The following is a 144179-nucleotide window of genomic DNA, read 5'->3' as shown; positions in this document are numbered from 1 at the left end:
AAACTTTGTTCCCTAGCCACCAACTCCATCCTTCTCTCTGGCTATAGTCTGAAATTAAGCCAGTCTGTCTGCAATGTTGGTGTCATGTTTTTCCTGAGATGAGCTCTTGACCTCATACTCGTGCTACCTATTTCCACCTCCATAACTTCGCCCCTCTGCCTCAGCTGATCTGCTGCTGAAACCCTCTTACATGCTTTTGTTACCTCTAGATATGACTATTCTAACACAGTCCTGGCTGGCCTTTCACATTCTACCCTTTGAGGTCATCCAAAATTCTGCTGTCCATGTTTTATCACATAGCAAGTCTTGTGTGCCTGGTGAATTATGTTGATTCCTGGTCAAGCAACGTCTGGCTTGAAAATTCTTATCTTTTGTTTCAAATCCCTCCATGACCTTGCCCCTCCCTATCTCTGGAATCACCTCCAGCCGCACAACTCTCCTAGATCTCAGTACTCCTCTAATTGTGGCCTCTTGTGGGTTCCCAATTATAATTGCACCGCCATTGGTGGCCGTGCCTTCATTAGCCTCTGGAATTCCCTCCCTACACCTCTCCAACTCTTTGCCTCTCTACCTTGCTTTCCTCGTTTTAAGACCCTCCTTAAAACCTTCCTCTGACCAAGCTTTTGGTCGTCTAACCTAATATTTCCTAAGATAAAAGCAAAATACTGTAGCATGCTGGAAATCTGAAACAAAAATAAAAATTGCTGGAAAAACTCAGCAGGTCTGACAGCATCTGTAGAGAGGAAGATGGAGTTAAAGTTTCAAGTCCGTATGACTCTTCATCAGAACTGTTACAGACCTACTATTTCCTTGTGTGGCTCGGTGTCATACTTTCTTTTATCATGTTCCTGTGAAGCAATTGGGAAGTTTAATTACATTAAAGGCGCTATATAAATATAAATCGTTGTTGCTTTTTACATTAGATGGGCATGATTGTGTCAATGTTATGATTGACCAGTTGTGAGGAAGGTTTGTGTTTTCAGTTCCAGGGTGGAGTCTGGACCCTCGGCCCAGGTCTCTGTGATTATCTCATGACTATGGATGTGATGCTGTGCACGGCGTCGATTTTCAATCTGTGTTCCATCAGTGTGGATAGGTGAGTAATTCCCAAATTTTAAATAATTGTATTCCAACTTGAGCTTTCAGTTGTAAAACGTTTAGAACTTACCTAGCAAACCAACATTGGGACCTGATGAAATATTGACAGAAGGGCCACACAGAAAATTAAATAATCTCTTGGAGGTTCCAAAGTTGCAACCTAAAGTCTCCAGGAATTAAAGATTCACCTTTAGGACAATGCTATGGTCAAAACTCTGGAGAAAAGTCATTGGCTTGTAAAATAATGGTGTTTCTTTTCATGTTCTCTGAAACTTATATTTAATAATTATAAAAATATTGGAGATGGGACAAAAAGCTGTTTGACCAGGTTGGACTGTTAGAAATGGGAAGCTAAGTGATACATCCAACCAGAGTTGGCAATTAACCTGCTGAATTCAGCAATTTGGTCAAGGATGAATTCCCACCCCTCCCTCCCATGAGGCTATCAGCACTGAAATGCAGAATGTTCCAAGTTTGACAGCATTGGAATAAAAATGTTCATAAGTATTGGTAACTCCTCAGACACTGAAGCAGTCCATGACTGCATACAGCAAGATTTGGACAACATTCAGGCTCGGGCTGATAAGTGACATTCATGCCACATAATTGCCAGGCAATGACCATCTCCAACAAGAGAGAATCTAACCCTCTCCTTTTGGCATTTAATGCCATTAGCATTGCTGAATCCTCCACCATCGTAGGGGGTAACTTTGACCAGAGGCTGAACTGGACCAGCCATATAAATAATCTTGCTACAAGGACAAGTCAGAGGCTGGAAATTTCATGTTGAGTAACTCACCTCATGACCACCACCACATTACCCCAACCCCCCACACCTCCCCACCACTCCCCCCCACGCCTCCCCGCCGCTCCCCCCCATGCCTCCCCGCCGCTCCCCCCCACGCCTCCCCGCCGCTCCCCCCACGCCTCCTCGCCGCTCCCCCCCACACCTCCCCACTTCCCCCCCACAACCTCCCCACTCCCCCCCCAACCTCCCCACTCCCCCCCCCAACCTCCCCACTCCCCCCCCCAACCTCCCCACTCCCCCCAACCTCCCCACTCCCCCCCCCAACCTCCCCACTCCCCCCCAACCTCCCCACTCCCCCCCCAACCTCCCCACTCCCCCCTCAACCTCCCCACTCCACCCCCCCAACCTCCCCGCTTCCCCCGCAACACACCTCCCCGCTTCCCCCCGCAACACACCTCCCCGCTTCCCCCCGCAACACACCTCCCCGCTTCCCCCCAACACACCTCCCCGCTTCCCCTCAACACACCTCCCCGCTTCCCCCCAACACACCTCCCCACTTGCCCCCCCAACACACCTCCCCACTTGCCCCCCCAACACACCTCCCCACTTGCCCCCCAACACACCTCCCCACTCCCCACCCCCCCAACACACCCCACTTCCCGCCCCCCCCAACACACCTCCCCACTTCACCCCCCGCAACACACCACCCCCCCCACAACACACCTCCCCCCCCCAACACACCTCCCCCCCCCCGCAACACACCTCCCCACTTCCCTCCCCCCCCCACCACACACACACCTCCCCACTTCCCCCCCCCTCCAACACACCTCCCCACTGCCCCCCCCCAACACACCTCCCCACTTCCCCCCCCCCCAACACACCTCCCCACTTCCCCACCCCCCCCAACACACCTCCCCACCCCCCCAACACACCTCCACACTTCCCTCCACCCCCCCCAACACACCTCCACACTTCTCCCCCCGCCTCCCCCCAACACACCTCCCCACCCCCACAAAGCCTGTCCACCATCTCCAAGGCACAAATCAGGGGTGTGATGAAATACTCTTCATTTGCCTGGATGAATGCAGCTCCAAAAGTACTCAAGAACTCAACACCATCCAGACCAAAGCAGTCCACTTGATCAGCACCTCATCCACCACTTTAAACATTCAATCCCTCCACCACTGGCGTAAAGTGGCAGCATGCATACCATCTATAAGCTGCACTGCAGCAACTCACCAAGCCTTCTTTGATGGCACCTTCCTAACCTATGACCTCTACTACCTAGAAAGGCAAGTTACAGCAAACACAAGGGAATACCATAACTTGCAAATTCCCCTCCAAGTCACACACCATCCTGAATTAGAACTATATCGCCATTTCTTCACTGTTGCTGGGTCAAAATCCTGGAACTCCTTCCCAATAGCACTGCGGGTGTACAAGTTCAAGAAGATGGCTGACCCCCACCTTCTCAAGGGTAATAAATGCTGGCCTTGTCAAAATAAAATAAAACTTCTGGGTCTGTCAGATCTAGAACGGAGAATATTCAGATTTGTGATGTGTGGCCTCCATGAGCATGAATTCAAATGGCATTTGCAATGCCTGTCAGTGAGAGAAAATCATTAAGGTTTCTCTCCAAGCGCTTTTGGAAGTCTCTGTAAATCTAGCAGGAAGCTTTATGTTTATTAAGGACTGTTGTTTTGTGTCTTATTATTGTTAAGTTGCAGGCAGTGATTATTCTGTAACTTCACACCCTGAGGTTTCAGGTAGAATCTGTGCTCTGCTGCACTGGAATTTATATTCTGAATATCACATTAGCACAGTTAATGATGATGTTCAGTTCTTTTATGTTTTAAAAGCAATCAGGTATAGCCTGAGAGCATTTTATTATTTTAGTTATGTTGCTAACCAATACCGCCAAACCAGTTCAAATGGTCATTATCATATTGATGTTTGTGGGAGCTTTCTGTGCACAAATTGGTTGTTGTAACTCTTTTCAAGTCAAAACAATTAACTAAATTAACAATAACAAGGGATAAATCAAGCACAGCCCCTAATTCAGGTCAGCTGTAAAACCAAGGACAAAGTTTAAAGGAAACTTACAAACATTAAATCAAAATGTGATTAAAGGGGTCAACAAAACAATCAGTCCCCGTGGTGCCCACCGGGCATGGAAGGCCTCGATGGTGCCGGCAAACACCGCGTGCTCCCTCTCCAGGGACACCCGGCCGCGAACGTAGCCGCGGAAGAGGGACAAACAATCGGGCGGGGCTCCCCCGTCGATCGCCCGCTGCCTGGACCTGTTAATGGCCAACCTGGCCAGGCCCAGGAGCAGGTTCACGAGGAGGTCCTCCTCCTTCCCGACCCCCTTCCGCACCGGGTACAACAGTGATTGTACTTGAAATGTTCTTCATTGGCTGTGAAGCTGTTTGGGATGTCCTGAGTGTTAATGGTTGGTTGATTATGTTGTTAAAGGTACACAGGTGATGGGTATTGTTTGATTAAGGACTGAGAGCACATATAAAAAGAATCAGCTGGGATACTGAATTGGTAGTTAGGAGGCAAGAACTTGTAATGCTGAATTCTGTGAATAAACCTACTAACAAAGAAAAGATGTGTGTCTTGTTTCATACTTCACCATATGGTTTGGATCCTTCCATGATAGCAGAGGTTTGTTGCCTAAATATGAAGATTGGAAACTAAGAAGAATTTCTTTTCAGACAGAAGATTATAATCAGATTAGAAGAATGGCTGAAACCAATTGAGAAGTGTCAGGTACAATTTCCTATCAATGTTCTCTGAATCTGAACCTTATGAACAATAATCATTTGGTAGTACAGAACTTGACTATTGCTGAAAAAAGGGACATTTTTGTTGAAGCTTTTCCTTTTGCACTCAACAGAACAATTTGCAAGAAAATACCAATGACAGGGGAAACAACAATTTATACTGTGTGAGAAGAGAATGCTGATTGGTTGACAAGTGGACTCTGGTAGGAGTTTTACCATGGAGTATGCAATAGTCCACTTGCCAACCAATCAGCATTCTCTTCTCACACAGTATAAATTGTTGTTTCCCCTGACATTGGCATTTTCTTGTGAATTGTCCTGATGAGTGCAAGATGAAGCTTCGACAAAGAATGTTTCTTCAGCAATACTTATGAACAATGGGAAAATGAAGTAAATATGTGGACACAAATTATGTCCTTACCAAACAAAAAGCAAGATATGCCTTGGCACTGTTGCTTCCTAACAAAAGCAGGATCAGATGCAAAGTTTTTTTGGAGCTAAAGGCTTATCAGTTGGACACAGGAAGCTTTGGATAGTCTCTTAAAACTTATGGTGAAAACTTATAAGAAAGATGATCTATTAAATGCATATGAGGCATGGTCAGACTTTAATAAATTGAGAAAGACGGGTGATTATTCCATGGAGGGATATATCATGGAATTTAATATACAAGATTGCAGAAATTCTATTTATAAATTCCTGGTTCAGTGCTTGCTTTCAAATTGGTGGATTGTGCTGAATTGTTGTATGTGGATAGGCCCCTGGTCTTAACTGGGGTTATATTCTCAGAAAGTGACATGCTTTGGAGTCAGATGCCTGAGGCTTCAAAAAGATTCCTGAGAAAGCAATCATTTCCAGCTGCTTTCATGGCACAAACAGGATGTTTGATGCTGGCACAAAAGATGGAGGATTCAAAGCCCATGGCATTTGGAGACCATTGAGATATGGGGCGCAGGCATCAATACAACAAGAATCACAGAAAAAGAAATGAGGATGGAGACCTTTTTGGCAGATCTGGCAGAGAGCAGGATTGGAGTAATAATAACTGAAGAATGAACCCCAGGAATAGAAAGGGAATTATTAACTGGTGTTTCAGATGTGATTCAAGATATCATTTTGCGGTAAATTGTCCAAAATGGAACAACAGGATTTTCAAGGTGTTGCACGACACAAGGTTTGGAAGGGGAAATGATGATATTATCTGTCTGAGGGATTTGTAATGGCAATAATCTTCAGTCCAGCAATGAGTGTACTAGTCATGGATTCATTTAATTGCACTGTGTTAGACAGTGGTTGCACACCCACAGTGTGTGGAATGGATCGGTTGAAATTTCGTTTAGGTTCACTCAGCTGTAAGGACTGAAATAGATTAAGGAGCATAAAAGCTCTACTTCCTTCAGGTTTGTGTTGACAACACTTTAAGGTCACTGAAAAGTGGCAATTCCATGCGGAATTGTTGGAGTAAGCCACTTTTTAGTACAGATGTAGTATCTAGTGAGATACTCTTGCTGCTTAGCAAGCCATCTGTGAAAAAGGTACAAATGAAATTGGACATGGAACATGATAAGCAATTGTCTTTGGAAAGTCAGTAGATTTGCCATTTACCCAATCAGGACATTATTGCATTCCTTTAATAAAACCCAGCATCTCTAATCAGAATGTTAAAGAAGCATTATTGACATCCTATGTGATAAGGCTGTCTTGGACGTCAGTAATGGACGTTTGAGAGGAAAAAAAGTAAAATGTCTTAAGGCTGCGTTTGCTGCCAAAGCTGTGCATGCAGTTGTACCATTTTACTGAGTAACGTCATTGCAATGTCACAATGAACTTAATCACAATTGTCAGATTAACTCAATACAGTTAACTGAGTGCTTTGTCAAATAATCAGTTGAAAATGAGAGTTATGTTGACTGTTTATTGCTCCATTTTACATTTTAAAATGGAAACAGACATTTAAGCAACAAAAGACGATAGCGTATTTAAAGTTTACTTACGTTGGCCGAGATCTTAATTTGATCTTCAGTGATTTTTCTTCAGATTTGACCGCAGACTGAGCTTTTTTTTAAAAAAAAAATCGGTATAAGACTTTAATGAAGTAGGATCTATGGATTTAAAGGTGTGGCACAAGGACAGAAGCATTTTCATTTTACATTTCATAGACATGGCAACAAGATTCAGTCTTTCTGCAGTAATATATGGTAAAGTCAAAAGAGTGATTGTGGATAAAATCAGGGAAAAATGGATGGGGACAGGTCTGGGGCACTAGCTAAATTCCTAACTGACAATGGTGGGGGCAGGGGGTGGAATTTGCCAATGATGAATTTGAAGATATGTGTGAAAATATGAACATTGTTGTGATGAACATGGCAGCTGAAAGTCCTTCAGTAATGGGCTTTGTGAAAGAAATCACATGGTGATTGATGAGATGTTTCATAAGATCTTAGCTGACAAATCAAATTGTAAGCTAACATCTGCCCTGGTATGAGCAGTCCATGTAAAGAATCCACTTCAAATGGTTCAGGACTATAGTCAGTATCAGTTGATCTACGGGAGAAATCCAAAAATACCCTCTGATCATTCCCTGGCTTTGGAAGGGACTACAATTAATTCCACCTTTTCTGAACACTTGAATGTTCTATGTACAAGAAGAAGGACATTCATTAAGGCAGGAGTCTGAGAAAATTTGGCAAGCCTTACGGCATCACATAAGACCGTCGGAGATAAACTTTAATTCTGGGGATTTAGTATACTATAACAGGGTCAGAAAGAATGGAAAGCTTCAAGTAAAGTGATAGGAAGACAGTAATTATCCAACATGAATGTACCTTTAATAGTTTGACTAATATTTAGGTTAATTAGGATTAATTATAAACTTGCAGAATTTGAGCAATTAATAGAAGGTGATGAGGTACCTTGCATCTCACATACTCATATATGTTTGAGAGTTATGATGAGCAGAATATGGTAGGTAAGGGGCTGGATGATGATAGACAAAGTGATAACAATGCACAGGATAGAGCTATTTTACCCAAAGGACAATCACCGAAAGTTGGTACTAGGGTAACATACATACCAAAAGGATCCAGTGAATGGAGGAAAATGACCATTGTAGGAATAGCAGGGAAAGCCACTGGCAAATTCAAAAATTGGCTTAATATTCAAGATGATGGACAAGAGATAAGGTCTATGGATTGGCAAAATGAAGTGAAACTATAGAAAGCTAAAAACCCAAGTGCAAATTCCCATAATGGATTGGGAAGTGACTCTGGCCCTAGGGAATGATTACATACTGGCAACAGAACTCCTGATTGTGGGAGGCAGAGATCCTGTAGCAGTCGTCCAGAGAGAGAGAGTGGAAGGCAGTTAGAGGCCCTGGTTTGACGATAACAAGGACTGTAGAACAATCTAGGAATGCCACTAGAAGTAGAAGCCCTTATGATCGAGACGTTTTGTGGCTACAAACAAATTAGAAGAAAAATTGATAAGAGATGTGAAACAAAAGGAATTAGATAGTTGGAAAGAGTTTGGTGTCTACTCTGAAGTGCCAGATAGGATACAGACAGCCTTATCACATAGGTGGACATTTTATGGAAAAAGTACTTCCTGATGAGGGGCATAAAGTTAAATGGGACTAGTGGCTCAGGTTTCGAAGAAAGACTTGGAGATCACGATGTTAGAGTGGACTCCCCCACAGCAGGAAAAGTGATCTTGAAGAATTTCTTAGTTCTCTTAGCCACATATTCATGGGAATGTAGGTTGATCGATATGAGCAGCATTGTTGCAGGGTGAAAATCTTAATTGTCTTTGAAACCATCTAAAGAAACGAGTGAGTGATATAGAAGGGAAGCTGTGGTAATTAAACAAATGTGTTTATGGATTAAATGATGCGTCAAGGGTATGGTATTTCTTGGTTATATCTGTCTCCCTAGAAGTAGGTTGCATTCAGCTGAAAGCAAGCCCAGCAACATTTTTATAAGTATCACAAAGAGAAATTCTCAGGCATTTTAATGATGCACATCAATGATTCTCTAAGGGAGGTTCTGCAGAATGTGAGCAATTTGTTACAGAAAAAAATAAGAGGAATTTAAGATTTGAAGTCGGGCTTTGGGGACCTTTTTAAATATATAGGGTTAGACATTAAACAGAATAGGTTAGGAGTAATGTTGAATCAACAATCATATATAGAAAGTATTTATTGTATCCCAATGAATCAGGCCAGGTCCTCACAAATATGGTCTTGCATCCAAAGAAGAAACAGAGCAGTTAAGAAGCTTGATGGACAGTTAAACTGGCTATGCACTCAGACAAGACCCAATGCCAGTTATGATGTATTGGAACTTAGTACTATGACAAAACACCAAAGCTGAGGAGCTTTTGAGCGCAAATAAAATATTAAAGAAATTAAATTTGGAGAAATGCAGAATCAAGTTTCCAGCCTTGGATAACCCAAAAGATATGAAGTTAGTCCTTTTTGCAATGTTTTCCATGCCACTCTTAGGGGTATTAGAGTACAAATGGGTTTATCATATTCTTGGTGGTTGAAAATAGAAAATGTTGTCCCATGGCTTGGGAAACTAAGCAAATAAAAAGGATATTTAAAAGTACCCTAGCTACAGAAACACTTGCACTGTTAGATGCAATAGATATGGGATTGTACTTATCTAACATTCTGAACTAGAATTCTAGACTCTAGAATTAGGGATCACTTTAAAAATAAGGGGTTACCCATTTAAGACAGATGAGAATTTTTTTTCTCTCAGAAGATAGTGAGTCTTTGGAACTCTTCCTCATAAAGCAGTAGAAGCAGAGTCTTTGAATATTTTTAAGACAGAAGTAGATAGATTCTCGATAAACAAGGGGGTGAAAGGTCATGGGGGTAGGCAGGAATGTGGAGTTGAGGTTACAATCAGATCAGCCATGATCTTACAGGCTTGAGGAGCCATGTGGCCTACTCCTCCTAATTAGTATGTTTGTTTGAAAGAAATTCTGTACAAGGGACATTCTGAGAAAAGATTGCCCATAAAATACTATGTGGGTAAATGTTCTCTTTGGGATGAGGTTCATACAACAAAGATTGTCACATTGAGGTTGGACCTTGCTGGTACAAAGGAAATATTGGAAAGAAAAGAGATCTCTAAATTAAAATGGGTCAACGCAAGTCATCAATTATTAGGCTGTTTTACAAAGAGGAACGCTTGCTCCAATAAATTATTGGAGGTCCTAGAAGAGGGACGTCTAGTGTTATGATAAGTTGCTTGGAGTCATACCTAGCACAAAGGAAGATGGTTGTGGCTGTTGGAGGTCAGTCATCTCAGCTCCAGGACATCACTGCAGGAGTTCCTCAGGGTAGTGGGGTAGTGTCCTGGGCCCAACCATCTTCAGCTGCTTCATCAATGACCTTCCTTCTACCATAAGACCAGAAGTGGGGATGTTCGCTAATGATTCTCAGTATTCAGCACCATTCGCGACTCCTCAGATACTGAAGCAGTCCATGTCCAAATGCAGCAAGACCTGGACAATATCCAGGCTTGGGCTGACAAGTGGCAAGTAAAATTCATGTCACACAAGGGTCAGGTAATGACCACCTCCAACAATAGAGAATCCAACCATCACCCCCTGATGTTCAATGGCATTATCATCACTGGATCCCCCACTATCAACATCCTGGGGGTTACCATTGACCAGAAAGTGAACTGGGCTAGCTATATAAATACTGTGGCTACAAGAGCAGGTCAGAGGCTAGGAATCGTGCGACGAGTAACTCACCAACTCACTCCCCAAAGCCTGTCCACCATCTACAAGGCACAAGTCAGGAGTGTGATGGAATACTCCCCACTTGCCTGGATGAGTGCAGCTCCCACAACACTCGAAGCTAGACACCACCCAGGACAAAACAGTCAGCTTGATTGGCACCACATCCACAAACATTCACTCTCTCCATCGCTGCACACTGGCAGCAGTGTGTACCATCTACAAGATGTACTGCAAGAAGATCCTTAGACAGCACCTTCCAAAACCATGACCACTTCCACCTAGAAGGACAAGGACAGCAGATAGATGGGAACACCAACACCTGCAAGTTCCCCTCCAAGTCACTCATCATCCTGACTTGGAAATATATCACCGTTCCTTCACTGTTGCTGGGTCAAAATCCTGGAACTCCCTTCCTTACAGCACTGGGTGTACCTACATCACATGGACTGCAGCAGTTTAAGAAGGCAGCTCACCACCACCTTCTCAAGGGCAACTAGGGATGGGCAATAAAAATGCTGGCCCAGCCAGCGAAGCCCACATCCCTTGAATGATTTTTTTTTAAATTGTAAGGAATATAGAAAACAATTTTTTTTGTTGCTTTGTAATTAAGTATGTTATAAATTTTTTGTTTAAAGAAAGGGAAATCTGTTAATGATTGGTTGATCATGTTGTAAGATTGAGAGCACATATAAAGAGAGTCAGCTGGGATACTGAGTTTGTAGTTGGGAGGCCAAGAGCTGTAATGCTGCATCCTGTGAATAAATCCACTAACAAGGATATGATCTGTATCTTGTTTTGTACTTCACCATCTGGCTTGGAACCATTTAACAGTGAGGGTGCAATGACACATTATAGAAACACCAAGTTTCTGATGTTCTGATTGAGTAGCAAAGAAGAATTCTGGACAGAATCCAGACTGACCAGGTTTCCAGCTGTTCAAAGTGAAATGTAGTTGTGCCATTCACCTCAAATACACCCTGTGATAGTGAGGTGCACAATGTTACCACTCTCTAGGTAAAGAATTTTCTCCTATTTGTATGTATTAGTGACTATTTCATGTTTCAGCCATGAGTTCTGGTCTCCACCCACAAATGGAAATATCTGCTCTACATCTACCTTATCAAACCTTTTCATAATTTTAAAGACCTCTATCAGGTCACTCCTCAATCTATTCTTTTCTATAGAAAAGAACCCAGCCTGTTTACTCTAGATGTAAAACGTCAATGCACAAATTAATCCAGGAGTTTCACAGCGGCCTCAGTGACAGCAGAATATAAAATGAAGAGAAATAAATATAGCAATACAACCATTTCCAGTGTATTCAATATGAGCACATAGGGCACATAATGTAAAGAGTTTTAAAAAATTTTTGTGATGCAGTGTCGCTGGCAAGGCCAGCATTTATTGCCCATCCCTAATTACCCTAGAACTGAGTGGCTTGCTAGGCCATTTCAGAGATCAGTTAAGAGTCAAAGGTCTGGGAGTCACATAGAACCATAGAAAAGTTACAGCACAGAAGGAGGCCATTCAGCCCATCTTGTCCATGCCAGCCCGAGGACACCCAGGTGCCCTTTCTAATCCCACCTTCCTGCACCCAGCCCATAGCCCTGCAGTTTACAGCACTTTAGGTGCAGATCCAGGTACTTTTTAAGTAATGTAGGCCAGACCAGGTAAGGTTGGCAGATTTCCTTCCTGAAAAGGCATTAGTGAACCAGATTAGTGAACCAAAATTGCAACATTAATTTGCATGAAAACATGGTTATCATTCCTGGGCCTACCTTTCAATTCCAGATTTTAATTAAATTAAAACTTCACCACCTGCCATGGCAGGATTTGAACCCATATCCCCTGGTGTCCAAGTCTAGTAACATTACCACTATGCAATCATCTCTACTCGAAGTACAGTTATAAGCCAGGAAACAGACTCCAAAGACAGGAAAGAAAGAGTTTGCACATCTAAATAATACCTTAACATGTTCCCTGTACACCCCAATATGATTTATAACAAGTGTAATAACATTCCAATTTAGTTTGCCCACAGTCATTGAATGAATGACCCATTAATCTATTGGTGGTGGCGTTAACTGAGAGAGAATGTTGATGGAGCACAGGTTGATGACCTGGTCTTTCAATAGAGTGATTGGAACTATAGGAGTGAGTGGGCATCCCTCTATACTGTGGGTGTCTTTTTGTTTGGGTGGGTCTCTCTACTGTGAGTGTACAAGTGTGGGGCGGGGGGGAATGGCATGGGGGCCTTAACCTGTCCCAGGATCCAGTTTGTCAACTGGTGGTATAGCCCTGTCCTAGTGTAGATTAAAACCATGGCTGTTTGAAGTGAGGACTCAGTACAAGAGCTCAGGGTTGAACTTGCGCTAATGGAACTTGTCCAACTACCTCCGACCAACAGGAGTATGAAACGAGGGCTCAGAGGATGTAATACTCTAACTATCATTCTGAAAAATCAAATCATTCCACTTCCCTTTGAAAAGAAAATCAGGAACAAACGTTTACTGAGGTCTATCAGCTTGTTAACTGCAATAACTGTACCAAAAAATATTTCATCACTGGCCACAACAGCAGGTCAGAGGCTAGGAATCCTGTGGCGAGTAACTTGCCTCCTGACTCCCCAAAGCCTGTCCACCATCTACAAGGCAAAAGTCAGGAGTGTGATGGAATACTTTCCACTTGCCTGGATGAGTGCAGTTCCAACAACACTCAAGAAGCTTGACACCATCCAGGACAAAGTAGCCTGCTTGATTGGCACCCCATCCACAAACATTTTTATTCCCTTCACCACCGACGAACAGTGGCAGAGTGTGCACTATCTACAAAATGCACTGCAGAAACTCATCAAGGCTCCTTAGACAGCATTAAGATAAAAGCAAAATACTGCAGACACTGGAACTCTGAAACAAAAATTGCTGGAAAAACTCAGCAGGTCTGACAGCATCTGTGGGTGCAGATGTAAAGGGGCAGGTGTTACAGCTTCTGCAGTTGAGTGGGAAGGTGCCATGGGAGGGTGTTGAGGTGCCTCCTTAGGCAGCACCTTCTTAAACCCACGACCACTACCATCTAGAAAGACGAGGGCAGCAGATACATGGGAACACCACCACTTAAAAGTTCCCCTCCAAGCCACTCATCATCCTGACTTGGAGATAGGTCACTGTTTCTTCACTGTCGCTGGGTCAAAATCCTAGAATTCCCTCCCTAACAGCACTGTGGATGTACCTACACCACAGGGACTGCAGCAGTTCAAGAAGGCAGCTCACCACCAACTTCTCAAGGGCAATTAGGGATGGGCAACAAATGCTGGCCTAGCTAGTGATGCCCACATCCCATAAGTGAAGTAAAAAAAAATTATCCTAAATCCAATGTGGCTTATTTGAAAAGCCAGAACGCTTAAGCAGCTTTATAAGGGGCTGTTATTGTTATCCACTCAAATCATTTTCCAAGCACCATCTTACACAGAGCAGTGAGGCCAGTGGATACACAGCCTGTCTATTCTTACATGTCCACATCAGAATCACAGTGCAGAAGAGGCCCTTCGGCCCATTGAGTCTGCACCGACACGTGAGAAACATCTGACCTACCTACCTAACCCCATTTAGCAGCACTTGGCCCATAGCCTTGAATGTTATGACGTGCCAAGTGCTCATCCAGGTACTTTTTAAAGGATGTGAGGCAACCCGCCTCCACGACCCTCTCAGGCAGTGCATTCCAGACTGTCACCACCCTCTGGGTAAAAAAAGTTTTTCCTCACATCCCCCCTCAACCTCCTGCCCCTCACCTTGAACTTATGCCCCCTTGTGAATGACCCTTCAACTAAGGAGAACAGCTGCTCCCTATCCACCCTGTCCATGCCCCTCATAATCTTGTACACCTCGATCAGGTCGCCCCTCAGTCTTCTCTGCTCCAATGAAAACAATCCAAGTCTATCCAACCTCTCTTCATAACTTAAATGTTTCATCCCAGGCAACATCCAGGTGAATCTCCTCTGCGCCCCCTCCAGTGCAATCACATCCTTCCTATAATGTGGCAACCAGAACTGCACACAGTACTCCAGCTGTGGCCTCACCAAGGTTCTATACAACTCCAACATGACCTCTCTACTTTTGTAATCTATGCCTCAATTGATAAAAGCAAGTGTCCCATATGCCTTTTTTACCGCCCCACTAACATGCCCCTCTGACTTCAGAGATCTATGTGATTTATTACCTTTGGAGTCTAATCCAACAGTTAAACCAACATGCATAGTAAATCTAAAACACCTGCTTAGAATTTGCATTTCTATAGTGCCTTTCATGACCTCAGGAATTCCCAAAGTTATTTACAGCCAATTAAGTACTTTTGAAGTGTAGTCGCTGTGGTCATGTAGGAAATGCAGCAGCCGATTTGTGCACATAAGCTCCCACAAACAGCTATGTGATAATGATCAGATGCTTTAGTGATTTAAGAGACAAATATTAACCAGAATACCAGGGATAACTCCCTGTTCTTGTTTGAATAGTGGCTGAGAGATTTTTTTTATTGACCTCAGAAAGCAGATGAGGCCTCAGTTTAACATCTCATCTGAAAGGTGGCACCTCCAACAGTGCAGCATTCCCTTATTACCCACCCTCTGAGAGTCCAGTGCTCCCTCAGTACTGCCCCTCTGATAGTGCAGCGTACACTTAATACTGACCCTTAGACAATGCAGTGCTCCCTCAGTACCAACCCTCCTAACAGTGTAGAGCTCCTTTAGTACTGACCCTCAATCAGTGCAGTGGTCCCTCAGTACAGCCCCCCTGACAGTTTAGGGATTCCTCAGTACTGCCCTTCTGACAATGAAGCACTCCCTCAAACCTGACCCTCATTCAGTGCAGCGCTCACTCAATATCAAACATCTGACAGTGCCGTGCTCCCTTTGTAGAGACCCGCTGACAGTTCAGCAACCCCCAGTACTACCCCTCCAACAGTACAACACACCCTCAGTACTGCCCCTCCAACAACACAGCACCGCCTCAGTACTAGCCTTCCGACTCTACAGCGCTCGCTCAGTACTGCTCTTCCAACAATACAGCATGCCCTCGCTGGGTCAAAATCCTGGAACTCCCTCCCTAACAGCACTGTGGGTGTACCTATATCCCATGGACTGCAGCAGATTAAGAAGGCAGCTCATCACCTTCTCAAGGGCAATTAGGGATGGGCAATAAATGTTGGCCTAGCCAGTGATGCTCACATCCTATGAATGAATAAAAAAAAGTCATTCCCACTGGCTCCTGAATGGGAAATGGGTTCTGAGCCATAAATGTTTTACAACTCCCTTTACTTGAGGGCTGGTGAAAAGCCAGGAAACTGACAACAGAAGTCAAAATGCTACAAACTGTTGGGTCTATTTGCCTGTCTGATTATTTGCTTGTCTCCACCACACAGAGTTCTGTTTTGACAAAAGTTCTACGCCAGAAATGTTCACTCTCTCTAAAGTTACTGACTGTTCAACTCTTATCTTCATAAAGGGCAAAGGCTCAATTGGAGCTTCCAATACTGAGATTGATAGTTCATTGTCGGGCAAGGGTGTTGAGGGATATGGAGAAAAGGTGGGTAAATGGAGTTAAGATATAAATTGGCCATGATCCAGTTGAACAGCAGAGCAGACTTGAGGGATTTCCATTGGAACAGGAGAAGGCCATTCGGCCCATCGAATCTGCTCCTTCATTCAAGTAGATCATGGGTGATCATCTCCCTCAATGCCACTTTCCCACACTATCTCCATATCCCTTTGTCATTGGTCTCCAGAAATCTATCAATTTCTGTTTTGAACATGCTCAATGATTGAGCTTCCACAGCCCTCTGGGGTTGAGAATTCCAAAGATTCACCACCCTCTGAATGGAGAAATTCCTCCTCATCTCAGTCTTAAATGGCCTATCCTTTATCCTGAGATTGTGTCCCCTGGTTTTAGGCTCACCAGCCAGGGGAAACATCTTATCTACATCCATCCAATCACACCATGTAAGAATTTTGTAAATTTCAAGATTTCTTTGAAACTGTGGGGAATACAGACCTAGTCTCCTCAATCTCTCCTCATAAGACAATCTCACCATCCCAGGGCCCTTTCAATGTGATGTCACTCAAAGTCTGATCAAAGGGATGAGTTTTAAGGAGCGTTTTATTGAAAGAGATGGAGACAGAGGAATAGGTTGTGAATTCCAGATTGTGGAGATCAGGAACAAATGATGGGTTGAAAGGTGAGTGCAAATATACAAGAGAATAGATTGTTTAGGGGAGGTTTGTAGGGGTGCAGGAGATTAGAGATATGGAGGGGTAAGACCATGGAGCAATTTGAAAATCAGGATGAGAATTTTAAACTCAAGATGTTGCTTGACCAGGAGCTAATGTAGGTCAGCGAGCGCAGGGTAGTGATAGGTGAAAGGGACTTTGTAGGAGTTAGGATATGGGCAGCAAAGTTTGGGTGCGATGACGTTTACGGTGGGTAGAATGTCGGAGACCATCCGGGAGAGTGTTGGAATAGTCGAATCTAGAAGTAACAAAGGCATAAACGAGGGCCTCAGGAGCAGATGTGTGCAGTATTGTGCCCATTCACTTCCAATACTCCAATATCCCAATGTGTCTGTAGCTAGATTGACACTTGGGGTAAAGATTCACCTTGGGAAATCAGATTGCCATCATAGACACTGCCCCATATTCACCAGTGATGCTACCAGTCATATAGCACAGCATTATTTTAATGAATCTGTTTTAATAAATAATAACGTGGAGAGAATTTCAGTCTGTTAATATTAGCACCAGAATTCCTGCTAGTTTCATACCTACTGAATATTATTGAGGACCCTGTGTGTTGCCAGCTTCACTCAACAGGACTGTTTCTCTCTCTCTCTTTAGGTTTATCGCTGTATTGATCCCGTTGAATTACAACAGGAAACACGTTGATCTCCGACAGATAGTCCTGATCTCCATGACCTGGATCTTGGCGTTTGCTGTTGCCTCACCAATTGTCTTTGGCCTGAACAATGTTCCTGGCAGAGATCAGACTGTGTGTCAATTAGAGGATGACAATTATATAGTTTATTCTTCTGTCTGCTCCTTCTTCCTCCCCTGCCCAATAATGCTCCTCTTATATTGTGGAATGTTCCGGGGCCTCAGACGATGGGAGGAAGCACGGAAACGCAAGCTAAAACATAACTTGCATGGGTTCAGGAAGATTAACGGGGACCCCTCAGAGCCGCAAAGTCCTCCTCCATTAATAGAACGAAATCCGCCACACATCAAACGTGAAGAACTGCATCTCTTTCCAAAGTCAGACTGTGATTTATCGAGACAGTTCGTGGACCGGTCCATACAAACCATAACTTTTTCAGAAGTCAAGTACGTTCAGTCGCACCCAGCGAACAGGAGGAAACGTGCAAAGATTAATGGAAGAGAACGCAAAGCAATGAAAGTGTTGCCCATTATTGTAGGTGAGTTGCTGTCCTGTCTGACTCTGCATCTGTCACCAATTCATTTTCATTCCATTGCTACTGTTTAAATTCTTTTCTTTAGCCCTGCTTGACACCAACAGGAAATTTCAGTTGGTTCCAGTGATGCATTAAAATTGGAATCTTACAGCACAGAAGGAGGTCATTCAGCAGATCATGCTTATACTGAATCTTTGGTAGAGCTATGTAATTGGTCGCTCTCCCCCCTGCTCTATTTGCATAGCCCTGTAAAATTTTCCCCTTTGATTATTTACCGCAAGTTCCTTTTGGAAGTTACTACTCAATCAGCTTCCACCATCCTTTCCAGGTCACAACAACTCACTGTTTAAAAAACATTCTCTTCATCTCCTCTCAGGTTCTTTTGCCAATTGCCTTAAATCTGTATCTTCTAGTTACTGATTCTCCTGCCAATGGAAACAGTTTCTCTTTATCTATGCTTTCCAGACCCTTCATTATTTGGAACACCTCCATTAACTCTCCCTTTAGCTTTCTCTGCTGTACAGAGAATAAGCCCAGCTTTTCCTGTCTGTCCATATAACTGTTGTCGTTCATCCCTGACAACATTCTGGTAAATCTACTCTGCACCCTCTCCAAGGCCTTGACATCGTTCCTAAAGTGTGGTGCCCAAAATTAGACACAATAGTCCAGCTGAGGTTCAGCCAGTAATTTATCAAATATTTCTTTAATACATTTACTCTGTCAACATTTGTAACATTGATTTTAATATTCTCACCAGATTTCTCTCAATTATCAAGCTGCTAGAAGTTAGTAGAGTCTCAGTGACAGGTTTTTCATATACATTAACGTACCTGTTTGAATGAACATAGGGTGATAACTTGGTGACCAGTTCCTGGATGAAATGTACCTATAAACTTCCAGAAAGTAGGTGCTAAAGATCAGCTCCTGTTCACATTTTTGTCAATATTTTACCAATAAAACAACCTAGTGTAGACAAACTCTTTCAACTACAGTGCTTTCAGACTCATAGCGAGGAGTTTGTTCAATATTTTATTTCTGTTACTGAATAACTTAAGGTGATGAGGTGACAGGTCAGGTTTAATCTCTAGTGAACAGAGTCCATACATTGTATGCAGGGAGCCAGTGACACGAGTGCTCAAGAGTTCAGACTAATCTTGTATCTGATCCATTAATCCCAGCAGATAGAATGTGTGCTGTACTCAGCAGCAGCAGCAGGTTGAGGGCCTTTAACAGTTTGGGATATTAAGCCAAAAAAAGGCCAGTCTCTGTATTGAGTGCTGATTACTGAGAGATGTATTTGCTCGCAGCGATCAATTCAAACCCTACGAGTTCATTTATGATAGATTTCCCTCCCACCTCTCCCCACATTCACCATTTCATTTTTAGTGTTCACAGTTGATTTTGATCCGTCAGGCTGGCTACAAGACTTCAAATCAGCAGGTGGCAGGTTCAAGTCTTATCCAGAGACTTGAGGCTGAATTTCATGAGGTACCATGGTCCCCGCAACCTCCCCTCCCCCGTCCCTAGCTAAAAAGACAGGGTGGAGCCTGCCCACGATCCCCAGGCCTTGTCTGACATCAGCCTGTGCAGCTAAAGTTGCTGGGCTTCTGACATGGCCTGGCCCCCGCTACAGATAAAATACTGGCAGGGCAGGATGAAGCCCTATTAAGTGGCCATCAATTGGGCTGTTTAAAGGCCTCAATAAGCCCAAGGGTGGGCAGTCTGCCCGATGCCTTCCTTGTCCCTCCCCATAAATTTTCAGGCAGGTTGGAGATGGGCAGATAAACGACAGGAGGGCCACCGGCTGGATTTCACATGCACCCTACATTCAAACCCTCCAGCAGGGGAGGGTTTTTGTTTTGCTGGACCTCAGTCTTCAGCTGTCAGTAGAGCTGCTTACTTGCTCTCGAGTTGGGTTGCTGTTTCAGGTTCAGAAATGCCTTGTGCTTGTGGCTTATCAGCTCCTGGATCTCCTGGTCGTTCTCATCAAACCAGTCTTGGTATTTCCTGGTCAAGTGACCAAGCATCTCTTCGCAGGTGCTGGTGATGGAGGCCTTGAAGGCAGACCAGGCGCTGCGGACACTCTAAACAGAAAAACAGATGATGGGTGGAGAAAGCGCAGAAGATCCAACAGTTAGCTGACAACTATAACGTGCGAGGTTTCTTTAGCACAGTCAAGACCACCTACAGCCCAAGCACCCAAGGCCCCACTCCACTGCTGACCAAGAATGGAGAGGCACTCATCAAAGACAGAAAGGCAGTCAGCATCCAATGGAAGGGGCACTTCGAAGATCTTCTTAACAGAGACTCTGGCCTTGGTGGACGCATGCGTTCGGCGTGCCTGGGAGCGTCTGGGAAATGGCACCCCCAACCGCGATTGGCCCCCGACCGCAATTTCATTCGCCAGCCAGCATGAAACGCACGCTGTAAAGCTCAGCGCTGCTGGAGTGGGGGCGGGAAGAGGGTAGGCAATGATGTCACTGCAGGCGTGGGTGAGCACTTTGACAGGGCTCCCTGAAGGCAGACAGATGCCTCAGTGAGCTGCGACCTTCAAATAATTAAACAAAGGTTTAAAAATCTGTAAATGTCCATGCATCACAATCAAGCACCTGAAAGTATACCTCATAAAATTGCTGTCCACAGATATTTATGTTTTATTTTATTTCATAAGAGATTTCATCCCGCCATTGGATGAGGTTTGATGAAAAATGTAAAGGCCGCCTGGCCGATTCGCCTGCCTGCCAACAGTAAGGTTGTATGGACCACAAAGAATCGGAGACAATTGCCCCATTAATGGGCTTAATTGCCCTCTTAATTGTCAGTGGGCACATTTCCAACTTCTGCTCGCAGCCTCCGAGCGAAATATCGTGCGATTTTATGCCCGATTGGGTTGGGCGTGCGGCCACCCGCAGGACATAAAACTCTGCCCTCTGTCTTCAAGGAAGTGTCCTCGACTCCATCCCGCAGCATGCCACCCACCACCATCTCAGCACAACCCCAGCCCAGCATCAGGTAGAAAAGGCCATTCGACAGTGAAAACATGGCCCCATCTCCCTTAACTGGAAGGAGAAGAGCATGCCAGGAGATCTCAGACACCATTATCATGACCATCTTCAAGAAAGGTGACAAATCAAACCGCGATAACTATAGAGGAATCTCCCTGCTGTCAGCACAGGGAAGCTCATCACAAGAATCCTCCTCAATCACCTTCTCCCTGTGGCTTAAAAACTCTTCCAGAGTCATAATGCGTATTCCACCCACTAAGGGGCACAATGGACATGATCTTCACCATGTGGCAACTGCAAGAGAAATGCAGGGAACAGCACCAACCCTTGTACATCTTTGACCTCACAAAAGCCTTTGACACTGTCAACCGCAAAGGATTATGGAGCATCCTTCTCCATTTTGACTTCCCCCAAAAGTTTGTCACCATTCTCCCACCTACTTCATGATGACATGCAAGCTGTGATCCTGGCCAACGGATCCACCACAGACCCAATCCACGTTCGGACCGGGGTCAAGTAAGGTGCTCTCAGTGCACTGACGCTCTTCTCAATTTCCCTTGCTTCAATGCTGCATCTCGCCTTCAGCAAGCCCCCCGCTGGAGTGGAGCTAAACTACAGAACAAATGGGAACCTGTTCAACCTCCGCCACCTATAGGCGAGGTCCAAGGTCGTCCCATCCTCTGTCATTGAACTACAAGATGCAGACGATGCTTGTATCTGCACACACTCGGAGACTGAGATCCAAGCCGTCGTCAACACCTTCACCGAGGCTTACAAGAGCATAGGCCTTACACTAAACATCCCTAAGACAAAGGTCCTCTACCAACCTGCCCCTTCCATACCACACTGCACTCCCGGTTATCAAAATCCACGATGAGGACTTGGACAACCTGGACCACTTTCCATACCTTGGAAGTCTAGTGCCAACAGGGCAGACATCGATGATGAGGTTCAACACCGCCTTCATTGTGCCAGTGCAGCTTTCGACCACCTGAGGAAGAGTGTTTGAAGACCAGGACCTCAGACCCGGCACCAAACTCATGACCTACATGATCTACCCGCCCTCCTATATGGCTCAGACGTGGACTATATACAGCAGGCACCTCAAAACTCTAGAGAAGTACCATCAGTACTGCCTCTGCAAGATCCTACAAATCCATTGGCAGGATAGGCGTACCAACGTCAGTGTTCCCACTCAGGCCAACATCCCCAGCATCGAAGCATTGACCATGCTCGATCAGCTCCGCTGGGCGGGCCACATCGTCTGCATGCCTGACACGAGACTTTCAAAACAAGCGGTCTACCCGGAGCTTCGACACGGCAAGCGAGGGAGGGCAGAGGAAATGCTTCTAGGGCATCCTCAAAGCCTCCTTGAAAAAGTGCAACGTCCCCACCAACATCTAGGAATCCCTGGCCCAAGACTGCCCTATGTGGAGGGAAATCATCCAGGAAGGAGTTGGACAGCTTGAGCCTCATCGCCAAGGGCTAGTCAAAGCCAAGCGTTGACAGCAAAAGGAGTGCATGGCAACCTGGGCACCCCACCCACCCGTTCCCCCTATCACCATTGGTCCCACCTGTGACAGAGACTGTAGGTCACGCATTGGACTCTTCAGGCACCTGAGAACTCATTCTTAGTGTGGAAGCAAGTCATCCTCGACCCCGAAGGACAGCCTAAAAAGAAGCGAGGGAATGTGAAAACCAGCTCTCGAGTCCATAATATACGAAAACACTGCAGTACAAAAGAGTGTTGTACTGTCAGAAGGGTAGCATTGAGCGCTGTACCGTTGAAAAATCAGTATTGAGGGAGTGCTGCACTGTTGGAGGGGCAGTACTGAGGGACTGTGCAATTTTCTGGGGCCATACTGAGGAAGCGCTGCATGGTCGAATGGACAATACTGAGGTGGAGCTGCAGTGTCAAGGAACAGTACTGAGGGAGTGCTGCACTCTTGCAGAGTCAGTACAAGGGAGCACTGCACTCAGTGGAGCAGTATGTGGGAGGGCTGCATTGTCAGAGGATCGGTACTGAAGGAACACTGCACTGCCGGAGGGAAAGTATTGCAGGAGTGCTGCACTGTCAAAGGGGCAGTATTGATAGTGCAGTGCTCCATCAGATCAGTACTGATGAAGCATTGCGCACTCAGCACAGTGCTGAGAGACCACTGCACCATCAGGGACAATACTGAGGGAGCGCTGCACTGTCAAAGGGGAAGTATTGTGAGACCATTGCAATGTTGGAAGTGTCATCTTTTGCATGAAATGTTAAAATGAAGCTCCATCTGCCCTTTTAGGTGGATGTAAAAGATTCCACAGCTAGTATTTGAAAAGGAGCAGGAATATTCTTCCCAAGATCCTGGGGCCAATATTTATCCATCAACCAACATCACTAAAGCAGATTATCTGGTCATTGCTGTTTGTACAACCTTGCAGTGTGGAAATTGGCTGTCTCATTTTTAATGCTTATTGCATGGGGCAGGATTTTCCACTCATCGGGCAGGCGCGCGCCTGACCCGAACGAGCATAAAATGACACGCGATGATGTTAGGCGAGTGTCCCAACGTCATCGTGCACTCATGCGATATTTCGATCGGCAAGTGCGCACGGGAGTCAGAGCCGCGCCTGCCATTAATTAAGAGGCCAATTAAGCCTCTTAACAAACCAGTTGACGACGATTTAACGTTGCCAGTGTGATTTTTCGCTCGTCACACAGGCAAAACAGACAGGCGGGCAGCCCACAATTTGCAAAACCTCATCCACAGGCAGGATAAAAAGAGTCAGCAGCAATGCCAGTGTGAGTAGTGAGGAGTTTTGGAGATAGTTTGCTGGTGGCTTCTCAGTACTTGACAGCTTCATCTCTGTTCAGGGCTTCATTTGTAGCATTTCCACGCTTCATTTCAGGATTCATTGGTGTCTCCAAGGCCCCCTGAGGATTCAGACTGTATGGACCCTTTCAGGTATCAGACAGCCTTCCCTTATCCTGGTAATGGGGATTGTGGTCTCTGCTGGAGGCAATTCCTCTGAGGAGAAAGAGAGGGGCAGAAGGGAGACGAGTCCATGTGTCCCAAAGCAGCTTCCAGTGGAGGTACGGGAGCGGGGGGAGAGAGGCACGGGCACAAGGGGGCAGGGCCAGGAGGTAGTCCAAGGCAGAAGGGGCTGTAGAAGACACCAATATCCTGCTGTCAGGGTTTACAGGCAGCAATGCAGCTATCTCAATATGTCCAAGGTGCAATGCCGAAGGAGGCTCCACCTCTCAAGGGAGACACTGACCTCCATTTGTCAGATGATTGGGCCTGAGATCAGCTCCGACTGTAGACACCCATGCCAGTGGCTCTGAAGGTCACAGTGGCCCTTAACATCTTTGCCAGCGGCTCGTTCCAGGGCTCAGTGGGGGATCTGTGTGGAGTCTCCCTATCAGCTGTCCACAGTGCGTCAAGCTGTTCAAGCTCTGTTCAGGAGGGTATTGACTTTCCTTCATTTCCGTATGGATGAGGCCAGCCAGGCTGAGTGAGCCAGAGGCTTTGCAGCAATTGCTGGGTTCCCTGCGTCCAGGATACCATTGACTGCACTCATGTGGCCATCAAGGTGCCAGCGGGTCAACCAGGTGTCTTTGTTAACAGGAAGGGATTCCGCTCCATGTACGTGCAGATAGTGTGTGACTACAAGATGCAGATTGTGCAAGGTACCCTGGCAGCTCCCAGGACGCATTCATCTCAAGATGCGCTTCCGATACCTGGACCGTTCAGGGGGAGCACTGCAATACCCCCCAGAGCGGGTGTCACTGATTGTGGAGAGCACAACATGCAACCACTCTGGCACTGGCAAGGAGGGTACCCACTGGAGGAAGAGGATCTTGAGGCAGCTGCAAAGGCCACAGATGATGAATCCAGTGGTGAGTCAGAAGAGAAGCATGATGAGGAGAATGCTGAGGGGGTGGAGCCAGACCTTGGTAGCCTCCAGGGAGGCAGGGATACCAAGGACACCTTGATCCAATGGTCCTTCAGCTAGGCTGCCAAATAAGCGCTACCACCTCATGCCAGGGCTGCCGCCACCATTCTGGATCTCAGAAATGATCCTTTCCTTTTCCCACAAGATACACTCAGTGCCTGTGCAATAAAGTTTTGAGCCACTTAGGTCCAGCATTACATATTGGCGTACCCTGCACCTACAAAACAACTGAAACATACTCAGGCCAATAACACAAAAGCAAATGTAATATAATGTTGGCACTCTCAGATTATGAACATAACAATAACAGGTGTTGATGGTCACACCATTAAAAAAAGGAAAAAAAATGGGAGAACAAAAGATCACCCATGACCATTCCCTCTTGTGCTTAAGGTGTTTTAAGCTTATGTTTGCGGGTGCTACATCTAGATCCTTCCCGCTCGCTGGCACCAGCTTTGGAGACAGTCTGCTGACTCTGGTGTCCTGTTGGTTTTGATGACCTTGGCGGTCATCCTCTGGCCAGTAGAGCCTGTGCTTGCCCTGCCTGGGAGGGAGCAGCCAGTGCCATGGCTGGCATCTCCCCAGTCGCCAAAGCCTCATCGGATGCCACAGTCACTGGCAGAGGGGCGGAGGAGCTGCTGCCATCATGTGGAGTGCTCTGAGAGGAGCCCAGAGAGAAGCAGGCACCTCATGCGCCAATATGAGATTGCTGTGGACCTCCCTGCTCACCATTGATGGATGGGCACCTAACTGGGATACTGGCTGCCTCGTCCATCTCCCACACTGACACTGACCACCTGAGGTCAGTGCCTGTGTGAGGGCTTGCAGGTCATAGCACAACCTCAGGAACGCCTGATTCTGTTCCTGAAGCAGCCTCTCCATGAGAGTCACCACTCTCTCAATAAGGAGGCATTGCGCTCGGCTGTGAGGGTCAACACAGTGCTCATGCTCCGCAGGGACTCCTCTACAACAGACCATGGCACACATACCCTCTTGGGTTTCTGCCAGATCCTCCCTCATATCCTGCTGGACATCCAGTATCTGCTGCCTAATGAATGACTCCAGAGGCTCATAATCATCCTTTGACTGAACATCGTCCTGGTCTCCAGCAGTCTGCCGACTGCCAGTGCCCTGGGCACTATCTGCCTCCGCTGCACCTCAAGTGAGCGTGAAGTGCCCTCACCAATGTGCACCGAGATACTAGCCACCGATCTAATGCCCACTGAAGTATCTGTGCTGGTGCCTGGTTCAGAGAGTGAGTGTGACGCAGGTGCTTCTGGAGCCTGGTGATCCTCCGGTGTCAGGGGTAGCTCCTGGGGGTCCTGAGATCAGCTGCTTGGTGGCAGATCTAAGGGAGAACAAGGACACGCCATTAGTTAAAGTCATCACATTGTCACTGTGCATGCCAGGCACCCTGATGAGACAAGGAGATCTGCATCATGGTGCCATTGTCTTTCAATGGTCAATCAGGAATCCAGTCTGGAGGCTCCCATCAATGGTGAGACAACACAAGAATGTTTGCACCATCCGAAACTGTCAACTTAGTGCACTGCACTCTTATCTTCGTCTGACACCCCAGCCTCTCCGCGGCCGGTTGACTGAGGTGCATGGCTCCTCTCGAGCTGCAAGGTGTCCTGCTCATATCTAGAGAGGATGCGGTGCTGTGGGGGTCCTCTGCCAGGCACGACTTCTCAATATTGTTATGGGATGTCTGAAAGAACAAAGGAGCATTGATTAGTCCACTCTGTACCTGCAGCGCCATTGCAGCCTGGCCAACCCCACCTGAGGAGCACCTTGCAGGGCACACCTGTGTCATGGCCCTCGAGCCGCAAGGCAAAGCAGCCAGGGCTTTGGCCAGCTCCGGCGTCATCAACAGTTGGCACTCAGACACTAACACCCCTGAGCTCCACGAGGGGACGGCCAGCCCAAAACACAGACCCATGCCAGCATGGTGCTCACCCTTCCTGAGCGCAGCAGGTCAGTAAACCTCTTCCGGCACTGCACCCAGGTGCACCACTTCACATCATGGCTGCTCACCCGAGATGCCACCTCCTCCCATGCCCTCTTTGTGAGGTGCAGTGGCCTCCTCCTCCTCCCATCTCTGCGGACAAGGGTGTCCCTCCAGGAGGGTGGTGAGACACTCATCCAAAAAACGGGGGGGGCCAAGTGCCCAGCCGACCTCACCTCCCACCTGGCGTCTACATCTTCATTTGCAGCCATGTCGTTGCAGCAATGCCATCGCGGGCAGCCTCCCTGGAGCTGCCTGCACAGTTTTTGAACCAGCTGTCGGGTCGCCATTGGACTTGGCAGCCAACAGGCCCCTGCCCACACTCGCCCATTCTTGGACATTCTGCAGCTGGCGTTCAGGCTGGGCAGGCCTGGCATGCAGTCTGTTTCGTGGCCACTCTCGTTTGCCCCCGCTGAGCCCACCCGACGAGGGCAAAATTCTGCCCATGATGTCTGCCACCACCAAATGCCCCCAAATTGACCTGTTACCTCCATGGCCTGCACTTGCTGCCTCCTTGATTCACACTCTCTCTCAATCCTGTCAACACTCACATCTCATGAACAAAAAAAACAAACCCTGAGTTGCGCTCAATGACAAACATAACCCCCACCGTCACTTGTGGTGGAATTTCCCAATTGTGAAACTGTTAGGAGAGGGATCCCAGGAATCTGACAGCTAGTGCCAGATTCACCAGCTTGTGGAAAAACCCCCAAAACAGATCAGAAAAATATAGATCACAACAACAACTTGCGTTTTTGTGGTGTTTTTAATGCAATAAGCTGTCCCTCAGAGTTTCAGGAGCATTATCAAAACAGAAATTGCTACTGAGCCAAGGAAGGACATATTACATTCGCAACAATCTTCAGCCAGAAGTGACAAGTGGATGATCCATCTCAGCCTCCTCCGGAGGTCCCCAGCATCACAGATGCCAGTTTTCAGCCAATTCGATTCACTCCACATGATATCAAGAAACAGCTGAAGGCACTGGGTGCTGCAAAGGCTATGGGCCCTGACAATATTCTGGCAATAGTACTGAAGACTTGTGCTCCAGAACTTGCCTCGCCCCTAGCCAAGCTGTTCCAGTACAACTGCAACACTGGCATCTACCCGGCTATGTGGAAAATTGCCCAAGTATGTCCTGTACACAAAAAGCAGGACAAATCCGACTCGGCCAATTACTGCCCCAACAGTCTACTCTCCATCATCAGTAAAGTAATGGAAGGGGTCACCAACAGTGCTATCAAGCGACACTTCCTTAGCAATAACCTGCTCACTGATGCCCATATTGGGTTCCGCCAGGCCCACTCAGCTCCTGACCTCATTACCTTGATTCAAACATGGACAAAAGAGCTGAACTCCCGAGGTGAGGTGAGAGTGACTGCCCTTGACATCAAGGCAGCATTTGACCGAGTGTGGCATCAAGGAGCCCTAGCAAAACTGAAGTCAATGGGAATCAGGAGGAAAACTCTCCGCTGCTTGGAGTCATACCCAGCACAAAGGAAGCTGGTTGTGGTTGTTGGAGGTCAGTCATCTCAGCTCCAGGACATCACTGCATGAGTTCCTCAGGGTAGTGTCCTGGGCCCAACCATCTTCAGCTGCTTCATCAATGACCTTCCTTCCATCAAAAGGTCAAAAGTGGGGATGTTCGCTGATTGCACAATGTTCAGCACCATTTGCGACGACTCAGATACTGAAGCAGTCCATGTCCAAATGCAACAAGACCTGGACAATATCCAGGCTTGGGCTGACAACTAGACAGTAACAAGTGTCAGGCAATGAGCACCTCCAACAAGAGGGAATCCAACCATCGCCCCTTGATGTTCAATGGCATTACCATCACTGAATCCCCCACTATCAACATCCTGGAGGTTACCGTTGACCAGAAACTGAACTGGACTAGCCATATAAATACTGTGGCTACAAGAGCAGGTCAGAGGCTGGGAATTGTGCGACGAGTAACTCACCTCCTGACTCCCAAAAGCCTGTCCACCATCTACAGGGCACAAGTCAGCAGTGTGATGGAATACTCCCCACTTGCCTGGATGAGTGCAGCTCCCACAATGCTCAAGTAGCTTGACACCACCCAGGACAAAGCAGCCTGCTTGTTTGGCACCACATCCATAAACATTCAGTCACCAACGACGCACAGTAACAGCAGTGTGTACCATCTACAACATGCACTGCAGGAATTCACCAAGGCTCCTTAAACAGCACCTTCCAAACCCATGACCACTTCCACCTAGAAGGACAAGGGCAGCAGAGAGATGGGAACACCACCTGGAGGTTCCCCTCCAAGTAGCTCACCATCCTGACATGGAAATATGTTGCCGTTCCTTCACTGTCGTTGGGTCAAAATCCTGGAACTCTCTCCCTGACAACACTACATCACATGGACTGCAGCAGTTCAAGAAGGCAGCTCATCACCACCTTCTTAAGGGCAACTCGGGATGGGCAATAAATGCTGGCCCAGCCAGTGAAGCCCACATCCCGTGAATGAATTTTTAAAAAGTTATTAGGTCAATCAAGTTAAATCTGTGTACTTTGATTATCCACCATCCTGACACTGGGAACATTTTGTCCTTGTTTACTCTATCAAAATACCTCTATTTTGAAATGATAAATGAAAATGCTGGGAAAACTCATAAGGTCTAGCAACAGCTGTGAAGAGAGAAAGAGAGCTGTGAATTTTCATCAGAACTGAGGAAAGTTAATTTTTGAGGAAGGTGGGGAGGTGATGGTGTAGTGGTAACGTCACTGGACTAGCAATCCAGAGGCCCAGGCTTATGCTCTGGGGACACAAATCCACAGCAGCTGGTGGAATTTAAATTCAATAAATAAATTTGTAAATAAAAGCTAGTCTCAATAATTATGAATTGTCGATTGTCATTAAAACCTATCTGGTTCACTAATGCCCTTCAGGGAAGGAAATCTGCTATCTTTACCTGGTCTGGTGACTCCAGACCCACAGTAATGTGGTCAACTCTGAAATGGCATGGCAAGCCACTCAGTTGTATCCAACTGCTACAGAAAAGTCGATAAGGAATGAAACCAGACAGACCACCTGGCATTGACCTCGCCATCGGAAACAGCAATGGCTCACCCAAGCTGTTGGCCCTGCAAAGTCTTCCTACTAACAAATTTTTTATGTTTCTGTCTGGGGGTTTGTGCCAAAATTTGGAGAGCTGTCCCACAGACTAGTCAAGCAACAGCCTGACACAGTCATATTCACAGCATCCTACCTTACAGGCAATGTCCCAGACACCACCAACACTATCCCTGGGTATGTCCTGTCCCACCACCAGGAGAGACCCAGCAGAGACTGTGGCACAGTGGTATACAGTTGGGAAGGAGTTGCCCTGGAGTCCTCAACATCGACTCTGGACCCCATGAAGTCTCATGGCATTAGGTCAATCAAGGACAAGGAAACTTTTGCTGATAACCACCTACCACACTCCGTTCAGAAGTACTGAAGAATCAGTACTTCTCCATGCTTAGCACCACTTGAAGTAGGCGCTGAGAGTGGCAAGGGCACAGAATGTACTTTGGGTGGGGTCTTCAATGTTCACCACCAAGACTGGTTTGATAGCACCACTACTGACCGAGTTGGCCAAATCCTAAAGGACATAGCTGCTAGACTGGGTCTGCGGCAGGTTGTGAGAGAACCAACAAGAGGGAAAAATCTACTTGACCTCATCCTCACCAATCTACCTGTCGCAGACACAAGTGTCCATGACAGCATTGGTAGGAATGACCACTGCACAGTCCTGTTGGAGACAAAATCCTGTCTTCACATCGAGGGTACCCTCCATCATATGTTGCACTACCACCATACTAAATTTCAAACCGATCCAGCAACTCAAAACTGCACATCTATGAGGCACTATGGGCCATCAGCAGCATCCAAATTATATTCAACCACAATCAGTAACCTCCTGGCCAGCCATACCCCCAACTCTACCATTACCATCAAGCTGGAGGATCAACCCTCGTTCAATGAAGAGTGCAGGAGGGCATGCAGCACCAGGCATACCTGGAAATGAGGTATCAACCTGGTGAAGCTACAGCACAGGACTACTTGCATGACAAACACTGGAAGCAACATGTGATGGACAGAGCTAAGCAATCCCACAAACAATGGATCAGGTCCAGACTCTGCTGTTCTGCCACATCCAGTCATGAATGGTGGCGGTCAATTAAAAAACTAACTGGAGGAGGAGGCTTCACAAAAATCCACGCTGGGGAGCCCAGAACATCAGTGTAAAAGACAAGGTTGAATTGGATGATCCAGCTCAGCCTCCTCCATAGATCCCAGCATCACAAATCGATTCACTCCACATTATATCAAGAAATGGCTCAAGGCACTGGATACTGCAAAGGCTATAAACCCTGACAATATTCCAGCAAAAGTGCTGACAACTTGTGCTCGAGAACTAGCTGCACCTCTAGCCAAGCTGTTTCAGTACAGCTATAACACTGGCACCTACCCGAAAATGTTGAAAATTGCCCAGGCATGTACTGTCCACAAAAAGCAGGACAAATCCAACCTAGCCAATTAACGCCCCATCAGTCTACTGTTGATCATCAGCAAAATGATAGAAGGTGTCATCGACTGTGTTACGAAGCTGTACTTACTCAGTTTGTGTTTCACCAGGGCCATTCAGCTCCTGCTCTCATTATAGCCTTGGCCCAAACATGGACAAAGGAGTTGAACTCCAGAGGTGAGGTGAGTGTGACATCAAGGCAGGAATTGGCTGAGTGTGGCACCAAGGTGCCCTAGCAAAACTGGTGTCAATGGGAATCGGGGGGAGACTCTCCACTGGTTGGAGTCATACCTAGCACAAAAGAAGATGACTGTGGTTGTTGGAGGCCAATCATCTCAGTCCCGGGACATTGCTGCATGAGTTCCTCAGGGTAGTGACCTTGCCCCAACCATCTTCAGCTGCTTCATCAATGACCTCCTCTCCATCATAACGTCTGAAGTGGGAATGTTTGCTGAAGATTGCACGATGTTCAGCAGCATTCGCGACTCCTCAGATATTGAAGCAGTCCATGTCTATTTGCAGGACGTCCTGAATAACATTCAAACTTGGGCTGATAAGTGGCAAGTAACATTCTTGCCACACAAATGCCAGGCAATAACCCTCTTCAATAAGAGAGAATATAACCATCTACCCTTGATGTTCAGTGGCATTACCAACACGGAATTCCCTACTGTCAACATCCTGGCATTACTATTGACCAGGAACTGAACTGCACCAGCCATACAAATAATGTGACCAGAAGAACAGGTCAAAGGCTGAGAATTCTATGGTAAGTAATTCAGCTCCTGACTCCCCAAAGCCTGTCCACCATCTACAAGGCACAAGTCAGGAGTGTAATGCAATGCGCTTCACTTGCCTGGATAAGTGCAGCTTCAATAACACTTAAGAACTTCAATACCATCCAGGACAAAGCAGCCCGCTTGATTGGCACCCCTTCCACCACCCTAAATATTCACTCCCCCAACCACTGACTCACAGTGGCAGCAGTATGTACCAGCTACAAGATGCAGTGCAGCAACTCACCAAGGCTCTTTTGATAGCGCCTTCCAAACCCATAACCTCTACCGTCTAGAAGGACAAGGGCAGCAGACACATGGGAACACCACCACACCAAACCACACACCATCCTGACTTGGAACTATATTGCTATTCCTACTGTTGTTGAGCCAAAATCCTGGTACTCCCTTCCTAACAACATTGTGGGTATACTAACATCACATGGACTGCAGTGGTTCAAGAAGGCGGCTCACCTCCACCTTCTCAAGGACAATTAGGGATGGGTTATAAATGCTGGCCCTGCCAGCGACAGCCACATCCCATGAAGCAATAATTTTTTTAAAAGTGAAAGGGGGAGGGGTAGAAGAAGAACAAAAGGAAAAAGTGAAGGGCAGGGGCGATTAAATGACAAAAAGTTTCATGGTACAAGGCCAAATTTGAATGGCAATTATCAAGTAAAGGAACAAAAGATGTCTAGAGGTGGTGTGAATGGTGGAATAGCAGCCATCTGAATGCAAAGTTAAAAGATTAAGAGAAAAACGAGAAACAAACTGAACCAGCAAAAGATCACAAAACTAAATGGGGGCAGAGGTTACGATCTAAAACTGCTAAACTCACTATCGAGTCCAGAAGGCTGTAAAGTGCCCAGTCGAAAGACAAGGTGCTGTTTCTCAACTTCTATTTCGAACACCCCAATTAAATCTCCTCTTAACCTTCTTTGCTCTAATTGGTGTTAGACTTAGTGGGCGATATTTTCCGAGCCCGCTGGCGGAGGGCGTGATAGGTGGCATGAGCAGAAAATATGGCGGGACCCACTTCACGACAGCGTGAAGGCAGGTCGCGATCTTCCGCTCAGCCTGCTGACTGCAGGTCGTATTTCCCGCCGTCGGTCGGCGGGGAGCTAATTGTAATACATTAGCATATAATTAAAAGGCCATCCCACCAGGGTCTTGGAACCCCGCCTTATTGTCCGTCCACGTCAGCGGGAAAGCACGTCGACGTGTTTCACAACAGCACGCAGGCGACGTACACTTTGTGGCCTTCACTTTGGGGGAACTGAGATGGGTGAGCAGCAGCGTTCTCCACAGCTCGCCCTGTATACAATGGCTCGCCATTGTATACAGGCCTTAGGGGCGCCAAAGGGGGGAGGAAACTGATGCCTGACCCCACAGGCAACTGCTGAGGAGTGGGGGGGTGTCTGAGGGCAAGTTCTGGCCAGCCTCGGAGGCGACTGCTGAGGGGTGGGGGGTGTATGGGGGCAAGTGCTGGCCAGCCTCGGAGGAGACTACTGAGGGGGGTGCAGGGGTCAAATGCTGCCCTGGCGCTGCATCCCGGGCAGAGATGGGGGGGCAGGGTAAGCAAAGGAAGTGGCCACGCATTAGGGACACGTGTATAAACTGACCATGCCTCTGCAACTGGGACAGATCAGGTGCAGACACAGTGACACGATTGGGGTCAGGCTCCTAGCCTGCCCGCCCTTGCAAGCAACACGGAGGCACCAAAGGGCCACCAAGCGCTCTATACCTTACCCACTCCACTGCCTCCCACACTCCCAGCACAGACTTTGAGACTGCCACCACTTTATTGGACCGCAGAGCAATTGGACTGCACACGTTGTACAATCTCCTCACCAACGCTGGCCATGTGGCAGTCACTGCTGGAGTTGCTCACAGACCCTTGCAATCTCAGCATCCTGGATTGGACCACCCCCATGTCGCAGGTTGACAGGGCAGCCATCTGGCGCACTCATCTCTGGCCATCCGAGTGGTGACCAGCACTCTCCAGGAAGCATTAGGCAGTCACACAGGGCCAGGAAATGTTCTAAGTACAGCCATGATAACCACGTGTCTCTCTCTCTCTTTCATGCTGCAGGAGGACCACATCAGGATCATGGATCCTGGTGACCTGCCCGTATGCCTGATGGTCTACAGAGACCGTAGAGGACGGAGGAGAGAGTGACTGAGGCACCTGGCCGCGCAAGGGTAGGAGCAGCAACCTCATGAAGAAGGGGCAGCAGGGGCTCCCGCACACACAGCCCAGGAGCGAGAGCGAGCCGTGGCTGGTCAGTGTCTAGCGACATCCATAGGCCATAGACGCCGCCTGCCATTCCTGCAGATGACTGAGAACCAGTGTCGCCGATGACTGCGCATGTCTAGGGACCTGGTGGCTCACATTTGCCACTTACTGCAGGACTTGGCACCAAGGGGACATGGAGGGCATCCACTACCAGCTGTGAAAGTGACCGCAGAGCTCAATTGTATGCCAGTGGCTCCTTTCAGGGCTCCACAGGTGACCTCTGTGGGATTTCACAATCCGCCACCCACAAATGCATCCATGAGGTCACGGATGCCATCTTCTCCATGGCACACAACTTTCTGCATTTCACCCGGGACTAGGACAACCAGGATGCAAGGGCCATTGGATTCACCCTGATCTTGGGATTCCCACAGCTGCAGGGTGCGATTGACTGCACTCATGTGGTGCTCAGGTCTCCATCGCTACACTCAGTGGACTTCATCAACCACAAGGGCTTCCACTCACTGAATGTGCAGCTGGTGTGCGACCACCAGGAACGCATCCTGCAGGTATGTGCACGGTTTCCAGGAAGTGTGCACGACGCCTACATCCTGAGTCACTTGCAGATCCCTGCAGTCTTCCAGGGTCCACAGTGGCTGCAGGGTTGGCTCCTTGGGGACAAGGGCTACCTGCAGAGGCCGTGACTGATGACACCCGTGCGGCGGCCTCAGACTGCAGCAGAGTGACGCTATAATGAGACTTATGCTGCAACTCGCACCTTGGTGGAGCAGACCATCGGGATGCTGAAGATGGAGCCCTGCAATACAGTCCGCAGAGGGTATCATGCAACGTCATCACCTGCTGCGCCCGTTACAGCCTAGCACTGCAACGGGATGAGGAGATGGAGGAGCTACATGTCTCCTCCGATGGGGAGGACACTGATGGGGTGAGGGTGAGGGGGGTCCTCAGTGGTGACGATGACGGGGATGAGGCTCTCACTCTGGCTAGATGAGGCAGGCGCACTCAGGAGGCATCATAGCTGCCAGATTTGTGGAGGATGATGACGACATGCAGTGAGGTGTTGCCGTAAATTCTCACATTGCAGTTGTGAACGTTTGACTCCATTCTGGCATATCGCAGCGCCAATACCCTCTGTGAGAATGCTCTTGTTATGGAGATGCAGTGGAGGCCCTAATAGTTGCTAGATTGTAGGAGGATGATGACAACATGCAGTGAGGACACTCCATGGATCTTCACATAGCCTCTGAGAATGTCTGACTCCTGCCTGGCCGAGGGCAGCTCTGTGATCAGGGCCATCTCAAAGATGCAGCCATGAAAGTTTAGACGCATCTAATGCTGTGTCCACCTCAGCCCTTCAGGAGCTGGTGCACAGCATCACTGGTTGCAGATGCTGGTGTAGTGGGAGCCAGCCCCACCTTAAAAGGTGCTGAGAGCACACAGAGAGTATGAGGGAACTCTGTGGCACCTGCCCACTACATTCTGGCAGCAATGAGCAGCACTGCCGAGGTGCAGGCATCAGTAACGTTTCCAGGAAGTGTGAGTCTGCACCATTACTGTGGTCTGAAGGCCGCACAGAGCACAGGGAAGAGGCCCTGGGCTGAGACACCTGCCTTTTATCTTGTGCAGAAAGGTTTCACATCTGAGTGACAAGAACACTACTCATCAGAACAAGGAGCCATAGGCAGGGAGACATTCTTGGGAGTTTATTGACAATACTGAACATTATATACAAGTGATTAACACCCATGACCAGGCTGTGCAATTAACTCTCCTTAACTTTCCCAACCCTACCACACATCTTGTTGCCCCCCAGACATCCACAGCAGAGGTGGAGGCAGCCTGCTGACTGTGACGCCCTGTCTGTGTTGACTTTGGCGGGCGCCGTCTGGAGCGCGAGACTTGGGAGGACCCCAGCGTGCTTTTGGGGTCCTACTGTGTAGCAGTGGCACCCTCCTCAGCCTGTGAAGCTGGATCTACAGAGGTCACAGGAAGAGGGAAGTCAGATGGGCCAGTCACTCCCAGAGTCACCCGGGTGGATGGCCCTGGAGCGTGCACCTGTTGATCCTCCTCCCTATGGGTGCCTGAGGGTCCCTGGCTGATTCCATGAGCGGGAGTGAGATCGAGCTGCCTAGCACCCCTCTGGCATACACACTGTTGGAGGCCAACTATGGCATCAGCGATGGAGTTAAGCCTGCGCAGCAGTGCAGGATTGACATCCTGCACCAAGGTCTCCATGGCGGCTGCCATCCTGCCAGTGTTGACCTCGGTGCGTTGCAATGGCGGCCCTATCACCTCAGCCTGAAGATGGACGGACTCCTCCATCATGCCTTGCAATCTGAGAAGTGCAGCGGACATCCCTTCCTGTTGTTCCCTATCTTGCCTTTGCAGCTCCAGCAACTGTGACATGACCAAGTCCAGAGGTTCGTCATTTGACACGGACTCAGCAATGTTCTGGCCTCCAGCAATGCCGGGGACCGGGGAAGTCCCTGCCTCCACCTGCTGTGGATCAGAATGTGCAACCTGCTCATCAGATTGTGATCCCGAGGCTACTCTAAAGCTAGGTCCCACCGAGGTGTGTGTCTCTGCACTGGTGGAGGGTGTGGGTGAGCGCTGTGACGGGACTTCAGGGAGAGTGCCTTCAGATTCCTCTTCAGAGGTTTCTTCGGGGCTCGATTGGAGGCTCTGGGTCATGGACTCCGTCTGCTGCTTCCCAGATGTGCCTGCGAAAGCTCAGGGAGATAATTAGTGCATAGCAGTGGCCTGTGAAAGAGGACACATCACTCACAGCATGGTTGTCTGATGGATATTGCACTGCTGGATCCTCACTTGGTAGAGCAGTGCCGACCTCACCGTCAGCACGGGACCAGTCCCAGTTATCACTGGCCAGCTGGATGGCTCTGTTTTCTGTCAGAACTTTGATTTCCGGCATCCCTTCACCTGTCTGTGACCTTTCCTTTCTGTTGTGAGCTAGTTTGTCCTTCATGGATAGAGATGGGGAGAGTTTATCAGGACGCCTGCTGGGCCAGATGATAAGTATGCTGGCCTGTGTGGGTGGTGAGTGGTCCCATGGACGGGATGAGGACAATGATGGCGTGTGTGAAAGATTGAATGGTGGTGTCCCTTGCACTGGCAGTGAGTGAGGGCCCTGTGGATGTGTGATGGGTTTGTGAGCGTGTGAATTGGGAGTGATGGCGGAACAGAGGAGATCATTCATCCTTTTGCGGCACTGGGTGGCTGTCCTCCTCTCAAGGGCGTTCATGCTGACCACCGCCTCCCAAACCGGGTTGGTGACATTGCTACCCATCCTGCGGCCAGAGCGGGGGTAGAGCAGGTGAGCCTCCACGGCATCCAGCTCAAGGGACCTGTCGTTGAAGCAGGGGGGCTGGCCATATCTGCCAGGCAGCGATGGTGAGCTGGTGGCAATGAGCGCTTTGCTTGCAGCTGCCTTTTAAAGATGGCGGCCGGCGAGATGCAATAGCGGGGTGATGGGGAGCAGGGGAATGAGACCCCGCCCACCTTGGAAACGGTGTGTTTCATGGGAGTGAATATATAATGAGGCGGTCTCGGGAAGATACAGCGTGAAAATCCGTCATTTTCATTGGCGGATAGGGCTCTATTTTACCGCCCACTACCGCACTTAGTGCAATTCTGGGAAAATTCAGCCCACTATTTCAAGAAATAAAGAAAAGTACTCTCTTCGAAACTAATGGGTTGAAACTGGACCTAAGTTTCCTCTAAATCTGCTGCTTGGTCATTTCACCACATTTGAGGCTCAATCTTGATTTGACTGCAAGATGAATAAAACAAACCTGAACTTGGTGAGCTGAATTTACAGGTGGAAAAGTACTGAGCAGACACATTCTCACAACACTGTCTAATTGAAAGGGTGGGAATGAATGTGCCTCACAGTCTGATCACAGATCAAACATTCTCTAAATGTTTGTAACTAACATTTGGTTGGAAATAAGGAGAATTTCTCTTCACTCAAGGAGAAGTTGTGATCTGGAATGCGCTGCCTGAAAGGGAGGTGGAGATTCAATAGTAACTTTCAAAAGGCAATTGGATAAATACTTGCAAAGGAAACATGACTGGTCTATGGGGAAAGAATAGGGACATAGTGGGATTAATTGGAAAACTCTGAATGGCTTCCTCCTGTGGTGCAGGATTCTATCATGTAATGTCTTCCAGTTATGTCAATTAATTTTTTTCTATTTTATGAAATGAAAAATAAAACAATATGAAATTTCAGGCTAGATTGATAAACTTTCAGTAATTGATTATGTTTTTGTGCAAATTCACTATGTTACACAGGATTACATATTTTGGAATATTAAATGCCCAAAAATAGAAAGGAACAGCTCACCAAGCCTGATTACAGGGTTTTCACACAAATGTGGTGTCAGAGGGCTGGAAAACTGCTAACATTGTACCATTGGTTAAAAAGGAAGAAAGGGGTAGACAGATTAATTACAGGCCAATCAACCTAACCTCAGTACTGGGCAAATTATTGAAAAAAATTCTGAGACATGGTATAAATCATCATTTCGAGAAACACAGATTATTCAAGGATAGTCAGCATGGATTTGTTAAGATAAAGTTGTTTCTGACTAATGACTGTCTTTTTGAGGAATTAACAAGAAGGATCGATGAGGGTAGTGCGTTTGATGCAGTCTATATGGATTTCGATAAGGCTTTTGACAAGGTCACATGGCAGGCTCGTCAGAAAATTAAAAGCTCATGGGATCCAAGGGCAAGTGAAAAGTTGGATCCAAAATTGATTCTGGCAAGAAGGAAAGTGTAATGGTGATGGGTGTTTTGTGACTGAAAGGCTGTTTCCAGTGGTGTTCTACAGAGCTCAGTACTGGGTCCCTTGCTTTTCATGGTATGTATTTAGACTTTGATGTAGGAGGCATGATTTAGCATATGAATTGGGAGCATGAGTAGGCCACTCGGCCCCACCAGCCTGCTCCACCGTTCAATAGGATCATGGTTGATCTGATAGTAACCTCAATACCACATTCCTGCCTACCCCCGACAACCTTTCACCTCCTTGTTAATCAAGAATCTATCTAGCTCTTCCTTAAAAATATTTAAAGACTCTGCTTCCACTGCCTTTTGAGGGAGAGAGTTCCAAAAACTCAAAATCCTCTGAGAGAAAAAATTTCTCCTCATCTCGGTCTTAAATGAGTGACCCCATATTTTTGAAGGTGACCCCTAGTTCTAAATTCTTCCACAAGAGAAAACATCCTCTCCACATTCACTCTGTCAAGACCCCTCAGGATCTTAAATTTTCAATCAAGTTGCCTTTTACTCTTCTTAGCTCCAGCGGATACATGCCTAACCTGCCCAGTCTTTTCTGATAAGACAACCCGCCCATTCCTGGTATTAGTCTAGTGTTATGACACAGCAGGTTGTAATGGCTGAGTTAGTTAAAATCCCAGAGGGCACTTTAAACAACTGTCATAACCTATATTTTCAATTGGTATGTTTTGAGTTTCAGCTCTAAATTCAGGAATAAGACCACTAGTTTTTGAGAGTTTTTTATATCAAACTAAATGAAACCTTTATTAATTTACAACAAAATAAACACCTACACATGGCTACAAATTACTCCTTTCATAACTTTTAACAAATTCCCAAATTAATCTCCACTAAGGCCACAATAACCAATAGACTTAAACAGACACCAGGCAAAGGATTTTCACCTTATGAATTCAAAATAAGGTTCCTTTCAATGTTATTCCTTTGCAGACAGTTGTAGGTTTACAGGCTTAGATCTTACATGCCTCTGACCTGTACACACAAAATTCCTTTCAGGTTATACCTAGCTTTCCCTTTGAATGCAAATTCTCACTGTATCACCAGGCCCTTTGAACTTCACCTCTTCTAACAATAAGACCCCTTTTATACTACCAATTTTATTAGTAATATAAACATTACTTGGTGTCTCCTAGCTAGGTGCAAGATTTCACTCCCACTCTTGAATGTTCTATTCAACAAAATGCAAATGTACCCTCTATCTCATGTTTACATCTCAAAACGACTATACATAAAAGCACCCAGACTAGCTGGCTTTAATCCAATTAACACACACACAGACTAAACTTCTATTTTTAAAAAATTCTGATAACATTATATACATTAGTATCTCTTCCTGAAATCCCCCTTCCTATCGAAAAATGAACAGTCATAATTCTAAAAGATGGCTTCATTTTTTAACAACCCATCTCACACTGCCTCCTACAATTATTACCCTATTACATTACCAGATGCATGCATTAACATAATATATATATACACAAGTCCTTGGTATCAACAGAAATCACTCCAGTTCAGCATCCAGGTGTTTTATTAAATGTCCAATTTTCCTTTAAGCTTCAAACGCTTGATAACGCATCTGCAAACAGGTTCTCTCTACCAGCAACATGTATAATCCATAGATTAAATGGTTGTAATAATAGACTCCATTGAAAAGTCTTGCACTTTTGTCTCAAAATTTGTCCAAAAATTTCGAAAGATTATGGTCTGTATAAATGATTGTTTCTGATGAATTGTTTGCAACATAAATTTCAAAATGCTGCAACGCTAACACCAAACTCAAAGTCTCTTTCTCAATCGTTGAATATCTTCTCTGTTGTACATTCAGCTTCCGTGAAAAATCCCCAATCGGTTTTTCAATCCAGTGTTATCTTCTTGTAACAGTACAGCCCCAATACCTATATTGTTTGCTTCAACGGCCAACTTGAATTGCTTGGCATAATTAGGTACTGCCAAAACTGGTGTCATAGTTAATACAGTTTTCAAACTATCGAATGACTTATGACACTCCAATGCCCATTGAAACTTCTTGATCTTTTTTAATAGTTCAGTCAGTGGAGCAACCACTCGGCTAAAATTTGATACAAATTTCAGGTAAAACCCACTCATGCCCAGGAATCTCAAAACTTCTTGTTTTGTTGTAGGCACTGGGAAACCCATGATAGCCTTGAATTTTGCATCTCTTGCAGCCACCTTACCATGTCCAGTGGTGTGGCCTAGATACATAACTTGCGATTTTGCAAATTCACTTTTAGCCAAGTTCATCACCAAATTAGCTTCTTGTAGTCAAGTAAATAATTCTTCCAGATGCTGTAAATGCTCCTCCCACGGTCTGACTGAAAACGATTAGATCATCAATATAAACAGCACAATTGCTTAGACCTGCAATTACTTTGTTTGTCAGTCTTTGAAATGTTGCAGGTGCATTCTTCATACCAAATGGCATGACTTTAAACTGATATAGTCCACTTGGCATTACAAAAGCTGATATCTCCTTTGCTCTCTTCAACAATGGTACTTGCCAATATCTTTTTCGCAAGTCAATCTTTGTGATATATTTCGATTGTTCCACTTTCTCAATGCAATCTTCCAACCGTGATATAGGATATGAATCCACTTTTGTCACCGCATTCAACTTTCGATAGTCCACGCACAAGTCTTTGTGTTCCATCTGGTTTCGGTACCAGTACAATAAGCAAACTTGTTGCTACAACTAGACTCAATTATATCATTTTGAAGCATGAAATCAATTTCTTTTTGTACTTGTGATAACTTAGCGGGATTTAATCTATAAGGATGTTGCTTTATTGAAGATGAAACTTCTATACAGACATCATGTATAGCTAAATTTGTCCTTCCCAGCTTAGTTCCACAAATAGGTTTGTGTGCTTGTAATAGATTTTCCAAATCACTTTGACACTTGCTTGGAAGGTAACCCAATATTTCATTTAAATTTTCAGGCACCCCCTAAATATCCAATTTGATTAGAGGAAAATCAATTTCAGAGTCCTGCATTTCTACCTCTTTCTCATCATCCACCATCAATAATACCTCTTTTTGTTCCTCTTCCCTGTCAAAGTACTTTTTAAGCGTATTTACATGACACACTCTCTGCTTCTTTCTTCTATCTGGAGTATTTATTAAATAATATACTTCAATCAATTTCTTTTCAATCCTGTAAGGACCACTAAATCTTGCATTTAACGAATCACCTAGTACTGGTAACAAAATTAGTACTTTCTCTCCAGAAACAAAACTGAGAGTTTTAGCTTTCTTATCTGCCTTCACTTTCATCACTTGCTATGATATCTTTAAATGTTCCCTAGCCAACTCACAAGCTCTAGTCAATCTTTCCCTGAAATTTGATACGTAATCGATGAGAATAATTTCTGAATATTGACACACCAATTTCTCATGAACCAATTTCAGTGGTCCCCTTACTTCATGACCATAAACTAGACCAGTTGGTGCATTAGGAACTTCTTGAATAGCAGATAACAAAAATGGAATTCCTGTATCCCAATCCTGTGGATAATCCTGACAGTACGCTCTCATCATAGTTTTTAAAGTTTGATGCCATCTTTCCAAAGCTCCTTGTGACTCCGGATGATAAGCTCTTGACTTAACTATTTTATCCCCAAACTGTTCATTACTTCCTTAAACATGTGACATGAAATTTGAACCCTCCTGATCTGATTATATTTCCTTAGATAAACCATATTTTGTAAAAAAATTTAGTTAACTCCTCCACAATCTTCTTAGTTGTAATATTTCTTAAAGGTATCACTTCAGGAAACCTGGTAGACACATGCCTTATTGTGGGTAAATACTGATTTACACTTTTAGTCTTAGGGAGGGGTCCTACACAATCAATCATGACCCTGGTAAAAAGGTTCTTCAAATGCTGGTATTGGGATTAAAGGCACCAGCTTAATCACTGCTTATAGTTTTCCTGTTAATTGTTATGTATGAAAGGTTCTACAGAATTTGACTACATCCCTATGCAATCCTGTCCAAAAAAAAACTCTATCTTTTCCTGTGTTTTCCTAATTCCTAAATGACCCCCATTGGAATTTCATGAGTAATTCTCATAATCTCATTTCTATACCCTAATGGGATAACAATCTGATGTACCTCTCTCCAGCTTTCATTTGCTGTGACATGATCTGACCTCCATTTTCTCATTAAAATATCTTCCTGAAGGTAATAACATACTGGAATACATTTTGCTTCTGTTTCTGAATAAGTTTTCTGATATAACTGTTTTAATTGCAAATCATTTTTCTGTAACTCCACTAACCTCCTTGAGTTAAACACTTTGAGCTGAATTGTCCTGTATTCTTTCCTGCTGAACAATGTTATCAAACACAGTGCAAGCTAATTGGATTTCGACACCTTCATCTTGCCTTTGAACTCCCTGCCCTTCTTGTTCAACTTGTTCTTCCCTATGAGCCTTTGATCTCGTTATCACACAATCAGGAAACAATCCAGGATGCTCCATCTATAACACCCTCGCTTTTGAATCAGAAGGTTGTGGGTTCATGTCCCACTCCCGGAAACCAAGAACTGTGAATGTACTCGAAAGAGTTACAATCTGTGACTGTTGATAACTCGAAAGAGTTATAACACCTCTGTTGAAAACACTTCTACAGGCTGCTCAACTACCATAGGCATCATCCATATTCGCGATCCAGCTATATCATTATCCAGAATAAATTGAACCCCTGTAATTGGCAATTTTTCCACCACTCCAACTATAACTTCACCTGGCTTCCATTTGCTCTTTAAATTTACCTTCCACAATGGAACAGATTTAGCATCTCCATGAACCCCATTTATTATTACCTGATCCTGCAATACTCCCTTTGAATAACCAATATTACTATCCCACAACATTAAGGATTGACTAGCCCGTGTCTCTTAAAATTTTAACATCTTTACCTACTCCACCCTGTACACATAGAAATACTTTCCCTTCACATACAAAGTAATTAAACATTTCTGCAACCTGCTCCTTAGAATTCTCTTGCGTAAACTGTGAACACATTCCCACTTCTTCACCTATCACTGATTCTCCCTGTTTCACCTGTACACAAACCACTGGTTTCTCCTGTGCCTGAACCTCAGAACCCACAGTACTTTTACTTCCAGTGCTTTTCTGTACCCCAATAATTGCAACAGTCTTTCCCTGCAATTTCCAACACACTGGCTTTGTGTGCTCCACTTTATTACAATGAAAACATCTCAATTTTCTAATGTCACTTCTACCTTCAGCACCTTCCTTTTTATTCTGAGAAAAAGGCTTCCTGGGAACTTCCAGCCACTTCTCTTTCCTGACTACCTACCTTCCTTTCACTTTCCTATCCTTTTCCAATTTGAAAGAGTGATGAAAAAAGGTTTAGCTCTGTGAAGTAACTTATAATCATCAGCTATCTCTGCTGTATGTCTTACAGAATCAACCATCTGTTCCTCTACATGAGGGATTGAATCTTTAAATTCTTCCAAAAGAATTACTTCCCTAAGAGCTGCATTCATTGATTCTATTTTTAATGTTGTATCCACCAGTCAAAATTTCTTTGTTTTAGCCTTTCAAACTCAATATAAGTTTGCCCAGGTTGTTTTCTCATGTTCGTAAATTTCTGTCTGTATGCTTCAGGAACCAACTCATACGCACTCAAAATAGCCTTTTTCACCATTTCATAATTCACCGACATTTCTTCCGATAGTGAAACATATACCTCATGCGCTCTACCCACCAGCTTAGACTATAATAATAACGTTCAGTTTTCCTGTGGCCATTTCATCTGTTTAGCTAGGTTCTCAAATGATATAAAGAATGCCTCAATATCTTTTTCCTCAAACTTTGGAAGAGTTCGTACAAATGTAAACATCTTCCCACAGGGTTCTACTCTGGAGATAATTCCTTCCTCACCTCCTGCATCTCTTTTTTAACTGCCAACACTTTCAGTTGGAATTCTCACTCTCTCTTCCTGACACTAGTAAACCTTCTCTGAACTGTTTGTAACACATTTACATCTTTCTTTAAATATGGAGACCAGTACTGTGCACAAAACTCCGGATGTGGGCACACTAGTAGCCTGTACAACTAAAGCATAACCTCCCTACTTGTGTATTTAATTCCCCTCGCAATAAACAATAACATTCTGTTAGCTTTCCTATTTATTTGCTGTACCTGTATACTGGCCTTTTGTGATTCATGCACTGGGCCACCCAGATCCCTCTGAATCTCAGAGTTCTGCAATCTCTCACCATTTAGATAATAAGTTTTTTTTATTCTTCCTGCCAAAATGGACAATTTCACATTTGCCCACATTATACTCCATTTACCAGACTTTTGCCCACTCACTTAACCTATCTATGTCCTATTGTAGCCTCCATATGTCCCCTTTGCAATTTAGTTTCCTACCTATCTTTGTGTCATCAGCAAATTTAGCAACTATTCCTTTGGTCCCTTCATCCAAGTCACTTACATAAATTGTAAAAAGTTGAGCTTTTATTTTCCGCAATAACCTTTGATGTGGCACTTTACCAAATGCCTTCTGGAAATCTAAGTACAGTACATCTACTGGTTGCCCTTTATCCACAGCACATGTGGCTGCTTCAAAGAACTCCAATAAATTGATTTCCCTTTCACAAAACTATGTTGACTCTGCCTGATCGCCTTGAATTTGCCTAAGTGCCCTGCTATAACAACTTTAATAATAGCTTCTAACATTTTTCCTATGACAGATGTTAGCCTAACTGGCCTGTAATTTCCTGCTTTCTGTCTCCCTCCCTTTTTGAATAAAGGAGTTACATTCACTATTTTCCAATCTAATGGAACCTTCCATGAATCTATGGAATTTTGGAAAATTGAAACCAATGCGTTAACTATCTCATTAGTCACTTCTTTCAAGACCTTAGGGTGAAGTTCATCTGGATCTGGGGATTTGTCAGCCTGCAGCCCCAACAATTTGCTCAATATCACATACCTGATGATTGTAATTTTCCCGAGTTCCTTCCTCCCATTCATTTCCTGATTTACAGCTATTTCTGGGAAGTTACTTGTGTCCTCTATAGTGAAGACGGAAGCAAATTACCTGTCCAATTCATCCACCATCTCCCTACTTGCCATTATCAATTCCCCAGGCATACTTTCTATAGGACCAACGCTCACTTTGTTAACTCTTCTTGTTTAAATATCTACAGAAACTCTTACAATCCGTCTTTCTATTACTAGCCAGCTTTCTCTCCTTAATCTTTTTGTACTTCTTTGCTGTTGCTTATATTCTTTCCAATCTTCTGACCTGCCACTCGTCTTTGCGTAATTATATGCTTTTTCTTTAAGTTTGATCCTTTCTTTAACTTTTTTTAGCTAGGTGGTGGGCCCTCACCGTGGAATTTTTCTTTCTCATTGGAATGTATCTATTCTGTGTATTCTGAAATATCCCTTTAAATGTCTGCCATTGAACCTCTATTGACCTATCCCTTAACCTCATTTGCCAGTTCACTTTAGCCAGCTCAGCTTTCATGCCCTCATAATTGCCCTTATTTAAGTTTAGAAATACTTGTCTTGGATGCACTGGTTTCTACCTCAAAATGAATGTAAAATTCAATCATATTATGATCGCTGCTACTTGGGGGTGCCATCACAATGAGGTTATCAATTAATCCTATCTCGTTGCTCACTACCAGGTCTAGTATAGCCTGCTCTCTGGTTGGCTCCAGAATGTGCTGTTCTAAGAAACTATCTCGCAAATATTCTATGAATTCCTCATCTGCGCTATCTTTGCCCATTTGATTTTTCCAGTCTATATGTAAATTAAAATCCCCCATGATTATCGCTGTAGCTTTCTGACAAGCTCCCATTATCTCTTCTTTTATACACTGTCCTACCATGTAGTTACAATTAGGGGGCCTGTACACCACTTCCACAAGTGACTTCTTGCCTTTATCATTTCTCATCTCAACCCAATCCGCTCCTACATCCTGGTTTCCTGAACTTAGGTCATCCTTCTCTAGTGTGCTAATACCATCATTAATTAATAGAGCCACCCTTTCACCTTTTCCTAACTTCCTGTCCTTCCTAAATGTCATGTACCTTTCAATATTCAGGTCCCAATCATGTCATTCTGTAGCCATGTCTCTGTATTGGCTATTAGATCATACTTATTTATTTCTATTTGCGCTATCAGTTCATTTGTTTTGTTTTGAATGTTATGTTTAGATACAGAGCCTTTAGTTTTGTCCTTTTATTATTTTTGTAGCATCTAGCCTTATCTGCTGATTTACTCTTAGAATTGTACTCTCTGTCCCTTCCTGTCATGGTATGTTTACCATTTCCCATATTAGTCCTTTCTCTCTTGCCTTGTCTCTACTCTTTGGTTTACCACCTCCTCCCAAATTTGATCCCTTGACGACACTAAAGAATTTGCAAATGATACAAAAGTGGGCTATGTGGTTGTTAGTGAGGAAGATAGCTGTAGACTGCAATGTACTGGTCAGGTGGGCAGACCCCTTGCAAATAGAATTCAGTTTGGATAAATGAGAGGTAAGGCATTTGGGAAGGGCAAACAAGACAAGGGAATACACACAACAAATGGCAAAATTCTGAGAAATGTGGAGGAACAGAGGAGCTTGATATGCATGTCCACAGATCCCTGAAGGTAAAACGAAAAACTTGCATTTATATAGGGCTTTTCATGACCACTGGACGTCTCAAAGCACTTTACAGCCAATGAAGTACTTTTTTGAAGTATAGTCACTGCTGTAATGTAGGAAACACTGCAGCTAATTTATGCTCAACCAACTCTCACAAACAGCAATGTGATAATGACCAGGCAATCTTTTTTGTAATGTCCTTTGAGGGATAAATATTGGCCAGGATATCAGAGAGAACTCCCCTGCTCTTTTTCAAAATAGTGCCAAGGGATCTTGTGCATCCACCCAAGCAGACAGATGGGGCCTCAGTTTAACATCTCATCCGAAAGATGATTCTGACAGTGCAGTGCTATCTCTGTACTGCATTAGAGTATCAACCTTGATTTTTGTGTTCAAGCCCTGGAATGGATCCTATGATGCAGAGGCAAGTGTGCTACCAACTAAGTCACAGCTGACACTAGTAAGGAGCAGGACAGTAGATAAGCTGGTTAAGAAAGTAGATGGGATACTTGCCTTTATTACCTGAGGTCTGGAGAATAACAGCAGGGAGGTTATGCTGGAACAATATGAAATACTGGGTAGGCTGCAGCTAGAGTACTGTGTACAGTTCTGGGCACTGCATTACAGGAAAGATGTAATCATACAGAGGGGGTAGAAAGGGGTTTACAACGATGTTACCAGGAACGTACAATTTTTGCTCGGTAGAGACAGTTAACTTTTAAAAAGGGATTTGAACTTCCAGATAATAGATGAAAGAATGACCCAACAAAATTTCACGTTTTAAAACTTTTACTGTAAAAATGACTTTAAAAACTACTGACTATTTTCTTTTTGTAAGCAACTTATACTTTAACTACAGAAAGTAACATTCCTCTTGATAACTTATTACTCATCGCACCCTCCGCTGAATTACAATCCTTTTAGCAAACATTTCTGCTATTCCCAATTTCTGATGGGTTCCCGTATCCCCACTTCACCAACTAGTAACTTCAAGTGACTATCCCCAGGCACTTTCCTCAGTTTTCAGAGTTCTTAAATCCACCGCTGGTAGTGAGGTCTGTTCCAATGATTCTTCTTCCTCTGGCCATGCCAGAACAAATCTCCTGGAATTGGTAGAGGGCTGCTGGATATGCCTCTTCAATTAGAGATAGAATCTTCCCCGCACCCAGCTCTGGTAGCTTGTAAAGTCAAGCAGAATTTTCTCTCTGCTGCCCACACAGAACCTCTGTTGTCTGTCTGTGCTATTCATTGATATGTAGGGAAGTCTGTAACCTGACCTCAAAAATGGCTTGCTCAGCCCTCTTCCTCATGACAACATGAAACACATTAACCTTGCTCTCTTTAATCACAGCTCCCGTTCATCTTAGAAGTAAATGGACTGTCTATGGCACAACTTTTTGCAAGCCGATACCTATAACACCTTTCTAGGACTTTGGTAGACACAGGATCTACTCATGGTTAACTCAGACTACTGAGTCTCCAAGCATAAATACATTGCACTTTCTGCTCAGTAAAACAATCTAACCCTTCCTTTAATCTCTAACAATCAAACCACCCAGGCTTGCTGTCAGGCAGACTTCAGAACATGTCACATGAACCCCTTCATTTACTCTCAATTTAAAGCCACAGCCAAAATATATTAATCTTATAAACCTCACTATTGTAATAAAACGAGGGTGAAAATTTAAGAACTTTTGCTTCAGAGAGGAGAATTAAGAGTTTGAGAGAAACTTCAGAGATTTGGGCAGAGGCCACTGTCTGTTTGGCCATAATGATCAATGCAGGAATTCACCAAGGCTCCTTAGACAGCACCTCCCAAACTCACGACCACTACCATCTAGATGGACAAGGGCAACTGACACATGGGAACGCCACCACCTGGAAGTTCCCCTCCAAGTCACTCTCCATCTTGGAAATATATTGCCGTTCCTTCACTGTCACTAGATCAAAATCCTGGAACTTCCTCCCTAACTGCACTGTGGGTGTACCTATGCCACAGGGACTGCAGTGGATAAAGAAGGCAGCTCACCACCACCTTCTCAAAGGCAATTAGGCATGGTAGCATAACGCTGCCCCTGATAGTGACTGCCACATCCCACGAATGATTAAAAGAAGATTAAGTTCAGTTCTTTGGGTGAAAGGAGACCACTGTAGGTCCAGTGAGGACTGGAAGTGAGTAGCTATGTTTTGGCATAAAGGTGAAAAGATATTCATAAGGAGGAAAACTTAGAGTGATGGGGCTAGCAGCCCTAGAATGATAGGACATGGGGTTGAACCCAGATTTGACATGGCATGAATTGGACCAAGTGCATAGCTGGGGAGCAGGACCAAGTCAATGGCAAAGGGACAGAGTTCATGCTGGATTATGAGCACAGTGTTTTCAGTCTCCCTGGTATTAAGCACAATGAGATTTAGATACATTCCTGACAGGATGTTGGACAGGATAGACACAATCACAGAGTCATTAAGACACAAGAGGCCATTCAGTCCATCAAGTCCAGACTTGTTCCAGGGATGACAGGACTGTCTTATGAAGAGAGATTGGGCAAATTGGGCCTGTATTCCCTAGAGTTTCAAAGAATGAATGGTGATCTCATTGAGACCTACAAAATACTTAAAGGAATAGACATGGTAGATGCAGGTAAGATGTTTCCCCTGGCTGGGGAGTCTAGAACCAGGGAACACAATTTCAAAATAAAGGAGAAGCCACTTGGGACTGAGATGAGGAGAAATTTATTTACTTGGTGGGTTGTGAATCTTTGGAATTCTCTACCCCAAAGAGCCATGGAAGCTCGATCATTGAGTATGTTTGAGGTAGAGATTGATAGATTTCTGATCAACAACAACATAAATGGCTAAGGGGATAGTGTAGGTAAAAGGCATTGAAGTGTTAGATCAGCCATGATTCTATTGAATAGTGGAGCAGGCTCGATGGGCCGAATGGCCTTCTACTGTTCCTATGTTCCTATGGTGCTCTGTAGAGGAATCCACTCGGCCCCATTCCCCTTCTCTATCCCCATAGCCCAGCAAATTAGTTTCCTTCAAGTGGCCAACAAATTTCCTTTTGAAATCATTCATCATCTCCATTTCCACCACCCTCATAGGCAGGGAGTTCCAGGACATTACCACTCACTGGGTAAAAATGTGAGCTGGTCTAATCTTCAGCCTCTGAAGGAATCTCTACATGAATTCACACAATAAACATTTAACTTGTAAGCAGGGACATTGGTCATTCCCTAATCTGATGTTCCTATCCTTGTAAATTGCATGCTCAATTTACTGTCAGCAAATGGCACATTTGTCAGCACTCCCATGCTTTCAATTATTCTCCTCCTTCTCATTTCAGGTGCTTTTCTCTTTTGTTGGACTCCATTTTTTGTGGTTCATATAACAAGAGCAACTTGTAAGTCTTGCCACATCTCATCTCATCTCCTCAGCATCGTAACGTGGCTCGGATATGTCAACAGTGCTGTCAATCCCATCATCTACACCATCTTCAACATGGAATTCAGGAACTTCTTCAAGAAAGTTTTGCACCCCTGTTGTTGACGTGAAACTCTGATTATTGAAATGATATGTATATATATAGTGGTGTCTCCTCATTTTGTATAGATGATTAAAGTTTAGTTTCCTGCTGTGACATTCTCTTACCTTCTGCTAACCATAAATGTTGGGGATTTCCACATTTGGAGACTAACGAAGGGAAAATGAATCAGCCCCACCATCCCAATGAGCCACAATGATCAGCACCTGCACATGTAACAAACTAAATGGAATATGCTGCTCTTTTTAAAATGTGCTAATTTACAAAAACGTGCAACTATGTAGCACCTCTTACAACTTCAGGATGGCCCACAGCACTTCAGAGCTACCAAAGTGCTTTTAAATTATAGTCACTGTTGGCATGTAGGAAAAGTGGCAACCTATTTGCACACAGCAAGCTCCCACGATGACCAGATAATCTGTTTTTAACAATAGTGGTTGAGGAATAAATATTGGCTCTTCTTCAAATAGTAGCCATGGGATCTTTTACATCCATTTAAAAGGGCAGAATGCATCTCAGTTTATTGTCTCATCTGAAAGATGGCACCTCTGACAGTGCAGCACTCCTTCAAGTTCTGTCCCTCTGACAGTGCAGTACTCTCTCAGTACTGCCCCTTCAATAGTGCAATGCTCCCTCAGCAATGCCCCTTGACAGTGCAGTACTCCCTCAGGACTGCTCCTCTGACAGTGCAACACACTCTCAGTACTGCCCTTCCGACATTGCAGCGCTCCCTCAATACTACACTGGGAGTTTTTGCCTGGATTATGGGCTCAGGTCTTTGAAGTGGGACTTGAACCCACAAACTTCTGACTTAGAGATGGGAGAGCTACCCACTGAGTCACAGCTTACACAAAAGGCTTGATGGTTGTCATGGTATTCAGTCACTGGTATGGTCGGTCAGGTGCTTGTAATGTCCACCATGAAATCAAGGGCTTGTAGTTAATAGCTGTGCGACAATTCAGCAAAATCTTTCATAACGTTGGGAGCTCAACAACTAATCCATTTCATTACAGTGTGACATGACCGAGGGTCCCTCACTACAGTGTGTCATGGCTGATGATCCCTCACTACAGTGCAATATTGACTGACTGTCCCTCACTACAGTGTGATGTGTCTGTTCTTCACTACAGCACAATATGGCTGACTGCCCTTCACTAGCATTGATATGACTGACCATCCCTCACTACAGTGTTGATATAAGTGACAGTCATGTTAACGTCACATTCTTCCAATTAAAATGCTATTGCTCAATTTTTAGTTTTATTAACCACATCCATAACAATTTGAAAGTTAAACCACACAGAGCTTCTAGATGTAAAATACAGTGAAAACTACGAAATTGCTAGTTTGATTGCAGTTTCAAATTTGACTTATAATTTTTGCACTGACTCCAGCTTTGTTGCTCACCATCAAGAGTCTGTAATCACTCAAAGCACTTGCACAATCTATGTCTCATTTGTCCAGAGCTGCTACCAAGTTGCCGAAGACGTCATTGGCTGTTGCTGTAAGGAAAGTGAAGACTGTGCTGCTGCCCAGGGTGAGCAAAGAAGGGGAGATGCCAGTTATGTTCCCTTGTCAGACCTGCAGATGTCATTGAACTTTTTTTGGGAGTGTTGTACAGTGCAGGAGTAAGGCACCTCCCTCCAGGTGCCACAAATTACACTTATGGGTGGTTTGTGTAGCACACACATCCAGGAGTCTGTATGTCTTCCCTCAGTCTGTAGAAAGGCTTAGCAGTGTGAATCAGTGAGGTTCTGCATTGCAGAGGGCCAGATCCTGCTGTCTTCTGGGTTCATATGGTGTCCATGTAATAATAATTCTGTACACATTCAATAAAAGCTTTTCTATGGTATGCAGTGAAGTTATTGGAAAGTGAAGCAATGCTCAGTCTGCTGCTGAAGAGAGCAAGTTCTGATTCTGTGATGTGAAATTTAGAGGGGATGCACCTTGGGTGCACAACTCATGATATCCAACTCACCAAGCAAACCTATTTGACAAAGCTCAACCCAGACACAGCACCAGATGCTGGAATTACCTCTCAGATAAACAGGAAAGAAAATATCTGACACTGAGATAGTTTCTATAAAACACTATCATCATTTACTGAACATATACAGCAAAGCATGCTTTGTGACAATTAAAAATACAGAAAACTTACAAAATACAAGAATAACTTGATAATGGGATTGCAAGAAATTATATAAAGTACATTGGCTAAGCCTGTTCTTATCAAAAGTAATACTCAGTGGGAAGGGCATCTGTTACCATAACCTACAATTTCCCCAATATGTATAAACACCCCTCACAGCAATTTACACCCTTATTTACAAGTATTCACTTCCACTGGCAAAATAGGCTCACTCTCCCAGAAAGGAGGAATTGAGGAATTCTGCTTTAATCTCTCAGAGACATTCTATTCATTGTGAATTTCACAGCTCCTTGCAAGAAGCAATTCGGAAACACAGTTTCCCAAGTTTAAGAAAAAAGATCATCCAGTTAATGTCTGGACTACCAAAAATAATCCACACACACAAATATCTCTGTAATCCTTCAAGTGTGAAATTGCAGATACAGCGAGAGTTTAATCAGCAGTGATTAATCTCCCATGAAAACTGCTCCTGATTTCAATGAACCTTCTCAGCACCCCTGTCTGATCACAGCCTCTGCCCGGTTATTATGAAACATTTTGTGCCAGTAAATTATACAGTGTTTCTTCATTCCTTGATTTTCTCAACCATGAGCATTCATTTGAATTAAAAATATAGTTTACTGCAATATTCAAATCCTTCCAATGACAAACAGGGGGTAAAAAAATTTTTGGTATACTGCATTCGAGATATGATCTGTTCTCCTCCTCAATCCAGGATCACAGTGATGGTGTAGACTCATTAACACTAGAGATCAATTGGGCTGCTGCACAACCATGCATCACCTGGTTACACAGACTTCCGATTTCCATTCGTTTAAGTATGTCTGAACAATGCTCCATGTACAAAGAGGCACTGCCAGCTCCAGGACTCACTCAATGGGAATGCTGCAAATCTGTCCAAAGCTCAAAACTGGAAGTTCAATATCACTAAATACACAATCATCGCATCATGGGCATGCCTTTTAATTGCTCCTTTCCCCCAGAAGGGTGCCTCCTACAGGTAAACTACAAGGGCACATTGTGGTCAGTCTGCAGGTGAAAGATCAGAAAGCCACAACAGGAGCTCACAGACCTCACTGGTTGAGACAAGGCATGTAGAATAGAGCTCATCAGGTGTAACCTGTAAATGCAACCATCTAATTTCCTGAGCAACAAAATACTCATCAGCGGGAGCCTTGAAATTTATAGAAAACACAAGCAACCAGATTTCCACTCCCCCATCCAATTGGCCCTTGTCCATACCAGATTGTTCCCCTTCCTCTGGCCACTATGTCTGAACCAGAAGAAGATGTGGGAGGGTGTTAGGATGTGAAAGGGCATGGGTATGAGAGGTCATGAGTGTGTGAGGGCATGCATGAGGGTGCGAGTGAGTGTGAAAGTGTGTACGTGTGTGTGAGGGTGTGAAAGTGAGTGTGAGCATGTGAGTACACGTGTGAGGGTGTGAAAGTGGGTGGCTGTGGGTGTGTGTGTGAGGGTGTGAAAGTGTGTGTGAGTGAGCGTGTGAGTGAGTGCAATGGGCAGTAACTCAGTCCCTGTATAAGGCCGAGGAGGCAAAACAAATAGGAACAGGCAGCGATGGCTGAGTTATGAATCAAGGATCTGACTATTGCTCAGTTCATGACAATTCTACAGGGCATTTTCTGCAGTTAGGCATCGACTGGGTTTGTGTGATACAGGAGTAACCCCAAATCCGCTTCCGTGGGCTCTCATTACTCAAATGAACAGAATCAACCTTTCCTCAGACTGCAGTGTACCCGAACAATGAAAGGTCCAGCCTGCAGGGTAAGAACACGGTGTCTTCACTGCATGAATCAGTGTCAAGCTCTATGTCCCCACCACTCACTCAAGTCGATACGCTGAATTCTTAGGGAGGAGACTCAGACTTTGACTTTCTCCACATCGACCTCTGTCACCTGCACCTCCTCTGCCTGCACAGTGAGGGCTGTCGGTTGCCCACACACGTGCTGATGATCCTTCCAGTCCTAGAAAAAAATTGATGGCAAAAAAATCCTTTTAAACGGTCACAAATCAATGGGCACAATCAGCACTCTGATAACCCTGGCCTAAAGCTCACATTATTTATTGCTTTTATTGCATTGAAATAGGCAAAGTCACTTAGTTGGTCTACGAAAATAGTGAAACTGCTGCAATCTGAAAATTTACCATATTGTGTAGGTCAGACATTGGCCGTTCAGCTCCCCTGACCACTGTTTCCTGTATGGACATACAGCTGGGAATTTCACCATGGACTAGACTAAAACACAAATGGGGGAGATGATAGCATAGTGGTAATATCACTGGACTAGTAATCTAGAAACCCAGACCAATGCTCTGGGGACATGGGTTCAAATCCCAGCATGGCAGCTGGTGGAATTTGGATTCTGTTAATAAATCTGGAATTATAAAGTTAGTCTCAGCAATGGTGACCATGAAGCTATCATTGGTTGATCGTTCACTTATGATGGAAATCTGCCATCCTAACCTGGTCTGGTTGACATGTGACTCCAGACCCCACAGCAATGCCCTCTAAAATGGGCAGTTCAAGGGCAATTAAGGGATGGGCAACAAATGCTGGCCTTGCTAACGATGCCCACATCCTGTGAAAGAATAAAAAGGTAAAACAAAACTCAGAACCAACTGTCAATCTCACTTAGTGACTGAGCATAACCAACAGTAAAACCTGAAGAGGAGATAGTCCTCTGAAGTTGGGTCCAGGGCAGTGTAGAAGGAAGCTTTATTCTGTATCCACTCTGGGAGTGTAGAGAGAGCTTTATGCTGTATCTAACCCATGCTGTACAGTACCTGGTTATGAGGGTGTTTGATAGGACAGTGTAGAGACAGTGTACTTAACCCACTGTACCTGCACCTGCCCTGGGAGTGTTTGAAGGGATAGCTTAAATGGGAGCTTTACTCTGTTACCCTGTGCTGTATCTGACCTTGGGTAATTGGTGTTGACATTATTCCAACAGGTATTATGGTAAAAAAGAGAAAACTCACAAAGTGTCTGTCATGACTCAGTGGGTAGCATTCTCACCTCTGAGTCAAGAAGTTCCGGGTTCAAGTCCCACTGCAGAGGTCTGGGCCCATCATCCAAACTGCAATACTGAGGAAGAGCTGCACTATCGGAGGGGCAGTGCTGAGGGGTGCTGCACCATCGGAGCAGCAGTGCTAAGGGGCTGCTGCACTGTTGGCAAGGCAGGGCCACGGGAGTGCTGCACTGTTTGGACGGTCAGTATTGAGGGAGCACTGTCCTGTCAGAGGAGCATGAATGAGGGAGGGATGCCCTGTTTGAGGAGCAGTATGGAGGGAGCACTGCTCTCTCACAGCAACAGTACTGAGGGAGTGTTGCACTATCAGAGGACAGTGCTGAGGGAGCACTGCACTATCAGAGGACAGTGCTGAGGGAGCACTGCACAATCAGAGAGCAGTGCTGAGGGAGCACTGCACAATCAGAGAGCAGTGCTGAGGGAACGCTGCACAATCAGAGAGCAGTGCTGAGGGAACGCTGCGCTATCAGAGAGCAGTGCTGAGGGAACGTTGCACTATCAGAGGGCAGTGCTGAGGGAGCACTGCACTATCAGAGGACAGTGCTGAGGGAGCACTGCACTATCAGAGAGCAGTGCTGAGGAAACGCTGCACTATCAGAGAGCAGTGCTGAGGGAACGTTGCACTATCAGAGGGCAGTGCTGAGGGAATGCTGCACTATCAGAGTTGTCATCTTTCAGATGAAATATTAAACTGATGTCTCGCCTGCCCTCTTATGTGGATTTACAAGATCCCAAGGCAGTATTTGAAAAAGAGAAGGGAATTCTCCCCACTGTCTTGAGGCAAATATTTATCCCTCAATCAATGTCACTAAAACAGATTATCCAGTCATTATCACGTTGCTGTTTGTGAGAGCTGGCTGAATGCAAATTGGCTGCCAAGGTTCCTTCATTACAATGGTGACTTCAATTCAAAAGCATTTCATCGGTTACAAAATGCTTTGGGACATCCTGAGGCCGTAAAATGAGTTATAGAAATGGAAGTACTTTCTTTCTTACCTTTCGCTGACAGAATGTTGAACAGTAATGAACCTTGTGGCATCCGGTGCATTCATTCATTGCTTCACGCCCACAGTTCACACAGGTTTGCTGTAAAGAATTGTGGTTAGGAAAAAGATGAGTTACAAATGTTCCAGGGAAGCTTTTTTTTTTATGTTTGGTCCAAACCATTATCTGAAATTTGACAAAAAGACCTTTTTTAAGTAAACAGGTAAACGGAATGCAATGTACAAGAGATACAAACCATGAAAACCAAGCTAGCTTCTTCAGAAGATGGACAATAAAGACCACCAGCTATTTACACACCAGCAAGTATTTAGGAGTGAACAGAATGATCATACAGTATGATGCATCAGTCAGCCTGAGTCCACAGGCTTTCATTGGGCTCTCAAAGTTGCTCCTGACTTGGGTTCTGTGTTGCAAATTTGCAGAAGCCTATTTTTCCAAATACTCCACAATAACAAAGTAGATTTTACAAAGCATTACCCAGAATTAACAGCATAGAAATAGACTGTTTGGGTCAACTGGTCTGTACCGGTGTTTATGCTCCACCAGACCTCATGAACCTATCCTTCTATTTCTTCTTCCCATAGGTGTGTCCCTAAATCACTCTTACTTTTTGAACAGTGAGTGAAACATTGATTTAAAGATGCCCATTTAAGGGCTGATTGAGCTGATATCCTGTGAACCACTTGCAACCCCTGCTTTTGTTTCCCTTCAATTTTCAGCCCTCCTCTGCTGAGTGTATGGACACACCCAGGGCAATAACTGTTGGTGTTTGCCGCCCTCATCCCATGGAACTCCCACCTTGTGTATCTAAACCTCAGCAGTGACCGCTGGCTGGACTTTCATCCATGGAGGGAATGTTATAGACATGCCAAGAGGGGGGAGACGCTGAGCCCAGGTTAGGAAGCACAGACTGCACAATAGGAGAACTGCAGAGTGGGAGAAACCGAACACAGGGTGGGAGAATCAAAGTGTGGGAATGCTCCACTATCCGGGGGGTACAGTACTGAGGGCGTGTTGCACTATTGGAGTTGCCATCTTTTGGATGAGACCTTACACCCAGTCTGTCATCTCAAATGCACATAAAAGATCGCACAGCACTATACAAAAAAGAGCAGGGTGTTCTCCCGAGTATATTATCCTTCAATCAAAATCAATCAAAAAGATTGCTTTATCATTTATTTCATTGCTGTTGAATTTCCAACATTACAACAGTGACCAAACTTCATTGGCTATAAAGCACTTTGGGACATCCTAAGGTTGTAAAAGGCGCTATAGTAATACAAGTTTGACTGGACAAACATTGACCAGAAATTAAAAGCAAGTTAGTGATAGCTCAGCATCAGATTGATTCCTGTAATTCATTGAAATAAAATTTCTAAGTAAAACAGATCATACTGGAAGCTCAGGACTGTTAGCAGCAGCTAACAGAGGGTCATATTATCCTAATATCAACTGAGATAGTAATACTGTAAAGGGCAGAGTGGAGGGGGAGGGTGCGTGGGGGCAGATGTTCTGGTAGTGTGTTCAGGATCATTTCATTGATCGGTATGTTTCCGGCCCAACAAGAAAGGAGGTATTGCTGGGTCTGGTTCTAGGAAATGTGGTGGCACAAGTGGATTAAAAGTCAACCTGGGAACTTTAGGGAAACAGTGTCCATAGTATCGAAAGGTTTTGGATAGCTATGGAAAGGAAAGGAGCAATCTAAAGTAAAAAATACTCAGCTGGAGCTGGGCCAATTTCAGTGGGTTGAGCACAGATCTGTCCCAGACAAATTGGAATCAAAGATTGGGAGGCAAAACTGTGATGGAACAATGGGCTGCCTTTAAAGTGGAGATGCTTCGGGTACAGTACATTTCCAGAAGAGGAAAGCTTGGACAAAGCCAGAACTCCTGGATGATGAAAGAGATATAGAGTAGAATGAAACAGAAAAAAGGTTTCTTTGTCAGATGTCAGATGTCAGGTTGATAACACAAGAGAGAACCTGACTGAATATAGAAAGTTCAGAGCAGAAGTGAAAAAGTGGATAAGAGAAGCAAAGAGAAAATTAGAAGAGGCTGGCAGCTAGTATAAAAGGGAATCTAGAAATCTTCTATCAGCATATAAATAATAAAAAGGTGGTAAAAGGAGGAGTGGGACTGATTAAGGGCCAAAAAGAGGATCTATGCAAGGAACAGAGGGCATGGCTGAGGTACTAAATAAGTACTTTGCATCTGTCTTTACCAAGGAAGATGCTGCCAAATGCATTGTGAAAGAAGCAGTTGAGACACTGGATGAGCTACAAATTGATAAAGAAAGGGTATTAGAAAGGCTGGCTGTACTTAATATTGATAAGTCACCAAGACCAGATGAGATTCATCCTAGAATGCTAAGGGAAGTGAGGGAGGGAACTGGAGAGGTATTAGCATTATTTTGCAAATCTCTTTAGATACAGGATAGTACCAGTGACCGGAGAATTGCAAATGTTATATCCCTGTTCAAAAATGGGTGTAAGGATAGATGCAGTCCACAGGCCAGTCAGTTTAACCTTGGTGATGGGAAAGTTTTTAGAAACAATAATCAGGAATAAAATTAACAATCACTTGGATAAATGAGGATTAATTAAGGAAAGCCAGCATGGATTTGTTAATGGCAAATCGTGTTTAACTAGTTTCATTGAGTTTTTTGATAAGATAACAGAGGTGGTCGATAAGGTGTATTTGGACTTCCAAAAGGCAGTTGATAAAGAGCCACATAATAGACTTACCAGCAATGTAAAGTTGGCAGATTGACAGGAAATAGAGTGTAGTGTTGTTGTTTTTCAGAAGGAGTTCCTCAGGGGGTGGCACTAAAGCCAACTGTTTTTCTTGATCTATATCAATGACCTAGACTTGGGTATGCAGGGCATAATTTCAAAATCTGCAGATGACACAAAACTTGGAAGTATTGTGAATTGTGAGGCGTGTAGTGATAGATTTCAAGAGGGCATATACAGGTTGGTGGCATGGGTGGACAACGTCAGATAAAATTTTATGCTGAGAAGTGTGAAGTTGTACATTTTGGTAGGAAGGACAAGGACAGGCAATGCAAAATAAAGGATACATTTCTAAAGGGAGTACATGAACACAGACACTTGAGCGTATATGTGCAAAATTGTTGAAGGTGGCAGGGTTGGTTGAGAAAATGGTTAAAATGCATATGGGATCCTGGGCTTCATGGAGGGATAGAGTACATAAGCAAGCAAGTTATGAAGAACCTTCATAAGACTCTGGTTCATAAAACTCTGTGCCCAGTTCTGGGCACCACAATTCAGGAAGGATGTGAAGACAGAAAAGATTTGCAAGAGTGATTCCAGTAAAGACAGACTTCAGTTACATGGAGAGATTGGAGAAGCTTGAGCTGTTCTCCTTAGAGAAGGTTGAGAGGTATTCAAAATCAGGAGGGGTGTAGACAAAGTGGATAGGGAAAAACTGTTACAAAACAAAAACAGAATTACCTGGAAAAACTCAGCAGGTCTGGCAGCATCGGTGGAGAAGAAATCAGTTAACGTTTTGCGTCTTCATGACCCTTTTAGCTTTTTGTTTTTATCTCAGGGAAAAACTGTTCCTATTAGCAGAGGCGCTGAGAACCCGAGGAGACTGACATAAGGTGATTGGTTAAAAACAATTTTTTTTTATTCATTCACGGGATTTGGGCTTCGCTGGCTTGGCCAGCATTTATTGCCCATCCCTAGATGCCCTTGAGAAGCTGTTACATGAAGAACAGCTTTTTTATGATGCAAGTGGTTAGAATGGCGAATGCACTGAGAGTGTGGAGGAGGCAGATTCAATTGCAGTTTTCATAAAGCAGTTGAATAATTATCAATTCCCAGTGATGTTAAAGCAATTTTACAGCTATTCCCAATCATGTTGATGTGATTTTCCCACTATCTTCCATGATGGTAATGTGATTTCCTTGCTAATCCTAGTGTTGGTAATGTGACTTCCCCACTATTCCTGGTGATGTTAATGCAATTTCCCAGCTATTCCCAGTGCTGTTAATGCTACTTCCCTACTATTCCTGGATATGGTAATACAAATTCTCCATTAATCCCAGTGATGTTAATGTAATTTTCCTGCTATTCTCAGTGATGTTAATGTGATTTTCCTGCTATTCCCAATGACATTAATGCAAATTCTCCCCTATTCCTGATGATATTGATGCAATTTCCCTGCTATTCCTAGTGTTGTTAATGCGACTTCCCCACCAATCCTGGTTATGTTAACGCTAATTCTCCACTATTCCCGGTGATGTTAATGCGATTTCTCTGCTGTTCCCAGAGATAGTAATGTAAATTCCCCATTATTCCTGGTGATGTTGATGTGATTTTCCTTTCCTTACAATTTCCTTGCTGTTCCTGGTGATGTTAATGCAATTTTCCTACTATCCCCAGTGAATGATAAAACCAAAAAACAAAGTAAGCAACATTTCTTTTTAAAACAGGAAATCTCACAGTTAGCTTTTGTCTCTCCTATTTGTTCACAGTTACATCCAGAAACTCACCACTCAGATAATCACATAATACATGTGAAAACAGCTGATTAAAAACACTCAAAGACCTAATTTTTGCCTGAAAGCTGAAGAGCTTCTTAAATAGGCGAGTAAAGGGAAAATACTCATTGAACTGCCCAAAATAGTTAGCATGGTCAACACAATTTAAGTTTGTAAGCCTTTGTAATTAATGATGTAAAATGTTTGATGATATTTGGACAATTTAGGCAGCAGCTTGGGATAAGCAGGTGTAGGTGGCCATTGCTATCATTGCAATAAAACACCAACAGTTACAAATGTTGGAAAATTATGTTTAAAAAAAAAGACATTTCTCCAGCATCTTTCACAACTTCAAGATGTCACAAAACACTTTACAGACAATGACATGCTGTTTATTAAAGTGTCATCACTCTTGTATAGCAGGATGTGATCCCAGTGGCAGCACCGTGACTAGATATTTGAGTTTCTGTAAAGGTTACTAGCCGACATCTCATTCCCGTCAGGCAACAGTAAGTCAGGAAAATGTGAGATCATTCTCCTCTCATTCACCTTGATGATGATCTCAGTTTTCCCGTCCACATCCTCTGCTGAATGAAATGGCACCTGGCTCTGGTACTGGTTCAGGCTCTACATTTTACAGAAAACAGACTGTCAGTGAAATGCACTTCAGCTTCATTTAATGTCAACAGTATAAAACTTAAAACTTTGAGTCAAACCTTTGAAACATGGTTTTAAACATCCTGTGTCATACACACCCCTCATTAACCTTACCACCTCGTTAACTTCACCCCTCATTAACCTGGAGACTCAGTAGCTGAAATCCCCCCTCCAATCACTATAGTGCAAAAGTACAAGACAGAAGGTCTGAATTTGGGGCTGATTTTTTTCCACTAAAATTACTGATGAGAGGAAACTTTCCCTATTAACTTCTGTCATTATTTAGCCCATCAGAGAACAAGAGCAGGCTAGAGAGGAGCATCTATAGAAGGTTTATCAAGGCGAGAGGTGATAGAGAGGGGGAGGGTTATGTCACAGAGAGGAAAGACTGGAGAAATAAATGCTAATGAAAGTGAAAGCTTTGACACTGGTGGGACAGTGTAGGAGGGGGATTCACGGGAGGTCAGAGTAGGAGACAGAGGAGGATTTTATATTTGAACACTTGAGCACCATCAGCCAGTGTAGAGCGATGAGGGACAGTTAGTTGGTGAATGAGCCTTAGCAGGCAATCAGATGCAGGGACCTATTCTGGACAATTTGGAGGTTGTGGAAGCTGGTGGTTGAGAGGGCTGGAGAAGTGAACAACAACTTATAATTATATAGTGCCTTTAATGTAATGAAACGCCCCAAGTTCCTTTAACAGGAGCATTATGAAACAAAGTATGACGCAGAGCCACATAAGGAGATATGAGGTCAGATGTCCAAAAGCTTTGTCAAAGTGGTAGGTTTTAAGAAGCGTCTTAAAGGAGGAAAGTGAGATAGAGAGGTAGAGGAAGAGAATTCCAGAGCTCAGGACCCAACCACCAGAAGGTACAGCCACCAATGATGGAGCGATTAAAATCAGGAATGCACAGGAGGCCAGAATTAGAGGAGCACAGATATCTCATAGGGCTGTGCGGCTGGAGAGGATTACAGAGATAGAGAGGGACCTTGGAGTAATCTGAAAGCAAGGAAGTGAATTTTAAAATCAGGAGCCAATGTGGGTTAGCAAGCACAGAGGTGAGAGGGGAATGAACTTCCTGCGAGTTAAGACAAGGACAGCAGAGTTTTCCATTACCTCAAGTTTACAGAGGGTATAATGTGGGAGACGAGCCAAGATTGTGTTGGACTAATCGAACCTAGGGGTAACAAAGGCATGAATGAGGGCTTCAGCAACACATGAGCTGAGACAGTGGTGAAGTCAGGCAACATTACAGAGATGAAATAGGCATTCTTAGTGATGGCAAGAATATAAAGTCAGAAGCTCATCTCGGGGTCAAATGTGACACTAAGATTGCGAATAGACTGGCTTCATCTCAGACTGTTACCAGTGAGAGGGGATGGAGTCAGTAGCTAGGGAACAGAGTTTGGAACAGGAACTGAAAACAATGGTTCAATATTCTCAATATTTAATTGGAGGAAATTTCTGCTCATTCAGTACTGGAAGTTAGATAAGCAGTCTGACAATTTAGCAACAGTGGAGGTGTCGAGAGAGGTAGAGCTGGTTGTCGTCAGTATACATGTGAAAACTATCAATTTGCTTCCGTATGATGTCGCCAAGGGGCAGCATGTGGATGAGAGATAGGAGGGGGCCAAAGATAGATCCTAGGGGAACACCAGAGGTGCAGGAGCAAGAAGAGAAGTCATTGCAAGAAGTCATGTCTGGAAGTGATGAGAAGTTGGTGAAGGGTTTCAGCAGCAGCAGATGTGTTACAAGGGCAGAGGAAATAATGCTACAAGGTTGGAAATCAGCAGTTTTGATGATGAATCAGATGGGGGTTCAGGGTGAACAGAACTCCGAGATGACTTACTCCTTAAGCAAGCAGCCAACGAGCGGGAGGCAGCCATGCAGCGGAAAACAGCAGTGCAGCTGGGGAGATAGAGGCAGCAGAGTGGGGCAAGAGGGAGTGGGTCAGGGGAAGCGGGACTGTGGGGAGCAATTAAGATTCCCCACCCCCCACCAAACCTGAGCTGTTACTGTCAGTTGGGTTGGGATTGCAGCAGAGATCTGGTCATGGGTTGGGTTGGGGTCCGAGATCATGGATTGGTGTCCTAGGCTGGGGCAGGATTGTGGATTAGTTCCAAGCTTCCACATCCCTAGATTCTCCAGCCACATGGTGTAGTCCCATCCTCCGATTAACATCGTGGCCAGTGTGTTTACAGCGATTATCCCAGCTGCTGTACCATGTACTTCACTTGCCATGAGGCAATGCTGATGCCACTCACCCCTTTCCTCTCACGGTCTGCCTGAAGCTTGGCTTGTGCAATGGCTCCGTCCTTCGAAGCTATGCTGGCTTGCTTTGCTTGCTCGATCAGTGTCTTCAGCTGCTGAGCTGTGGCCATCAATGAGTTGACCATTTCTTCTAGGTAGAGCCAGCTGCGCTGTTCGGCTACCTCCAATCCATTCAAGGCTGTGGGTGAGATGGTTTTGGTCGGGGTGGATGGAGTTGGCACTGCAAGGGCAGGGAGCGAGGTTAACACTATAGAAAGCAAAGGAAGAAGATGGTGATAGTTACATCAAATCCCTCAGACATATCATTATCCACAGTCTCAAAACTGAGTACAACAGTCTGACTGTGCCCTCAGCCTAGTGACTCGTAGAAACCACTACTCTGTGTAGATGGAATCACAGAGCCACTCAACAGGCCTGTGTTCATCCTGTACCCTTGCACAGCAACACCCTGTCCTTCTAGCCCACCACCTATGTCCCTCCCTTACTCATGACTCACCCTGTGTTCCCTCCTCAAACTCACTGATACTCTTTGATGTGTGTGTGTCTGGGCTGGCAGCTGCTCCCAGTGACGTTGGTGAGACAGACTGCGGAGATGATCGTGAGGGTCCTGTCGTATTGGCTTCCACCTGGGTTTGTGGTCGTCCTGTGAAAAGAGATGGTGCACCATGAGCTCATGTTATAGGCTTTAACCTCACAATGTTAGTACAGACACCATGGGGAGAATTTTCTCCCCGTCGGGTAGGCCAGTCGAGAGTGGACGCGGAGCCGATCGCCGCCCGTGATTGGTTGCGCGCCACCGTTTTACGTAGGCAGGCCAATTAAGGCCCACCCAGCGTGATGTGCGCCCCATAGCGCTCAGCGCTACCTGTGCGGGCAGGAGGAGGAGGGAGAGTCGGGGCCTGCACTCTTGATGCATGCACGCGAAGGAGCGCAGAGATCCGTGCCTCAGGGAGATTAAGCTGAATTTGACAGTTCAAAATAAAAAAAAAGTTAAAAATCATTTACACATGTTTCCTCGTGTGACAGCGTCACATGAGCTGGGACATGCTTATCAGATGTTTAAAAATTTTTACTAATGTAATAAACCCTTCATGAAACCTCATCCCGCCCATGGATGAGGTTTCATGAAAAATGCAAAGGCCGCCTGGGCTCTTCACCTGCCTGCCAACCTCAAGGTTAGATGGGCAGCCTTGACAATTACTTTAATTAGTTCATTAATGGCCTTAACAGGCCTTTGACAGTTCAGCGGGCACGCAGCTGACTCTGGTGCGAACCTGCCGAACTGAAGATTGGAATGACGCGCGGTGACGTCGGGACTCACACCTGACGTCATCACGCGTCGGTGTGCGGGGCCCGCCACCGCACGCTGAACAGAAGATTCTGCCCCATGATGCATATCGTCCATACAATAACAGAACTTGCTGTGTTTTGCATTAAGCCCAACAAAGGTGTAAGTCACCACTACTGTGGCTATACGTTACCAATCACTGTACCCACCTTGAGCACCATCATCTCCACATACGTCAGGAACGCCCAGCCCCGTTCGGCCTCCCTGCCTATGAGCCTCATGCCCTTGTAGGGGGTAAGGGGTTTTATTTGCCGCATCCCACCACCAGTCTCGACAGGGCTGTGTCTGGTGAAGGCCGTCCTCTGCAGAGAAAGAACAGAATGCATTGCTTGAGAACGATGAAAATGCTGTAACTCTGTATAAGCCCTCATGTGTGTCAGAATGAAACACAAAATGCCTTTGGTAGCTGAAATTGAAGAAACAGGATGAGTGTACTTCTGTCGGACTTGCTATGCTCAGTTAGCCAGCAATTACTCCCAGCTAATATTCAGTAGCTTTGCCTTTTCTGAAACAAAAGTAAAATACTGCAGCTGCTGGAAATCTGGATTATAAACAGAAAATGCCAGAAATACTCAGCAAGTCAGGCAGTATCCATGGAGAGGAAAATACAGTTAATCTTTCAGGTCGATGACTTCAAGAACTTAAAGATTTTACACAAGTACAGGGGTACGGGAGGTGAGACGGGCATGCATAGAAGAAAAGGAAAGGTCTGTGATAAAGAGGAGGCATGAGCGAGTTACAGTTTGGGTTTGTGGCTGCAGTCCTTCACTGGTGTTCTAACAATAGGTATCCTTGCTAGTGCACGTTGGTCAGAAACCATCAGCTTAGGGCCAGAATAAAAATCATCTCCTGTACTAACGGAGACCATGGTTTAGGGTTGTCTCCAACAAAGCTGTATCTACTGACTGCCTTTGAAAATCCTGATGATGTAGGTCAAGGAATGGTTGGCCCTGGTAAAGGAGGCCCTGGTGTGATCAGCATCAATGATACAGATTTTTAAAACTAAGTTTTGTAAGAAAATCACTCAATTTACCAAAATTAAGGCCATTAAACAAACAACTATCTACCAACATAAAAACAAAGAAGCCTGAAAATATACAGGGCTTTCAGTGTCTGTAGGGAGGCAACATAGCATTTTAGCTGTGAACTTTAAATGTACAGAATCACACAATGATACAGAACAGGAGGCCATTCCGCTTAGTGTGCCTATGCCAGCTCTTCGAAAGAGCTATTCAAATAGTCCCACTCCCCTGCTTTTTCCCTGTAACCCTGATATTTTTTCCCTTCCAAGTATTTATTGAACTCAGCTCTCCATCCCAAACATTAACCTGCTCTTCTCTTCACAGGTGGCGAGCATTTTCGGTTTCTATTTCTGATGCCCTGCTTCTGCACTTTCAGAGTGGAACAATCTGGGACTAAGTAACTCTTTCGAGTACATTCACAGTTCTTGGTTTCCAGGAGTGGGACATGAACCCACAACCTTCTGATTCAAAGGCGAGGGTGCTATGAACTGAGCCACAGCTGACACCTCTGGGACTAAGTAGATGAGCAATAATCAAGAGTAATCAGTAAAGCACCTGAGGACTCAGTCTGAGAGTTCCTATGGAGACAGCACAGCCTCACGGTCAACATATCCAAATTAACAACTCCTTGGCATGTGCATTCTTTTATGATAAAACACTATAACTCATTTTAATTAATGCTAAATTATATCTAAGATCCAGTGGGTTGTGCTGACACCTTTATAGCAAATTGTTCAACCAGTATAATTTCTGTCATTGAGTGACTGAGCACCCAAAGTTCATTAATGTTCTTTTGCTGAGAAGCTTAGAGGCGACGTGTTCAGAAGTCTGTTAAATTTTATTCCAGTGCCAAAAATTTTTAATTCAATCAACTTCAATCTTAGTTCTGCACCGAACACTAAACAGTCTTAACAGTTAAATGCACTTAATGTGGCCTTTTTAAAAAATCACTCAAAAGGATTCTCATAACACCAAGTTCCTTTTCCCATGTACCAATAACCCTTTTGTCATCATATCTCTCCCGCCCTCCTCCTAATTGCAGATATTCCCCATTGTTCTTCCCACCACCGCCGCCTCCACCCCCACCTTTCCTTTTTCCATGACTCTGCGCTAAGTTAAAAGCTGTTCATCTCATTCATCAATATTTTATAGTTCTGATGAAAGGTCATTGGCCTGAAATGTTAAAGCTGTTTCTCCTTTCACAGAGGTTGTCTGCCCAGCTGAGTATTTTTGACATTTTCTGTTTTTATTTCAGGATTCCCAGCCCCTGCAGTATTTTGCTCATTGTAATAACATGGCATTGCACGCATGAAGCTAGGGCCAAGTGTAATCTTCAGGTTTTTTTTTGGTTCTAGGAATGTGGATATCACTGGCAAGGTGAGCATTTATTACCCATCCTGAGCTGTTCTTGAGAAGATGGTGAGTTGCCTTTTTGAACTGCTGCAATCCATTTGGTGAAGGTACACTCCCAGTGCTGTCAGGTGGGTGTTTAAGGCTTTTCACCCATGAAGGAAACAGCTACTAATTTTCTAGGTTTAAGTAAGGCTGATTGGGATGAGACAGAGGCTGTCCGTAGTAAACGGGGCAAATCTGTTAAAGGGTAAAACAGAAGATCAAGTGAGTGGTGTTCAAAGAATTTAATATGATACAGAACCAATTTATATCCCTAAAGGGCAAGAGCTTTACTTGCCAAAGAAGACAGCTAAAGAGGTAAGAAACAAAAGAAATTTAAAAGAAAAAGCATATAAAAATGGGACAACTAATACAGATCCTGGTTACTGGGAGAGATACAAAGAAAAGCAAAGGGCAACGAAACCAATAGTAAGAGCTATAAAAAGGAATATGAAAAGAAACTTGCAAGTGATATCAAAAATCAACAAAAAATGTTTGCAATCATATCAGGGAAAAAAAGGTTGATCAGGAGCAATGTGGGCCACATAACAGATAATGATGGGCCAAATGGCCTCCTTCTGTACCATAAACTTGCTCTATTTCTAATGTCATAGGAACTAGAAGCAGGAGTAGGCCATTTGGCCCTTCGAGCCTGCTCCACCATTCAAGTAGATCATGGCTGATTATCTACCTCTTACAACATTTTCCCCCACTATCCCCATATCCTTTGATGTCATTAGTATCCAGAAATCTATCAATTTCTGTTTTTAACATGCTCAATGACTGAGCTTCCACAGCCTTCAGGGGTAGAGAATTCCAAAGGTTCGCTATCCTCTGAGTGAAGAAATTCTTCCTTCTCTCAGTCTTAAGTGGCCTACCCCTTATTCTGAGATTGTGACCCCTGGTTCTAGACTCACCAGCCAGGGGAAACATCCTATCCACATAAACCCTGTTACCCACTGTGCGAATTTTGTAAGTTTCAAAGAGATCACTTCTCTTTCTATGAAACTCTAGAGAATATAGGCCCAGTTTCCTCAATCTCTCCTCATAAGACAATCCGGCCATCCCAGGAATTAGTCTGGTGAACCTCCGTTTCATTCCCTCTATGGCAAGTATATCCTTCCTTTGACAAGGAGACCTAAACTGTACACAATACTCCAGATGCAGTCACACCAAGGCCCTATACAACTGCAGGAAGACATACTTACTCCTGTACTCAAATCCCCTTGCGATGGAGGCCAACATACCATTTGCCTTCATAACTGCTTGCTGCACCTGCATGCTAGCTTCTAGTGACTCATGAACAAGGACACCCAGGTACTTTTGGACATTAACACTTCCCAACCTATCACCATTTAAGGAATATTCTGCCTTTCAGTTTTTCTACTAAAGTGGATAACTTCACACTTATTCACATTATGTTCTATCTGCCAAGTTCTTGCTCATTCACTTAGCCTAATGCCCTTGAAGCCTCCTTGCATCCTCCTCACAACTCACATTCCACCTAGTTTTGTGTCATCAGCAAATTTGGAAATACTATATTTGGTCCCCACATCCAAATTATTTATATAGCTTGTGAACAGCAAGCGGTGGCCCAAGCACTGATCCTTGCAGTACCCCACTAGTCACAGCCTGCCATTCTGAGAATGATCCATTTATTCCTATTCTCTGTTTTATGTCTGTTAACCAATTCTCAATCCATAGCAGTATATTATCCCCAATCCCATGTGCTCTAATTTTGTTTACTAAGCTAAATGTGGGACCTTAAGAAAATCCAAATACATCATATCCACTAGTTCTCCTTTACCTCTGCTACAGGTAACATCCTCAAAAAACTCCAACAGGTTTGTCAAACATGGCTTCCATTTCATAAATCTATGTTGACTGCCCAATCATATCATTATTTTCCAAGTGTCCAGTTATCACATCCTTTATAATAGACTAACATTTTCCCTACTACTGATGTCAAACTAACAGTCTGTATTTTTCCATTTTCTTTCTCCCTCCCTTCTTAAATAGTGGGGTTATATTTGCTACTTTCCAGTCTGCAGGAACCTTTCCAGAATCTATAGAATTTGAAAGAGAACCACCAATGGATCCACTATCTCTATAACCACCTCCTTCAACACTCTGGGATATAGCTCATCTGGTCCAGGGGATTTATCAACCTTTAATCCAATTAATTTTTTGAGTACTACCTCTTCATTAATACTAATTTCTTTCAGTTCCTCTATTCCACTAGTCCCTTGGGTCCTAGTATTTCTGGGAGATTTTCTGAATCTTACTCTGCGAAGACAGACACAAAGTACTCTACCATTTCCCTATACTCCATTATAAATTCTCATGTCTCCACCTGTAATGGACCCTCCTTTGTTGTTAATCTTTTCTTTTTCACATACTTAAAGAAGCTTTTACAGTCCGCTTTTATGGTACTTGCTAGCGTGTAATCATATTCTCTTTTCCCTTTCTTCATCAGTTTCTTGATCATCCTTTGCTGGGTTTTGAATTGCTCCCAATCCTCGGGCTTCCCACTTTTTCTGGCAACCTTATAAACCACTTCCTTTAATCTAATGCAATCTTTAACTTCTTTTGTTAGCTACGGTTTATTCACCTTTCCTGTTGGGTTTTTGTGTCTTTGAGGAAAGTATATTTGTTGTAGACCATGTAATACTTCTTTAAATGCTAGCCATTACCTGCCTATTGTCAAATTTTTTAAAGTATTTTCCCAATCCACCATAGACAGGAAGGGGATTAATTCCCAACTTTCAACTCATGATGGCTGGAACGTTTAGCAGTCTTTGAAACCCAGCTGAATTCCAGACGATGGATACACATCCTATGTTGAAAACCTTGTGGAGAGGTGGGGGGTCACGTGGCCTAGGCCTCAAGCTTGCTGAACAAGTTAAATTTCCTTGCTGAGCTGAATAGATCAGTCTGCTCTTTAACATCTGACTAGCAGCCACACAGAAAGGAGTTCTTCCCAGTTTGAACACCTGGCCCCATCTACACTGCTTCTGTTGGAAGTTCTGTACCATCGCCTACAAGACTGATTCATCTCTACATACCCATCTCATCTTGTGAAGTCAACACCACCAGAAAAGTGAAATTATAGAGCATCAGTTTTCAGCCCGCTGACCTCCGTGAATGAATACCTCATTGGGCTTTGATTCTAGACTCTGGAACCCACGTGAATCAATATTTACTTTCTCTGTGGTCTCTATACTACAAAACCTTATTTTGTCTATCTCTCTCTTTACTGTCTGAGTGTGGAAGTGATGTTGTGAACCCTCTTCCCACGTTTTGAATGTGCGCAAATAAACTAACCCTTCGAGTTCATCCTATCTCGAGTTTGCACACAAAAACCGAGGGCTGGGGAAAAACGCCACCACTTATAAAGAAGGAAACAAATCAAAACACCTTTCTGTTTACGGACAGGTAGTGAGAGGAGAAATTATTTCTGTTTAAATTAATTCCTGTCTGTAACACCCTCATACCTCCACAGTTTCCTTTGTTCAGATATAGGACCCTAGTTTCAGAATGAACTATATCACTTTCAAACATAATGTAAAATTCTATCATACTATGATCATACTCTATCATACTATGGCCAATGAATATAAGGAAATAGTGGGCATGCTGAATAATTACTTGGCATCAGTATTTACAATAGAACAGTGGTTCTCAAGCTGAGGTCTGCAGAGACCTTCCAGTGTGTCTGTGATGTAGGGCCAACCTTACAAGTGGGCAACCGCTCATGGCGCCATAATCAAGAAGTGGCCAGAGGCATGTTCTGTTCACCCCCTGCTCCTATAATGCTCCCCTTGCTCCTGCTCCCCCTCTGACTCCCCATCCCCACTGCTTCCCTATTACTTTCTCCAGGATCCCCTCTCCCTTGGAGGATACAGACAGACTGCAGTGAGAAGCAGGCACGTCTACCTCATAGATATCTATAAGAAAATACCTCTTTTCTTAAAAGCATCATTAAAGCACTCTGAATATGCAGTAATTTTATGTATACTATACAGTATTATAATTTAGATGGGGAGTCCATGATTATTAATGCATTTGAAAAGTGGTCCTTCAACGAAAAATATTTCATAACCACTGCAACATTGGAAGAGGATAACATGCCAGGCATCCCAAGTAAACTAATATTGAATCAGGCATGAGATCTCACCAAAATTAACAGAAAAGCAGCAGTAATGTAGAAAGTAATGGCATGACAAATCCCCAGGACCAGGGGTTTAAGTGAAGTGATGAGAACATTGCAGATGCCCTTAAATATAATCTTCCAAATCTACTTCAATTTGGAAACTGTTCCTTTAGATTGGAAAACTGCTCATCATTCCACTATTTAAGAAAGGTGAGAGCGGATAAAAGTGAGAATTATAGGCCAATTAGCCTAATGCCTGTTGTTCAGAAATTACTAGAGTCTATATAGTTAAGGGTAGGGTGATTGAACATCTTGATAATTTTCAGCTGATCAGAGAGAGCAAGCATGGATTTGTAAAGGGTAGGACAGGCCTGAAGAACCTGATTGATCTTTTTGAAGAGGTGGCTAAAATAGTTGACAGGGGAATGTCTACGCATGTTATTTAAATGGGCTTCCAGAAGGCATTTGATAATGCCCCTCATAAGAGGCTGCTAGCTGAAGTTGAAGCTCATTGAAGGCAAATTATTGAGTTGGTTAGGAAATTGTCCGAGTGGCAGTAGACAGAGAATAAGGATAATCACAGGTAGTCTAATTGGCAGAATGTGACTAGTATGTCCCGAAAGGATCTACGTTGGGCTCAACTATTGACTATATTTATTAAAGACTGAGATGATGGGATGGAAAGCCATATATTCAAGTTTGCTAGTGGCATAAAGATGGGCGGCATTGTTAGCAATCTGGGTGGTAGCATAAAAGTAAAACAGGATACTGATAAATTAAGCAAACTGGCAAAACTGTGGCAAGTGGATTTCAATGTAGGCAAATATGAAGTCATCTACTTTGGACCTGGAATGGATAGAACAGAGTACTTGCTAAAAGGGGAAAAGCTAGAAACAGTGAAGGTTCAAAGAGACTTGGGGGGTCCAGGCACATAGATCATTAAAATGTCATGAACATGCACAGAAAATAATCAAAAAGGCTAATGAAATGCTGGCCATGACTAGAATACAAGCTATGCTAAAACTGTACAAAGCCCTGGTTAGACTACAGCTAGATTACTGTGGGCGTTCTGGGCACCAAACCTTAAGAATATATTGGTCTTGGAGGGAGTGCAGTGTAGGTTCACTGAAACTGAACCCCAAGGGCAACTTGAATTTAAAAGCTTAACAGGTGATTTGATTGAAGTTTTCATGATATTAAGCGGAACAGATAGGGTATAAGGACATAACATAAGAACATAAGAAATAGGAGTAGCAGTAGGCCATTTGGATCACCAATGCTCCTTCGACAGCACCTTCCAAACCTGTGACCTCTACCACCTAGAAGGCCAAGGGCATCAGAACACTACAATGTAGCTACTCCTAGGGGGCCTATAAGCAACTCCCACCAGTGATTTATTTTCCTTGCTATTTCTTTTTTCCCCCCAAACTGATTCTATATCTTGATCTTCCAAGTCAAAAACATTTCTCACTACTGTATTGATCTCATCCTTTAGTAACATTTACTTTTCCTTTCTTCCTATCTTTCCGAAAAGTCAAATGCTCTTGGATATTTAGCTCCCAGCCTTGGGTTAGTCAACTTGCAACCATGGGCAGAAATTTCCCCCTGTCGGGAGAGTTGTGCGGGGGCGGGCAGGGGTGGGTGCGAACCCGATTGGCGCCCTCGATCGGGGCCGTGCCGCCGTTTTACATGAACGGGCCAATTAAGGCACGCCCAGCGTGACGCGCACCCAGAAGCGCTAAGTGCTCCCTGTGCACGCGGGGGAGGAGGGGCTGGAATCCCCTGAGTCGGGGCCTGTGCTCTTATGCGCATGCATGCGTAAGAGCACAGAAATTTCCCTGAGAAACCTCTGTGCCTCAGGGAGATTAGTTTAAGTTTCAGAAATTAAAATAAAGACGAGGAAAAATTTTAGGACATGTTCCCTCATGTGACAGTGTCACATGAGCTGGGACATGTCAATGAAAGTTAATGAAAAACTTAATTTAATTTATAAACCCTTCATGAAACCTCGTCCCGCCCGTAAATGAGGTTCCATGAAAAATGCGAAAGCTGCCTTGGGCTCTTTGCCTGCCCACCAACCTGAAAATCTAAATGCCGTGCAGTGACGTCGGGACGTCACCGTGCGTCATTTTACGCGTCGGCGAGCGGGCCCCACCCCCACTCATCGACCTGAAAATTTTTCATCGTGTCTCTGTAATGGATATCATATCACATCCATTTATTTCAATTTGTGCTGCCAATTCATGCATCTTTTTACGAATGCTGCGCACATCAGATAGAGAGCCTTTAATTCATAATTTTTACTATTTTGCCCTACTCTGACCTATTTGCTGGTGCAATCTTATGTTTGTATGCTCTGTCCCTTCCTATCACACTCTGGTTATTATTCCCCATATCATTGCCTTGCATTATTGTCTCCTGCACACAAAGGGTAAGAGAAGTCTGAAACCCTCTGGCTATATCATTTCCTTATAATTCAACAGTGACCACTTCAGAAGTAATTCATCGGCTGTGAAACTCTTAAGTCATCCTGAAGACATGAGGCTATAGGAATGAAAGCTAATTCTTTTCTCAAATGGAGGATAATTGTCACTCAGTTGATCAATTACATAATATTTGCAGCACAGAAACAGGCCATTTGGCCCAACAGGTCTATATCAGTATTTATGCTCCACACGCAGACGTTTCAACAATGCATTCTGCAGTCCATGTTGGTTGAATCAATTCTTTTTAACGGAGCACTCATGACTTTTTCACTCAGTATTGACAAGGCACAAATGCTAAAGCTTGGCCTTGTATAGACTGTTCGTCCTTCCCCTGAAAATTCAGACCCATGATGGAGATTTTCAGGCATCATTTGTACTTTGGTGGTTTATGGGAAGAGGATATGACCATTCAGCCTCTCGAGTCTTTTACACAGGAACAGGAGGAAGCCATTCAGCCTCTTGAACTTGCACCACCATTCCATTGGTTGGTCTGTATCTCAACTCCATCTTCCCACCTTTGATCTATATCCCCCAATACCCTCACCCAACAAAAATGTATCAATCTTCATCTTGAAATCTCCAACTGACCTCCAGTCTTCACGTTTTTTGGGGGAGTGGGGGAGAGAAGGTTCCAGAATTCCACTACCCTTTGTGTAAAATAGTGCTTTCTGATTTCAGTCCTGGATGGCCTAGGTCTAATTTTAAAATTGTGTCACCTTGTTCTGGACTCCTCAGCCCAGGGAAAACAGTTTTCCTCCATCTAACCTATCAAATTCCTTTATCAGTTAAACAAAGTCGATGAGATCACCTCTCAACCTGCCCTCATAATTTAGCTCAGGACTGAATACTCCAGACAGGGTCTGACCAATGCTTTGTGCAACTTTCTCCCCTTTGATGTTCAAGGCCGGTGAGATAAAGGCCACCATTTTACCAGTCTTTTTGATTACTTTTTCTACCAGTGCACTAGTTTTTAGTGATTTGCATACCAGAACTCTCAAATCTTTTTGCTCTACCACAGCTCTTAGTCTCAAGCCGTGAAGAGAATATTCTGATTTGTCCTTCTCAGGTCCAAAGTGAAGGACCTCACTCTTTTGCACATTAAACTCCATTTGGAAAGTTTCACCTACTTGTTTAACCTGTCAATGCTGGGTTGTAACCTCTTGCTCTTGTGGTGCCCAAGTGACTATTATTCAGGTTAGCTGACTGCAGAAGGCCAAACTTGACAATGGTCAGTCCCAATATCCAGATACTCACCATTTCCATCAAAAGCCAGAGGGCAGTGACAGACAGGGGATAAGAGAGAGGGGGGGTAATAGAGGGAGGGAGGTTAAAAGAGAGAGGGGGAAAAAGAGGGTGGGAGATAAGAGGGGGGGAATAATAGAGGGTGGGGATAAGAGAACAAGGGGGATAAGAGGAGGGGGGATAAGTGAGGGTTGGGGGTAAGAGAGAGAGGGGGATAAGAGAGGGTGGGGGATAGGAGAAGGTGAAGGGTAAGAGGGCATAGGGGATAAGAGAGGGAAGGTTAAAAGAGGGAGGAGGATAAGAGAGGCAGGGATATAAGAGAGGGGGGGGAGAAGGGGAATGGGGAAGAGGGAGAATGGGGAAAAGAGGAAGTGGGGAAAAGAGGGAGGGGTGAAGGTATTGAGGGAGAGGGGGAAGGAAGGGAGAGGGGAAGGGAGTGAGAGGGAGGCAGGAAGAGAGAGAAGGGAGGGAGGCGGGAAGGGAGAGAGAGGTGGAATGGGGAGAGAGCGCAGTAAGGGAGAGAGAGGGGGAAGGGAGTGGGGAAAGGGAGTTGGGGGATGGGGGAAGCAATTGAGGAAGGGATTGGGAAGCAAGGGTGGGAAGGGGGAAGGGGGAGGGGGAAGGGGAAGTGAAGGGAGGGTGGAAGGGAGAGAGGGGGGGAAGGGGGAGAGAGGGGGGAAGGGGGAGAGAGAGGGAAAGGAGAGAGGGGGAAAGGAGAGAGGGGGAAAGGAAAGGGGGAAGGGAGAGGGGGGAGAAGGGAGGGAGAGGGGCAAGGGAGAGAGGGGGCAAGGGAGAGAGAGAGAGGATAAGGCAGAGAGAAGGGAGAAAGGAGAGAGGAGGGGGAAGGGAGAGAGACAAAGGATGAAGATAGAGAGACAGAGGACGAAGGGGAGAGAGAGAGGGAGTGAGGGGAGAGAGGGGAGAAGGTGACAAGGGGAGGAGAGGGAAGAGATGACAGAGGGGGAAGGGGAGGAAAGAGGTGGGAAGAAAGAGAGGGGGGAAGAAAGAGAGGGGGCAGAAAGAAGGGGGAAGAAGGACAGGGGCAAGAAAGAGAGGGGCAAGAAAGAGAGCGACAAGAAAGAGAGGGGCAAGAAAGAGAGGGGTAAGAAAGAGAGGGGTAAGAAAGAGAGGGCAGGCTAGGCTTGTATCTGCTGGAGCTTACAAGAGTAACAGGTGACTTGTTGGAAAAATATAAGATCCTGAGGGGTCTTGGCAGGGGGGGATGTGGAGAGGATGTTTCCTCTTGTGGGAGAATCTAGAACTAGGGGTCATTGTTTAAAAATAAGGGGTCACCCATTTAAGACAGAGATGAGAAGACATTTTTTCTCTCAGAAGTTCATGAGTCTTTGGAATTCTCTTCCTCAAAAGGCAGTGGAAGCAGAGTCTTTGAATGTTTTCGAGGCAGAGGTAGGTAGATTCTTGATAAACAAGAGGGTGAACGGTTATCGAGAATAGGCGGGAGGTTACGGTCAGGTCAGCCATGATATAATTGAATAGCGCAGCAGGCTTGAAAGGCCGAGTGACCTACTCCTGCTCCTAACTCGTATGTAAGGGGGAGAAAGAGAGGGGGAAGAAATAGATTATGGGGAAGTAAAAAAGAGGTAAGAATGAAAGGAGAAGAGAAAGGGATAGGGGGGTGTGGGGGAGAGAGAGGGAGAGGTGCAGGGAGAGAGACAGTGTGTGAGCATGGGGAATTGGTGGAGGGAGAAACAGAGAGGGCACTGTGGCTGAATTTTTCCTCGGAGGTTGAAGGATTAAGGTCAGCTATTGTATTCCCTATGGTTTTCCAGTCTGATATCTAACTCGGCACAAGCAGGTGGGTGAAGCTGAGAGCTTCCTGTGTGTATAACTCAAAATCACATCGCATACTGCACTGACCGCTCACTAGACTTGGCAGAAATTGAAATGCATCACTGAACACAGAAATCCAGAGGGGAATATGAACAATCTACAGCAAAGCTATCTTGAGACACTTGTTCCAGCCCCCATAGATTGTGATTTGCTCTATAAAATCCTGGATGCACATATGGTGCCTTTCATCCGTGATAATTACAAAACATTACAATTACTAACTTTAGACTGAAAATTAGCAGCAGATAAGAGAGCAATTAACACAGTGATTGGTGCCAGAAAATGATTTAGACAATTTCACTCTTTGAGGTTTTGAACTCTGCAGTTTGTAAAAAGCTGCTGTTTATCAGTAGAATGGTGATGAACTGCAATCTCTCAGCCACTTCAGACACAGCCCAGGAACAGTACAGCTCCTGAAAGACAGCCATCTCTGATCTGCTCTCTACCTGTCACTCTCCCCAGCCTCGTGAAAATTAGAGGCTGATCAAACTCACTGAAGCAGCTGGCCATTGGACCAGAGAAGGCAAAGCTTTTACAATGAATTCACAAATGAGTCAGTGATGAATCAGAGACCATTTAAACATTTAAGAATCAGTTCGATAGGTGGGGCAATTAAGGGATAAGGGAATGGGGTGAGCACATGGGATTAACAATACTGCCTAGGAGAGGATAAACACCAACACAGACTGGCTGAGCCAATGTCTCTGTGTTATTAATTCTATGTAACCTTGTTAAAAAGTCATAATTTAAGACAAATGCAAAATTTATTCTGCATTCAAACATTCTATTAAAATGTCCCTCCCACAAACCTATTTGCATACAGCAAAGATGAAAACATATAAGGGCAGGAACACAATTATTATTTGTTTGATTGTTGTTCATATTTTGGTTTTTATCTTGGCTGCTGGGATGACCAAAGATCTCTTACTTTTTACTCTGCCAGCAGGAAAAGGGAGTTGGAATTTGTTTAATTAAACATTAGCCTGAGTAAACCCCACTGTACCAGATCACTTGCGTGGAGTGATGTTTCATTATGACTGTTATAAATGTCATGGTTACAACAGCAGGTTAATGGCTGGGAATTCCACAGTGAGTAACTCACCTCCTGGCTCCCCCATCTACAAGGCACAAGTCAATAGTGTGATGGAATACTCCTCACTTGCCCGGATGAGTGCAGCTCCAACACTCACGAAGCTTGACATCATCCAGGACAAAGCCATCAGCATCTCATCAACTAGCCTCAAAATCAACTCCCTCCACCTCAATCACCATTATACAATCACCAATTGTAGCATCACTAATTATCAAATCACCCTCCAACAAAGGACCCGTTGTTGGGTGTGTGTGTGTGTGTCTCTCTCTCTCTCTTCTCCTTTGTAACATCTCTTTTCTCCAGTTCTCTGTGATTTTTAACTTCTCTGTGATTATTTCATAAACAATAGAATCACACGTTTCAAATTCAGTCAGAAAGTCATGGTTCACACTTGTAGGAAACAGGAGGTATGAAGCTGTCAGTGCACAGATGGCATCCATGGGACTTCCGCAGTCCTGAGGATTAGATAATCTATTTAAACTGGAGGTAATTATAGAACTGCCGCACGATACACCCTCCCATATAGCGCCTAGGTGGGAATATGCCAGCTTGTGAATTGAACAAAGGCTTCTGTAAGTTCTGAATTGCTTCCATTTCCCTCTTGCTTGTCCTGTAGTCAGCAGGAAGACCACTGGCACAAAGCTCTTCCTGCATCACTCAAGTAGTAACGGGTGAAGAGGGTTTTTCAGACAGACCATCTGAGTTCAACCACCCAGGGAGACCCTACAATCCTCACACTGTAGCATCCAAATGTTTTCTAATAGGTTCTGTGGCTTCTGCCTGCACCACAATATCCAAAGTCTATTTCAGGTATCAATCACTCTGAGCATGAAGAAGAATTTCTTGCCATCAGTCTTGAATTTGCCTTTTATTAGTTTGAACCAAGGTCCAATGCTCAAAATTTAACTTCAAAAATATTCCAAATTTACATTTTCCATTTCCTCAGTGATCTTACAAACCTCTATAAGATCACCACTCGGATGAGAAAAGCCATCAAATGTCACAAGGCCAGCTCCAGTGTTTCAAGGCTGGTCAACCAAGGAATGGCAGAGATTCCCAAGGAGGCTTTGAACCAGCTCAGCTATCACTCCTTCATCAATACATATATGAGAAAGGACGAGTGAACAAAATACAGAGACAAAAATACAAAGGAGGATGAGAAAAGACTGCCTGAAACTTCAGGCCCACCCATCCAGACACAGCACTGCTCACATTCACTGAATAATAACCCCCACCAGTACTTGCCAATCTATCTCATCCCCTCACCCATCGCCCACAAGCCCCTGACTACCCTGCCATCCCCCTGCCCAATATGCCCACACCTCCAGCCTCTGCCACCCCCAGTTTTAAGGAGATGCATCATTTTCTTTTCAACATATTCTTTTCTAACTATCAGAAGAAAGTGTTCAGTTTCTGCAGTCAGTAGAGCATGGAACATAAATTTATAGAAACATGGTGCAAATCTGGGACAATTCTGCCCTAAGTGAGGTAGTGGGCGGGTAAAACGACGTTTTATTTGCGGGCCGCAATGGCAGCTTTTCACACCGTTTCGTTCCAAACCCGCCGCATTAATTATACATTCCCAGGAAACTCGCCGTTTCCATGGCAAGTGGGCATTCATTCGCCCCCCACACCATTATCTCGCTGCCTCATCACGCCGGGCACCATATTTAAAGTGCAACCACGCGCACACCTCTTAGTGCTGCCAGCCCACAACGGCTGCAAAGAAGACATGGCCGTGAAGGGCAATAAGACTGCAGCCCCCAGGTTCAATGATGCATCCCTCGAGCGCCTTTTGGAAGCAGTGGAGGCTCGCTGTGATGTCCTCGACCCCCACTCTGGCCGCAGGATGGGTAGCAACCTCGCTAATCTGACGTGGGAGGCGGTGGTCAGCGCCAACACCCTGCAAAAGAGGACAGCTACCCAGTGCCGCAAGAAGATGAATGATCTCTGTTCTGCCAGGGTAAGTCACTCTTCTCATCACTCTGAACTCACAAACCCATCACACATCCACAGGGACCTCACTCACTGCCGGTTCATACATACCCTAACATACACACCTTCATTGTCCTTATCCCATCCGTGGGACCACTCACCACCCACACATGCCAGGCATATTTATTATCTGGCCTGGCAGGCGCCCTGGTACACTCTCCCCATCTCTATTCATACAGGACAAACTGGCTCACAACAAGGGGGAGAGGTCACTTACCAGTGGAGGAATGCCTGAAATCAAGGTCTTCACAGACTTTGAAAACAGAGCCATTCAGCTGACCAGCGAGGATCTGGACCATTCCTGTGCTGACGGTGAGGTCGGCAGTTCTCTACCAAGAGAGAATCCAGCAGTGCAACATCCATCAGACAACCATGCTGTGAGCGATTTGTCCTATTTCACAGGTCACTGCCATGTACCAATTATCTCTTCTTGCTTTCGCAGGCACATCTGCCAAACAGCCAATGGAGTCCACGACCCAGGGCCTCCAATCAAGCCCCGAAGAAACCTCTGAAGAGGAATCTGAAGGCACCCTCCTTGAAGTCCCGTCACAGCGCTCACCCACACCCTCCACCAGTGCAGAGACACACACCTTGGTGGGACCTAGCTTTAGAGTAGTCTTGGGATCACAATCTGGTGAGCACATCACACTTTCTGATCACAGCAGGCGGCGGCAGTGACTTCCCAGGCGTCCGACACTTGGAGGACTGCTGGAGGCCAGAAACTTGCTGAGTCTAAGTCAGATGACAAGTGTCTGGGCTCGGTCATGTCAAAGTTGCTGGAGCTGTAAAGGCAAGCTCGGGAACATCAGGAAGGGATGTCCGCTGCACTCCTCAGATTGCAAGGCACAATGAAGGAGTCCATCTGCCTTCATGCTGAGGTGATAGTGTTGGCATACCAAGGTCAACACTGCTAGGATGGCGGCCGACATGGAGACCTTGGTCCAGGACGTTGCTCCTGCACTGCTGCGCGGGCTGAACTCTACCGCTGATGCCATAGTTGGCCTCCAACAGTATGTAAGCAAGAGGGGTGTGGGGCAGCTCGATCTCACTCCAGCTACCCCTTCTCAAGGAGTCAGCCAAGGGCCCTCGGGCACTCATAGGGAGGAGGATCAGCAGGTGCACACCCTGGGACCATCCACCCAGGTGACTCCGGGAGTGTCCAGCCCAACCAAGTTCCCTCTTCCTGTGACCCCAGCAGCTCTGACTCCGCAGGTCCAGGAGGGTCCCACTGCCACTCAGCAGGTCTCCGAAGGCAGGCCTGGGCCCTCCAGGTCTCAGCCCTCCAGAAGGCGCCTGTCAAGGCCATCACAGACAGGGTGTGGCAGTCTGTAGGCTGCTTCCACCCCTGCTGTGGATGTCCAGGAAGCACTAGGATGTAGCGGCAAGGTTAGGAAGGTTAAGAAGATGTAGTTGCACAGCCTGAGCATGGGTGTTAATCACTTGTACATAATGTTCACTATTGTCAATAAACTCTCAAGAACGTCTCCCTGCCTATGGCTCCTTGTTCTGATGAGCAGTGTTCGTGTCACTCAGATGTGAAACCTTTCTGCACAAGAGAAAGGCAGGTGTCTCAGTCCAGGGCCTCATTCCTGTGCTTTGTGCAGCCTTCAGACCAAAGCGATGGTCCGGCCTCACACTCCCTGGACACATTACTGATGCCTGCACCCCGACGGTGCTAGTCATTGCTGCCAGAATCTCATGGGCAGGTGCCACAGAGTTCTCTCTATGTGCTCTCAGCACCTTTAAGGTGGGGCTGGCCCGCATCTCTTCAGCATCTGTGACCAGTGATGCTGTGCTCCTGCAGGGCTCAGGAGCTGAAGGCAGGTAAAGGATCAGATGCTTTTAAAGTTTCATGGCTGCATGTCTATGATATGACCCTGATCACAGGCTGCAAGTGAGCTGCCCTTGGCCAGAAAGGAGTTAGACATTCTGAGAGACTATGTGAATATCTATGACGTCATCATCCTCCTGCACTCGAGAGACAATTAGGGCCTCCACTGTGCCACCATGACAGGAGCATCGTCACAAAGGGTATGTGCATTGCCATAAGCCAGACTGGAGTCAAACATTCATAGATGCAAAGTGAGGATCTTATGGCATCTGCATACTGCATGTTATCACCATCCCCCACAAACCTAGCAGCTATGAGGGCCTCCCGAGCATGCCTGCCTCGTCTGGCCAGCGCAAGGGCCTCATCGCCGTAATTGCCGCCTTCGAGGACCTCCTCACCCTCATCACCATCGACGTTCTCCTCATCGAAGGAGACCTCCAGCTCCTGCATTTCCTCCTCAGCCAGTTCCTCTCCCCGTTGCAGAGCCAGGTTGTAAAGGGCACAGCAAGTGACAATGATACGTGACACCCTCTGTGGACGGTATTGCAGGGCTCCACCAGACCAGTCCAGGCACCGGAAATCATTTTCAGCGTTCTGATAGTTTGCTCCACCAAGTTGCAAGTTGCAGCATGAGCCTCGTTATACCGTCGCTTTGCTGAGTTTAAGTTACGTCTTATGCCCTTGACTTGTATGTCTTCTCCTGTGTAAGTTTACAATTTGGCATCTGTTTCTTCCAGATTTAGTTTACGTTCCCCATGATTCAGGTATTTAAAAGTATGCTCACCTATCCCGGTAGTGGAAGCTCCAGTGTCCACCTCCATTCTGATAAGCCTCTCATTAACTCACATAGGTAGGTTCTGTTCTTCCTACCTTTAAATTATACCATGAAGAAATAACTGAATGTATTACTTCAGGCTTTTTAATGCTGTAGATCTCATTGGGTTTTTGCTTCCGTTTGGAAGTCTGCCTGATTCTACCTTTACAATGTCTCATCAGGTGTCCATCCCAATGACAGAAAAAACATTCGATTTTTTTTAAACTGTGGTTCATTACAAGGTTGTCTGCTTCCACCTCTGTTACCATTATGCCATATTTTTTCTGCTAAGTTATCTCTTTTTATTTGTCTGCTAGCGGCGGCTGCTTCCTGCTTCTGAGCAAAGCCTTACACTTTCGCACTCTTTTTGGCTGAGGCTCCCCGTCCAAGGTAGAGGACGGCGCCATTTTGCGCTTCTCATATGAGTTTTTGAGTCCCGCGCTGCACCTTCCATTGCCAGAGCAATTTCCAATGCCTTCTGAAAATCCAAATTTGTTTCAGACAATAATCTCTTCTGAATCGCATCTTCGTTTATTGCGCACACCAAATGATCTCTAAGCATATCATCGACAGATGTACCAAACTCGCAATATTCTGTTAATTGTTTCAGACAAGCCACATAACGAGTAACTGTCTCCTCTGTGGCTCTATTCCTTGAGTTAAATATGAATCGCTGCATCGTCACCAAGGGCTTTGGCTGGTAATGATTCTTTACGCGGTTCACTAAGTCATCAAAACTTTTCAAATCTGGGGCACTGGGTGCCAACAAATCTCTAATTAATCCATGTGTCTTACTCCCACACGCGGATAAGAGAATCGCGCACATCTTCTCCTCCCCAGCAATGTCGTTCACCTGGAAGAAGAACGCGAGGCGCTCAACATAATGAGACCAATTGTCCGATGCTGGATTGAAAGGTTCAACTCTTCCAAATTGCGGCATACTTTGAGTGGATTGCTTCGACAATCAATAATATGAGGGCTGTGGGTGGATGTGGAAGCATGTATTCACTTGATGTCATTGCCGGGAGAGGAGGAGGATGAAATTATTGATCCATTTCTATATTAACCTTAGAAATGATCAGGTCCGCATCAAGCTGTAGTGAATTACTGTTAAACACATTTGGTAACTGGGAGAGTTAGAGATTGAATTCTAACAGTTTATGGCAATTTTGAAAGTCCTTTGCTTTAAAGAATTTAACTGATTGATTTCCAGTTACAGTGACACCAGCTGGACAGATCACTCCTTCTGGGACACTGGCCTTTGATCGAGCCTCCAAAGCAGATGCCACTGCCATAGATAGTGCCGCACATGGAGATGTCTTCACCATTACCGTGCGAGGTACAGCCCAATTTCAGTTCTCTTGATTTCCTTCGTTCTTTATTGCTTTTCCTCGTCCTTTCGTGTCTATTCTTGCTTTTTACTCTCATCGCCAGTTTGTTGGATCCTGTGCCCTGGTTTGCTGGGACTTGAGGGTCCGGGTTGCACGCTTGTTTAGGGGTGGCCCAGTTGATACCATAGACAGAGAAGATTAGTAGATCGTTCTTAGAAGAAACACATTCTGTTTATTTACAAAAGGAACTCACCAGCTACACTTGTGTGCTTACAGCTCAAAACTCTGTCTTTACACTTTAGACTCTAACTTAAGACTACCAACTACAGAGGTAGCCCGTGCTACACTGCTATTGGATACCAAGATCATGTGGCCTTTCAATTCAACATTCGTCTTAAAGGTATATTACACATCAGATTACTACAACCTCCTCTGTACCCTTTCTGTGTGATCACATACTTCCTGTAAAGCAGTGACCAGAACTACAAGCAACACTAGCACCTCTTACATTTTATGCCTCAGCTAATAAAAGAAAGTTTATGTCCTGTATGTCTTCCTAATCACCTTATCTGCCTATCCAGCTACCTTCAGGGATCTGTACATATGACCTCTTTTTTTGTTCCTCAAGGAGATGTGGGCCCCTTCCAGTCAGGCAGACACCAGGCATCATCTTTCCAAAAAATAATCTCTCAGTGCAAACAGGCAGGATTTTGGTAACAGTTAACTGTTAGTAACTGCTAATTTGAACTAAATGACATGATTGGCACACTTGCTCCCTCCTGTTCAGTAAACAGCAGCTCCCTCAAGAGCACTTTATCTAAGTTATTTCCAGTAAAGTCCTAGCTGCTGCTGCTGTAGAAGATAGAACACACATGTTCCAGTACAGGAAACCATTCTGATTGTACCCCGTCTCCTTTAGCTAGCGTTCACACAGAAAGCACATTCCCTACATGTTTTTAGTTTGATACATAAATGTCAAATCAGCTGCCTTTCGTATTAATTAATCAATGTATTTATCAATTGCAATTGACTGGGTATAACAGGTGCACTCGAAGTGTGGTAGTGAACTGTACAGAGCAGGAAGCCTCCAGGCTCCATCTCTGGGTTGCACAGAATTCTCTGAGCTTTCCATGGCTGCAGTGGAGGTGCTAGAACATGTCCCACAGGCACCAGAGATAAAAAATCAATCAGCTTTCCTGCTGATCACTATTGGATAGTGACTATCCAGTGATTGTTGTCGGAAAGCACTTGTGTGCGAACACCAGGCGACACCTTAGTTGTGATGCCTTCTGAGGTCAAATGGCCTGCTGATCCTCACTGCTGAGGTCGCATGAAGAACACCCACCTGGAGAAATTGTTGGTGGAGCCTGAGCTCAGTGTGAGTCACAGCTTACAGGACACAATGATACAAATGAGGAGTGAATAGGGAGGGAGTTAACCAACTCAGTCATTTTCACATCCCAGCAGCTCAAGGCAGAGCTTAGTTTGAGAAAAACCTTAAGGAAAAATCAGAGACACTCTCTGGTTTAGGCAGGAAGTGGCTAAGGGCAATTACACAGAGACGGGTGAACTGAACCTAGAATATGACTTGAAGCTCAGTCGGGTTAATATGTTATAAGGACATTGTGCAAATTAGTGAAAGGAAATTTGCACAAAATTGTGGACAAGAGCTCTATTCACTCAAAGGCTAATAATAATGTTCGCACTGCAACAGCAGAACTGAAGACATTAAGGGCACAGTAGCTGAGTGTTTACTGTATTGAACAGGCAATCCAGCGATCATCACTTCAAACCCCAACACGGCACTAGAGGGATCAGAAATCCAGGAATGGTGAGTGTCACCCATGCCCAGTGAACAGGCTATAGATGGGCCCTGGTCTGGGAATGTTGGGCACTGGACTGGGTGAACTGAAAACCATGCTGCACAAGGTGGACACTGGGGCTGGTGAAGGACAAACATGTTGGGCTGGGTGGCCTTTTCTCAACTTCTTAAATCATGTCTCTGGTGACAGTGTGGAGCAAGCAGTGCTATTTACCTGTGGTATTAGTGAAGACATCTCCCTGTGCGGCAGTATCTGAAATAATGGCAGTGGCATCTGCTGTGGAGGCTCGATCAAAGGCCAGCGTCCCAGAAGGAGTGATCTGCCCAGCCGGTGTCACTGTAACTGGAAATCAATCAGTTAAATATTTTAAAGCAAAGGAATTTCATCAATTGCCATAAACTTTTAGAATTCACTCTCTAACTCTCCCAGTTACCAAATGTGTTTAACAGTAATTCACTACAGCTTGATGTAGACCTGATCATTTCTAAGGTTAATATAAAAATATATCAATAATTTCCTCCTCCTCCGCTCCCAACAATGACATCAAGCGAAGACAGGCTTCCACATCCACCCACAGCCCTCATCTATCCCTCCAACTCAGCTATCCTCAGGGAGGATCCCAACACTGAGTTCTAACAGCCTATTTTACCAGGTTATGATCCACATGGACCCAGAGGAGTTTGGCCAGTGTTGAGTTAGTCAGTCTCAGTTTGTATGGAAACAGAAATTGTAATAAATTACACTCAGCAATCTTGAGACTGGAAAGTGAGATTTTCTTCTTGATCTGTATTCAATAACAAATGCAACTTGCATTTATGGTGCCTTTAATGTAGGAAAATGTCCCAAGCACCTCACAGGAGGATAATTGGGCAACATTTGACACTTAGCCCCATAAAGGAATATTAGGGCTTAAGGTCAAAAGCTCGCTCAAAGTGGTAAGCTTTAAGGAGAGTCTGAGAGAGAGGAAAGAGAAGTAGAAAGACAGACAGAGCGGTTTAGTAGGCAATTCCAGAGCTTAGGGCCCAGGCAGCTGAAGGCACGGCTGTCGATGGTGGAGCCATGAAAATTGGGGATGCCTAAGAGGCTGAAATTGGTGGAGCGCAGAGACTTCAGAAGGTTGCAGAACTGCAGGAGGTCACAGAGATGGCGACAGGTAAGGCCATGGAGGGACTTGAAGAAAGAATGTGAATTTTAAAATTAAGCCATTGATGGGCTGAGAGCTAAGCGGGTTAGCGAGCACAGAGCAAGGACAGAATGAGACTTCTCAGCGTGCCTCCCTCCAACCAATATGCACTAGGGTCAGACATGACGTAGGCACCAGGCGATCTGCACTTTATCATGAGTTCCAACCTTTGAACAGCGAGGTATCAAAGGGAACAGAGATAGAGGGAAAAGTAAATCAATTTTTAACAAATATTCAAATCAATGAGGTTGTATTGTTCCGTAGAAGATATTTCACATTCCAATTGTCCGGAACTCAAGCTCAATCTGAAGACACAGCGCACAGATTACCGAGGATGACAATTGTTGGACAGGCAATGTGAGCTGTAGGTGCCCCCCTCATTAAAGCACACACCCTGATTGGGCTATAGTTACATGGAAGCTGTCATCTCAACTGCCTTTCCCAAGTGCGGCACTCTACCGGAATTTCTGTAAGACACCCACCCCAGCACCCCCAGCACAGAGGATGAGAGTCAGATACTTTTATGTCTTTTCACGTACAGGTTGCTCCAGTTGTTGCAGGCAGTAAAGTGATGTTCTTGGGAGATTCCTTCTTGACTGGGGTCGTACTTTGTTCATTTTCCTTTTTGCGTCTTTTGTAAGGGACGAAGAGCCTGACTGGGCCAGTCTGTGTGCAAAAAAGCAAAGGACACTGACTATAACCTCTACTCCCCTCTCCATCGTAACCAACATGTCCCTATCACAGCATTTTACATCATTTTCATCAACATCATCTTTACATTTTAAAGATTAATGGCACAAAATATCAAATGTGAATAGTAAAACCCCTCAAAACTGTTCCATTCCCCTCATATTGCCTAAACAAGGCACTCCCAGCCATAGCTGCTCAACGTCTCACAGCTTAATTCAGGAGGGAGGTGGGAGAATAGTTCAAGCCTCTGACAATGAGGCCTCCTACCCCCAAGATTGGCTGACTGAAGGTGAGCTGTGGTAGAGTTGGACCATCACTGTCACCTTTCCCTTCTCTCAATCTACCACTCTCTTACGCTCTTTCCCACATTCCGTCCTTAGCCTGCTGCAACGTTCCAGCGAAGCCCAACGCAAACTGGAAGAACAACACCACATCTTCCAATTAGGCATTTTACAGTCTTCTGGACTTAACATTGAGTTCAACAACTCCAGGCCATGAACTCTGTTCTCCATTTCAATCTTTTTAAAAATTATTTTTTCCTAACCCCCTGCCCCCACAGAGCCATCTGTAACTTCTTCTTATGTTTTGCTTTCACAGAGCGCTGACCTTTGTTTTGCTACTAACACATTCTCCTATCTTACCTTTATGCCACTATTAGCACCTTCTTTCGTCTTTAACTCTGCCATTAACACTCCCTTTGTCTTGTGTCCAAGACATCTTTGTCAAATCTCTCCTGAGCTCCCACCTATCCCTGACCTCTATTTTGCTCCACCAACCCCCCCAATAGTATAAAATCTATCACATTTCTACCTCTCTTCAGCTCTGAAGAAGAGTTATACTGACTCAAAACGTACCTCTGTTTCTCTCTCCACAGATGCTGCCAGAGCTGCTAAATTTTTTCAGCATTTCTGTTTTTATTTCAGGTTTCCAGCATCTGCAGTATTTTGCTTTTATTATATTGGAAATATTACATACGAACACATGAACAAGGAGCAGAAGCAGGCCATTCAGCACCTCGAGCCTGCTCCACCATTTAATAAGATCATGGTTGATCTGATAGTAACCTGAAATCTGTATCCCACCTACCCCCAATAACTTATCACCCCCTTGCTTACCAAGAATCTATCCACCTCTGCCTTAAAAATATTCAAAGACTCTGCTTCCACCATCTTTTCAGGAAGAGAGTTCCAAAGACTCACAACCCTCTGAGTGAAAAAATTTCACCTCATCTCTGTTTTTAATGGGCGACCCCCTTATTTTTAAACAGTGCTACCTAGTTCTAGATTCTCCCACAAGAGGAAACATCCTCTCCACATCCACCCTGTCAAGACCCCTCAGGATCTTATATGTTTCAATCAACTCGCCACATACTCTTCTAAACTCCAGCGGATACAAGCCTAGCCTGTCCAACCTTTCCTCATAAGACAACCCACCCATTCCAGGTATTAGTCTGGTAAGCCTTCTTTGAACTGCTTCCAATGCATTTACATTCTTCCTTAAATAAGGTGACCAATACTGTAAACAGCGGTCCAAATGTGGTCTCACTTGTACCCTGTACAACTGAAGCACAACTTCCCCATTTTTGTATTCAATTACCCTCACAATAAATGATAACATTCTACTAGCTTTCCTAATTCCTTGCATACTAACCTTTTGTGGTTCATGCACGAGGACACTCAGATCCTTCTGCACCTCAGAGCCCTCCTATCTCTCATCATTTTAGATAATATGCTTCTCTTTTATTCTTCCTGCCAAAATGGACAATTTCACATTTTCTCATATTATACTCCATTTGCCAGATCTTTACCCACTCAATTAACCTATCTATATCTTTTTGCAGCCTTCTTGTGTCCTCTTCACAACTTACTTTCCCACCTATCTTTAAGCCATCAGCAAATTTGGCAATCATCCCATCCATCCCCTCATCCAAATCATTTATATCAATTGTAAACAGTTGAGGTCCCAGCACTAATCCCTGTGGCACACCACTTGTTATATCTTGCTAACCTGAAAAAGACCCATTTATGCCTACTCTGTGCTTCCTGTTAGCCAACCAATCTTCTATCCATGCCAATATGTTATCCCCTATACCATGAGCTTTTATTTTCCGCAATCATCTTTGATGTGGCACTTCATCAAATGTCTTCTGGAAATCCAAGTACAGTACCGGTTCCCCTTTATCCACAGCACATGTTACTTCCTCAAAAAACTCCAATAAGTTGGTTAAACACAATTTCCATTTCAAAACCATGTTGACTCTGCCTGATGACCTTGAGCTTATCCAAGTGGCCTGCTATAACTTTTTCAATAATAGCTTCTAACATTTTCCCTACAACAGATGTAAAGCTAATTGGCCTGTAGTTTCCCGCTTTCTGTCTTCCTCCCTTTTTGAATAATGGAGTTATATTTGCTATCTTCCAATCCAATTGGACCTTCCCTGAATCTAGGGAGTTTTGGAAAATTAAAATCAATGCATCAACTATCTCACCAGACACTTCTTTTAAGATCCTAGGATGAAGTCCAGCAGGACCCGGGCTCTTGTCAGCCCACAGCTCCTACAATTTACTCAGTAGCACTTCTCTGGTGACTGTAATTTTCCTGACTTCCTTCCCCACTTCCATTCCCTGGTTCATAGCTGCTTCTGGGATGTTACTTGTATCCTCTGTAGAGAAAACTAATGCAAAATACCTGTTCAATTCATCTGCCATCTCTTTGTTTTCCATTATCAATTCTCCAGAATCAATTTCTATAGGACCAACTTTGATAACTCATTTTTAAAAAAATATTTATAAAAACTCTTACTATCTGTTTTTATATTTCTGGCTAGCTTTCTCTCATACTCTGATTTTTCCCTCCTTATTAGTCTTTTAGTCATTCATTGTTGTTCCTTACATTCTGTCCAATCTCCTGACCTGCCACCTGTCTTTGCACAATTATATGCTTTTTCTTTAAGTTTGATACTATCTTTAACCTTTCAAGTTAACCACGGATGGTGTGTCCATCCCTTGGACTTTTTTCTTACTTGTTAGAATGTAGCTATTCTGTGCTTTCTGAAATGTCTCCTTATATTTTAGCCACTGCATCTCTATTGACCTAAACCTTAACCTAATTTGCAAATTTACTTTAGCCAGCTCAACTTTCATGCCCTCATAATTGCCCTTATTTAAGTTTAAAAAAATAGGGCGGAATCGTCCCAGATTTCCACTAAGTGCAGTAGCGGGTGGGTAAAACAACGTTTTACCCGCTGGCTATAATGGCGGGTTTTCAAGTCGTATCATCCAAACCTGCCGCATTAGTTATGCATTCCAGGGAAACACACCGTTTCAATGGCAGGCTGGCCTAATAATGATATGCAGATGTATTACAATGAGGTTCCCTCACTCTCAATTCATTGCATAATATCAGGTCTAGTATAGCCTGCTCTTTGGTTGACTCCAGAATATGCTGTTCTAAGAAACTATCCAGAAAACATTCAATGTATTCCTCATCTAGGCTATCTTTGCCTATCTGACTTTTCTAGTCTAAGTAAATTAAAATATCCCATGATTACCATCGTGCCTTTTTGACAAGCTCCAATTATTTCTTCCTTTATGCTCCACCCTGCCATGTGGTTACTGTTAGGGGGCTGGTACACAGCTCCCACAAATGACTGCTTGCCTTTACCATTTCTCATCTCTACTCAAACTGTTTCCACATCCTGGTTTGCTGAACTTAGTCATCCCTCTCTATTGTGCTAATACCATCATTAACTAACAGAGCCACCCCTCCATCCTTTCCTCGTTTCCTATCCTTCCTAATTATCCTGTACCCTTCAATATTCAGGTCCCAATCCATGTCCTCCTGCAGCATGTCTCCATAATAGTTATCAAATCGTAATTATTTATTTCTATGTGCACTCCCAGTTCATCTGTTTTGTTTTGAATGCTACGTGCATTCAGATACAGAGCTTTTAGTTTTATCCATTTATTCTTTTTATAATCTCTAGTTTCATCTGTTGATTTACTGTTAGATTTGTACTCTCTATCCCTTCCTGTCACGCTCTGTTTATCATTTTGCATAATAATACCTTTCATTTTGCCTTGTCTCTGCTCTTTGATTTACCGCATCTTCCCAAATTTGTATCCTTGCCCCCACTATTTAGTTTAAAACCCTCTCTATTTCCCTAGTTATGCAGCTCGCTAGAACACCGGTCCCAGCATGATTCAGGTGTAGACCAACCCAATGATACAGATCCATTTTCCCCAGTACTGGTGCCAATGCTCTATGAACCGGAACTTGTCCCACACCAGTCTTTGAGCCACACATTAATCTCCCTAATCTCATTTGCCCTTAGCCAATTTGCACATGGCTCAGATAATCTAGAAATTATGACCTTTGAGGTTCTGCTTCTTAATTTGGCACTAGGTCCTCATACTGGCTATGCAGAACCTCCTTCTTTATCCTGCCTGTGTCGTTAGTGCCTGCATGGACCACGATGACTGGGTCTTCCCCCTCCCACTGCAAGTTCCTCTCCAGCCTTGAGCAGATGCCCCAAATCCTGACACCAGGCAGGCAACGCAGTCGTCTGGACTCTCACTCTTTGTGGCAGAGAAAGGTGTCAATCCCTCTGACTATACTGTCCCCTACTACCACTACATTCCTTTTTGCTCCCCCCACTTGAATGGCTTCCTGTACCATGGTGCTATGGCCAGTTAGCTCATCCACCCTGCCACCCATACTCGCATCCAAACAAGCTGAAAATACCTCAAACCTGTTAGACAATTGCATGGGCCAAGGCTCCTGCACTCCTGCCCTTCGAGTCCTCTTAACTGCCTCACTCGCAGTCACACTCTCCTGTCCCAGATCACTGACCAAATCTGAAGACCCTGTCCTAAGAGGTGTGACTGCCTCCTGGTTACAAAGAATCCAGGTTACATTCCCCCTCCCTGATGCATCACAGTGTCTGTAGTTCAGCCTCCAGTTCATAAACCCTGAGCGGAAGCTGCTCAAACTTCAAACACTTACTGCAGACGTGCTTGCCCTGGATCAAACTGGCACCCAGTACCTCCCACATGTTGCCGCTATGACACATCACCTGTCCTGACATCCTTAATGTGTTTTAATTAACTATTTAATTACTTTATTGAATTATATATTTTATTTTTGTTTTTATATATTTTATTATCCTTACCATGAGTTGCTAGGCTATTTTGAACCTTAGGAATAGAATAAACCTTAGTCACTTACCAAATACTTACCAAATAACTAGCTTCTTCTCATGTAGCAGAGTATGACCACTTGCTGAAGACTGAGTAAATTAGAAGGCAGAACGCAAAAGAGCACCTCCTTCCCTTCCTTCCCTAACTCCCTTAATTATCCAATTCCCAGCACTCTATTCTAAGTCGCACTTCTTGCAATAAACCTTACCTAAAGCACCTCTTTCCCCCTGTGCACCGAATTCCCACTTTGAACCAAACTCCCAAATATGTTCACTAGGTCTCTGTCTCACTCAGGCTGAAGTCTCCCCTCTGTAACCGTGTGCCTCTTACTCATTTATATGGATTGTGAACAGTGGTGGCCCAAGTACTGATCCTTGCAGTACCCCACTAGTCTCAGCCTGCCATCCTGAGAATGACCCATTTATTCCTACTCTCTGTTTTCTGTCTGTTAACCAATCCTCAATCCATAGCAGTATATTACCCCCAATCCCCCGTGCTCTAATTTTGTTTTCAAAGCTCCTGTGTGGGACCTTATCGAAAGCCTTCTGAAAATCCAAATACGCCACATCCACTGGTTCTCCTTTATCAATTCTACAAGTAACATCCTCAAAAATCTCCAATAGGTTTGTCAAACATGACTTCCCTTTCATAAATCCATGTTGACTCTCTGCCCAATCCTACCATTATTTTCCAAATGTCTAGTTATCACATCATTTACAATAGATTCTAACATTTTCTCTACTACTGACATCAAACTAACAGGTCTGTAGTTCTCAGTTGTCTCTCTCCCTCCCTTCTTAAATAGTAGGGTTACATTTGCTACTTTCCAGTTTGCTGTAACCTTTCCAGAATCGTTTGAATTTTGAAAGATAACCACCAATGCATCCACTATCTCAATAGCCACCTGTTTCAACACTCTGGAATGTAGCTCATCTGGTGCAGGGGATTTATCAACCTTCAATCCAATTAATTTTTCGATTACTACCTCTTTATTAATATTATTTTCTTTCAGTTTCTCACTTTCACTAATCCGTTGGTTCCCTAGTATTTCTGGGAGATTTTCTGTATCTTCCTCCGTGAAGGCAAACACAAAGTAATTGTTTAGTTTCTTTGACCTTTTCCTATTCTCCATTATGGATTCTCCTGTCTCCACCTCTAATGGATCCACATTTGTCCTTGCTAATCTTTTCTTTTTCACATACCTAAAGAAGATTTTACAGTGCACCTTTATGTTACTCGCCAGCTTGCATTCATATTCTTTTTTCCCTTTCTTTATCAGTTTCTTGGTCATCCTTTGCTGGATTCTGAATTGCTCCTAATCCTCGGCTTACCACTTTTTCTGGCAGCCTAATTGTTATGACACAGCAGTTGGTAAAGGCTGAGCTGTTTAAATCCCAGAGGAAAACTTGAAACAACTGTCATAATCCATTTTTGCAATTTGTATGTTTTGAGATGCAGGCTTTGAATCATTAGTGATAAGGCCACTGAGTCCCAAGAGGTTTTTATAAAACTAAATTAAATTAAATTAAATTAAAACTAAATTAATACAAGAAAAATTGTAAGCACATACATATGTCTACAAAATTGTTACTATAATAACTACAAAAATCCCCTAATTAATCTGGCTCTCAGTTACACCCCCATTAAGGCAACAGTAAAACTCATTGATTTAAAAAGACCCCGGGCAAAGCACATTTGATCTTATGAATTCAAAATGAGGTTCCTTGTAATTTGTTTCTTTTGCAGGCACAGTTGTAGACTTAAAGGCTGGCTAGATCGTAAATGCCTCTGACTTACACACAATCTCCTTTCCCTCTTTATACCTAGCTTCCCCTTTTGAATGTAAATTTTCCATTGTATTACCAGGTTTTTTAATTTTACCTCTCCTAACAATAACCCTTTCATTCCACCAATTTTATTAGTAATATAAACACATTGCTTGGCGTCTCCCAGCTAGGTGCAAGATTTTACTCCCGCTCTTGAATGCTTTATTCAACAAATGCAAATGTACATTTAACCCTTTTTTAACGTCCTTATGCTTATCTAATTAACATCGCAAACTACTATACATCAAAGCACCCAGACTAGCTGGCTTTAATCAAATTAAGACACACACACATACACACACACATAGACAGACACCACTAAACTCTATTTTTTTTTTAAAAATTCCAATAATATTATAGACATTAATCTCTTCATGACAGTAGTAAGCCACTTCCTTTGATCTAATGCAATCTTTAACTTCTTTTGTTAGCCACGGTTGATTCACATTTCCTGTTGGGATTTTGTGTCTTAAAGGAATACATATTTGTTGTAAACCATGTAGTACTTCTTTAAATGCTAGCCATTGCCTGTCTAACGTCAAATCTTTTAATGCATTTTCCCAAACCACCATAGCCAAGTTGCCCCTCATGCCTCCATAATTTCCTTTATTCAGATTTCGTCCCTAGTTTCAAAATGAACTATGTCACTTTCACACTTAAGGTAAAACTCTATCATATTATCGTCACTATTTCCTAATGGCTCCTTTACAGCAAGGTTATTAATTAGTGCTTTCTCATTAGATAATACTAAATATAAATTAGCTCGATCCCGAGTTGATTCCTCAACGTACTGCTCTAGAAACCCATCTCGTACACAATCAAGGAAATAACCCTCCATAGCATTAGTGCTAATTAGGTTTACCCAATCTATATGTAAACTGAAGTCACCCATTATTACTGTATTACCCATGTTACATACAGTTCTAATTTCCTGATTTATACCGTGCCCAACATTACCGCTACAGTTTGGTGGTCTGTAAGTAATTCCCACCAATGTTTTCTGACCCTTGCTGTTTCCTAGCTCCACCCAAACTGATTCTACATCTTGATCCTTTGATCTAAGATACTCTCTCACTAATATACTAATTTCGTCCTTTATTAACAGTGCTACCCTACCTCCTTCTCCCCTCCACCTATCCTTCCTAAATGATGAAAACCCTGAATATTCAGTTCCCAGTCCTGGTCACCCAGTAACCTTGTCAATGGCATTAAATCATAGCCATTTGGCTCTATTTGCACCTTCAAATCATCTACCTTGTTGCGAATGCTGCATGCATTCAGATGGAGTGCCCTTAACTTTGTCTATTTAACATTATTCCACATTCTGATCCTATTTGATGCTTGCCCTTTCTTTCATCTGCCCTCTAATTTCGCTTACTACTTTTCTACTTCCTGTTACCAGTTTTGCTTCAAATCTGAGCTCCCTCTCAGGTTCCCAACCGCCTGCCATTTGACTCGAGTTGTGTGGTTGACCCTTGTGATCCTCTGAAGAGGCTGAGCTGCCACACCGATTAGGGAGGGACAATAAATACAATTTTGTCCATATCACCCACAGCCCCAGAACAAGTCAAATGAAAAGATTCGTCCAAATTGTGTTTGTGATATCACAGATGCTGTTTTTAGCTGAAATGTCCATTAGCCAACTAATTCTTATTAGCCTGTACAAAGATATTTTTCTTGCCTTCTACCAGAGGGGGAATTCAGCAGAAGTTTGCTGGGAGTAAGGGAGAGAGCCTGGTGCACCAGTCCAATATGCCAGGATACTCGAGACATACTGCCTGTTGGTTTCATCTATAGACACTGCTATCTTCAGCTCTCTGGCAACAGTGAGCATCTGCAAAATCAGCCCCTCCATTTCTGCATAAACTCAAAGGCTCAGGACAGACCGCTGCTCTCCATCTTTAGCACGTGGATTTTACTCCATTACTGAGCATTAAATGTGGGCTCAAAGTACAGGTGCCTCCTTCAAGGAATATCTGTTGCAAAGGTTTCATCAAGACTAAAAGCAGAGGACAAGGTAGGGAACATTGTGGAGCAATATACTGTACACTTCCCTGAATTACAACAATTCAAAAACATTTAATTGGCTATCAAGTGTTTTGGGAGGTCTCAAGAATGTGAAAGGTGTTGTAGAAATGCAAGCCCTTCATTTTCTTACTCTAATCTGAGTTTAAATCTTGCATAAACTAATGTCTGTGCATTCCAGTGGCTAAAAAAAAACCTCACACTGAATGCAGCAACTCAATTCCTATTAGAATGACTGACTGTCTCACTGGGAGACAGGGATATCACAAGGAATTTCCGCAGTTTGGGGGCAGAGACAGGTTATTGTGGCAGAGCAGAGAGTCACTCTGCATCAGCAGATTTGATACCTGGATTGCGAAGTACCAGATTCTAAAACTGAGCACAAAACCAAAACATCTTCCATTTCCAATCACTGAAACTGCTCCCATCGAATTGCACAAAACTTCACCACAACATCTTTATAAAAAGGGGCTTCAAGCAAAACCGAGCAGCACAGAATGACTGAGAAAAGGCACAGAGTGACTAAGAAAAAGGCACAGAGTGACCAAGGAAAAGGCACAGAGTGACTGAGAAAAGGGTGCAGAGTGACTGAGAAAAGGGTGCAGAGTGACCGAGAAAAAGGCGCAGAGTGACCGAAAAAAGGCGCAGAGTGACCGAGAAAAAGGCACAGAGTGACCGAGAAAAAGGCGCAGAGTGACTGAGAAAAAGGCGCAGAGTGACCGAGAAAAAGGCGCAGAGTGACTGAGGAAAAGGTGCAGGGTGACTGAGAAAAAGGCGCAGGGTGACCAAGAAAAAGGTGCAGTGACCAAGAAAAAGGCATAGAGTGACCGAGAAAAGGGTGCAGAGTGACCGAGAAAAAGGAGCTGAGTGATTCAGAAAAAGGCGCAGTGACTGAGAAAAAGGTGCAGATTGACCAGGCCGTATTGAATAGAACAACCAAGTGATCACATTTTCTGAAATTGACCAGAAGTGAAGCTCACCAGGGACTTTAACTGCTCACCAATTTTGTTAGTTATTCTGAATACACAAGCAGCTGTGTCAAATTAACTCAAACATGATAACCACTGCACCACCAAAGGGAGTTAAACCTATGTACGTGAGGTGAGAGATGCCTGCAGTCCCCTTTACATTCTGGGGTTAACCCCATGATCCTCTGATGGACAGAATAACCTTAAAATTAGAGCCAGGCCTTTCAGTGGTGGGGTCAGGAAGCACTTCTTCGCACAAAGACTAATGGAATCTGGAACTGTCTCCCCCAAAAAGCTGCTGAGGCAGGGGTGTCAATTGAAAATTACAGCCTTGAGGAGCTGAATAGCCTCCTCCTGGTCCTATCCAACTTCCCTGGGGACAGCCTCATTTGCAGAGAATATGATATGGGAGAAATCAGGCTACAATCTTGTTACTCTTGCTGGAATCTTCTTGAATTATAAAAATCTTGAGTATTGTGATAATTTCCTCATCCTCCTGGTGTCCGAGTTCCAGCCCGTGCAATTTTAACAGAGGCAGCCAATTAGCAAGTTGTCTCCAGATCCCTATCCAATTCAGGACGGTGGCTGGATTCCAGTGTCAGGAGGTGCATTCAGAGCACCCTGTGGATATGGCTGCTGAGGACCAGCAGCAGGAGTGGAAGCGGCACAATGGAGGCACCTTCAGTAGGAGAGGGAACGACTGCCATTGTAGAAGGTACTGCGTTAGTGGAGACATCTCCAATCTCCATGAACTGACTGTAACTCCAAGCCTTCTGCATTATGAAACTTGAACATTGAGAATTACTGCCAGCAAATAAATAAAAGACCTCAATTGTTTCGTAGCTTGAACATCCTGCTGTTAAGCCACCTCCAATGCCCATGCGATGCTGGAAAACTAATCCCCTTCTATGAAAATGGCTATTAATTGAGGCCGTTAACTGTCTTAATTGCCTGCACAACTCCAGTGGGTGGCAGCCGATCCCACAGGAAATTAGTCCAGAAGTGGGAACGTGTCAGGGAGCAACACACTGCTTTCTAAATTTCCATGTTTCCCCACCTCCATAGGGCTGGGTAAATTCCAGCATCTATCTCTGACTTGCATTGTGTCGTGGCTTCACAGCTGGGAGCACATAATTAACATGTACATGTCTCTCTCTCAGCAATTCACAGAGATATTGGACCATGGAGACTGTAATCATACGCTAAATGTGTGAGAATGGATAGTCAGTGACTCTAAACGTTAACAACACCATTATAACCATTAATTCCCAACTAGTAACTTACCAAAGACATGTCATCACAGCAAGCAGCACAGGTGCAGGAGGCTGCATGGGGATTTAGGATACCATCCTGGAAAACAGAACCACAGAAATGTCAATACAGAGTCACAGAATCGATCCTGGCCTGGGGAGAAATTAGGGTCCAATTATTATCCCACACATGCTGAATGTTGCACTGAACAGAACTTCTGCATAAAATGAGACTTTGCTCATAACAATTTCAGGCTCTATTCAGTAGAATTCCCTTCCTCAGCATTTCTGTCCCACACCTTCCCTCTTCCTTTAAGACACTCCTTAAAACCTTTCTCTTTGATCACGCTTTCGTTCACCTGTCCTAATATCTCACATGACTCGTTGTTAATTGTTGTTTGATAACGCTCCTGTAAAGTACGTACGATTTACTATATTAAAGGCACCACATAAATGCAAGTTGTTAGTGTTACTGCATCCAAGCTCAAAGGGATCTGATTCGCATCCACCAACCTCTGAAAGCCTGAAGCCAGGGTGGGTGAATCCAATGCTTCCACATACAAAAAGCAAACAATGTAGATTCACTTGGATGATGCCACGGATGAAGCTAGAACAGATACTGGCAGCCATACACCGGAACTAATGAGATTGTTTCCACTACAGCAGAGAAGATTTACTAGAAGTTTCTAAAGTTAAGAAGGGTTTTGATAGAGTGAAGAGTGAAAGATGAACAAGGTCATGCCAGGAGGGATGTCCAACAACACTGTTTGAAAGAGATTGGATCGTGGGAGGAGCAGTCGCCTCTATGAATGCAAACATGCATCTTGAATGGTGTGTTACCTTCCACACACCAGGGTAAAGGAAATAATGGAGCAGCTGCCAGGGATCTTGGAGAGGGGTGGGGGGATAGCTAGAAGTGGTAGATCATGTCTGAAGCAGCAAGGTGGAGAATAGAATTTAGGCCATCAGGAGTCAGGTTGAACAGCTGGGCTTCATAAGGTGGAAAATACAGTATTATAACTGGTGCCACATGAGAGCCCAACCAGGGCTCAGAGTTGGGACTCAGGCGCGGGTTCCGGGTCAATGGCAGTTGGTGGGATATTAAAGAGCATGGGGAGTGAACAGGAGAGTAGAATTAGACTGGGTGGGATATTATAAAATACAGGGAGTGAGCAGGAGAATGGGATTAGACTGGGTGGGATATTAAAGGGAATGGGGAGCATGCAGGAGAGGAGGATTAGACTGGTGGGATATTAAAGGGCATCATTATAGTAATCTATGAGGCCAGTTTCCCATTGTGAGTTAGAGGGGAGAATTATTCCAAATTAAATCACTGCATTCTTTGATATTCAGCTATGGTTTGAGATGATTTATTTAAAATGTAAGGTAATCAGAAGTAAACAAAGAACAATTATCTTATGGTTATAAAAACAAAAAGCTACTGCGGATGCTGGAAATCCAAAACAAAAACAGAATTACCTGGAAAAACTCAGCAGGTCTGGCAGCATCGGTGGAGAAGAAAAGAGTCGACGTTTCGGGTCCACACGACCCTTCAACAGAACTGAAGTATAGTTAGGAGAGGGGTGAAATATAAGCTGGTTTAAGGTGGGGGGCGGGGGGAGAGAAGTTGAGGGTGGGGTGGTTGTAGGGACAAGCAAGCAGTGATAGGAGCAGATAATCAAAAGATGTCACAGACAAAAGGATCAAAGAGGTGTTGAAGGTGGTGATATTATCTAAGAAAAGTGCTAATTAAGAATGGATGGCAGGACACTCAAGGTACAGCTCTAGTGGGGGTGGGGTGGAAAGACTGACAAGGTATTAGTTGTAGATTTAAAAATAATGGAAATAGGTGGGAAAAGAAAAATCTATATAAATTATTGAAAAAAAAACAAAAGGGAGGGGGATTTAAAACCATAATTATCTTATGGTTGTGTGCAAGGTGTGATGTGACTGGTGGGCCAATCTGCTGCAATGGAAAGTGGTGCAACAGCATAAAGACATTCCCAGAAACATTAGCAGCTCAGAGACTGTTAGGCCTAAATGCTGATTTTGTAAGTATTCCAAGATTTAAATGAATGTTTAGAATTATGTGATTAGCTCTCAGAAGAACAATTTGTCCCGTTTTGATTCTGAGTCAATGCAGTTTTCCTCACGGCTCACTTATTCTCCCTGTGGTATGTTACAAAGGCAATTGTCAGAGGACATGGGGTTCCCAGATGCCTGACAGTGACAGATGCAGCTCTCCCTAGTATTACTGTTTCAACAGTGCAGTGCTCCCTCAGTACTGGCCTCTACCAACTATGCAGCACTCACTCAGTACTGCCCCGCTAGCAGTGCAGCACTCCCTTAGTACTGACCCTCTGACAGTGAGCGGTCCCTTAGTACTGCCCTTGTGACAATGCAGTTCTCCCTCAGTACCCACCCTTCGACAACTGCAGCACTCCCCTAGTACTGCCCCTTCAACAATGCAGAGCACCCTTAGTATTGCCCCTTCAACAGTGCAGTGCTCCCTTAGTACTGCCCCTTCAACAATGCAGCGCTCCCTCAGTACTGCCAATCCCATGATGCAACATTCATTCAGTACTGCCCCTCCACCAATGCAGCACTCCTTCACTACTGCCTCTCCAACAGTGCCGCTCTCCCTCAGTACTGCCCCTCTGACAGTACACCACTCCCTCATTCCCCCATCAATAGTGCAGTGCTCTTTCAGTTCTGCCCCTCCGGCACATCATCCTTCAAATGAGACGTTGAACTAAGACCATGTTTGCCCTCTCAGATGGATATAAAAGATCCCTATTTTGAGAAAGAGCACTTGAATTTTACCAGGTGCATTGGCCAACATTGATCCCTTAGAGAACACTACATAACAACAGACTATTTGGTCATTATCGCATTGCTGCTTGTGGGATCTTGTTGTGCACAAATTGGCTGCTGCAACTGTGACTACATCTTACGAAATATTTCATTGGCCGTCTAGGTTTTGATCGACTGTAATACAATGAAAGGTGCTGTATAATTGCAAGCCTTTTCAAGGAGTAGTTAGATTTAACTTGCCTTGCCCCTTTAAGCAACAAAGTCTAATTGTTGCTAAGGTTGAGTGAGTGGGCAAAAACTTGGCAGATGGAGTTTAATGTAGGAAAGCGTGAGGTCATGCACTTTGGTAGGAAGAATCAAAAGGCAGACTATTATTTAAATGGAGAGAGGCTACAAAGAAGTGCAGCACGGAGGGACCTGGGTGTTCTTGTGCATGAAACACAAAAAGTTAGCATGCAGGTGCAGCAAGTAATTAAGGAGGCAAATGGAATTTTGGCCTGTATTGCTAGGGGGTTGGAGTTTAAAAATAGGGAAGTCTTGTTACAACTGTACAGAGTGTTGGTGAGGCCACACCTGGAGTACTTTGTACAGTTTTGGTCCCCATATTTAAGAAAGGATATACTGGCATTGGAGATAATTCAAAAGAGATTCACTAGGCTGATTCCTGGGATGAAAGAGTTGGCTTTCAAGAAGGCTAAACAGATTGGTCCTTTATTCATTAGAGTTTAGAAGAATGAGGGGTGATCTTATTGAAACGTACAAGGTACTGAGTGGGCTTGACAGGGTAGATGTTGAGAAGATGTTTCCACTAGTGGGGGAATCTCAAACTAGGGGACATAGTTACAGAATAAGGGACACCCATTTAAAACTGAGACGTGATGGAATTCCTTCTCTCAGAGGAAAGTGAATATCTGGAATTCTCTACCCCAGAGGCCAAAATTTTCTGTTTGGCGGGTGGGCAGAGCAGGAACGGACATGGGCGGGTGCGGCCCCGATCGGCGCCTGCGATCAGGACCGCACTGCCATTTTGCACGGGCGGGCCAATTAAGGCCCACCCAGCACATTTCCGATTCCCATGGATAGCGGGAGTGTGCAGGCTGCGGCGGGCGTGCATAGACCAATGGTCCAATGGCGACCCGGCAGTCTGTTTGAAAGAAGGCCTGGCAGCCTCCTGCAGGCTGCTCACAATGGCCACCTCGAGATCCAACCGCAGGGGGTCTGCTGAGCAGGGCAGTCTGGGGGGAACGGCAGAGGAGCAGGGCAGGCTGCAGGGTCTGCCACAGGAACAGGGCAGGCTGCAGGGTAGGCCAACGTGCCCCTCGCTTTTCTGATGATTGCCTTGCTGCCCTCCTCAAGGAGGTGGCAGCACGGCGGGAGGTGTTGGTCCCCCAGGATAGGAGGAGGAGACCCCCCTCACATGACCAAACATGCATGGGAGGAGGTGGCGGAGGTGGTGAGCTCCCGCGATGTGGTGCGGTGCACCTGGAAAAAGTGTGGTAAGCGCTTCAACAATTTGTTGCACTCTGGAAGGGTGAGTACCTTGTTGGCATTGGGCATTTAACCCAGCAGGTAGCCTTAGCCTTTGAGGGCCATCCTCCAGAATTCTTACTGCCATGACTGCATTGAATCATGTTGGCCATTTCTCGTATGCTGGGTGAGCAAGCAGATAGTGCCCATGCTTACATCAGCCTGAGTGGTCCATGAGGAGATGAGTTCTCCCTCGCACCATGTGTTGCTCTTAGTCGCACATGAGTAGTCTGGGGGAAACCTGCAGGAGATGCAGCTAGGCGCATACTCAGAACTCCAACACATGTCCTGTTCACGGTGATGAGATTGTGGAAGGGGAGCCTCAAGGTCTCGTGGCCAAGAGCCATCTGCTGCCCTCGATGCTGCAAGTAGTTGAGCATCCTTGCTATGGACCGTGTGTTTCCTAAAGTGATGGATGCAGAATGTGTCCAAGGTGGCCATTGAGGGGGGTTGGGAGCAGGTGTACTATCTTTGTGTGACTGATCAGCAGTAGCGTGGAGAGGAGGCACTGGAGGCCTGATTTGGCCCACTGTGGTGTGCGTGCAGAGTCCATGTGTGATTAGCCACAGTGAATGGTCTTCTCTGTTTTTCAGGAGAAAAATGCTCACAATGCCTGTGAAGGTTCGCGGACTGGAGGCGGCAAGGCCCATCTGATGATTTTAAGCTGCTTTGAGCAGGAGGCCCTAGAGCTTGAGGGGTGCCATGCGCCCAGGTCCACTGGTGTCGGTGAGGCAGGGGTGGAACGGCCAGGTATTTGAGGTCAACAATGACATCTGCTCTGTCTTCCCACCATCCATAGCACTGATGATTGTTTGAATCGTTATTGTTGCAACATTGCTCATTCACAAACTGATAGAATCAGAGATGTGGGTCATACACAAAAGTCCCTCGGCCCTTCCAAGATGCGCATGTCAAGCACCTTCCAATGTTGCCTTATCCCATTTCCGACCACTATCCCCATGGCCTTGTATGCCATGGCATCCCAACTGCACATCCAAATACTTATTACATATTAGAAGGGTTTCTGCGTCCACCACCCTTTCACGCAGTGCATCCCACTCTACTGTGTGCAAAAGCTGCTCATCACTTCACCTGTCAACCTCATGCCCCTTACCTTAAATCAATGCCACCAGGTTACTCATCCCTCCATCAAGGGGAAAAGTTCCTTTCTGTCGATTCTATCTATGCCCCTCATAATGTTAAACCTCAATAATGTCACTTCCTCAATCTCCTCGGCTCCAGGGGAAATATCCCCAGTCTATGCTATGTCTCCTCATAACTCAAACTCTCCAGCCCAGCATGCATCCTGGTCAGCGACCTCTGCACTCTCTCCCCTCCAATCACATCCCTCCTGTGAAGCGCATATCACAACTGCACGCAGACCTATAGCTGTGGCCTCGGCAGCGTTTTCTGCACTTGCAACATGACCTCCCTGTTCCTATATTCTATTCCTCGGCTAATAAAGGCAAGTATGGAATTTACCTTCTTAAACGCGTTATGTACCTGTCCCACTACCTTAACGGACCTGTTGACATGCCCAGCAAGGTCCCTCTAATCTTCCTTACTTTCCATGGTCCTACCATTCCCAGTGTATTCCTGTACCTTGTTTCTCCTGCCCAAGTGCATCACCTCACACTTATCCACATAACATTCCATTTGGCATTCCTTAGGCCATCTGACCAGCCCGTCTGTATCCTCCTGCAATATTGGGTCTCCTCCTGACTATTTGCCACCCCACCAATATTCATCTCCATAGGTTCTGGAAGGTTGAGCACATAATGCGCCAGGGGGAAAGAGATGAAGTTTGTCACTGTGTGCACGCTAACTGATCCACTGTCCTTGTTGTTCATTTCAGCATCATCAGAGCCTGTCCACCAGGAGCAATTGCAGATGCCCCCTCTCACACCTGAGGGCCCTCAACTGTCACCTGCATCACACCATTTCTAAGAGGCAGGCACCAGTGCAGATACTAGCACATTGGTGGGCATTGCAACATCGGCTAGTGTCCGGGGGCACAGTGGAGAGAGCACTTCACAATCGCTGGAGGAGCTGGCAGAGACAGAAAGTGCCAATGGCACCAGCAGTCGGAGGACTGCAGGGGACCAGGCTCATGCTCAGTCGGTGCGTGATAATGTGCCTCTGGAGGCATCCGCAACGCAGCAGCTGCAGGAAATGCGGCCGGGTGTGCAGGAGCATCTGGGAGTGTTGCATGAGACTATGCTTCGCTTGGTGTCCATGGTGGAGGAGTCCACGTGGAGCAACAGTGATGCAATGAGCCTCATGGCAAAGCATCATGCTTCCTTCATATAGAGAGTGGCGACTCTCGTGGAGAGGGGCTTCCAGGAGAACAAGCAGCTTCTCCTGGGGTTAAGCTCGGACCTGCAAGCCCTCACAGCGCCAGTGGCCACAGCTGGTCATTGCCAATGTGAGAGATGGTGTGGGCTTCAAGCTTCCCAGCTCGTTGCCCGTCCATCAACGGTGAGCAGGGATGTCGGGGTGACCTCACGTCGGCGCAGCAGTTGCCTGTCGTATCTGCGGGCTCCTCTCACGGCGCTGCGGATGAGGGCAACAGCTCTTCCGCCCCTCTCCCAGTGACTGCTTCATCAGGTGAGGCTGCGACGACTGTGGAGATGTCAGGTGTGGAACTGGCAGATCCCTCCCAGGCGGGGCCAGCACAGGCTCCAAGGGCCAGAGGACGGCCGCCAAGGTCATCGAGGCCAACAGGACAGCAGAGTCAGCAGGTTGTCTCAGATGCCACTCCAAGTGATGGGACGGCACCAAGACGTAGCACCTGTAAACGTAAGCATAAGGCACCTTAGGCACACCACGGGTTTGTCACTGGTGATTTTGTGTTAGCCCTAGATTAGGGAATTATTATTTGTTTATGTTTGAAAAATGTTTTGGTTTGATTTTGTGTGACCTTATGATGGTGAAAATTAAAACCAGATGTGTTACCATGGCTGAGGGTGGCTCCTTTGTTCCACATTTGTATGTTTTACATACATGTCATGAGTGTTTGAGTGGACATTGAGGTTTAGCTGCAGCTGATGAAGTGACAGATGTAGCACTTAAGTGCCAAGTATGGAAGCGCCAGGCAAGGCTAGTCCTCCTGATCCATTTGTGTGGAGCTAGCTGAAGGTTCATTGGATTAAAGTGTCCAGGGTGTCCCTGCCTCCTTGGTGTAGTCCCAGGTCAGCGTTTAGCCCTTCATCATTCCCCTGTGCTTCCTCATCCTCAGAATAAGTGCTGGACTCATCGTGTGCAGCCGCATCCACTGCGTCAACGTCTTCATCGTCCACTGCGTCCCCCCTTTCCAGCGCAAGATTGTGGAGAGCGCAGCATGCAACCATTATCACCGAGACACGATCTGGTGGGTACTGGAGTGCGCCCCCTGAGCGATCCAGGCATCGGAAGCACATCTTGAGAAGACCGATGGCTCGCTCCACCACAGCCCTTGTGGAGGCGTGGCTCCTATTGTAGCACTGCTCAGCTTCTGTTCTTGGATAGCGGAGAGGAATCATGAGCCACCTTCTGAGGGGATAGCCCTTGTCACCCAGCAGCTAACCATCCAGCCGGGCTGGAGCACTGAAGAGCCCCGGCACCTGGGAGTGCCTGAGGATGTAGGCGTCGTGGGAATTGCCTGGGTACCTTGCACAGACTTGTAGAATCTGCATCCTGTGATCACACACTATCTGCACGTTCATGGAGTGGAAGCCCTTCCTGTTGACAAAGGCACCGGGCTCACCTGCTGGCGCCTTGATGGCCACATGTGTGCAGTCTCTTGCACCCTGGACGCGGGGGAAGCCAGCAATGGCCACGAAGCCTCTGGCTCGCTGTGTCTGGCTTGCCTGGTCCCAGCGGAAGTGGATGAAGGTCAATGTATGCCTGTACAGAGCGTCTGTGACCTGCGTGACACAAGTTTGCACAGCTGATTGGGAGACACCACAAAGATCACCCTGGAAGGAGCCAGAGGCATAGAAGTTGAGGGCAACTGTGACCATCAGAGCCGCTGGCATGGGGTGTCCACCCACACAGTTAGGAGAGATCTCAGGGCCAACCATCTGACAGATGTAGTTGACTGTCTCCCTTGACAGTCAGAGCCTCCTTCAGCACTGCACCTCAGTCATATTGAGGTGGCTACTTCACCGTCTGTATACCCTGGCAGCAGGATAGTGGCGTCTTCTGCGGCCCCTTCCACCTTGGACTACCTCTTGGCCCTGTGCCCCTTGTGCCTGTGCCCGGCTCCCCTGGAGGCTGATTGTCCTGTCCTGGCCTCCTCCTTATTCTAGCCCTCCCTTCCTCCTCAGAGGAGCTGCCTCCAGTGGACATGTCAGAACCCATACCCAAGCTAAAGGGAAGCCTCCGGAAAGTTGCATGCCCGATAAAGATTCCTGACTGCAGACTGGTGACCTGAAGGTTAAAAGTGCACAGAAAGCTGCTGGAATTCATTCTGAACTGCTGCAGATCACACAGGCAAGTTTAAAAAACTTTCTGCAATAAATACTCACAGACCAGATTGACAATCCCACTGAGCCCTCTTATCCCGTCCGTGGATGAGTTTTATTAAAAAGTCTCTTACCTGCCTGCCCGTTGCGCCCATGCACCGACCCGAAGATCGCACGGGTGCCTGAAATTCGGCGTTGATTGCCGATTTAAGGGCCTTAACTAGCCCGTTAATTAATGGCGGGCGCGCATTGAACTTCATCACGCGCGCGCCCAGCGAAATACCATGATGGCGCGCGGTGACGTCGGGACACTCGCCCAACGTCATCACGTGTCATTTTACGTGCTGACGTGTGGGACCCCGCCCCACCCCGGCACGTCAAGCACAAAATTCTGCCCAGAGAGTTGTGGAGGCTAGATCACAAAGTATTTAAAGAGGAGGTAGATAGATTTTTGAAATATCGGGGATTTGAGGGCTATGAGGAGCTGGCACAAAAGAGGAGTTGAGGCCTGGGACAGATCAGCCATGATCTTATTGAATGGCGAGGCAGGCTTGAGGGGCCGAATGACTCCTCCTGCCTCTATTTCTTATGTTCTTATGTAAACACAGTTTGAGGTTATTCAAAATTTAACAATGGACAGATTAATAATAGATAGAGAAGACATACTAAAAAGGTCATCATTACTTAAAGTTGGTAAATCACCTTGTCCAGATGGAATGATCCTAAGTTGCTGAAAGAATCAAAGGTAGAAATAGCTGAGGCATTTGTTACAGTTTTAAATCCTCATTGCATGCAGGAGTATTACCAGAGGACTGGAGGTTTGCTAATGCTATATCACTATTCAAAAAAAGGGGAGAAGGATAAACCAGGAAGTTGCAGGCCAACCAGTCTAACATTATTGATGGGAAAATTACTGGAAACCATTATCAGCAACAAAATAAACTTTAATTTGGAAAGGCATGGGTTAATCATGGAGAACCCACCTGGATTTGTTAAAGATAAATAGTGTCTGACTAGTGTGATTGGTAACTAAGAAGGTTGATCAAGGTAGCACAGTAGATGTTGTATATATGGACATTCAGAGGCATTCTACAAAGTGCCACATGGAAGACTGATAAGGAAGATGGAAGCCAATGGGATTAGGGGAAAATGGCGATATAGACATGGAATTGGCTCAGTTACAGGAATCAGAGGATAATTATGGTGGATGGAGTTTTTTAGTCTGGGAGGTGGTTTGGACTGGTATTCCCCAAGGGTCAGTTATGGGTCCTTTACTCCTCTTAATATTTATTAATGACCTAGACTTGGGTATAGGGAGCAGCGTATTGACAACGTTATAGATAATGATGAGAGTTGCTGGTAGACTTCAGGATGACAAGATGGTTAAATGAGCAGGTAGAATTCAATATGGAAAAGTGATGTATTTTAAAGACTAATATGGAAAGACGGTACTATAAACAGCATGATTTTGAAAAGAGATGAGCAAAGAGGCCTTAATGTTCAGGGTCACAAATCCTTAAAAGATGTCAGGGCAAGTTGATATGGTGGTTAAAGAAACATTTAGATTATTTGGGTTTATAAACACAGAGAATCTAAAAACAAACAGGTCATGTCAGAACTTTGTAAATCATTGGTTGAGCCTCAGCTGGAATATCATGGACAATGCTGGGCACTACTCTTCAGGAAAGATGTAAAGGCCTTAGAAAGGGGATAGAAGAAGTTTACCAAGATGTTGCCCAGGATGAGGAACTTCAATCATGAGGAGAGATTGAAAAGTTAGGACTCTTCTCCTTCGAAGTGAGAAGGATAAGAAGTTTTCAAGATGATGAAAGGTTTTAATAGAACAGATAGGGACAAACTATTGCCTCTGGTAAGTGGGTCAAAAACAAGAGGTCATAGATTTAAAACCATTGAAAAGAGATTTAGAGTGGAGATGAGTAGAAATGTTTTCATGCAGAATTATCAAGATCTGGAAATTCTACCTGAAAAGATGATGGAAACTGATTCCATAAATAATTTTGAAAGGGTAATTAGACAGTAACTTGAGGATCAAGATCTTCCAGGGCTACAGAAAAAATTCTATGCATGATGGCTCTTTTAAACAGCTAGCATGGACACGATAGGCTGAATGGCCTCCTTCTATGCTGTAAGTTTCTATAATTCTACAAAAGCATGTATATATTAAAAGATTTGTAAGTTTAAAGCTGCATGTCACAAGCAGCCAGCATTAAAAAGCTGGCTTTTTATCTCTCATCTTTTGTGTTGGCTATTAGGTGTACACTCCTTTGCTTTTGAACAATTTGTAAGCTGACCATAGCAAGGATCATACTGAACTCCATCCTCTTGACAGCTTATGATACAGATTCATACAACAATAAAATATACAGAATGTTCTAAAGCTGCAATGATTACTAAGCCATTACCACTAACATTCACAATGATTATTGTGCCCTTACTTGTATCAGACATTGAAGGGGCCGCCCAGCATATCGGATGCTCCTTTTCCAGTCTTTGCTACTAGCCCGTCCTGCCATGCCTTCAAACTCCGTGGGAGTGAACCAGTTCTCTCCATGTTTAATGCAACGCCCCCGTCCTCCTGAAAATAAGACCACAGGTCATTCACAGTTCCTTTTAAGCCCACGTGTCTGGCCCAGTTATTAAAGGTAAAGCTTGAAAGGAAAGTAACTCAATATGAACACAAAGATAAAAGCAAAAAACTGCAGATGCTGGAAATCCAAAACAAAAACAAAAATAGCTGGAAAAACTCAGCAGGTCTGGCAGCATCTGCGGAGAGAAGCACAGTTAACGTTTCAAGTCTGAATGACCCTTCAACAGAACTAGGTAAAAATAGAAGAGAGGTGAAATTTAAACCAGCTTATATTTCGCCTCTCTTCTATTTTTACTTAGTTCTGTTGAAGGGTCATTCGGACTCGAAACGTTAACTGTGTTCCTCTCCGCAGATGCTGCCAGACCTGCTGAGTTTTTCCAGCTATTTTTGTTTTTGTTTTCAATATGAACACTCATTTCCATCTAACAAAGCCAATTAAAGATCTCCAGCCTTGTAATAAGATGCACTTAGGATAACAAACTTCTTTAGCATAACAAAAAGTCCAGTGAACCTCACAGCTGGAGGTCAGAGCCAGGCAGGAAAGAATTAAGTGATAACAGACAGATTTTCAGAAAGGCTATAGCTCACTTAACCTAAGGGGACATGACATTTCAGATTCTCTTGTAAAAGCAAGCAATTAAAACAAAACCTTTATAAAGCACCAGTTAATCCCCAGCTGGAGTATTATATCCAGTTCTGGGCACCACATTTTTGCTAAGGCCTTGGAGAGAGCGCAGAGGAGATTGACTGGAATGGTACCAGGGATAAGGGGTTTCAGTTACGCGGAGAACTGGAGAAGCTGGAATTCGTCCCCTTAGAGCAGAGAGGTTAAGGGGAGATTTGTTCAAGATGTTCAAAACTACGTGTGGTTTTGAGACGGTGAACAAGCAGAAATTGTTTTTAGTGCTAGGAAGATTGGTAACTAAAGGACACAGATTTAAAATAATTGGCAAAAAAGCCAAACAGAAGGAAAAGAGGACTTCTTTTATGCAATGAGCTACGATGATTACAATCCTCTACCTGAAAGGGTGCTGGAAGCACATTCAATAATAATTCTCAAATGAATGTTAAGCAAATACTTGAAGGGGAAAAATTTGCAGGGGTCAGGGATAGAGATGGGGAAGTGGGACTAATTGGACAGCTCTTTCAAAGAGCCAGCACAGCTATAATGGGCCAAATGTCCTCTTTCTGTGCTGTTTGATTCTGATTGTATGGTCCGCAACACCCTGGGATAGTCATGGATACTGATGACGAGATCCAAACACAGAGCTGGCGCTCCCTGTTTCAAGCTCATTATCCTCTGACCAGGATCATAGGCTGACCTAGATGTTCAGAGATTGCCTACAGGGTTAAGTGCTCAATGATATCCCTAGGGCTACCAGTAGCCTCCATGGTGTACAGGGGGCTCTAAAATATTGAGATTTCCTGGGCTTTCATACAATCAATTCACCAATCCTACACTCCCTCTGGAAAGATTTGCCTGGCATCACCACTGAAGAACACAGATTACCGCCACCAAGGTCAGTTCTCCCCGTGCTGGTTTTCCTGGGCTGATTTCCCCACCAGACCGGTTCCACCCACCCAGGCCAGTTCCCCACAACCAGGCTGGTTCCTCCAATACGGTTCCCACCCCATCACCCGAACCCTCCATCCAAACCATTTCATCCAAATCAGTTGCCCCCACCCAGGCTGGTTATCCCCACCCAAACCGGTTCCTCCCCCAGTCAGTTTCCCAAATCCCAGACCAAGCTAATTCCAAACAGAACGAAGTTCCGTGCTTGCAGCACAGGACCGGTGGTGAACTGACTTAATACGAAGACTGCATCAACATCTACACTTTAGAAATATTCATTGTGGAAAAATATCGCACTTTGGTTCTCCTTTGGAAGAGAACAATCATCAGGAATTCTGGTCAGGACCATGAGACTTTGACTAACCACATTGATCAATCTCTATCAATTAGCCTACACCAGACCTAGGCATTGGTGGGGAAAACCCTAGGAAATTGTGGATTTTCTCACCTGAACCTAGTTTGTTTTTGAACAAAATTCCACTAGTATTCCGGCATCTGACTGGTAGCTCGTTCTCATACACAGAAGGATCCCAGTTGTATTTCGTTCCCTCTTTGTCAGGGCCTTGTGTCAGAGGAGTTGAAGATATCTGTGGACCTGGTAAAAAAGCAACAGAAACAACATTAAACATAAAGACCCTTCTTTTTCAATTATTCAAATAGTGTCCCTTCAAATAAAAAAGATGATGCAGTGATCAGATAATAACAAGTTCCAGAGGACATTTCATAGTCTCTCAGTCCCAAAACGAAGAAAACCACATGGGAAGTAACCAGCTCTGGTCTGGAATGCCTGGGAACCAGTTAGTTTGTGTAGATCATAGAAGCCAGCATGAGTACCCGCCATGCCGTACCTGTGCTAACTCCACATCAAAGTTATCTACTCCAAAACCTGGCCAATATTTTAACAGTTTACATAATTTCCTTTAAATACCATGACTGACTCAGTAGAGATAGTGACAAATTCGCACACATCACTGGAGACACTGGCCTGGATTTTCGCTCTAGAGTCGGGGAGCATGAAATGCAAAATTTCCTGGCTTGCTGCACCAGCCTCAGAAAAAGGTGCCCCAAATGGCAGGATCTTCATTCCAAGGGGGACGGGTGTGGGATAGAGTTGAGCCTGCTGCCCCCAAGACACAAGATCAGAGGCGGCCAAAGCGGCTGCCGAGTGGCTGTTTAAAAGGCCTGCCATGGTTCTCTGAGACTTCATCCTAGTTGTTTTCTTAAACATTAGGCTCTCTAGCCCTCATCCCTCTTCACTCCTCCACCCACTCCCCATGACCATACATGCCAACCCATGCTGCCACCCGCCCCCAATGGCCCCTCATACTTTCAATGCCAACTCAAGCCATATTCCCCACCCAACCACTTGGCCCGTTATAGCCTTGTGGCAACTCATGACCCCCCCACCCACTACTTTTTGCCCTTACACCCTCCATGTTAACTCATCCAGTATCCACCATGGGCAGGCCTCAGGTGCCATGCTGAGATGAAATAAAATGAAGTTCTAATTATCAATTAGAGTTCACTATATTTAAAAAATCCATTCATGAAAGATCATTCAAAACATTCAATTGCCCTCAAGTACTTAATCATTTATCAAAACAAACAGACTTGTGTCCATAACCCCTGTCAAAGACAGATAATCGTTTAATCGTTGAATCCAACTGCAAACTTACAACCCCCACCCCAGCACTGTGACAATGACAGGTAGCTGAAAGCGGCCAAGCATTAATAATGCTTTATGATAGCACATAACTATTGAAACAACTATTGAAATTGCTAGAACAGATATTTTTCAACTCTCACTGACACAGACAGGCAGTTCTTTCAATGTTTAAAGGGCTGTCCATTTAAATAACCTGACAGTTCTACAGACCTTATCCACCCTTCAAGAGCATTTACAACTTCTCCAAAGATTCATAGCTCCTACATTGTGGGATAAGGCCCTTGCTCCAGTGAAAATGGGATCTGTTTGAACTCAGCACTGAGTTCAAATGGCCCAGCTGAGTTCAGGATTGCCGCATATGGGAGTCACGTCCTGCCCCTGTTTCCCCACTCCTCCACCACCCCCACCCCAAGGCAAAAATAGGATCGATTAGAAATGGGGGTGGGACTTCTGGATCCACCCACCATTTTGGAAGGTCCTCGGGGTCTTCACAACCCTGTGAAAATACAGGCCACTGTGTCCATTTGTATTGCTTGATTCAAGCAGCAGACTAGTAAACACAATAGGATCAAAAGACTTGCATTTAGATAGTACCTTTCACAACCTTTGTACATGCTAAAACTCTCTGCAGCCAATGAAATACTTTCAAAGTATAGTCACTGTTGTAATTAAATAAATGTGGCAGCTAAGTTACCCACAAAAAAATCCACAAACAGAACCAAGATAATGGCCAGATAATCTGCTTTTTTTTCTTGAAATGACATAGGTTCATACAGAGGGGAAATTTTGTCACGTGCTTGGAGGTGGGGGTACTGGAAAAAAGGGGAAAACCCCATTGGGACAGCTTCCCTATGTGGTCTCGCATAGGGGCAGGCTATCAGTAGAATTGGCAATCCACTCACCAGAAGCAGACAGGTGCTCCTGCACCCCCATGCCCTCTGCTCAACGCTTAAATCCCCTTTTTGGTCCCCAATCACCCCCACTCCTCCGCTAACCGCCCTTTTACTATTTATAAGCCTACCTTTCCGTCTACTAGGAATGTAGCCCGACTGTATCCAAACTATCTCCACTTTAAAGGCAGCCCACTGTTCAGTGAGTTTTGCCTACCAATCTTTGATTCCAACTTATCTGTCCCTGAAATCTTTCCCTAGCAACCCACTTGTCACTTCATTCTCCAGATCCAGAAATGCCTCCTTTCTCATTGGACCAAAAGTATACTGATCTAGAAAATTCTCCTGAACACACTTCAGAAACTCTTCCCCCTCTCTGCCCTTTATTTATTACCATTCCAGTTTATATTAGGATAATTAATTTCTCCTATTATAACTACTCTATAGTTTTTGCACCTCTACAATTTCCTCGAAAATTTGCTCTTCTATATCTTTCCCATTAGTTGGTAGCCTATAGAATATACCCAGTAATGCTTCTTAACTCTAATCAAATAGATTCTAGCCTTGTCAGTTTGGGGCTTTCATCTTCCTTTTCTGTCTGAGCCCATTTGAGTATGCCTCCTAATCAAGCTGATCCCAAGGTTTCCCTCTGCCTGAGCAATGCTCACCTCTTCCAGTGAATCTGCTAGCTGGCCATCCCTTCAGGCCCTGCAATTGGCCATCTGATGTCATGCCTATCACCCACCATCCTTAACTGGATGGCAAATGCAGAGGCAGCTGATTAGTAGACCACTTCCTGTAAAAGCACCGGCGGTACGCTGTCGAGAAGTGCGGGCTCCAGAACTGCAAATTGTCTCAAACTTCAATTATTTGCTATGTCCATAAAATTCTGCCTACAGTGTCTGTCTATAACAAAACCCTCAACATCCACTGCATGAACACTCCTCCTTGTATAATACAGCCGACTAAAAACCTCTGGCCTGTGGCAATGTATTCCATATTCAAACTGCCTCTGTATGAACAGATTCCTTTTTCTGTCTCCTTACCCCTCATGCTAACCTTGACTTCACGTCTTTGTTACCTAGTCGCTGACCAGTGGAAATACCTTTTCACTATTTACCCATGAAACCCTGTTATAGCTTTGCTCACTTCCAATAAATCCCTCTTTAATTGGCCCTGCTCCAGCCCTAGTAGGAGCATAAGAATTAAGAGCAGGAATAAACCATTTGGTCCCTCAAGTGTGTTCTGCCATTCAATACGATCATGGCTAATCTTCTGCCTCAATTCTACTTTTTCGCCCACTGTCCATATCCCCTGACTCTCTGAGAGACCAAACATCTGTCTATCTCAACCTTGAATATACTCAAGAATGGAATATCAACAGCCCTCTGGGATAGAGAATTCCAAAGATTAACAAACCTGAGTGAAGAAATTTCTCATCTCAGTCCTAAATGATCAGCCCCTCATCCTGAGACTGTGCCCCTATGTCCTAGATTCCCCAGCCAGGGAAAACAACCTTTCTGTCTCTGCCCTTTCAAGCCCCTTCAGAATCTTTCATATGTTTCAATGAAATCACTCATCGAAACTCCAGACAGTACAGGCCCAATTTACTCAGCCTCTCATCGTAGGACAACCTCCTCATCCCAGGGACCAATTTAGTCAACCTTCACTGTACTGCCTCCAATGCAAGTATATCCTTCCTAAAATATGGGGACCCAAGCAGCACACAGTAATCCAGGTGTGGTCTCAACAAAGTCCGGTACAATTGTAGCAAGACTTCCTTATTCTTACACTTCGAACCCCTTGCAATAAAGACCAGCATGACATTTGCCTTCCTAATGCTTGCTGTACCAACATGCTAATTTCCTGTGTTTTTTGTACAAATATACCCAAGTCTCTCTGAACATCAACATTTAAAAGTTTCACACCTTTTAAAAAATATTCTGCTTTTCTATTCTTGTGACCAACGTGAATAACCTCACACTTCCCACATTATACCCCATTTTCCACCTTGATCCCTGCTCATTTAACGTGTGTATATCTCTTTTCAGCCTCTTTGTGTCCTCCTCACAGCTTATATTCCCATTCAGCTTTGTGTTGTCAACAAACTGACAACTGAAGAGATTAAGTAATGTAGCCAGGTCACGAATAAAGATTATAATAGCTGAGGCCCCACCACTGATCATTGTAACACTCCACTAGTCACAGCCCGCCAAATTGAAAATGCCATGTCTACTCCTATTCTCTGCTTCCTGTCCATTAGCCAATCATTCATCCATGCTAATAACATTAACACCCAACTCCATGAATCCTTATCCTGCATATCAACATTTTTGTGTGGCCACTTTACTGAATGCCTTTTGGGAATCCAAGTATACCACATCTACTGGTTCTCCTTTATCGACCCTGAAAGTTGCATCACAGATGTAAGTACTATAAACCTCACAGAAATAATGGATAATCAAGGGGCTAGTGTAAACAAGGAAATATTAATATTAGTAAAAAATAGTGCTAGAGAAATTAATGGGACTTAAAGTAAATAAAGCCCCTGGACCTGATGATCTACATTCCAGAGTGTTGAAAGAGGTGGCTGCGGAGCTACTAGATGCATCTTTCAAAGTTCTGAAATGGTTCTTGCAGATTTGAAGGTGGCAAATGTATCCCCAGTATTTAAGGAAGGAGGGAGAGAAAAAAATAGGGAACTGCAGACTTGACATCAATAGTAGGGAAAATGCTAGAATCTATATTAAAGCTGCTGGTGGAGTCAGAAAATCCCTCCCTTGGTATCCTCATTTTCAAATCCCTCCATGGTGTCGCCCCTTCCTATCTCTGTTACCTTCTCCGGCCCTACAACCCTCCGAGATACCTCCATTCCTCCAATTTGGGCCTCTTGCATGCCCTTGATTTTATTTGCTCCACCATTGGCGCCATGTCTTCAGTTGCCTAGGCCCCTGAGCTCTAGAATTCCTTCCCTAAACCTCTCCGCCTCTCGCTCCTCCTTTAAGATGCTTCTCAAAACCCACATATTTGAGCAAACTTTTGGTCACCTGTCCTAATATCATTTTATGTGGCTCAGTGTCAAATTTTATTCGATAATGCTCTTGTGAGCCACCTAGGAATGTTTTGCTACAGAAATTCAAGTAGTTGCTGTTTGTTATGAAGAAGGCGGGATACAGAGCCAGCAGTGCTAGCTCGGGGTGATCGTGAGGAGGGGCAGCTGAAAGTTGGGTTGTTTAGTGACAAATGGACAGTGGCTGGTGCTTTAGATTGTCAGTGGCACAACTGGAGCTTTAATCAGAAGTAACCTCGCAGCACATCTCCGTTCACTCAACAAACTTTCACCCACTCCCCTCCAACCCCGCTGCCAGAAAGCACTCCCTTCCAGTGGCTCTCATGATTCAATCCCCCCGCCAGCTTTCCTTCCCCTGATTGTACTGAGAAGCGATCAGCACAGGACAGTACCTGGAGTTATGGGTGTGCTGGGTGTTTTTAATCCAGTTGTTTCCACAATGCTCCCGTCCGTGTGAACGACTATCAGCGTTGCTTTGTCGGTGGGGAGTCCTTCTCCGATCTGAAGTGTGGTTCTTCCCGACTGAGAAAAAGCAAAATAAGCAGCATCTGAGCAGGAAATCTCAAATTGTGAGGTCACCCAAAGAAAGTCAGGACCCCAATCTCAAGCACCGAACTGACTGGATTAAAAGTTAAAACTATAAACCTTAAAACTGAAAATTTAGAAAGACATCAGCTGAAAAGAATAGGTAAGACTCACAGCGTGAGGGTGCTCAGAGGAGTATTACCGAAACTCTAACCTTTTTCTGCTGCTTAACGAACTTGCTGTGTATTTGGCATTAACTTCACACAATATTCGCCTAATTCAGACCTGCACTCATCAAAAATCTCTGCCCCCATTTTGTTTCCTTTTACTGGGCAGGTTTTGGTTTTACTGTCTTGTTTTCCTCTTTCTTCACTTTCAGGCAGCAGTTGTTCATCATTCTGCCATTCACAGCCCCTCTAGACACATCTTTTGTTTCTTTATTTATCCCATTACCACTCCCTCTTGCCTTGCACCACCAACCTATTTGTCATTTAATTTCTCCTGCGCTCTATCCTATCTCAGGCCTTCTCTTTTGTTCTTCTTCCCACCCTCCCTCCTTTCACTTGCTTAAAACCTATTTCATTTCGAACTTTTCCCAGTTTTGATGAAAGGGCATCAACCTAAAATATTAACTGTTTATGTCTCCACATATACTGCCAGGCCTGCTGAGTATTTACGACATTTTTTAACAATGGCTACATTCAGATTTCAAAATCATTAAGGTATCTCACATCTCGTGAACGGGCTTCACAATCTGATGCTCTCTTCCTGCACTCAAAGGTTGCTGCTCATATTTTCCCAACATCAACAACTCTGTTTAAATGATTCCTTTGTCCTGCTTGTTCTATCCCTCCAGTGTTTCCTGTGTGAGCTGGAGGGTGTGAAATGCAAAAAGAAGAATAGGCAGAGGATGACGGAACAGGGGCAGTTTGAGAAGTAGGGAGAGAGAAAGCTTGAGTGTGACACATGGCAATGCTGGAAAAGTAAGTCATAAAATAGGAGCATTTAGTTTTGTATATTTATAACCAACAGGGATGAACACAGCAGAGTCATAGAAAAAGAATAAACTTTTTTTCAAATCAACTAGGACAGTTAGAAATTACTGCTTGTGAAATCAGTGAGTGATTAAAATTTGTAGTATAATACTCCTTATTGCTTTAATACAGGCACCACTTACTGTAAAGGGGTAAACACTTCCAATGAAATAGGAAAACAGAGGACTATTATGTGAAAGTGTTAAAGCTTTAGTAACGTGTTTCTGGTCTGTAATTTCCACACCGTAATCATGTAATTCCATGTAGTGTCATATTTAATACTTAGGCTGTAATCCTGTCTACTTTCTAGCCTTTAAGCTTTATGAAATTCTTAGGTAATAATGTATGTAATTCTAGACTTCAAACACCATGTAATCTCTAAACTTTAACCTCCATATAATTTCTACTCTATTAACTCTATGTAATTGCTAAACTATTATCTCTACATAATATTTAGGTTGTAGCCCCCATATAATTTCTACACTGTAAATTTCTAGAATGAGTTTTATAAAACTTCAGGGATGTAATCTCTAATCCAAACATCTAATGTTCTATAAAGAGAAAAGAGAGAATTCTAGAAATCCTGAGCCTGACAGCATGCTGATGAGAATATTGGTCTTTCACAGCCTGCCCTCAGTCCAGAGTCTGGGTTGGAAAGCTGAACATTAATGCCCTCTAATGGTGACTTTCCTACATTACAGTGGAACAATTGAGTAATGCCTGACAATGACAGCATCAGTATAAGGCATTCCCGAGTCAGAACAAAGCTTCCTTTGCTTTTGTGTGGAACCTTATCGATAGCTTTCTGAAAATCTAAATATACCACATCCACCATTTCTCCCTTATCTATTCTGCTAGTTACATCCTCAAAAAACTGCAACAGGTTTGTTAAACATGATTTCCCTTTCATAAATCCACGCTGACTCTGCCCAATCCTACCATTATTTTCTAAGTGTCCAGTTATTAGATCCTTTAATACAGATTCTAGCATTTTCCCCACTGCTGATGTCAGGCTAACAGGTCTGTAGTTCCCTGTTTTCTCTTTCTCTCCTTTCTTAAATGGTGGGGTTACATTTGCGACCTTCCAATCTGTAGGAACCATTCCAGAATCTATAGAATTTTGAAAGATGCATCTAGTAGCTCTGCAGCCACTTCTTTCAACACTCTGGGATGTAGATCATTAGGTCCAGAGGATTTATCTACTGCTGTTTTTTATTAATATTAATATCTTGTATTTCCTTGGGCAGGATTTTCCCTTCGTCGGGCGGGCGCGGCGGGCAGACCTGGGAGCAGCCAGGGAAAGGTTCGCAGCCCGCGATCGGCCCCCGACTGCGAATTCACGCTGGCTGGCCAACTAACGGCAAGTCAGTTCGAAAGGTGCACTTCAAAGCTCAACACTGCTGGGGTGGGGGGGATGCGAAAGGAGGGCAAGTGCGGAAGTATGCGCATGCTTGCGGGAGCACGCGCTGAAAGCTCCCTGAGGGCACGGAGCTGTCTCAGGGAGCTGAAGAATTGGAGAAACAAAAATAGAGTTCTAAAAGATGATATTAACATGTCCCCACATGTGACTCAGTCACATGAAGAGGGACATGTTTGAAGTTAAGTAGAAAATTTTTTTCTGCTTTTTTTATTTGCCATCGGAAACCTCATCCCATCCATGGATGAGGTTTAGTAAGAAATGCAAAGGTCGCCCGCCCGCCAACCGAACGGTTGAGCAGGCAGCGAAAAATACAAATTAATTACCTGCTAAAGGGCCTTAATAGGCCTCTTAATTGTTGGCGGGTGCGCTGCTGACTCTCGCGCGGGCCTGCCGACCAAAAGATTGCGCGAGTGTGCAATGACGTCAGGATGCTCGCCCGATGTCATCGCGCGTGATTTTACACCTGATCGGGTCAGGCATGCGCCCACCCATGGGACGTAGAATCCTGCCCCTTGTTTACACTAGTCCCTTGATTATCCATTATTTCTGGGAGTTTTTAGTATTTACCTCCATGAAAACAGACACAAAGTATTTGCTTAATTTCTTTGCCATTTCCTTATTCCCCATTATAAATTCTCCTGACTCCACTTATAATGGACCCAGATTTGTTTTTGCTAATCTTTTCCTTTTTACATACCTATTGAAGCTTTTACAGTCTGTTTTTATGTTTCTCTCCAGTTTACTCTCATTCTATTTTCCCTTTCTTAATCTTTTTCTTTGTCCTCCTTTGTAGAATTCCAAAATGCTTCCAATTCTCAGGCTTACCGTTTTTTGGCGATTTTACACGTCTCTTCTTTTGACCTAATGCAAACCTTGATTTCTTTCATTAGCCACGGTTTCAACTTTCTTTGCTGGGTTTTGGTGCATTAAGTGAACGTATTTCTGTTGTAAACTATGCATTAGTTCTTTAAATGTTAATCATTGCCTGCCTACCATCATACCTTTTAATGTAGTAGTTTCCCAATCTACCATAGCCAATTTGCCAAACATACCTTCATAGTTTCCTTTGTTTAGCTTTAAGACCCTAGTCTCTGATTGGACCACACCACTTTCAAACTTCATCTAAAATTCTATCATATTATGGTCACGATTTCCTCAAGGCTCCTTTGCAACAAGATTATTAGGTAGCCCTTTCTCATTCCACAATACTAGATCTAAAATAGCCTGTTCACTAGTTGGTTCCTCAATGTACCGCTCTAGAAAACAATCTTGCATACATTCCTAGAATTCGTCCTTCATATTAGTACTAATTAGGTTTACCCGGTCTATATGTAGATTGAAATCCCCCATGCTTACTGTATTACCCTTGTTACACGCACCTCTAATTATACTGTGATTTACATTACCACTGCTGTTTGGTGGCCTATAAACAACTCTGTTTTCTGCTCCTCGCTGTTGCTTAGTTCCACCCAAACTGATTCTATGTCTTAATATTTAGAACTAAGGTCATCTCTCACTACAGTACTAATGTCCTCTTTAATTAACAGAGCTACCCTACCACCTTTTCCCAGTTTCCTGTCCTTCCTGAATGGATATTCAGGTCCCAGTTTTGGTTTCCTTGTAGCCAGATCTCTGTAATGGCTATTAGATCACACATATGAATTTCCATTTGAGCTGACAATGCATCTGTTTTATTGCGAGTGCTTCGAGCATTCAGATACAGTGCCCTTAATTCAGGGAAGAGGTAATTGGATAAATATTCAAAAAATAAAAATGTCAAAGGGATACAATAAATCACTTCACAGAGGTAGAAAAGCACTGGGAGGGGTTTAACATCCTATGTCAAATAGGGCGGGGAGGGAGCCACCTGAGCTAGATGAGGATTATGTGGAAGTTCTGTGGATAGGAATGAGAACTGAGGGATGAAAACTAATTCTGGGAACCAGCCATAAAGTAGGTAGCAAGACTGGAACAGGAACCTTGTAGCCACATCAAGGAGAAGGAGACAGAGAGCAAAATAGTATATAAGGAAATTATAAATAAACAAATCCAATCATTTAAATAAAGAGAGAACTTTCACTTATATAACACATGTAACAACCTCAGGATGTCCCAAAAACACTTTACAGCCAATGAAGTACTGTTAGAACTTAGCTAACGTGATAGCCAATTTTTGAATAGCAAGCTCCCACGAACAGCAATGATAATAACCAGAGTATCTGTTTTTAGTGATGTTGATTAAGGAATAAATATTGACCAGGATATCAGGGGACACTGATCTCCTGCTCTCCTTCAAATAAGCCATGGATTCTTTTACATCCATTTGAGAGAGCAGATGGGACCTCTGTTTAAAGTCTCATCAAAAAGATCCCACCTGCAAAAGTGCAGCGCTCCCTCAGTACTGCCCCTCTGACAATGCAGCACTCACTGAGTACTGCCTGCGAGCGTCAGCCTAGATTTTGGATTATGGCCTGGATTTTTAGCCGAGGCGTGTAGCAGGAGTCAGGAGAATTCGGGAAGACTGTGTGGGAGGAGACTTCAGAATGCCGTCATGTGAGTAAAAGTAAATTCTGGCCAACTGGATACTAATGCAAAAGATAGCCCATCATGAGCCTTCTGTAGGAAACTTTAGATTGTGATGTCTGCCTTTTGTAAATGTGTAAAGAGTGTCCACACATCTGTCATTCACTGTTCGCAAAGATCTGCCACACGAAGCCATGTAGATGTCTGCAGCTGCAGCAAGCCACAACACTTGTACAGCAAGTGAAATAAGCATTACACCTCAGGGGCTGCTATCAGAACCCCACAAGCAGATCCCTAATGTCCTGCCACATACCCTTTCACCTATCACATTTTCAAGTGTGGGCACCCAAAAGTGCCTCGCCTATCACTTTTACATCAGCACACTGACCTTACAAGCAAGTGTGACCCCAAGGGAATAATACAGCAGGATCCTATAAGCTCTAGAACACACCATGACATTTTAGGGTGCTTACACACAAGCACAATCCACCCAATCTATGCCCAGACCCTCCAACAAGACCAGTCTGTGCACAACTCGAGATTAAGGTTCCAGCATGTGATTATACATGGGTATTGAGTGGTGCTGCAGAAAATGAGAATCCATACTCATCTATATGATTCCTTCGTTGTCATGACAGAATGTCCTAGAGGAACTGTGTGAGTGAGTCTCATGGAGTAGCTGCACCCAGGTTCGGCGACCAGGACCTAGAGATCTTGGTGCAGGGGGTCAAAAGCCAGAAGGATATCCTGTAACCAACCGATGGAAGGAACCCTCCAGCCATATGAAAAGAGCTTTACAGGCAATAGCGGCCACAGTGAGCACAACAGGCGAATATGAAAGATCTTGGATATAGTGCCACAAGCAATGACCTCTGCACTCAGGCAAGACAAGTTGTTTGACAGAAGCACACATTTATCTCTAGCTTGGGTGTCAGCTGACTGAGGCATTAGAAGGGACACAAATGGCGCAGACATCCCCATCAATAACGATGACTGAATGGATATGATGCTCTTGTATGTCCAAGCATTAATGGATGGCATCTGAATACACACTGCCAAATTGATCAGGCTCTTCCTTGGATGCCAGATTCAATTACCTTAAATCTGTCTTTATTGATTACTTTCAGAAGAGAACGCAAAACTCCAAGGAGGTGGCATGGACCAGGGGTGGGCATGCGAACCCGAGGCTCATTAAACCAATGGAGGAGAGGGCAATGCAGATTGAGCATATACCAGTGTCATTTTCAGACCGTGGCCTGTAATACCAAGAATGACAAGGACAGTCAGCTCTCACAAATGCTGTATTCCTGAAAGGCATATGCAGTGCTGACCTGTGAAGTCACCGCTGACCTGTGAAGTCACCGCTGTGCAGTGAGTGAGGATTTGCAGAAATCTTCCTGCCTTCACTTGCAGCCAGCTGTCTCCCTGACACCTGACTGTGGCCATCCAAGCCCATCATAGTAAAGTCGAGTGCTTACTAATGCTTTCAGTGCTGATAGCAGTTAACTGTGGGATATAAACATCATGGACCCCCACCTTGACCATTTTGTTTCCATTCGCTGGTGTCTTTCAGGAGATTGTGCTGAGTAGACCAATTTATAAGTGGCAATCCGTCTGGCCCACCCATAGTCCTGAGGTGAAGGCAGGAAGATTTCTGCAAATCCTCACTCACTGCACAGCGGTGACTTCACAGGTCAGCACTGCATATGCCTTTCAGGAATACAGCATTTGTGAGAGCTGACTGCCCTTGTCATTCTTGGTATTACAGGCCACGGTCTGAAAATGAACCATGGTGAGTTGCTACACTGACCATTGTGGATGTTTCACAAGTGCCAAAGTGGTGCCAGTTTAAACTGAAAGTAAATGAATGGTTTGGCCATCAACCAGGTGCCTTTATCCTGCATAGTTTAGAGTTGCAGCGTTTCTGTTAGTCGAGCAGTCATATGTGCACATGATGAGTCTCAACTCTCAATACATAGGTGCGCTCCTGAGATAGGGGCCAGGCTTCAGTTTGTTATGAGGTGACTTGATCTCCGCTTCTGTGGCAGTCTCCAGGGTACACTTCCAGGTCTCTCCATCAAAGGGCATCTCAAGGTCAATCCCTCAAGATGGATGAATCCAGACTTCTGATTGTGAAGAATTCAGCCATTGTGATGCCAGAGAGTCTCAAAGAGACTTGCAGATTTTCTCTCTTGCTGGGGAATGGGCATCTCCTGGAAGATCTCAAGGATACTTATGTAGCAACAGCTTGCCAGTCATTTGCTTCTGAAGGTGAAGCAAGATCCTCAATGCTGCTTAGTAGAAGTATCTCTGTATTCGGTCCTCCCTGTTGATTATGGCATCATGGGCTGAGCTGGCCCTAAGTAACCTGGTCACACCTCTCAACATTTCCCCCAATGTCACCCTTCTCCTCCTCCTCATCTTCATCTGAGGGAAATGGCTCCTCCTCCGAAAAGCAATCTACTTCACTAGGCTCTGGATCCTGCATCTGTACACTCCTTCGCTGTGCCATATTGTGCAGCAGGCCACCACTATCCTTGACATTCTTGCAGATGAATATTGCAGTGCTCCTCCCGAGCGGTCAAAGCATTGGAAATGCATTTTAAAAGTCCATTAGCCTCCTCGATGAGTGCCTTGATCTGAAGGTGACTGGTATTATAACAATGTTCTTTTACCATCCTGGTTGGTGCACTGGAGTATGCATCCACCTCCTCAATGGGAAACTTTTGTCCCCCAGTAGCCAGCTATGGACCTGGGGTATAGGCTAAAAAGATGCGGCAGATTTGATTCCCACAAGATGAAAGAATCATGGCAGCATTGTTAGAAAATAGAGATAGCTTAAATAAGTTATATTTGTATTTTCTAAGCGTTAGGAATGAATTTTAGCTTTGGTATTTGAGTTTGATTTGTATTTTTGTATCTGTTAAGAAAGGTCAAATGGAGTTTTAGTTTCACTTTAAAAGGTGCTTGCATTTCTAATGAGGAGTTTTACGTCTCCTAAAGAAAAGGTAAACAAACAAGGATAGAAGAATTGGGCTGTTGCCTAGCAACAGGGGGCTAGAGAGACAGGTCTCTCCTACAGACACACACAGAAGAAAAAAGACAGCAGTTTGACTTGGAAGCTGGTTCGGAAGGCAGCTGCAAAAATGAAGCCACCTGGAAGGGACAGATAGCCAATCCCAAGGTAAGGAAAAACCCCAAAATCCAGGGAGTGGAAGAGGGGAAAGTCCAAAGCAGACCTTCTAGCCATAGGAAGGACAGGAACCTGGAAAAGGCCCTGTTAAGTGAAGAGTGAGGGGCAGAGAAAGGCTCCAAGCTTCAAGGTTAAAGCTTCAAGCTTAAATAACGCAGATTTAAAGTGAGAACAGCTTGCATGAGGCCAGAAGATCCAAAGAGACAGCTGAAGGTCTGTAACTCTTTGCTATGGGCATATGGAGCTGTAGTACTTAAGACAGCTGAGTAAGTGAGAAGAGAGAGAGTGCATGGAAGACGGCTTGAATGCGTGTGGCAACCCAGGGAAGAAGAACATCAGAAAGAGAGTTTGAAACCCTGGAGGTGAACCTTTGCGGAAGGTGCCTGAGAGAAAGTGTCCCTTTGTGAGAAGATTCCAAGGCAAGTTCTTGGAGAATGGAGATTGGAAACCCTCGAGTGAAAGAAGGAGTTCAGTAGACTGGTTGGCTCACGGTGTGACAAGAATCTGGGGGGAATTGAGGACAGATCCAATAGCATCTAGTTGAGGCGGCATCTGTCACTTGGTTTCAGAGTGTGGTGTGTCTGACCACAGAGTGCTCATTGGTATGTGGACTGTGTACTTACTGTGGCCATTAGAGTATAAGATAGCTTTTGTAACTTGTGTTACCCTTATAAATCTGTATATCTGTAAAGGTATAGTTGTAGGTGAAGGAGTATTGTAATATAGTTAATCTTTTCTTGTTGAATAAATGTTTTATTCTTTTGTTAAAAGTTCATCAGCTGACTCCTGTGCCTCTGTTCAGTATCTAAACAAACAAATAAAAGTTAGCATCTATCAAGCTGAGTTCCCCCTGGGATCAGGCTTGCCCAGGGATAACCTCAGCTGGGATCGTAACAGCGTCCAGGAAAGTATGCACGCAACATGAAGAGGGATGCACACAAGCTGTATGTTGATGGAATGAAAAGTCTTTCTATTCATCTATTTGTGCACCTCCTGCAATGGTGCTTTGATAGCAATGTGTATTTGATAGTGATATGTATACAATTTATCACACCTTACACTTGTGGAAAGCCAGCTATTGACATGAGCCCCAGTTTTCTTTGGGTATGAGATTCTACGTCTGTTGGAAAATTAACGTGCTCCCCAACCCTAGCAAAGAGGGCATGACTGATGTTATGTATCTATGGGTGGCTGCTTGCGGAATGCTACAGAGGCCTGTGGTAGAGCCCTGGAAGGATCCAACTGCATAAAAGTTGAGGGCCACTGCAAATTTGACTGCAATTGGCAGGGCCTGAGTACTGAATGTTTGAGGCTCGAGGTCTGCCTCCAACATAGCACAGATGTCTCTGACCGTATCTCGAGATATTCAAAGCCTTCGCCTATACTGCCTTTCAGTCATGTCGAGAAAGCTGAACCTGTTCTGGTAGACCCTCTCCTCAGGGTAATAGCTTACCTTCTTGCTACTCTCTCTGCAACTCATGCCAGGTACCCTGGCTCTAGCTGCACGCTGCTGATGCTGCCTTTCCTCTATGTGCCGCATGTAGGAAGGTCCTGTGCCCATTTCTTTAATCGTCCTTCCTTCCCTCCTTTGTGGACAACATACTCCTCAACCAGCGAGACTGGCAGTCTGTAATGTCACCCACTTGGCTGACAATGCAAGGAATGATGATGAGTAGCACACACAGGTGCATCCTTGCCCTTTACCATTCGCCACACCTCCGCTTCCCTGAGATCAGACGGCAACCTCTATCGCAGAGACAAGTAAATCTTTTAAGGCGCTGCTTTACACAGCTTTATATAAGGCTTTGAAACCTTTACCTCAGGCCTTCAGAGTTGCTCACATCCTCCTAAGGGTCTTGACAGGGTGGATAGGGAGAGGATGTTTTCTCTTGTGGGAGAATCTAGAACTAGGAGTCACTGTTTAAAAATAAGGAGTCACCAGTTTAAGACAGAGATGAGGAGAAATTTTTTCTCTCAGAGGATACTGGGTCTTTGGAACTCCCTTCCTCAAAAGGCAGTGGAAAAAAGCCTTTGAATATTTTTAAGGCAAAGGTAAATAGATTCTTGATAGGGGGTGAAAGGTTATCGGGGTAAGCAGGTGGTTACAATCAGATCAGCCATGATCTTATTGAATGGCGGAGCAGGCTCAAAGGGCCAAGTGGTCTACTCCTGCTCCTAATACGTATGTTCAAATTCAACCATCTGCCAACAAGTTATGGAACACACACTGCGTGTTGAGGACATTTTGGGAGTGAAAATCACAACTTGCTGTTCTCTCCTAACTTTTAAACAGCCTGGCTGATTTGCAACAGCCGTGAGTGTGCTCTACGTCACACAGCTGCGAGAACTGGAAACCCCAGGAATGGGTGCGGGACTTCCAGATCCAGATCCCACCCACTATTTCATACCTCCACGGAGTCTCTCCAACTCCATGAAAATCCAGCCCTATCTAACCCCTCAAGAGGAGGCAGTGGCATACTGGTATTGTCACTGGACTAGTAATCCAGAAACCCAGTGTAAAGTCTGGAATTAAAAGTCTAATGATGACCATGAAACCATTGTTGATTTTTGTAAAAACCCATCTGGTTCACTAATGCCTTTTAGGGAAGGAAATCTGCCGTCCTTACCTGGTCTGGCCTAGATCGTGACTCCTGATCCATAGCAATGTGGTTGACTCGTAACTGTCCTCTGAACAAGGGCAATTAGGAACGGGCAATAAATGCTGGTCTAGCCAGCGGTGCCCACAACCAATGAACAAATTTTTTAAAAGTCTCTGGAGTGGGACTTGAACCCACGACCTTCTGACTCCACGATGACTATGCTGCCCACTGAGCTACAACTAACACTGATAGAAATCTGATTTTGTCAGAGAAAGAATCACTACTACATATACTGTACCAACACAGCAAACATAACCAAGAACATCACCAAGATCAGTGCAGAATAAATTTAAACCGATGAAGAACACGGGATGTGTGAGCCGATGCATGAGTAAATGAAACCACTTACCAGCACGTGTTCTGATATAGAGGCGTTTGCAACAGATGTTGTAAAAACATTGTCCGCGGGTCCAGCCATATTCCCCACAGTCACTGTTGTCACTTCTGGAATCCAGAAACCAGTAGAAAAATAACTATTAACCGTGTTTCACCGTTAAAAATAATAAGCTTATTTCTTCCTTGCATTAGCGCCACAATCAGGCAGTCTAATCTTGGGTTTAAAATGCTGGGATTTGTTTTATTTCTTGCTATGTTGGCAGGTCAGTGTAAAGTGGAATACTGACACACTCCTGTGACCTCACTGGAAATATTGACACACTTCCAGGAGCCGCACATCCCTACCCTCCTCCCCCCAGAATATTGACACATTCCCGAGCCCATCCCCCCAAACCCAAGGAATACTGAAACATTCCTGGGACCACCCCAGAACTACTGACACACTCTCGGAACACCACCCCAGGAGAACTGACACTTTCCTGGGACCAGCACACTGCCCCCCCAACCGTCCAGAATACCTACACATTCTCAGGATGTGCATCCTCTGTCCCCGGTCCCCCCACCCACCCAGGAATACTGGCACACTCCCAGGACTCCCAGGGAATACTGACTCACTCCTAAGATCTCCTCCCGGGAATACTGGCACAGTAAAGGAACATCCTCCCAGGAACACTGGCACACTCCCAGGACACCTCTCCTGGGAATAAGGATGTGCTCCAGCAACACCCACTCCCACCCTTGGAAATATTGACACGCTCCTGTCCCCCTCAGCAATACGGACACACCCCCAGGACTCCCTGCCAGGAATACTGTCACATTCCCAGGATTCCTTGGGAACGCTGACACTCGTCTAGGACCATCATGGAAATGCTGCATATCAAGACCAAGGACCTTGTGTGTTGCTAATCTGAATTTGTGCCAGTCACCTGAAAGTCAAACTTGCATTAACTTTTAATTTATAATAGGAACATACAGTGGTGATATTCCCCACCCATCAATTAAACACAATCTCTCCCACACACTTTCCCGTCCCTACTCCTTGCATTGTTGAATAATCCCACCCGTAATTAGGCAGGTGTATTAGAATGAAATGCTAATGAGGGGTTGCATCCTCTGCGATATTTCCATCTATTTGTGAAATTTGAACGCTGGTACCCATTCGTGATCAAAGGTGGGTGCAGGATGTGAGAACAGTAGCAAATTTCTATCCAGCGCTCACTGCAGGAATCAAGAGTGACCATACAATGTTTTTTATTCATTCTTGGGACATGAACATTGCTAGCTGGGCGAGCATTTATTGCCCATCAGAAAGTAGTGGTGAGCCGCCTTCTTGAACCGCTGCAGTTCATGTGGTGTAGGGGCACCCACAGTGCTGTTAGGAAGAGAGTTCCAGGATTTTGACCCAGTTACAGTGAAAGAACAGTGATATAGTTCCGACTCAGAATGGCGTGTGAGTTGGAGAGGAACTTGCAGGTTCTCGTGTTCCCGTGCATCTACTGCACTTGTTCTTCTAGATACTGAGTGAATGCCACTTGATGGCACTGTAAATGGCACGTTCCATCACTTTGATGATGACTGAGAGTAGACTGATAGGGGTAATTGGTCAGATTGGAATCGCCCTGCTTTTTGTGGACAGGACACACAGTACCTGAGCAAATTTCCTATCGTTGGGTAGATGCCAGTGTTGTGCCTCTCCAGGAACAGCCTGGCTAGGGGCACAGCTAGTTCTGTACTATGGCCAGGATGTTGTCAGGGTCCATAGTCTTCGCTATGTCCAGTGAACCAAACTGGCTAAAGACTGGCATCTATGTAATGGGAACCTCAGGAGGAAACGGAGATGGATCAGGGGAGGCGATGGCACAGTGGCATTGTCACTGGACTAGTAATCAGGAGACCCAGGGTAATGTTCTGGGGACTCAGGTTCGAATCCCGCCACGGCAGATAGTGGAATTTAAAAGTCTAACGACAACCATTGTCGATTGTTGTATTAAAAAACCATCAAATGGCCCTTAATCTGTCACAGATGCACTCTGAAATGGCCTAGTAAGCCACTCAAAGTGAAACCGGAAATGACAACTCAGCCCTGTCGACCCTGCAAAGTCCTCCTTAATAACATCTGGGGGCTTGTGACAAAATTGGGAGAGCTGTCTCACAGACATAATCATCACACAGATAGTGTCCAAGACACCACTATCACCATCCCACCGGCAGGGTGGACCCAGCAGAGGTGGTGGCACGGTGGTATACAGTTGGGAGGGAGTCCTCAACATTGAGCCTAGATCCCATCAAGGAAACCTCCTGCTGATTATCATGCTTCCTTCCTCAGTTGATGAATCAGTGCTCCTCCATGTTGAACACCACTTGGAGGAAGCACTAAGGGGGAAAGGGAGCAGAATGTACTCTGGGTAGGGGACTTCAATGCCCATCATCAAGGGTGGCTTGGTAGCACCACTACTGACCGAGCTGGCTGAGCCCTAAAGGGCTGCTAGACTGGATCTGTGGCAGGTGGTGAGGGAAAAACATACTTGACCTCACCAACCTGCCTGCTGCAGATGTAACTGTCCATGACAGTATCAGTAGGAGTGACCACCGCACAGTTGCTGCGGAGACAAAGTCCTGCCTTCACATTGAGGATACCCTCCATCGTGTTGTGTGGCACTACCACTGTGCTAAATGGGATAGATTTCAAACAGACCTAACAACTCAAGGCTGGGCATCCATGAGGCGCTGTGGGCCATCAGCAGCAGAATTGTACTTGAACACAATCTGTAACCTCATGGCCCAGCATACCCCCCACTCGACCATTACCATCAAGCCAGGGGATCAATCCTGGTTCAATGAAGAGTGCAGGAGGGCATGCCAGGAGCAGCACCAGGCATACCTAAAAATGAGGTGTCAACCTGGTGAAGTTAGAACACAGTTCTACTTACATGCCAAACAGCAAAAGCAGCAAGTGAGAGACAGAGCTAAGTGATCCTACAATCAACGGATCAGATCTAAGCTCTGCAGCCCTATCACATCCAGTCGTGATTGGTGGTGGACAATTAAACAACTCACTGGAGGAGGAAGCTCCACAAAGCTTCCTCAATGATGGGAGAGCCCAACACATCTATGCAAAAGATAAGGCTGAAGCAGTTGCTACAATCTTCAGCCAGAAGTGCCAAGTGAATGATCCATCTCAGCCTCCTCTAGAGGTCCCCAGCATCACAGATGCCAGTCTTCAATCCAATTCAGGCAATATCAAGGGACAGCTGAAGGCATTGGATAGTGCAAAGGCTATGTGCCCTGACAATATTCTGGCAATAGTACTTGTGCTCCAGATGTGCCACACCCCTAGCCAAGCTGTTCCAATACAGCTACAACACTGGCATCTACCGGTTATGTGGAAAATTGACCAGGTATGTCCTGTACACAAAAAGCAGGACAAATCCAATGGCCAATATCAGTCTACTCTTGATCATCAGTAAAGTAACGGAAGGGGTCATTAACAGTGCTGTCAAGCGGCACTTGCTTAGCAATAACCTGCTCACTGATGCTCAGTATGGGTTCCAGCAGGGCCACTCAGTTCCTGACCTCATTACTGCCTTGGTTCAAACATAGACAAAAGAGCTGAACTCCAGAGGTGAGGTGAGAGTGACTGCCCTTGACATCAAGGCAGCAATTTACCAAGTGTGGCATCAAGGAGCCCTAGCAAACCTGGAATCAGGGGGAAAACTCTCCACTGGTTGGAGTCATATCTAGCACAAATGAAGGTGGTTGTGGTTGTTGGAGGTCAGTCATCTCAGCTCCAAGGCATCACTGCAGGAGTTCCCCAGGGTAGTGTCCTCAGCCCAGCCATCTTCAGCTGCTTCATCAATGAACTTCCTTCCATCATAAGGTCAGAAGTGGGGATGTTCGCTGTTGATTGCACAATGTTCAGTACTGCTCACAACTCCTCAGATACTGAAGCTGGCTGACAAGTTGCAAGTAACATTTGTGCCACACAAGTGCCAGGCAATGACCATCTCCAACAAGAGAGAATCTAACCATCGCCCCTTGACGTTCAATGGCATTACCATCACTGAATCCAACTATCAACATCCTGAGGGTTACGATTGACCAGAAACTGAACTGGACAAGCCATATAAATACTGTGGTTATAACAGCAGGTCAGAGGCTAGGAATCCTGCAACGAGTAACTCACCTCATGACTCCCCAGAGCCTGTCAACCATCTACAAGGCACATCAGGAGTGTGATGGAATACTCCCCACTTGCCTGGATAATTGCAGCTCCCACAGCATTCAAGAAGCTTGACACCATCCAGGACAAAGCAGTCCGCTTGTTTGGCACCACATCCACAAACATTCACTCCCCCCGCCACCAACGCACAGTAGCAGCAGTGTGTACCATCTATAAGATGCACTGCAGGAATTCACCAAGGCTCCTTCGACAGCACCTTCCAAACTCATGACCACTAACATCTAGAAGGACAAGGGCAGCAGATAAATGGGAGCACCATCACCTGGAAGTTCCCATCCAAATCACTCACCATCCTGACTTGGAAATATATCACAGTTCCTTCACTGTCGCTGTGTCAAAATCCTGGAACTCCTTTCCCAACAGCGCTGTGGGTGTACCTACACCACATGGACTGCAGCAGTTCAAGAAGGCAGCTCATCACCACCTTCTCAAGGGCAATTAGGGATGGGCAATAAATGCTGGCCCAGCCAGCGAAGCCCACATCCCATGAATGAATTTTTTAAAAACTAGGCACTTCTGACTGAAGATGATCGTAAAAGCTTCAGCCTTGTCTTTTGGACTCATGTGCTGGTTCCTACCTGCATTGGCAATGGGGATGTTTGTGGAGCCTCTTCCTCTTGTTAGTTGTTTCATTGTCCATCACCATTCACATGTGGATTTAGCAGCACTGCAGAGCTTTGATCTGATCCATTAGTCATGGGATCACATAGCTCTGTATGTTGCATGCTGCTTCAACAGTTTAGTATGCATGTTATAGCTTCACCAGCTTGGCAACTCATTGTCGGGTCTGCATGGTGCTGCTCCTAGCATGCTCTCCTGCACTCCTCATTGAACCAGGGTTGGTCCCAGGGCATGATGATAACGGTAGAGTGGGGGATATGCTGGGCCATGAGGTTGCAAATTGCGTTTGAATACACTTCTGCTGCTAATGGCCACAATGCATCATGGATGCCTAGTTTTGAGCTGCTAGGTCTTTTCTGAATCTATCCTATTTAGCACATTGGTAGTGTCACACAAGATGGAGGGTCAGCATGACGACAGGTGTGGGCTGCACAAGGACTATGTGGTAGTCACTCCTACCAATACTGTCATGGACAGACGCATCTGCGACAGGTAGGTTGGTGGGGATGAGGTCCAATAGGTGTTTCCCCTCATGTTGGTTCTCTCACCTGCTGCAGGCCCAGTCTGGCAGACATGTCCTTCAGGACTCGGCGAGCTCAATCAGTGGTAGTGTCACCAAGCCATTCTTGATTATGGATGCTGATGTCATTCACCCAGACTGCATTCTGTGCTTCTTCCAAGTGGTGTTCAACATGAAGGAGCACTGATTCATCAGCTGAGGGCAGTAGGTGGTAATCAGAGGAGGATTCCTTGCCCATGTTTGACTTGACATGAGACCTTGAGGTGTGGAATAAATGTTGAGGACTCTCAGAGATACTCCCTCCCAACTGTAAACACTGTTCTACCATCTCTGGTGGGTCTGCCCTGCTGGTGGGACAGAATATACCCAGGAATAGACACATGTTGCTGAAGCTTTTCGTCTTGCACCCATCAGGACAATTTGCAAGAATACCAAATTGTAAAGGGAACAATAATTTATGCTACATCAGAAGAGTTTACAGATTGGTTGGCAAGTGAACTCTGATTGTTGGCATTGTTGCCATGGATAATGCACCAGTTAACTGATAACTGTTTTGTTCCAATTCAAACCAGGCAGGTTGACTCTGATTGGTCAAGGCATTGCCCTGGAGAATATGCCATTTTGTTTAGTTGAAAAAGGCGCAATGTTTGCATATGTTCTTTTTGTCTACAAAGGACAGGGCCCTGTGTATTAATATATGTAGCTTCTAGCATGTGTAAGTGAGCCACACTGCGAGCTACTGAATTTAAACAAAGCTTGGCAGTCAACTGAGAGTTATCAGTTAACTGGTGCATTCTCCATGACAACGCCTCTACCAATCAGAGTTCACTTGCCAACCAATCAGCACTCTCTTCTCGTGCAATATAAATTGTTGTCCCCTTTACAATTTGATATTCTTTCGAATTGTCCTGATGAGTTCTAGACAAAAAGCTTTGACAACGTGTCTTTTTTCACAAGACTCAAGTTTTGTACTACCAAATGGCTATCTGTACGCCCAGGAAAGGTGGTGAAGACATGGGGCATTGGCACACTCACAGAATTTTAACTATTAACCAACATCAGGCTGTTGGTTGACTAATCTGTGGGACAGACCTCCCAACTTTGGCGCAAGTCCCAAAATGTTAGTGAGGGCTATGCAGGGTGTCACTCGATCATGTAATGAATTTGACACAATTGAGCAACTAGCTCCTTCACTCCAGTGAAGAGTCAAGCAGGTTTAGTGCAACACATATAGGCCCAGACCAGGTAAGGACAGTAGGTTTCCTTTCAAAAAGGACATCAGTGAACCAATATGCAAACAACTCAAGAGCCAGAAGACTGGGGAAACTTATCTGGCAAGAGAAGGTCCCAACAATTCCTATGATTCAGATAACTAGGGTGACTGTGTGCTAGTAAAATATGATGGTGCGCAGTTAAAACGTTCCCATCAATTCTAGTCAAACAATCAAAACTGCAAATGAATGGTCAATGAATTGGAATGAAGCCAGACCAGGTCCTCAAACCCCTGTGGGCCAGGAGCAGCCTTCATTGAACTTGTGGTCTAATATTTGGTGTCCACATCAGTTGGGGGATACATTTGCCCAGTGCCAATTTTGGACGCTACACAGAGATGGGCCTGGTTAGATGTTGGTTAGGACACCATCTGGGAATACCAGGGGCAAAAATTGAAACTCTGCAGATTCTATACCTCCAAATTGGGGGTCAAGTGTGAAGAAAGCACTTTGAACATGAGAATGAAGGAGCTGCAATCAGCCATGACTTGCGGGAATAATTGGAGGTGGTGAATTATCAACATCAGATAACTTCAAAGCATGTTGCCACCAATATAATCCAATACAATGAGCCGAGTGAGAAATCCCTGACACTTGAACATACTTCTGCTCATATTCTCTCAGTTTATTGCTAAGTTCCCTGTCACACAAGAATTTTCCATCTATAAATTTATTAACTTTTCAAAAATATTTCGAATTTGCTTGTTCACCTGCCAGCATTTTCACCTGAGGAAGAATGCTATGGCATCAAACATTACTCTATGGATTGGAACCCAGGCTGAAGGTTCATAGCATTGATCACAAATCTCTCACTCCCCCTCTGTACATGCAACACCCCCTTCCATTTTGCCACAAACCCTGTTATTCTCCTGGATGTCCCCTCAACTCAGTACACCTGGACCCTGGTTTCCCCCTCATCCCAATCGCACCTTGTCCCCGAGCCACAGTTACACCTCAGACAATTCACTGCTCACCCCATGGGGATGCATATCCCCTTATTTCCTGTACCACTTTTTCCCCTCTCAATCCACACCCTCCACCCAGTTCCCCTCGCAAGTACTAGAACACACTTCACAATCCCATCCAACAGTCATCCCCACCATCTATCCCCACCTGCAAACCCCCAGCCCTTCCCGTCCATCAAACTCTCCCCAACCCCTTCCCCTCCATGCCAAAATCTCCCACCCACCTCTTCCCCTCCATTCCCCCTAAATCACCCCCTACCCCTTCCCCTCCACCCCAAAATCTCCCCCAACCCTTTTCCCTCCACCCCCCCAAAATCAAGCCCCCCCACCTCTTCCCCTGCACCCCCAAATTCAAGCCCCACTCCTTCCCCACCCTTTAAAATCTCCCCCCATTCCCCTCCCCTCTCCTCCTAAGATCTCCCCCCACACCCCTTTCCCCCAAAATCTACCCGACACCATCTCCCGCTCGTCCAACCAATGATTTGTTTTCGCCGGCATGGCGATTCCACCACCTTTAAACACTCAATATCAGTCGGCGGTAAAATAATTCCGGTTGCATCGGGCCGAGAACGACAGCTGCAGCCGAACCCCTTCGGGCCTGCTCGGCTCCGCTCGGCTTTTCCTGTCACCCCCCGAGCCTAAACCGGCTGGGTGGCCGACACTACCTCGCTTTATTTAATTTTATTTATTGTTGTATCTGCCCCAGGGCCCGCCCGGTTCCTTTTATTTTTCACATCCAGCCGATGCTCCCCTCACCCTTCGCGGCCACACTCGCCTGCGAAGCCGCCCTCGTCCGCACTCGGCAGCTGTTCGGCGATGTCGATCTGCTCTTCCCCCATCACCGAAACTGCCGTCACTTCAGGCGACTCCATGCCGATTCCCTTCGCCTCCATCGCCTCTTCGCCGAGCGGCGACCGGCCGCTGCCGAACTCTCCCGCCGGCCCGAGTGATCCCGATCCACCCCCCGCCGGCCCGAGTGATGCCGAACCCTCCTGCCGGCCCGAATGATCCCGACCCTTCCCTCCGGCCCGAGTGATCCCGAACCCTCCCGCCGGCCCGAGTGATCCCGAACCCTCCCGCCGGCGCGGGTGATGCCGAACACTCCCGCCGGCCCGAGTGATGCCGAACCCTCCCGCCGGCCCGAGTGATCCCGAACCCTCCCGCCGGCCCGAGTGATCCCGAACACTCCCGCCGGCCCGAGTGATGCCGAACACTCCCGCCGGCGCGGGAGATGCGGATCTTTGCCGAACCCGAGAAGGAGGGGGCGTGACTTAGCTGCACAAACTTTTGGCGAAACATGTGTTTTTTCTGAACTTTATTTTGGCCTCTTTTACTGCGCTCAGTAATCAAAATAATTCAGCAAGGAGCATTTTACTAACTGCATTAAAAAGTAAATATACACACAATCAGAGGCCAAAATATAAAAGCAAAATACTGCATATGCTAGAAATCTGAAATAATACAGAAAATGCTGGAAATTCTCAGCAGGTTAAGCAGCCTCTGTGAAGAGAAAAGAATAGTTAAAGTTACAAATATGTGACCTTTCATCAGGCGTCAGTCTGTGGTGTGAAGTTAATTGACAAAATAAAATTGGATTTTAATCACGGAATTGTTGCAGCGTTAGGAGGCCATTCGGCCCATCGTGTCTGCACTGGCTCTCTAAATAAGCAATTCACCTCGTGTCATTCTCCTGCTTCTCCTCATAACCCTCTTGAATGCCTCCATTGAATCTGCCTCCACCACACTCAGGCAGTGCATTCCAGGCCCTAACCACTCACTGTGTGAAAAAGATTTTTCTTATATCGCTTTTGCTTCTTTTACCAATTACCCTTAATCTGTGCCCTCTGGTTCTCGAACCTTCCACCAATGGGAATAGTTTCTCCCTATCTACCCTGTCCAGGGCCTTCATGATTTTGAATACTTCTATCAAATCTCCTCTCAGCCTCCTTTTCTCCAAGGAAAAAACTCCCGACTTCTCCAATATACCTATATATAATCCAGGGATTTCTCATCCCTGGAGTCATTCTCATAAACCTCTTCTGCTCTGTCTCCAGTGCCTTCACATCTTTCTTAAAATGTGGTGACCAGAACTGTACGCAGAACTCCAGCTGAGGTCTAACCAGTGTCTTATTCAGCCCCCTTGCTCTTGTACTTTATGCCCCTATTAATAAAGCCTAGGATACTGTGTGATTTATTAACTGCTCCCTCAACCTGTCCTACCACCCTGAATGCCTTATGCACATATAAACCCAGGTCCCTCCCCTCCTGCATCCCCTTTAGAGTTATACCCTATATTTTATACTGTATCTTCATGTTCTTCCTACCAAAATGTATCACCTCACATTTCTCCACATTGAACTTCATCTGCCACCTATCCGCCATTCCACCAACTCGTCTCTGTCCTTTTAAAGTTCTACACTGTTGTCCTCGCAGTTTACAATGTTTTCAAGTTTTATATCATCTGCAAATTTCGAAATTTTACTGAGACACCAAAGTCTAGATCATTAATATATATCAAAAGCAAGGGTCGCAATACCGACCCCTAGGGAACGCCACTACAAACCTGTCTCCAGCCCGAAACATCCATTAACCATTACTTTCTGTTTCCTATTACTCAGCCAATTTTGTATCCATATTGCTACACTCCCTTTTATCCCATGAGCCGTAACTTTTCTCACAAGCCTGTTGTGCAGCACTGTATCAAATGTCTTTTGGAAGTCCATGTACACCACATCGACAACATTGCCCTCATCAACCCTCTCTGTTACCGCTTCGAAAAGCTCCAGCAGGTTAGTTAAACATGATTTTCCCTTAAGAAATCCATGCTGGCTCTCCTTAATTAACCCACATGTGTCCATGTGATGATTAATTCCACCCCAAATTATATTTTCCAGAAGTTTCCCCACCAGCGGAGTTAAACTGACTGGCCTGTAGTTGCTGGGCTTGTCCTTACCCCCTTTTTTTCACAAGGGTATAATGTTTGCAATTTGCAAAAAAGGCACCACCCTTGAGTCTAAGGAAGGCTGAAAAATTATGGCCAGTGCCTCTGCAGTTTCTACACTTGCTTCCCTCAATATCCTTGAATTCATCTCATCAGCTCCTGGTGCCTTATCATCTTTAAGTACGGACAGCCTATGCAATACCTCTTCCTCATCAATTTTAAACCTTTCCAGTAATTGATTTTCTCCTCTTTCACCATGGCCTGGGTAGCACCTTCTTCCTTAGTAAAGACAGACACAAAGTATTCATTTAATGTTTCAGCCATGTCCCCTGCCTCCATGTGTAAATCCTCTTTTTGAGTCCCTAATCAGCCCCACTACTCCATTTACCACCCTGCTACTATTTATATGCCTATAGAAGACTTTGGTATTTCCTTTTATGTTCGTTGCCAGTCCTTTTCATACTCTCTCTTTGCTTCTCGTATTTACTTTTTTATCTTCCCTTTGAACCTTCTGTATTCAGCCCGATTCTCATTTGCATTTCCTACCTGACATCTGTCATAGGCACATTTTTTCTTCTTTATCTTAATTTCTACCTCCTTTGTTATCCAGGGAGCTCTTGGTTTGTTTGCTCTATCTTTCCTTTTTAAGGGAATATACCTTGACTGTGCCCAAACCATCTCTTCTCTGAAGGTAGCCCATTGTTCAGCTACCATTTTCCCTGCCAACCTTTGGCTCCAATTTATTCGGCCCAGGTCCATTCTTAGCCCACTGAAGTTGGCTTTCCCCAGTTAATTATTCTTAATCTGGATTGTTCATTGTCCTTTTCCATAGTCATCCTAAACCTTATGATGCAATGATCACTGTCCCCTAAATGTTCTCCCACTATCACTTAATCTACTTGGCCCACCTCATTCCCAAAAACCAGGTCTAACAATGTCTCCTTTTTCATTGGACTGGACACATGATGTTGTAGAAAATTCTCCTGAACAGTTCCCCATTATAACTACTCTATAATTGTTGCACCTCTCTGTAATTTCCTTGCAGATTTGTTCCTCTACCTACTTTGCACTAATTGGTGGCCTATATACTACACCAAGCAATGTAATTGCACTGTTTTGTGGTCTTTAGCTCTAGCCAAATAAATTCTGTCCTTGACCCCTCTGGGACATCTTCTTTCTCCAGCACTGCAATGTTCTCCTTAATCAATAATGCTAACCCTCCCCCTTTTCTTCCTTTCCTATCTTTCCTGAACACCTTCTATCCAGGAATATTTAATACCCAGTCCTGCCCATCCTTGAGCCAGGTCTCTGTTATAGCCACAACATAATTCCACATGGAAATCTGTGCCCGTAACTCACCAATCTTATTTGCCATACTCCATGCATTCACATACATGCACTGTATCCCTGATTTAGACTCTATTACTTTCTCCTTTACTCTGACCCCACCTATTAACTTTTTATTCTCTATTTTAGTGCTATCTGTCTCTCCCAGTATTTTGTGCACCGTGGTACTCCTCTCATGGTTTCCTCCTGATATTTTCTCCTGGTTCCCATGCACCTGCCAAGTTAGTTTAAACCCTCCCCAACAACACTAGCAAAATGCCCTGCAAAGAACTTAAAGCTCTCTCTCTCCTGCACCATCTTTCCAGCCACGCATTCATCTGTCTTATCTTCCTATTTCTGTACTCACGCGTGGCACTGGAAGTAATCCAGAGATTACTACTTTTGAGGTCCTGCTTGTTAATTTTCTACCTAGCTCCCTACGTTCTGACTGCAGGACCACCTCCCTCTTTCTACCTATGTTGTTGGTACCATTGTGGAACATGACTGCTGGCTGTTCACCCTCACCCCTCAGGGTTCTCTGCAGCCCCCAAGTGACATCATTGACCCTGGCACCAGGGAGGCAACACACCATCCTGGATTCACATCTGTGGCCACAAAACGCCTATCTGTTCCCCGAACTATCAAATGACCTATCACTTTTGCTCTTCCAGGCTTCTTGTACCCCCAGTCCTGTGCAGCTGAGCCAGATGAACCATCACTCTTATCAGTATTCAGAACTAAATAATGGTTAGAGAGTGGGATGCACTCAAGGAACTCTGGCACTACCTGCCTGTTCTTTTTTAACTTTGTAGTGGTCACCCCTTCCCTCTGTCCCTGCACACTTTTAAACTGCGGGGTGACCACATCTATAAACATGCTATCCACGTAGCTCTCAGCCTCACAGATGCACCACAGTGACGCCAGCTGCTGCTCAAGTTCCACAACCTGGAGCTCAAGCTGCTGCAACTGACGTCGCTCCCTGGCCACTCTCAAGGTTGGAGCAGCCTGCCATTTATTTATTTATTAGTTAAAGTCTTAAAAAATTCCATTAATTCACAGTGAGTGTCTGAATCACAAGGCTTCACATTCAAGTCCTACTCCAGGGCTTGAGCACAAAAATCAAGGGTGACATTCCTGACACAGCATTGAAGGAGTGCTGCACTGTTTGAGGTGCTGTTTTGGATGAGACATAAACCAAGGCCCACCTGTCTGCTTGGGTGGATGTAAAAGTTCCCATGGTGCTATTTTGAAGAAGAGCAGGGGAGTTAATATCCCAATGTCCTGGTCAGTATTTATTCCTCAATCAACGTCACAAAAAACAGACTATCTGATCTTATAGTCATTATCACATTGCTGTTTGTGGGTGTTTGCTGAACGCAGATTATCTGCTACATTTCCTACGTCACAACAGTGACTACACTTCAAAAGAGTATGTAATTAGTTGTAAAGTGTTTGACAGAT

The 144179-nt window shown here is 44.9% G+C and overlaps 2 protein-coding genes across 3 annotated transcripts in view; one reads left to right on the top strand and one right to left on the bottom strand.

Annotated features, from left to right (window-relative positions):
- LOC144684916 (D(4) dopamine receptor-like) overlaps window positions 1-52161 on the top strand; it is a 66682-nt gene extending 14521 nt beyond the window's left edge. The window contains exons 3-6 of the mRNA XM_078549328.1: window positions 984-1096; window positions 17270-17844; window positions 51196-51997; window positions 52032-52161. Coding sequence (XP_078405454.1) covers window positions 984-1096; window positions 17270-17844; window positions 51196-51398 — 891 coding nt within the window. The 3' untranslated portion in view covers window positions 51399-51997; window positions 52032-52161. The remainder of the gene's footprint in view (window positions 1-983; window positions 1097-17269; window positions 17845-51195; window positions 51998-52031) is intronic.
- A 3123-nt stretch (window positions 52162-55284) lies between these two features.
- LOC144684915 (deformed epidermal autoregulatory factor 1 homolog) lies at window positions 55285-139383 on the bottom strand. Of its 2 annotated transcripts, XM_078549326.1 has the most exons (14): window positions 139227-139383; window positions 130848-130942; window positions 119536-119665; window positions 113966-114112; window positions 111793-111932; window positions 100585-100650; window positions 89133-89259; window positions 87624-87752; window positions 66527-66679; window positions 65526-65672; window positions 65023-65276; window positions 62650-62727; window positions 57586-57675; window positions 55285-55524 (listed from the first exon to the last, which is right to left on the bottom strand). In XM_078549326.1, the coding sequence occupies exons 1-14, from the start codon at window positions 139342-139344 to the stop codon at window positions 55420-55422; spliced, it is 1779 nt and encodes a 592-aa protein (XP_078405452.1). In that variant the 5' UTR covers window positions 139345-139383; the 3' UTR covers window positions 55285-55419. The 2 variants fall into 2 exon arrangements, with proteins under 2 accessions (XP_078405452.1, XP_078405453.1); XM_078549327.1 differs by lacking the exons at window positions 119536-119665; window positions 139227-139383 and having other exon boundaries at window positions 130848-130939.
- Window positions 139384-144179: the final 4796 nt, after the last annotated feature.

The sequence above is a fragment of the Cetorhinus maximus genome, chromosome 9 (assembly GCF_964194155.1).
Source record: "Cetorhinus maximus chromosome 9, sCetMax3.hap1.1, whole genome shotgun sequence".
Classification (NCBI taxonomy): domain Eukaryota; kingdom Metazoa; phylum Chordata; class Chondrichthyes; order Lamniformes; family Cetorhinidae; genus Cetorhinus; species Cetorhinus maximus.
This window is presented reverse-complemented; position numbering and strand designations above follow the sequence as displayed.

Bases quoted from the DNA above. Each gene is read 5' to 3' on its own strand.
- LOC144684915 (XM_078549326.1), bottom strand. From the start codon at position 139,344: ATGGAGGCGAAGGGAATCGGCATGGAGTCGCCTGAAGTGACGGCAGTT. The intron at 119,666-130,847 runs GTAAGTGGTTTC...GCTTTTTCTCAG, and splicing joins CTATATCAGAACACGTGCTG to TCGGGAAGAACCACACTTCA. The intron at 65,277-65,525 runs GTGAGTCATGAG...TGCTTTCTATAG, and splicing joins GTTTGAGGAGGGAACACAGG to TGTTAACCTCGCTCCCTGCC.